The following is a 144,179-nucleotide window of genomic DNA, read 5'->3' as shown; positions in this document are numbered from 1 at the left end:
CGCGTAGTTCTCGAAACTTGGCTTTCAGCTCCATCAGCTCCTTTAAGCCCTTCTCTCCATTGGTTATTCTAGTTATCCATTCTTCTAATATTTTTTCAAAGTTTTTAACTTCTTTGCTATTGTTTTGAATTTCCTCTCGTAGCTCAGAGTAGTTTGATCGTCTGAAGCCTTCTTCTCTCAACTCATCAAAGTCATCCTCCATCCAGCTTTGTTCCGTTGCTGGTGAGGAACTGCGTTCCTTTGGAGGAGGAGAGGTGCTCTGTTTTTTAGAGTTTCCAGTTTTTTTGTTCTGTTTTTTCCCCATCTTTGTGGTTTTATCTACTTTTGGTCTTTGATGATGGAGATGTACAGATGGGTTTTTGGTGTGGATGTCCTTTCTGTTTGTTAGTTTTCCTTCTACCAGACAGGACCCTCAGCTGCAGGTCTGTTGGAGTTTACTAGAGGTCCACTCCAGACCCTGTTTGGCTGGGTGTCAGCAGCGGTGGCTGCAGAACAGCGGATTTTCGTGAGACCACAAATTCAGCTGTCTGATAGTTCGTCTGAAAGTTTTGTCTCAGAGGAGTACCCGGTTGAATGAGGTGTCAGTCTGTCCCTACTGGGGGGGTGCCTCCCAGTTAGGCTGCTCAGGGGTGAGGGACCCACTTTAGGAGGCAATCTGTCCGTTCTCAGATCTCCAGCTGCGTGCTGGGAGAACCACTACTCTCTTCAAAGCTGTCAGTCAGACAGGGACCTTTAAGTCTGTGGAGGTTCTTGCTGAGTTTTTGTTTGTCTGTGCCCTGCCCCCAGAGGTGGAGCCTATAGAGGCAGGCAGGCCTCCTTGAGCTGTGGTGGGCTCCACCCAGTTCGAGCTTCCTGGCTGCTTTGTTTACCTAAGCAAGCCTGGGCAATGGTGGGCGCCCCTCCCCCAGCCTCGCTGCCGCCTTGCAGCTTGATCTCAGACTGCTGTGCTAGCAATCAGCGAGACTCCGTGGGCACAGGACCCTCCGAGCCAGGTGCGGGACACAATCTCCTAGTGTGCCGTTTTCCAGGCCCGTTGGAAAAGCGCAGTATTGGGGTGGGACTGACCCGATATTCCAGGTGCCGTCTGTTTCCCCTTTCTTTGACTAGGAAAGGGAACTCCCTGACCCCTTGCGCTTCCCGAGTGAGGTAATGCCTCGCCCTGCTTCAGCTCGCGCACAGTGCGCTTCACCGACTGTCCTGCACCCACTGTTAGGCACTCCCTAGTGAGATGAAACCGGTACCTCAAGCAGAAATGCAGAAATCATCCGTCTTCTGTGTCGCTGGGGCTGGGAGCTGGAGACCGGAGCTGTTCCTATTCGGCCATCTTGGCTCCACCCCCCGCCAATATTTGTCTCTTAAGCCAATATTTTGTCTCAAGAGAAACAAAGTCTATAAGATCCCTCTACTTGGTATATTTTGAATAGAAATAAGGACCTGGGTCTATAATTAATGAGGACTTGCTGTACTTTACATCCTTTAACTTTTTAGTCTCTTTTCCAAACTTTTTTCTCTTTCTACCCTATTTTTCTCAAGTGCTTTGACAGATAATAGATGTAATATAACCTAACAACTATCTGACTAATGCAAGGATTTTGTATATTATCTTCTTTCAATACAGTCTAAATTCTGACATTTTCCCCCCACAAATTACCTGGCTATAGGCTCAGTCTCAGTCTGGGTTGTTGAGCCACAGATAATAACCATGGGTAACCAGCATGTAAAACATTCTGACTTAGCAACTATAAGACCAAGAATTTGCTTTGCTAGATATCTTGGTTCCTCAACATGGGAGTAACAACTCTTCCAGAGTGTATGAAATGTCTTTTGCAAACTAAGAGTTAAAATCCTCTCTAGATCTCCTATCACCTTACACTAGTGATTTCAGCGCAAAGGACTTCCAGATCTCCCATCTCCTCTCATTCCCTCTTCCCTGTTCCGCTCCTCCACGTGCTGAACATGGTTCTCATGGCTGATTTATCAACTTTAGACCACGTGTATCTATTGCCTTTCTGCCACAATGGGCAAGGATTCAGCACACACTATTATCCACCTTTCCTTCCTCTTGCCTCCTCATTTTTGATATTTAGGTAACTATTTTAATTCATCTATTGCTTATCTTTATTGTTTTAATCATTAAACTATTTGAATGTATTCAACTCAATCTCGACTCCAGTTTGTAAAATAAGAATATTGACACTCTTACTTGCCCTCCATCTCACCTTCCCCTTCTACCTCCCGTCCATTGACAGCTGCCTCTTTGCTTTTCCCTTTTCAAAGTTGATACTATTTATAGTCTGTTCTATATTCATAACTGTGTGTTCCATAATTTTTAAATGTCGTCTTCTCAACTCAAGTGATTTCCAAAGAAAGATATTATGACATGGTTAATTTGCAAGTATTGTTTTGGCTTACAGGGAGATTTTAATGTAGTCATTTTGATGCAGCTTCATCAAAATTTAAAAATTCTCTATTGTTTAAAACAAGAAATAGAAATGTATGCGGTAGACTCCCCTAAGCCTCACCCCATCTCTGAACATAGGAGAGGATAGGAATGGGGTGAGGCTATTTATGATGCACATTGCTTGATCTTAAGAAAACAAATGCTTAATATGATTTGCACAGTAGGCCACCTCAAAAATGTCATGTACCTTCTGTCTTCCCCTGTATTGTGAAGGCATATAATCAGAGGGAAATATTGGAAAACTCAATTATTTCCTAAATTTGGGGCAGACTAGACAGCCAATCTAAATGAGAATAATAGCAAAACCTTACAACAGAATATGTCTAACTATGCAAATACCCCTATGGGGAGATGTAGCAAAATTACAAAGAACAATGCTTTATAAAAATAAAACCTTGTCTGAAATGCCAATGCTAAATCTCTTCAATAAAATATAAGCTTAAGATAAATACTAGAATTTCTCATTCATCTCTAGTCTTCTGAGAAGGCTGTAAAAGAAGCATTGTTCTCTTTATACACATACCAGCCCACCCACAATTTCAGTGACTCCCCTGAAGCCATAATAAGGGTGCCAGTATGTTGCCACTAGAACCCAGTCTCATAAAGCTTGAAAATTGCTATAAGACAAAAATCAGTCTTGGATCCTGTACCACAAATTTTAATTCTCAAAAATGTCAGAATACATATTCCTGTAGCAAAACTCCCAGTCTGCATTATAGTGAGGCTTCAGAGTGTTTGACAGTTCATTCAACTGTCCTCCCACAGTGTTCAGCATTCTGTTAGATAAGTTAGATTTAGTTCCCTTCATGAATGAAAGGAAGTGGACGCTTCCTTGTGCAGACATCCGTCTGCCTATGTCTTGCCAGAGTATTTTTGAAAGAGAGAAGAAGAAAAAAAAAGATGTTTAAAAAGGAGTGCAATAGTTGTAAAAAATATTGATTCAATTGAGGTTGACTTTCAGATTAACATTTCAGGCTGTAAATTTGCTTAAGACCTCTCAAACAGAGCTGACTGCTGCTTCTGCTTAATTTTAAAAACAAGAATTCCTGCCCAAATCTCAGGTGAATTAAGAGAAATCATGGCCAGTCAAGTCAGCATGGAAGCAAAAAAATCAGTTGAGTTTTAGATATCATGTCAAGCAAGAATTGCTTAGCAGATAACCTCCATGACTGTCTGGATCTCACATTTAATACAGAACTCAAATGGGAAACCGAAGGGAGGGGTGGCATGGAAAGCTCCAGGAACTTCTACTCTGTTCAAGTGACCAGAAATTCACACACAAGAAATGGTGAATTTCCCAATCAGAAAGGCAGAAATGGAAATAAAGAGGAAATTGTTTTGGGGAAAGAAACATTCTAGAGTGAGTTGCACTGACACTGAGCTGTCACCAGGACACTGAGGTAAAAGAAGAAACATTCCAAACATGAGGAAGTCATTCATTTTTGCTGGGCTATGTAGGGGAAGTTGACCAATTCCAGTGAGCTCTTAGACAGTAGACTGAGAGGGTGAAGGAGAATCCTCTGTGGGTGGTCAGGAACCTTCAAAAGTACAGCTCTCTCTGCATCAGCTAAGACAGCTCAAAGAGTTAAGATCAATTGATGTGGGAATTAAAAGTAATCCTGTAATGGATCTCATTAAGCTGTGACATACTAAAGTGAAGGAAAAGGGTACACAGCAGGCTCTGGTGTATGCACACCTAACACACATAAACCCTTCCCATATGAATGTGGACAAACCCAGGGGGTGCCCAAGGGACCCAGAAATTTCTCATGCTATCCTGATGCCACAGCTCAGGATTTCCTCCCCCTCTCAAAGGCTGCTATGGGAATCTACCTTTCTTCCACTCTGAGTTAGATGAAATACTTAGGGTTCATTAAATAGACTTATTCTCTGATATGTAAAAGTCTTGTTTCTATCCACCGTGTTCATAGAGTAATGAGAAGCTCTTATGCGCAAATTAACCTGATATGATCTGAGGGAAAATGGAAGGTTAGGATGGGAGGAAAACATAGAGGGATGCCTTCTATTTCATCATCTATAAACCAGGAAAGATACTCATCTCTACAGCTTCTTGCCACCTACAAATGGGGGGGGGGCGCCCATTCTGATCCCTCATCCTCTAGAAGTAATGTGCAAAAATATTTTAGGAAATATTCCCTTTGTAAAATATCCACTATATAGGCTTATTCTTTGCAAATTTCAGAAATGCCATGTGCAGCTGTGGACTAAATGGGCTCCAAAAGAGTTGTGCAACATGGTGGCCCTGAATACCTTGTATCCCAAGATTCATTCTTTTACTCATATGGAAAATATCTTCATTGCACATCTACTATGTGTCAGGCTTTTTTCTAGAGGCTGAGAATATAGCAACACAAATGTCAGGGTCCCTGTATTCATGGATTTTTACATTCAACAAACAAGTAAATGATAAATATATAACCTCAAGCAGCAATAAGTACTGTGAAGAAAAATAAAGGTTAAGGAAATTGGCAGGGAGGAGAGCAGGTCAGCTGCTTTAGAGAAGATAATTAGGTAAGACCTGTCCAAGTGGTAATAGGTGAGCAAAACCTGAGTGATGTCAAAGAACAAGCCAAAAGAAAAGTGTAAGTTTTATTAGGGGTGTGATGGAAAGCCATTGTAGGGCTTGGAGAAGGGGAGTGAAATGACTGATGGTGTTTTATAGAGACCAGTCTAGCCGCTGTAAGAAAAACAGACTTTAGAGAATCAAGAGAGGGTATAGGGAGACCAGTTAGCAGGGAATACCAGTGAGAGATGACGATGGCTCAGGAAAATACAACCAAATGAAGGTGATACATGATTAGAGTCAGCGTATACTTTGAAAATCAAGTGTATGGCTGATGGATTGAATGGAGGGAAAAGATGAATCAAGGATATCTTTTAAGTATTTGGCCTAAGCAATTAGATGAAAGGATGTATCACGCACTGTAGTGAGAAAAGACTCGGGAGGAGCAAGTTTAGGGGAATGGGGAGCCAGGAGCTTTGTTTAGGATATTTGAAGTTTGAGATACCCATTAGACATTCAAATAGGGATGTCATAGGCAGTTGTGATGCAAGCAAACCTAAAATTAGGGCTCAGCTAGGATGGTTCTTGGCTTTGCACCAGAAAGAATTTAAGAGCGAACTGATAAAGTGAAAGCAAAGCAAGTTCATTCGAGCAACAGGGTACAGGAAAATGGCCGCTCCATAGACAGAGCAGAGCTGGCCCATAGGCAGAGTAGCACAAGTGGACTGCTGGCTAGCTATATTTATAGCCACTCCTTAATTATATGCTAAATAAGGGGCAGGCTATTCATGAATTTTCTAGAAAAGGGATGGGGAGTTCCTTGACCAGAGGGTTCCTCTCCCTTTTAAACTATATGAGGTAACTTCTGGGCATTGCCATGGTATTTGTAAATTATCATGGTGCTGGTGAGAGTATCTTTTAGTATGCTAATGCTTTATAGTTAGTGTAAAATGAGTAATAAGGGCAACTAGCGATTGTTTTTGTTGTCATCTTGGTTTTAGCTGGTTTCAGCCAGTTTCTTGAACTCCTTACCTAGTGATCTACCAGCCTCAGCCTCCCAAAGTGCTGGGATTACAGGCGTGAGCCACTGCAGCCAGCCTCAGTTGTTTTACTGCATCCTGTTTTAATCAGCAGCCTTATGAATAGGGTCATGACCAGTACCTGGAAAACAAGTCCTGCTGATCTCCCGTCTCAGTTGGATATGCAAATCCAGAGCTTAAAGTAGAAGTCAGAACTGACTGGAGATATTAATTTGGAGGTAATCAACCATGTGTAACATACCACATATTAGAATAAAGTTTTCTTCCCTTCTACTTGACCAATAAAGCTTTGCATTCGATTTACTTTCCTGTTGAGAAAAGGTGCTCAATGGAAGTTTAAAGACTTTTCACAAAGAGTGGAGTTCACTAATGATGAAAGATCCTCCAAAACTTTCTTATGAGCACCATCCAGAGCTTGTTCCAACTGAGCTTGTTTAGTTGGAAGTTATTCAAGCTCCTGATGTATATGTAATTTTAGAAATGCATTTGGCGCAAAGTATACATATATCAAAACATCTTGGTGCACACCATAAATATATACTATTTTTACTTGTCAATTAAAAAGATTTTAAAGAAATGCATTTGGGAAAATCACCCTCTACTTACCTGCTTACAGTTACCATGTCTCCCACCTGGCCACACACACAGCTATGGCTAATCTGAGCACTTGTTGGTACTGTGATTCCTCATGAGAAAAATCAGCTAATTCTATTTGCCCTCCTTTCCATTTTCCTTTTAGTATTCACACAGAGTGGATTTATTAAAACGACTCAGAGATCTTGCACAGAAACCAAGAATGGAGATGTAGCCAAGACTCAGGAAAGACCTAGAACCAGAAATAGGAAAGTCACCAGGACTCTCTATCCTTCCTTTCTGTTTTTGAGTATCTATGTCAGTCTTTTTCAAGATAGATGCACTCTCTCTATTTTGTGGTCTACATGGAGGAATATGGCCACCCACAGGTAAACCCAAGTTCACATGCATAATAGACTATATCACTGGCTTTGATTCTTCTTACCACCCACCACTCATCCCTTCAGTCCATATCCACACTGTGTGCCATATAACTGCAGCTCTATCAAGGGGCAGAGTGCATTGGGGTCAGTCATTGACTTATTTGGCCAAGAGAATGGGGCAGAAGTGAAAACACCACTTCCAAGCCTAGCTTCTATGAGATCCGTTACATCTCCACTGGTATCCTTGTACTTTGGGCATTGCCATAGGAACTTTGCAGCCTAGGCCACTAGTGCCAGGATGAGGATAAAAGGCACATGTAATAGATCTGCTCAGCTGGGCCCAGACTAGAACAGCCAAATCCCTGGCAAGCACACATACATGAGTGTAAATAAATGATGATGGTCATGTGACCCTGAGATTTGTGGGTGTTTTGCAGCATTACTGCTCCCAGAGCTAAAGGACAAGCTAAATGACACATGTTACAGTGATAGTCACCCCCAGAGACTCACTTATCTCTGTCTGAATCCCAACTTCACTTTCTGAGGAAAGAGATATAGTGGATTCAGCTTGAATCAAGTGTGAACACCCATGGCTGGGGAAGGTATTCAAGGCTGTACATATAAACATGGCTATCAGTAGCCCATCCCTGTGGATCAAGACAGAGTTCTCAAATGAAGGCAGAGATGTGGTGGTTATGGCGAGCTGCGCAGGCACCCAAAAGGAGTCAACTTCTGCTTTATGTACAAAATGCTTCCTAGAGCAAGAACTGCCTTTAGGTAAAAATTGTTTACCGTGACAAAAACTGTCTCCTGAGAGAAAATTCTGATCCCAAAGGCAACTGAACTTTGAAGAAGAAAAAAAAAGAATGAAAAACAGCCATATTCTTTAAAAAGGGAAGATAGAGGGCAAGGAGAAATGTTTAACTGCAATAAATCACAAGCTTTGGGTAGAATTTGATCAATGGTTTGCAAGGAAATCAAGGGTGAGGTTAAGTAATTTCTATTCCTCGGCACTCACTCTTTTGCGAATCCATAAGCCTTGGCTGCTACCAGCCATTCCATGCAACCTGCCATCAGGCATAGATCTGAGCCTGGCAAAGGATAGAGACTAGTCTCTTAGTGAATAAAAAAGATCAGGGTGGAAAGGTGAAGTTGAGACATAATCACAACCATTTCAAATTTAATGAGTACAACATAGGTAATATTAGACCTTTACTTGAATGGTGAATGTAAAATCAGAGAGTTATTACACTGTAAAAAATTGATTTATTCAAGTTAGGTAATTCTGTCTCCTCTAATCACCCTTTGGGAAGATATAATGAGAACTTGTAGGTTTTGAACATTCAAATCGTAAAAATGTTTATAATAATGTACACAGTTTCATTTGCATCTACTATTTAAATTTCTCTGATTACCAACCCGTTTCTTAGAATGCTAATATGAGGATGGAGATTATACTTTTACTTTACATGTCACTTCAAGAGAGGAAATAGTTGATTGTGTTTTCGCCCACTTACAAATAGAAGCATCCATATATACATATATTTGAAATACCATTATTATTACACAGACCACATGTGAAATTTAAATGGAATAGTACACCATATTGTAAATTATAGCCAAGTGAACTATGAATACTTCTTTGGTTGGGTGGTTGGTTGGTTGGTTAGTTGGTGTTGTTTTGTTTTGTTTTTGAGATGGAGTCTTGCTCTGTCACCCAGGCTGGAGTGCAGTGGCACAATCTCAGCTCACTGCAACCTCCACCTCTGGGGTTCAAGTGATTCTCCTGCCACAGCCTCCTGAGTAGCCTGGATTACAGGCACGCACTACCACACCCAGCTACTTTTTGTATTTTTAGTAGAGACAGGGTTTCACCATGTTGGCCAGTCTGGTCTCAAACTCCTGTCCTCAAGTTATCTGCCTGTCTCAGCCTCCCAAATTGCTGGGATTACAGGTATGAGCCACCGCACCTGGCCCTATGAATACTTCTTTGAACAACTGAAATAATTCTGAAAGTAGTACATGATACTTGCCAAAAATAATGCTTACTGAAGGATTCTATTTGGAAGCAATTAATAATTAATAATAGTATCATAATGAGTGCATTTTGGGGGGTACAGGGTGTCCTACCAAATACTTGCCAGGCAAGCAATAAAATTTTGAACAAATAATCTAATTTAAAGAGAAAGGTAAAAGAAAATTGAGATGAAATGAAAAGCTGCTCCAAATACTTTATAAGAAATCGTACTGGGACCAGAGTCATCTAGCAGCAGCTGCCACTCTGAATTTCAGTTTTCGTGAAAAAACTAGAAGGGCTAGTCTTCAGCTTATGTTTTTTCCTAGGCAAAAATCCCTGAGGCAAGTAAATGCAAAGCACTGTGAACAACTCTAAGGGTGAGTTGGTCTTACCCTCTACCCTAGACCTACTAAATCTGATTACCCAAATGGATTAAGATTCTGTGTTTTTAACAGGCATCCCAGGTGATTCTGTTGTACAGCTAAATTTGGAAACCATTGCTCTGGAGAGAAAAATAGAAAGCTAATGCTGACACAATTGGTGCATCTGTGATGGCACTGAAGCAGGCATTCAGAATTCTCAGGAAATGCCAAGTCAGGAATGGCCTTTTTGGCTCAATACCCCACCCTTTTGCCCCTCCCTCCCAGGAGCTAAGAATTTTCCTTTCTTTAAACATCTCACTTAGGCAATGTGGTGCAGTTGGGGTGCGTGACTCCCGACAGTCTCTGCAGCCCCTGTGTGCCCTGAGAGCCAAGGGAAGGTTGGCACTGATGGAAACAGCATGACTGAGAGGTGGACAGGTGGAAAGTGCTGCCCTTCAATGACACAGTCCTCTGAAGCTCAGGCTGCAGTTTAGGTCTTTCCTTAATGTGAATAAGGTCAATTAAGTTTCTTTTCTTTAAACTACCTTTCTAGCATAGGATTTTAAAACTTTTTTAACACCTCAAGTGAAAACTAGATCCATCCAATGATATGAATGATTTGGAATTAAACTGGCTTAGGGTCCGAAATGAATCTCTAAATTATTTAATCTCTAAATTGTGTATATATTGGGGACTGGACTACAAAGAGGAGCAACTGACCACAGGCATGATTTACTTTTAAATGTGTGTTTTAAATCTGTGTTTCTGCTGTTTTACATTTGAAAAATTAAATGCCACATTTAATTCACAAACCCTTCCTTGTGTATTGATTTTTAAGTTATATCACCATAACTGCACCACATTGCCTAAGTGACATTATGCTACATGATAAACTGCTAATAATGAAGACCTAAAAAGAGCCTCCATCTGCCCATCAGCTTTCTGAAGAGCAATCAAGGCAGCACTTGTGCTAAACTGTGCTTAAGGTACCATGACTCCCGATAGTGTCTGCAGCCCCTGCGGGCTCTGAGAACCGAGGGAAGGTCGGCACTGATAGAAATAGCATAATTGAGGGGTGGACAGGTAGAAAGTCCTGCCCTTCGATGACACGCTCCTCTGAAGCTCAGGTTGCAATTTCAATCTTTTCTTTAATGTGAATAAGGTCGATTGATTTTAAGGAACCTATATTCAGGGATCTAATCATCTTTAGATTTCCAACACAGTTGGAAGGACAAAATCTACCTCTCTGACCCTTGTACACTGCTTTTGATGGTCACCAAGAACAACTCAGGCCACTACAGAAAGAAGGCAAAAAAAAAAAGAGCCTACAGAGTAGTGGAAAATAAGTAGGCATATAACTTATATATAAACACACACACACACGTACATACACAAACATAAAAGTGTATGCCAATGTGGGAGGCAGGATGCATAAGAAGCAAGAGGTTGGGTACACAACAGGAAGAAAACAGGAAAGGCCACTGGGGCAGAACTTACCCAGTTCTCTTTGCATGAGGAATAAGAAGCCACTTCTTAAAAGTCTTCCTAAAAGAAAGGAGAATAAAGTTATACAAACTTGGTCCAAGAGCACTAGGTCAGTACAGGAAGGAAAAGGAAATTTGGGGACAGTTGTTTGCCTGAGTCACAGCAAAAGAGCCTGGAATACACGAAATGAAAAATAAAAGATTTCTTTCACTAAATTTTCAGTCAGGTACAGAGCATGAAAAACAATACTCCTCTGGCCTGTGTAACAGAATATGAAGGAGTTAGTCATCGCTTCTCACTTCCAGGGAATGTGGAGCTCATCAGAGCAGAGGGATACAGCAGCCTGGGCATGAAGTTGGACCTGCCTCCTTCTGGAATCAGGGAGATGTAGGAGAGAATGACAGAGGGAGGAAGAGAGGGCAGTCTGGCAGAGTGATAGCTCCTAAGCTCATGTGAGGCATCTCAGGGGCTTTCTGAACCAGCTGGAGAGATCTGAGAGCCATCTCCGTTTCCACAATTACAGACAGGAATAGAGGTAGAGAAATACCTTTTTTCTTTCTTACATTATGACCTCTTAGTAACCTCCATAAAGGCATGACCTGAGGAAATAGGAGTCATCCATTTTTTAAAGAATGTGATGATATATCAAAGATGACTCATGTCTTGATCTAGCATGTGGCGTTATAGATGGATAAAAGAAGACATATTTATGTATACATACACACATGCACACACATGCATACATGTATTATGGTTGCAATCATGTTTAAGTATAGACACACTCTTTTCTTACTTTATTAAAATACTGAGTTTATTTCACATATATATTTTGTCTCCCCATCATTTCCATGTCTGACCACTGCTACCGTTATATCGTATCACAACATTACATACATACTTAAAACCAAAGGGTGGAGTTCCATCTTTAAAAACCAAATAGGCATTTTGGACAACAAATTCTTGGTGATGGAACCTGGAAAACATTTATTAAACACAGTAGGGAAAGTTCTCACTCTGCATTACAGAGAGGACACCAGATATCAACTGTCACAGAAATGAAATGAGATGAAATTTTTTTAACAAATTGTTTAAACTCTTTTCTTAAAGTGACTTCCTCCACTGCCAGAGATCTTGAACAGCCTCTTGGTCAGTTATCTGGAAGCAGCTCTTCACATAACTGATGAGCTTAGCTTCCACTTCAGGAAGAGAACCGCCTTGTTCTATACTTGCTTGCATTTTTGCTTTAATGTCTTTTACAGGACTAGATCCTTTTGGTGTTTCAGGAGATTTTTTCCTGTTTGTTTTGTTTTGTTTTGTTTTGTTTTGGAGATGGAGTCTGGCTCTGTCGCCCAGACTGGAGTGCAGTGGCGCTATCTCAGCTCATTGCAAGCTCCATCTCCCGGGTTCATGCCATTCTCCTGCCTCAGCCTCCCAAGTAGCTGAGACTACATGCGACCACCACCACACCTGGCTACTTTTTTGTATTTTTTAATACAGACAGGGTTTTACCGTGTTAGCCAGGATGGTCTCGATCTCCTGACCTCGTGATCTGCCCACCTCGACCTCCCAAAGTGCTGGTATTACAGGCGTGATCCACTGCGCCTGGACTTTTTTCCTGTTTTTTGAAGGATTCTTGACCTTTTGATCTGGGTGTTAGTGGTTTTAAGTCTTTTCCATTCTGGTTTCATTTTTGTGCATTTTTGGCTGGTATATCTTATATAGATTTTTTCACTGGAGCTTTTTCTTCAAGTTTCCTCATCATCTTCATCATCATCATCATCATCATCATCACCACCATCGTCTTCACAGCAGGTTTTACTTTTTTCCATGGAACCCTGCTACCACCTATAGGAGCAGATCACTTTCCAGATATACCTAAGAGTTTCACGTCCTCCACCTCATCTTCTGACTCTGCATCTTCCTCCACAGCTACTAAGTACCGTCCACTAATATGCACTGGCCCTAAACCACACTTCAATTGTAAGACCACAGGTAGTGGTATTTCAAAGCCCCCAAGGGAAACTGTTGCCTGCACAGACATTTTCAAAGTTGCCAGTGTTACTTTAATTGGACTACCTTTGTAATTCATTGCTTCTGCTTCAACAATGTGCAATTCATATTTTGCACCAGCCCCTATACTAACCGTTCTTAAAGATAACTGGTGCTTATTTTCATCATCATTCACCTTAAAGTGATCATCTTTGTCGGCCTTTGGTTCACAATTGAAAAGACAGCTCTGGGGCCTCAAAGGGCTCATCTCCATGTTCATCGAATCCTCCATGGAGGGGCGGCATGCAGTTATGTGGGAGAGAAGGCAAACAGAGATAAACGACTACTGCTCCAGGGAACGGCCCCACAGAACAGAATTACACCCAACACATACATTCTTATACGCATTTTGGTTTTTTTGGCTGAAATAACAACTATTGCTGATGGGTTTAATGACAATCCAGATGGTGGGTGGTGATGCCATTTCCCGAGTAGGGAAAACCGGGAGAGGAATCAGAGTGGGTCGGGGGAATTATCAACAAGGGTTCAGTTCAGGACACATTCAGTTTGAGATGAAAATGTTAAGTACGCAGTGGATGCACTATGTGGGGTTCAGAGGAGAGATTGCAGGAGATGTCAAATGGGGCATCATCAGCATTTAAAGTCATGGCCCCAGATGAGCTCTCCTATGAGGAGAGGGTAGATGGAAAACAGAAAGCAGCCTAGAACTGAGCCCGTGGAACCCTAGTTTTGTGGCTGGATCGAGGAAGTGGAAGAATCAGGAAACTAAGCTTTATGTTGAATTCAGTTGAATTTCATAGAATTGTGTCTCTCCAATTATAATCCTTGGTTTACCCTAAGGGAAAGGGTTCTATGACCAAATTATATGGGATATCTCTCATATGCCACTCCCTCTGGGAGTTTCAGAGAACCAGAGCAATACTTACAGATGAAAGATTCTGAGATGTCCTTAAAAGAAAAAGTTAAATTTTAAAACAGCATTTCTTTAAGTCAAGGGTTCTTGGAATGTGATCCCCAAACCGGCAGTATGAGCATCACCTGAGAACTTGTGAGGACTGTTCATCTTCAGCTCCCTGCAGACTTACAGAATCAGAAGCTCTAAAAGTGAGACCCTGCAATCTGTATTATAAGAAGCCTGCCACAGTGACTCCGATGTGTGATTCAAAGACCGCGGTCCAAAACATTTGGCCATTTTTCTTTTGTTGACAAATAAGTGGTTTCCAAAATGTCCTAGTTGGAAAATATTGTTACTGCAAACTCCAGTTTTAAGATCTTTAGTTTAACAAACCTTAAAGTGCAGAATCACTATTAAGAATTAAATTCACAGCTGGGCACAGTGGCTCACACCTATAATCCTAGCACTTTGGGAGGCCAAGTTGGGCAGATCACCTGAGGTCAGGAGGAGTTTGGAACCAGCCTGGCCAACATGGTGAAACCCCCATCTCTACTAAAGACACAAAAATCAGCTGGGTGTGGTGGCCCACACCTGTAGTCCCAGCTACTTGGGAGGTTAAGGTGGGAAGATCGCTTGAACCCAGGAGGCAGAGGTTGCAGTGAGCCAAGATTGCACCACTGCACTCAAGCCTGGGCAAAAAAGCAAGACTGAATCCAAAAAAAAAAATTAATTTACTATCTCACTTTTTATACATTTGTGGCTAAATCATCATGCCCCAAAATATTTCTATCAATTAAAAAGTGGCTTTTTGCCAACAAACACACTTGGTTATATGCCAGTCTATGATATATTTTTAAATATGCTTTGTTTTGTTGTTGTTTTTTTGAGATGGAGCTTTGCTCTGTCGCCCAGGCTGGAGTGCAGTGGTGTAATCTCGGCTCACTGCAACCTCTGCCTCCTGGGTTCAAGTGATTCTCGTGCCTCAGCCTCTACAGTAGTTGGAATTACAGGCACAAGTCACCATACCCAGTTAATTTTTGTATTTTTTAGTACAAACGGGATTTCACCATGTTGCTCAGGCTGGTCTCGAACCCTTGACCTCTAGTGATTCGCTGGTATCAGCCTCCAAAAGTGCTGGGATTACAGATGTGAGCCACCATGACCAGCCTCAAATATGTTTTTAAATTTTACAAATGTAGTGATCACTTTGCCTTCCTAAACAGATCAAATTATCTACACCTGCACTATCTAATAAGTTAGCCCCCAACTATATGTGGCTATTTACATTTAAATTGCCTAAAAAAATGTTAACAGTTTCTCAGTGACACTATCCACATTTCAAGTGCTTGACAGCCATGCGTAGCTCACAGTTACATCAGACGGTACATATCTACAACATTTGGTGAACAGCACTGATTTAGATTATGAAGAGTTCCTCGCTTTTGTTACAAATGAATCCCTCATAGCCAGAATTTTTTAGAAGAAAGCAATTGTGATATGTGAGTGTGATCCTCATTTTTCCAGAGGATATCAGTCTTGATGGAAAAGATTAACGAGGGGCAATGAAAAACTCAGCTAAGAAAATCAATGGTCGGCCGGGTGCGGTGACTCACGGCTGTAATCCCAGCACTTTAGGAGGCTGAGTTGGGCAGATACCTGAGGTCAGGAGTTTGCAACCAGCCTGCTCAACACAGTAAAACCCCATCTCTACTAAAAATGCAAAAATTAGCTGGACATGGTGGTGGGTGCCTGTAATCCCAGCTACTTAGGAGGCTGAGGCAGGAGAATCACTTGAATCTGGGAGACAGAGGATGCAGTGAACCAAGATTGTGCCATTGCACTGCAGCCTGGGCAACAGAGCGAGACTCCATCTCAAAAAGAAAAAGAGAGAAAGAAGGAAAAAAGAAAAAGAAAAGAAAAGAAGGAAAATCAGTAGTCTAGAACTTTAAGCTCAAATGTCTCCCTCATTTTTCTACACAGAGTCTTAGGCATCCCATGCTCCAACTCCGTTGAAGTTCCCCTCCTGTAGCCCTTGAAATCCTCTCCTCTCACCACGTAACAGCTTTGTCCAGCCATCACCCCTTTACCACTACTGCTGCTACTGGTGTCAATTCTCACTGCCATTGTCATTCTCACCACATATTCTGGCCACTCAGCATCTTTGAAACCCCCTTTTCTTCACTTGGGCACTCCCACTTTATGAATCCATGCTTTCTTAAACTAGATACCTTCCCCTTGCTAGTCTCCCTTGCAGTCTGTGTAGAAGCCTTTGACCTAGGCTCCACCAGTCAGGTGCATCCATGGGAGATTTCAATTTGGGAAAAAGCAATACAATTAAAAGGCACCACCCATGCTATCACTATGTGATAGCATGCCGGTGAGGATGGCAGAGGGTGGCCACAGAGATGTTCTGCTTTCAGCAGCAGCAGGGGCAACAGTCTTCAGGTAGTACCCCATGCTCAAGGTCAGCAAGGCAAATCCCTGTCCTGGCTCAGCATGGCAGGAGGACCGCCACCGGAACAACCCACTGATGTGACTTGCATCTTATTCCTGGCTATAAAACATCCGAAGCCCCATTCTGTGGCTTCTTGGAAATTCTGTGAGCTATCTTTTAATATGTTCCTTTTCAGCTCAAATTAGCAAGAGTGGGTTCTGTTGCTTATAAATAGCACCCATAGCAGAAATTCCTACCCAAGTTGGAACGAGTTCTCTTTATAGCATTTACCCACACACATTGATTATGTGGCTTCTGTCAGACTCTCTGCCAGGGACTGGAGATACAAACATATAGGGGATTTGTCCCAAGGGGCTTAACATTCAGGCAAAGAAACAGATCAGGACACCAATAAGGACTTTAAAATACTGTCGGTGGTCATGACAGAAATACAAATGTGGCATCGTGGAGACCCAAAGGACAGGAAGGAGGAAAGCAAACTGGGGAAGTCTTTAAGGAGAAGATGGCTCTTGAACTGAGTGGTCAAAGATAAACAGGTGTTTGACAGGCAGACAATAGGACAAAGGAAAGGAAAAAGCATGCAGCAGGGGGAGCAGGCTGCTTCAGTCTTCCTTGTTCTGGAAGCAATGGTCAAAGCGTGTGGTCAGATGGGGACAGGAAGGAGTCTGGGTAGCAAACAACAAGGCCAGAGAAACCATGAAAACAATAGTGTCATTTGAGTGCCTACTGTGTACGTGTTCTAACCATTTTACATTGTATTAACTCATCCATGCCTCATTACAACACTAGGAAGTAGATGACTCTATCAGCCTTATACTATAAAACACTAAGGCAGGCTGGGTGCAGTGGCTCACACCTGTAATCCCAGCACTTTGGGAGGCTGAGGCAGGTGGATCACCTGAGGTCAGGAGTTTGAGACCAGCCTGGCCAACATGGTGAAAACCCATCTCTACTAAAAATACAAAAATCTGCCGGGTGTGGTGGCAGGCGCCTATAGTCCCAGCTACTCTGGAGGCTGAGGCAGGAGAATCGCTTGAACCTGGGAGGCAGAGGTTGCAATGAGCCGAGATTGTGCCACTGCACTCCAGCCTGGGCAACAGAGCAAGACTCCACCTCAAAAAACATAAAATAAAAAATAAAACACTAAGGCAGAGAGAAGACTTGCCCGGGTTATACAAACCTAGGGGACAGCCGAAGAAAGGTTTTACCCCGTGATACAGCTCTAGAGTCCATACTTTTAACCACCCACGCTACTACAGCCAGTTGGGAGCCAGAGCAGGGCATCTTTATATTCCATTCTAAGGAGCCTGGACTTGACCTTGTAGCAGTGCTAAAAGGATTTTTTTTTTAACTTTTAAGTTCAGGAGTACATGTGCAAGTTTGTTATATGAATTGTGTGTCATGGGGTTTTGGTGTGCAGATTATTTCGTCACCCAGGTAATAAGAATAGTACCCAACAGGTAGTTTTTTGATCCTCACCCTCTTCCCATCCTCCACCCTCAAAGAGGCCCTGGTATCTGTTGTTCCCTTGTTTATGTCCATGTGTACTCAATGTTTAGTTCCCACTTATAAGTAAGAATGTGTGGTATTTGGTTTTCTGTTCCTGTGTTAGTTTGCTAAGGATAATGGTCTCCAGCTCTATCCATGTTGCTGCGAAGGACATGATCTCGTTCTTTTTTATAGTTTCATAGTATTCCTTGGTGTATATGTACAACCTTTTCTTTGTCCATTCTACCATTGATGGGCATTTAGGTTAATTCCTTGTCTTTGCTATTATGAACAGTACACTAAAAGCTTTTAAGCAGGTGAATGGAATGATCAGACTTGTGTTTTAGGAAAAACATAAGGTATTCACAGAACAAGGCAGCATGAGTATGGGTAGCTAAGCAGGAAGACCTGACTCCTCTTCCCACAATGCACATACACACATACCTCCTCCTGGAGCCTGCCACACAAACCAGGACAACAAAAAGGAAACCTTTTGGGAAACGGATTCAAAACCAAGGAAGAAACAGCAACTCTTAGCAGAATATCTCACAACAGAGTTGGGGCACAACCATGGTTCCCAACTTAGCAGCTTTGTGACCCTAGGCAAATTATTAGGTTGATGCAAAAGTAATTGCGATTTTTGCCATTGAAAGCAATGGCAAATAATAATGGGAGATTTTAACACCCCACTGTCAGCATTAGACAGATCAACGAGACAGAAAGTTAACAAGGATATCCAGGAATTGAACTCAGCTCTACATAAAGTGGACCTAATAGACATCTACAGAACTCTCCACCCCAAGTCAACAGAATATACATTTTTTTCAGCACCACACCACACCTATTCCAAAATTGACCACATAGTTGGAAGTAAAGCTCTCCTCAGCAAATGTAAAAGAACAGAAATTATAACAAACTGTCTCTCAGACCACAGTGCAATCAAACTAGAACTCAGGATTAAGAAACTCACTCAAAACCGCTCAACTACATGGAAACTGAACAACCTGCTCCTGAATGACTATTGGGTACATAATGAAATGAAGGCAGAAATAAAGATGTTCTTTGAAACCAACGAGAACAAAGATACAACATACCAGAATCTCTGGGACACATTCAAAGCAGTGTGTAGAGGGAAATTTATAGCACTAAATGCCCACAAGAGAAAGCAGGAAAGATCCAAAATTGACACCCTAACATCACAATTAAAAGAACTAGAAAAGCAAGAGCAAACACATTCAAAAGCTAGCAGAAGGCTAGAAATAACTAAAATCAGAGCAGAACTGAAGGAAATAGAGACACAAAAAACCCTTCAAAAAATTAATGAATCCAGGAGCTGGTTTTTTGAAAAGATCAACAAAATTGATGGACTGCTAGCAAGACTAATAAAGAAGAAAAGAGAGAAGAATCAAATAGATGCAATAAAAAACGAAAAAGGGGATATCACCACCGATCCCACAGAAATACAATCTACCATCAGAGAATACTACAAACACCTCTATGCAAATAAACTAGAAAATCTAGAAGAAATGGATAAATTCCTTGACAAATACACCCTCCCAAGACTAAACCAGGAAGAAGTTGAATCTCTGAATAGACCAATAACAGGTTCTGAAATTGTGGCAATAATCAATAGCTTACCAACCAAAAAGAGTCCAGGACCTGACGGATTCACAGCTGAATTCTACCAGAGGTACAAGGAGGAACTGGTACCATTCCTTCTGAAACTATTCCAATCGATAGAAAAAGAGGGAATCCTCCCTAACACATTTTATGAAGCCAGCATCGTCCTGATACCAAAACCTGGCAGAGACATAACCAAAAAAGAGAATTTCAGACCAATATCCTTGATGAACATTGATGCAAAAATCCTCAATAAAATACTGGCAAACTGAATCCAGCAGCACATCAAAAAGCTTATCCACCATGATCAAGTGGGCTTCATCCCTGGGATGCAAGGCTGGTTCAACATACGCAAATCCATAAATGTAATCCAGCATATAAACAGAACCAAAGACAAAAACCACATGATTATCTCAATAGATGCAGAAAAGGCCTTTGACAAAATTCAACAACCCTTCATGCTAAAAACTCTCAATAAATTAGGTATTGATGGGACGTATCTCAAGATAATAAGAGCTATCTATGACAAACCCACAGCCAATATCATACTGAATGGGCAAAAACTGGAAGCATTCCCTCTGAAAACTGGCACAAGACAGGGATGCCCTCTCTCACCGCTCCTATTCAACATAGTGCTGGAAGTTCTGGCCAGAGCAATCAGGCAGGAGAAGGAAATAAAGGGTATTCAACTAGGAAAAGAGGAAGTCAAATTGTCCCTGTTTGCAGATGACATGATTGTATATCTAGAAAACCCCATTGTCTCAGCCCCAAATCTCCTTAAGCTGATTAGCAACTTCAGCAAAGTCTCAGGATACAAAATTAATGTACAAAAATCACAAGCATTCTTGTACACCAATAACAGACAAACAGAGAGCCAAATCATGAGTGAACTCCCATTCACAATTGCTTCAAAGAGAATAAAATACCTAGGAATCCAACTTACAAGGGATGTGAAGGACCTCTTCAAGGAGAACTACAAACCACTGCTCAATGAAATCAAAGAGGATACAAACAAATGGAAGAACATTCCATGCTCATGGGTTGGAAGAATCAATATCGTGAAAATGGCCATACTGCCCAAGGTCATTTATAGATTCAATGCCATCCCCATCAAGCTACCAATGACTTTCTTCACAGAATTGGAAAAAACTACTTTAAAGTTCATATGGAACCAAAAAAGAGCCTGCATCGCCAAGTCAATCCTAAGCCAAAAGAACAAAGCTGGAGGCATCACGCTACCTGACTTTAAACTATACTACAAGGCTACAGTAACCAAAACAGCGTGGTACTGGTACCACAACAGAGACATAGATCAATGGAACAGAACAGAGCCCTCAGAAATGATGCCGCATAGCTACAACTATCTGATCTTTGACAAACCTGACAAAAACAAGAAATGGGGAAAGGATTCCCTATTTAATAAATGGTGCTGGGAAAACTGGCTAGCCATATGTAGAAAGCTGCAACTGGATCCCTTCCTTACATCTTATACAAAAATTAATTCAAGATGGATTAAAGACTTATATGTTAGACCTAAAACCATTAAAATCCTACAAGAAAACCTAGGCAATACCATTCAGGACATAGGCGTGGGCAAGGACTTCATGTCTAAAACACCAAAAGCAATGGCAACAAAAGCCAAAATCGACAAATGGGATCTCATTAAACTAAAGAGCTTCTGCACAGCAAAAGAAACTATCATCAGAGTGAACAGGCAACCTACAGAATGGGAGAAAATTTTTGCAACCTACTCATCTGACAAAGGGCTAATATCCAGAATCTACAATGAACTCAAACAAATTTACAAGAAAAAAACAAACAACCCCATCAAAAAGTGGGCAGAGGACATGAACAGACACTTCTCAAAAGAAGACATTTATGCAGCCAAAAAACACATGAAGAAATGCTCATCATCACTGGCCATCAGAGAAATGCAAATCAAAACCACACCAGTTAGAATGGCCATCATTAAAAAATCAGGAAACAACAGGTGCTGGAGAGGATGTGGAGAAATAGGAACACTTTTACACTGTTGGTGGGACTGTAAACTAGTTCAACCATTGTGGAAGTCAGTGTGGCGATTCCTCAGGGATCTCGAACTAGAAATACCATTTGACCCAGCCATCCCATTACTGGGTATATACCCAAAGGACTATAAATCATGCTGCTATAAAGACACATGCACACGTATGTTTATTGCGGCACTATTCACAATAGCAAAGAGTTGGAACCAACCCAAATGTCCAACAACGATAGACTGGATTAAGAAAATGTGGCACATATACACCATGGAATACTATGCAGCCATAAAAAATGATGAGTTCGTGTCCTTTGTAGGGACATGGATGAAACTGGAAAACATCATTCTCAGTAAACTATCGCAAGGACAAAAAACCAAACACCGCATGTTCTCACTCATAGGTGGGAATTGAACAATGAGAACTCATGGACACAGGAAGGGGAACATCACACTCCGGGGACTGTTGTGGGGTTGGGGGAGGGGGGAGGGACAGCATTAGGAGATACACCTAATGCTAAATGATGAGTTAATGGGTGCAGGAAATCAACATGGCACATGGATACATATGTAACAAACCTGCACATTGTGCACATGTACCCTAAAACCCTAAAGTATAATAAAAAAAAAAAAATTATGGAAAAAAAAAAAAGAAAGCAATGGCAAAAACTGCAATTTTGCACCAACCTAATACTTCACTGATTTAAGCTTCATTTTTTTTTCTGCGAAAGTGGAGAAACAGAATGAAAATCCCTATTCCAAAACTCTGGCAGGAGGTCAGACGTGTTTTCAGAATTCAGATTTCTGGATGATAGAACAGTAGCATGTTGTATATATCATGTATTATGTAACGCACCCACTGAGCTCCAATGCACTCCTCTATAATCAAATTCATTAATATTTCTGCAGCAAAACATGAATATTCACAACAGTTGGGATAAATCAAAACTAGAAAAAGTCTCACATAAGTTCTAGTTAGGTTTTGCTGTCAAAAGATTTCAGGTCAGGTTCATTTCACATTCAAATGAATTACGAAAAGCTTGAGGCTTTCAAAGATTTTTGGGTTTCCAAATTGTAAATAAGGGATTGTGCCCCTCTTATTGTACTATTGCTTTAGAGCTGTTGTAAGAATTAAGTGAGATAATGCATATAAAGAACTTAGGTTCTGCTATCCCTCCCAACTGTCAACGAATGTGACCCAGGATCCCAGCTATAGAGCCCATGTGCCTCAACTCTGCCATTTCAAAAAGAGTTCAAACTGGAGCCATTTTCATCCCCTCTTTTGATCGTAGGTTCTAATCTTTACGTCTGTGAGCCCTACCACCGATCATAATGCTTCCTCCATCATTTCTCTTGGGAATTCTAGCAAGTTGTCATGCAGTCGGGCCCCTCATGAAGTCCCCAAGTTCCTAAGGTGGGTGCTATAGACCAGCCCAGTCCATGCGCCTCGATACACAGGCCTGTCTGCAGGACCATTCCTGAGAGGTGTGGAGCTGTGGCTAATCACTGCGAGGGAACTTTCTTGCATCCATGATATTTTTGAAAGCAAAATGTTGTTAAAACCAGGAAAAGTGATCATTACATTTTACTAAATATGGGAAAGAAATACCAGGGGAATCACACAGAACTTCAGCCAGACAATGGTCAGCAAGGAAACATTTATTGACTGTGTTTCAGGCATGACGCTGCTAGACCACCTGCCCCACCCTTAAGGACAGCACAATTCCTATCCCTTCTTCTCCAACCCTCCATTATACTCCTTTATCTCTATCAGAGTTTTGCTGAAATCAGTGTCACTATCATCATCATCATCCTTCCATGAATACAATGCTTTAAAACTTACTTAGGACTCACACACACATCACCTTGTTCCTGCCTCACAGCTGCATGGGTTATGATTAAACCTGTTTCACAGGTGAAAAAACTGGAGCTCTTGGAAGTCTGAAAGTTGCTACCTATGTCTTTATCTTTCTCTTCTACGGGACACTGCGCCTCCTCAGCCAGACTTCCCACAGAAGGCAATTTTCATAAAATGCTGGTTGCTCCAGCAGAGGCCTTGGAGACAAAAACATCAAGCAATCCTGAGTAATGCATATCACACCCACAGACCAAGCCATCAATGCCATTTCGTGTGTTTGACTGGACCAACTCAGGAGGCTTCCCTGGACTGGCCATTAGGCCCAGGGTGTAGAATGATCACAGTTCACCTGTCTGCAAAGAGAAGGAGAGCTCCTGGGTATTGACATTTCCATCTTCATTACCAAGAACAGTACTTCCCACACTCTGACTGAGCATCAGATTTACCCTGAGAGATGTTTTAAACTCCTATTTCCAGGCCAATCCCCAGAGATGCTGAGATCATCAATCTGAGGTAAAGGCTGGGAAGGTGTTCTTTCTTATGTGCCCCCAGATGATTCTGGTACAAAGGCAGTCTGGGGAACCACTGACCTAGAAAAATCAAGAGACACATATTACAGACAAACCACTTTAAACATACCAAATCCTACTTTCTGGCCACTTAAAATGCTGTGGCCACACCAGGGACAGAAAGGAAATGGCCTGGGAATATTCATGCAAACAGCTGTAATAAATATTCACTTTGGATAACTTTTGTACAAATGACATAGAGATGTTGTGAAGGAAGTATTTAAAAAATTAGGTGGAATGACAAATGAATATTGGGTATCTAGAAGATGCTCTCAGGCAGATTTGTATGAGGGCTTGTTACTCATTCTTCACCTCATTCTCTCTTTTTCCCCATTGCCCTCCCCTACCGTCCCCAAGTAGGAGCTTATTTCAGTTGCAGGATAACACTTCAGAAATCAAATGGAAACTGAAAAATTACTTCTCTGTTTAGCATCTGTTTGGCAATATGTTTACTGCCTCTATTCAGCCCTGAGCAACTGCCAGGAAAGCCAAAAAGAGGGCAAGAGCTCTATTCATCTAATTACTTCAGCAGAAGAAAAATGTGTTAATTAACTGATCTTAATAATTCATATATATCTGAACTGAGAGATCATTAGACTTGCATGCAGGGCCTGGCATCTGAGTAAAGGATCACTGGAACGATCTCACAGGCAGCCTGATTTTGGAGAGGTGATCTATTTTTGTTTTCTTAAGAACAAATCTACCACCTCCAAAAATGATTGAAGAACTTTTCTGCAAATTACAGGTTTGTGGTAATACCTTGATTCCTCCAATTTCCTTAGCCCCTCAGGGGGATGTGAAATATTTTTAGAATCACAACAGCCTAACATATTAACTGGATTTCATTATGCTGGCTGCTGATTGGAACATTATACAGTAAAGGGGAATGCGACTGTGTGGGTCCTCTATAGACTTCCAAATAAGAATGAGGAGTGACAAGAATGAGACTTGCTTTGCTGGGGAACTGACAGAATCATTCAAATCACAGTTCCCTATCAAATATGCTACTGAACAGAAACCAGCCCAGGAAGTAGTACAACAGGCCTCAGCTTTTGAAGATAGTCTAAGGAAGAGAAAGGATGCTGATAATTTTATTCTCAAAGATAGTGGGACCCCTAAGCAGGTACACTGTTTACATTTGCCTTCCTGGGGTTTTGGCAGGAGGAGTGCAGATCCATTTTAAATCCACAGATAGAAAGGCAAAAGTGAATCATGGTGCATTTGCAATGGAAACAAATCATTTTCCAAAAGCATTTATGAAACAATTACACAGGCATCGTAGATGGAGAAGCACATAGACGGAGGCTGTGAGTCTATTTCACAGAGGACAAACAAAAAATGACAAAGAGTGGTAGGAGGTTCTCCAGAGGGTCAGCAAGACATGGCAGTGATGACAAAGACACAGCTGCCACGGCGGCCAGACCAGAGCACCTGCCCCCTGGCAATGACTCCAGCCCATCAGGCCAAGGCTGTCACTGTAGTGTGTGCACCACAGCTGAGCCCCAGAGCCAGCCGCAGAGCAGGGGGATGCCTGTCCTTGCCAGAGGCCTCAGAGGAGGTGGAAACAGGCCAGGAGCACTGCCAACATAGGACCCCAGGTGTCCATGGGTTCCTGGGTGTTACAGGTTGAATTATGTCCCTCCTCCCAAATTCATGTGTTGAAGTCCTAATCCTCAGTGCCACAGAATGTGAATTTATTTGGAAATAGGGTCATTGCAGTTAAAATTAGTTAATGAAGTCATCCTGGGGTTGGATATGCCCCTCATCCAAAATTTATCCATTTGTAGAAAGAATGCCATGTGAAGAGGCAGACATACACTGGGATAATGCCATGTGGAAGCTGCAGTTACTGCTACAAGCCAAGAAACTACCAAAAGCTAGGAGAGAGCCCTGGAATAGATCCTTCTCTAGCAACTTCAGAGGGAGCATGGCTCTGTTGACACCTTGATTTCAGACTTCCAGCCTCCACAACTGAGAAACAATAAGTTTCTGTTGTTCCAAGCCATCCAGTTTATGGTACTTTGTTATAGCAGCCCCATGAAACTAAAACACCGGGCCATCAAGCCTATTTCTCCATCTATAAAATAGGGTTGCTTAAATAGCACCTGTTCATAGGATTGTTATGAGCATGAAATGAGACAACACTGGTAATGTGGTTAGCTCTGTCCTTGGCATATAAAGGGCATTCAATAAAAGCGAGTTAGCTACTGTTTAAGGGGCTACAGAATCAAATTAGCAAAATAGTGGTGACAGTGGACATCCATCTGTAATCTTTACCCTCCTAGGTTTTGCTTGTATATCCCATGAATTGTGATACATATTTTCGATCACGATGGCTAAAATATTTATCTGCATGGCTGATTCACAAACACCGCAACTCTCAAATCCTTCTTTCCATATCACTGCTTCACTAAATCACTCCTGGCTTTCAAATTCTCCACCAGCCCCTCTCTCTGCACCTTCCTCACTCCCTGCATCTCCATCCGTCTCCACCCACATCCTTTTCCTCTTTTCCCTTTCTGTTTGCTGTGCCCACCTCCAGCTATAAATCTTCTTTGCTCTCCAGCTGCTCTGCCTGGAGCAATCTCCCATAACAGTGGGCCCTCTCCTCCTTTCTTTAAGCCCTCTCTCTCATCCTACTGTCTGCCCAAAAAACCCATCCACATCCAATTATAGTGAAAGAAAATGGGAGGCAGGTTCCCACTCATACCTAAACATCAACTACCTTCTAACCCTAACCCACGCACAGCTGATAAAAATAAACCTTTAAAAAACAGAATGAGTCATATTAATGCAACCTCTCCTCATTGCACCACAAGGAGCTGTGTCTCCACACCTTGCACAGAAACACTGCATGTGCATGACAGGGAGGTGTGCATGGATGCCAGTTCAGGAGAGAGAGCTGCTGGGGAGGTGGCCTGAGCCCCCTCACCTTCCCTGCCCTGCACTGGTGTCTACTAGACACCCCCAGGGAAAGGCAGAAGTACAGCACCCAATAATTCATCTGTAAACCCACAGAAAGAAAACCACCCCACACAGGCAGTCCCTTCCTCCCTCACTACTCTCATCACCATGAGTCAACCTTTTGGGATTTTCCTCCCACCAATTTTAGAAGCAGCATCCAAAATATGAGTTGAATCAAGTAGAGCAGTGCACAAGTTTGTGGTGAGAGGAGCTCTTCTACTCTTTACCAACATCTTATCAACAAGTAGATAGTAGATGGTTCTCATGTTTGCCTGCCAGCACCTCCCAGTTTCTTTTGAGGAACTGTTTCTTCCCTGTTCCATATGAGTCTCATGATGCAATTAAGCACGAACATACACATGGTAACAAAATGGACCCAGATTGGGTCAATCATCATACCTCATTGCCCTGACCACAGTGACTGCCCTAGGACTAGGCATGAGCTATGACGACCCAATGGAGCCCTTCTCTATGTAGGCAGAGAGTGAGAGAAGTGCCTTTTCCCACTGGGGCTGGTTGCTAAACTGGAAGGATGTTTCCATGGGATTTTCATTAACTATCTTCCTCATTGCATTAGGAGAGCTTGCCTCCAGGAAGAGGACAACCCAAAGAGGGAAGGCAGAGGTAAGAGACTGACAGAGGCCCACACAAGGCTATAGCAGCAGCATTCGAGCCCCAGGATCCAACCAAGCTTAAACCATAGCCACTCCCAACGCACCCTCAGTTCCCCAGTTGCAGGAGTCTTATTTAGCCCAGTTGGAGTCGGAGTCCTGGTACTTACAACCAGAACTGATATTTAGCTCATTTACATCTATATAGTGGTAATGATACAGAAGGGCTGGGCTCTCGGTTAAAGCCCACCCTTAAACCTTGAACCAAGCCCTAAGTGAAAACAGCTGACCCTGTTTTTTCATCCACATGTTGCCTTTTTAGCCTGCCCCACCCCTATCCTTTGTCCATAAAAGACTTCAGCTGGCAGAGCAATACAAGCAGCTGAGTGTCAAGGATACAAGTGTCTAAGCAGTGAGCAGAAAAGTAACTGAGTGTCGGAGACTGCAGATTGACGCAGCTAACCTCAGACAGCATGGTTTTGGAGAGGGGCCCCAGCCGAATTCGGCCAGGTTTCAGAGAACAATCACCTTTCCATCCCCTTTCCAGCCTCCCTTTCTGCTAACAGCCACCCACCACTCAATAAAGGCTTCTGCATTCATCACCTTTTAAACAGTTTGTGTGACCTGTTTCTTCCTGGACACCAGACGAGAACCCGGGTGATGAGAAGGCAGGGACTACCACTCTGATCCTCCACTGCGTTGGTTGGCACTTGGCCATCCCTGGACGGCAGAGCTGAAAGAGCACTGGTTGTAACACACTTGGATGTTGCCGCAGGACCCGCACAGAGCCTGATCGCGCCAGACAGGAGCGACCAGCCAGTTTCGGTGTTCATTCGCTCCAGTTCTCACGATCACTCTTTCACACGCTCCTACGTGGAGTGGCCCGCAGCAGGCTGTGTGAAACAAGCCACTCCAGCTCCCACCTGCAAACGGAGTCACGGGATCTTTCCCATCTCGGCATCTATGGTTTATGGTCAGCAGCCATTTTGACTGTGTTATTGGTTGTTTACTATTTTGATAATCACCACAGCTTTCAGCAAAAAAGTCCTGACCCATAGGAGTAGGTGGTTAGCAGTGCCACCCGGGCTGTGAGTGGGCAGCCTCCATTCCCTGCAGCCTATGGCTGCCTCTTTAGAATTTCTTCCTCCTCAAATCCCACCACAACAGGGGACGAGACCTGAAAACTCTCTTCCTATCCCTGAGATGTGAGGAGGAGAGCTGCAGGGGCAAAACTAAGCTCTTATTCCTTATCTTGACATAGTCCCTGGCTAGAGACATCCCAAAAGACAGAACACAAGACTCCACAGGTACGTTCCATAAGGAAGAGATCAGAACAAAGTCAAGGAAGATGAAAAATGACTGTTCAGAGAGCAAAAGTTCAGGGAAAGAGTGGGTACTCCTCCTCCTGGGAAGATGGCACTGCCCATAAGAATAAGTAGTTTTCCCTTTATAGGAAGACTGAGCTATGAGTGGGAGGCTCACGAGCATTTCACGCGCTATGCACTGAATTACGTCCCCGCAAAATTCACACATTGAAGCCCAAACCCCCAATATGATGGTATTTAAAGATGGGGCCTTTGGGAAGTAATTAGGTTTAGATGAAATCTTGACTGTGAGGCCCTTATGATGGGATTAGTGCCCTAATAAGAGGAGATACCAGAACGTTCCCTCCCCCTGTCTCCCCTGCCCCTCCTCCCCTCTCTTTTTGTCTCCCCACCATGTGAGGACACAGTGAGAGGGTAGCCATCTACAAACCAGGAAAGGGGCCCCCACCAGAAACCTATCACACTGGCTTCTTGATCTTGGACTTCTGGCCTCCATAACTGTCAGAAAATAAGTTTCTGTTTAAGCCACTCAGTCGATGGTATTTTGTCATGTTAACCCAAGCTGACTATAGCATCATGAAACCAAGAACCTGGCTGAGTATATGGGATTCTGAAAGCAATGGAGCAACCCAAAATGTTGAGAAAACAAGCTGAGAGGATGGTTCAGCCCCTCAGCCATACAGGTGAGAGCAGGGGTACCTTCAGAATTTTGCTGAATGACCCCAGGCTGCCCTGGCTTTTGTCTACAATGATATCCTGTTAATATTTAAGCTCAATGCTTGCTGACTCCACAGCATCCTCCCAACCAGGCAGGAATTTCAGCCCCACAAAGATGCTCTACGAACCCTCAAGAGGAGTCCTCAAAAGCTATCCCACAGGTTCTCATGGATTGGTAGGAGCAGAGCAGCCATCCCTACACACCAGCCTCCACAGCTCCGCCTTCCCCATGGCTCCTGCATGGCCTCTCCACCGTCCTGCTTACTTCACTCCCCAACGGGCCTCAGCAGTTCGGAGGCTGTTTATGTAAAGGACACAGGACAGGAGTGGCGTCTCTCTGTGTTATGCTCAGTTGTTGAGCCTCACCAGCCCCAAAGTGTGACAGGCCTTGGGCCTTGATTAGGGCCACTTAGGCAGACTCAAAACCAACACAAAACTCTAAATCTTAGTAAAAAGAGATGGGAGTCCCATTCCATGGCTTCTTATGCAAACTGATCCATCTTCTCCCCAGATTTTAAACACTGATGCCACCATTCACCATAGCAAAAATATGGAATTAACCTAAATGTCCATCAGTGGATGACTGGATAAAGAAAATGTGGTACACATACACAATGGAAAACTATTCAGCCATTTTTTAAAAAAGAATGAAATCATGTCTTTTGCAGCAACATGGATGGAACCAGAGGCCACTGTCTTAAGAGAAAAAAGTCAGATGCAGAAAGATATTACATGTTCTCACTCATAAGTGGGAGCTAAATAATGTGTACACATGGACGTAGAGTGTGGAATGGTAAACACTGGAGACCTGCAAGGGTAGGGGGCCAGGCAGGGGTAGATGGTGAGAAATTAGTGAGTACATTAAGTAACATACATATGTATGTTATTTGGGTGATGGATACCTAAAAGCCCTGAATTTACCATTATACAATCTATGCATGTAATAAAATTGCACTTTGGCTCTTCCAAGTCAGACATAAAGTCCCCTTACCCCTTTGTCCAGAGCAGGCACTCTGATGCCTTACAGTAACACATTAAAAGGAACAACTCAACTCCTCCAACTCTTCAATTAAAGATCTAGTCCCATGTGACTCTACTTACTAAGCATAGAGCTGTCAGTTTCTCTCAAAAGCAAGCAAAAGGCTCAGGGAAAGTACCCTATCAGGGCACCTTGTTATACAAGTAAAAGCAAATAAATGCAGCAAGGGGAGTTGTCACTGACCCCCATGGGCCAAATATAGCCACATCTCTGTTCTAGTCCAGGCCTTGTGACACAGACACACCATTACCAATTCAGTTACCATTCAGGTACTTCTCAGAGAAGAGTTGAGGAAAGCCGGTGGCACTTGGTAGAGCACAAAGCATGGATGTTAACAGTGGCCAATTGCCTAAAGACAGCATGCAAGAGAGAGACTGACTAGTGAAACATGGGAAAAAAAACAGCCAATCCTGGGGAGAGAATTGGACCAAGCTGCCAGCCAAGATTAACAGCAGAGTTAATCCTCACCCATCAGAGGGCTATGCTTTATTTTCCAATACCCCTTCTCAATAGGTTTCTCCCTCCATATAAGACTCTTACAAGGATATAGGAAGTTTCAAGAAACAGGACATTTAGGGGGCTCATCTCCTTTCCCCACTCCAGGAGACACTCGGCCAGCCCATGCCTGCGAGGAAGGTAGACATTCAACAATGGGAGTAATTTGCCATCTTTCAGGAGAATGAAATACTGGGTGCGTTGTTTCCTCCAGGCTCCAGCAAGAAGAGGGGGAACAGAGGCCCCTTATCTCATGCCTCAGCCCATCATGCTATCTCCCTGAGAGCTCATGCGTGTTTGTTTTTCTGGCTTCTGGAACCTCTGCTTGGAGCTTTGCAGAGTTCCATTTGTATCCCTGGCTTTGGCTCTTAATTTACAGTTTTGCTGCCATCATCAGGAAGCCTATGGGCAAAAGCAATGGCAATTCACTGACTAGATAGAAAAGAGGGCTCAGGGTCTTGGGAAATTTTGCTTGGTAGAGAGAAACACAGAATACAAAAGCATACCCTGGAGAGGCATCTTAGCTCTGTTAATACCCAAAGCATCTTTACAAAAATAAATTAAAGGTAAATTTAGACTAGAGTTAAGTACGGGCTATTACAAACAGAAAATTTTATGGGTCTGCTAGGAAAATGAACATTTGGAAGTTACTGAGTGAAGCCAGTCTGAAATATGTATTCTGTGGATACAGATAAAGACTGAATTGTCTGGCAGATACCACTGAGATAGAAAAGATTATAAATTGAAATAGGGATAAAAATACCCTGAGTGAAATAAACCTCAATGATGATATTGATTTTATTGCTTAGAAAATTATTAACATCGGCATGGTAAATAAGACTTTCTTATAGCATGAAGAAATGACCCCAACAGGGTGACAGCCTTGTCACCTATGAAAAGTAGGTTTCTCAAAAGTGCCTGGCAATGGGAGGTGGGCTGTTCAGAGATTGTTTTCCTAATCCAAGACTTGCCAGGCAGGGTAAGTGGTGGCTCCTGGTGCCCTGGAAACTCCATCCACTCTCTCTTTTCAGGACCCTGTTTAACCCTGGCTGCCCCTCCCGCCTCTGCCACTGGCCTCACCACCTCCCATGCCACCTGTACAGGTTTGCCTCCTCCACTACCACTGCCATTCTGAAATTAGCAAACATTCGGGATAGTAGATCATCATCTCAAACTCAAAAACTAGATCTATGATCATCCTCCCATCTTCTTGTCCTCCTATCTTCCAACTCAGATCTACTTCCTGGCTTCATTTCTGACAACAGCACCTCTGTTCTCTCAATCACCCAGACTTTAAGCCACCAAGTTGCTTTTGACTTTTTCTTCATTAACCCTGCCCCTAAACCCACTGTGTAGGGGAGAATTAACCTTACCCAAGGGCTTTTAAAATGGCTAATGAAAAGCATCCAGCACTCGCTTCCTCCACAAAGAACAACCAAAATAGCAAGCAGATAATCACACTGCAAATAGAACATCTAAAAGAACACTGAAATTAAACAGGGAAGTGACAGGAAATACGAGGCATAAAAGGAGAGGGAAGTGAGGTGGCCAGCTGGGAGCCCAGAAACACTCCCCAGTGCAGGGAAAGGGTAAGTGAGACACCCCCAGCAGTCTACATTCCCACCACGAACTCCAGCAATCTTAACTACAGGAGAGCCCCTCAATTCTTGGGTCCCTGAGACTAGCATAGGAAGCTCTCTAGAGGCCACATGGTAGCAGTGCTCCAGAAAGGGAGCTCACACTGAATCCCACATACCTGAGCGCTAAACAGCTGCAGCATGGCACCATTTTGAGAGCCCAGGCCCCATCAGACTGAATACTGCCTAAGAGTCCCTGCATCTCCACATCCCTGCAGCCCCACTGACATCCCCTCATGTTGCCCAGGTTGCTCTCAAACTCCTGGCCTAAAGCAATCCTCCTGCCTCGGCCTCCCAAGTGCTGGGATTGCAAGTATGAGCCATGATGCCTGGCTAATTTCTTTTAAGTTAATCAATTAGCTATGTGTCCAGCCAAGACCACGTGGCAAGTGAAATATGCAATTCAACTTTGCTATTTGATCCTAAAACTTAGTAGAAGTATTCATTATTTCTGTGATATTAGAAAATCAGGAAAAGAAAATTTGCCGCAGTGAAATTTAACCAAGACAGAACTTGGCTGGGTCCGTGCTGGCTGGTCGAGTTTATACTTCCTCATAATACCAGTTTTATATATGAGTTATCACGTCAAGCATGGATTCAAAACACAGATTGGAAACTTTAGACCCATATATTCAACTGCCCACTGGACATTTGCTGTTTGTCTCAGAATTTGCTCAACCTCAAATTGAAATTTATCAACGTCCTCACCCACAAAGCCTGCTTCTTTTCAGTATTCCCCCATCTCAGCGAATAGCACTTTTATCTACCCAGCGGCCCAAGCCAGAAAACTGAGAACCATGTGTGACTCCTCCTTCTCCCTCACCCACATATCTAATTATCACCAAGCCCAGTTGAGCCTCTAAATATCTTCTCTGTTCCAAGTCCTCCTGCTCCAGAAGGTCATCACCATCTGACAACTGGCTTATAACTTTCTGCTAGCTGATCATCTGGCTTTCAACTTCCTGCCTGCTGGTATTACTGCCTCGCCTCTTAGCCCTTCTAATTCTCCACAGTGTAACCAGAGTAATTTTTTTAAGGCAGAAATATTACTTTGTTATTCTCCCTTAAAGACTTTTAATAATTTCCCACTGTCCTGTGGGACCGGCCTCCCACACACCATCAACACCTGCCTGTCCAGCCTGATCAGGCACCACTTCCTCCTCCTACTTGATGCCCCAGTTATTCCGAACTTCATCCAGTTCCTCAAATTCACTACACTTTATTTCTTAAGTCCAGGTTCTTATTCATTCTATTCTTTCTACCTGAAAAACTATTCCCTCCTCTTCGCCCAGCTAATTTCTACACATTCATTAGGTCTGCTGAACGTTCAATTCTTCTGGGAAATATTCTGTACATATTGGGCTTTCAAAAGATGGCCATAACAGTATCTCTCATTCCACATGCTCTTTGGAGCTCTGAGCCTCCCATGTAAGGAATCCAACCATTCCAAGCCTGTCATGTTGTGAGAAAATCCAGGTCTCATGTGCGGGTCCTGCCCAGGGGCCAGGTATGCAAAGGAAGACACCTCCCGTGATGCCAGCCCCCGGCCACTCAAGTCTTCCTAGATGAGGTCCCAGGTGGCATAGAACAGAAGAACTGCCCCACTATCCCCATCCCAAATTCCTGACCCACAAATACTGTAAGTGTAATAAATTGGTGGTATTATGCCACTAAGCTCTGGGGAAATTTGTTGCCTAGCACTAGTAACTGATATGCTTTCTCTTACCACACAGGCCTGGATTACACTCCCTTTCTCTGGATTCCCAGAGCATCCTGTACTTTTCCCATCCTAAATTTCCACACTGAATTATCATTGCTGCCTTGCTCATCTCTACCCCACACTAGATATGAAGCCTGTAAAGGCAGAGACCACATTTACCTTATGTACCTATATATCCCCAGCACTCTGCACAGGGCCTGGCACAAAATAGGCGATAAATAATAGTTACTTAGCAAATTATCAATAAGGGAGTGCCACAGGAGCATTAGAAGGATTGCCAAAAGCATTGCCACAACAGGAGAAAGCAGCCAGAACATGCACCCTGTAGAACGGGTGTGTCATCTTCATGTAGGAAAGCACCCCAGGTCAGTGTGAGGGTTAACCAGAGCCTAAGCCCAGTTCCACTACAAAATCAGGTTTCAATTTGTGAAATCTTCATGAAAAGAAGACAAGCTGTGCACTCGAAGAAAGACCCAGATAGCAGAAAGGTTACAAGGTCAGGGCCATGGCTCTACATGGCAAATTACACTATGAGTTTAGACACAGAGGGACTCAGAGAAACAACGTCTGGCCGACCTTTATCTAAGGGCTGAAATTAAATATTAATCATAGAGTCTGACCCAAATCTATTGAGGCTACAGCTAAATCTTCTTTTCAACAGAGGCCTTTGTGGAGCTCAAAAGATGTAGGGAAAAGGGCCAGGGTGTCACACAGGGGAATAATAAAAGGATCAGGAAGATTCATTTACCGGATAAGGAAAAATTATAGGAGTTTAGCATAGGAGTCAAGATTTTATTCAGAGAAACTAGATGGAAATGTAAACACTTTAATTCCATAGTCAAAGTAAAAACCTGAAGAACAAAGAATATTTTCTAATCTTATTTCCTGGTTAGAACTAGGGCAAATGAATTGAAGCATGTTGTATGATATGTAAAATAAGTATTACTAGCAACACAATCACATTTAAATCAACAAGGAAGGCTGAGCATTGGAATAAAAATGTCCTTAGAAACAACTAGAAATTCAGTAAATTGTTTTGACAATAAAGAATACCTTTTGAGATTCTCCTCTCTTCAGTTCCAAGATTTTTTTTCCCACAAAGGCTCTAACATAAAAAGGAAGTTGTTAATTTAAAAAAAAAATAGCCAGGTGCAGTGGCTCACACCTGTAATCCCAGCACTTTGGGAGGCCGAGGTAGGTGGATCATGAGGTCAAGAGATTGAGACCATCCTGGCCAACATGGGGAAACCCCGTCTCTACTAAAAATACAAAAATTAGCTGGGTGTGGTGGCGCACGCCTGTAGTCCCAGCTACTCGGGAGGCCGAGGCAGGAGAATCGCTTGAACCCAGGAGGCAGAGGTTGCAGTGAGCCGAGATTGCGCTACTGCACTCCAGCCTGGCAACAGAGTGAGACTCCGTCTCAAAAAAAAAAAAAAAAAAAAAAAACCCTGACAAATGCAGACATGATGTACTTGCTAGAAGACATTCTATAAGCAGAGAGAACTGGGGTCTCACAGAGGTTTCAGACTGAGTTTTTGAATCGGCAAAGCTTGTACATTATAAAAAAAAATCCAACAAGTATAAAAGGATATAAAATACAAACTAAGTCTCTAGAAGTGTTCTTTTAATGCCCAGTTTTTTTTCCAAAAATTAAAAATCCTTGAACTTATTTTAGGCCTACTTCAAGAATACATTAGGAGTAAATTTCTGTGTTTGTGCCAAGAAAAAAAAATCTATTTGATCAATATGTGGTGTTATTACAGTCACTATCTTAATTTTACTCCTTAAGTTACTTTTCCTCCTCTCAACATTTTGAGACATGACCATGGCAAAATCCTACCACCTAGTGGAAAAACTCTCTGCTCTTTATTCTAAATCCACTTTAGAATTTGGAATACATTAGCTGTTAGCCACTAACTACGTATGCAGATCACTTTTAAAACTTACTTTCAAGAGAATGAGCTGTTCAAACATCTTTAATCAATGAAAAAAATGTAAATTTCAGTACCAAAAACTTCAGCAATGTTACCATTTCCAGAAAAACAGTATATTTGAACTGCAGATCATTGTTAGGACTTTTTCCATTTTTATGTTCATTTAGCGTTGAGAACATTAAGATCTAGATACAAGTGGGTGACATCAGGCACAGTTTTAATTGTCCTGTTCATATTAGCATGATAAATTCATATCCACACCTGTCTATGGCAGTCATTCAAACTCAGAAATGACGTCTTTTCTCTTCCAACAGGTCTGTGAAGCAACCCCCATTCTTTTAGTAGATTTTGAGATTGCAATTTTTTTACAAGGAATAAACAACAATTCTGTTTCTTCATAGATATAGATTTTCCAATGCTTTGTTTAGTTTGATTACCCCATCCCAGGCAATAGTCTTGAAGGCACAAAACCTGCTTTAGAAATTATAGACTGAAGCAATAGAGAAGAGAAGGGAAAGAGAGGGAAGTCAGAAAGTCAAAATTATAATAATATACAGAAATAAACAGCTATGAGGAAGAATTTAATATCATATGCTATAGATCCATGATGTGTTTTTAATTTATAATCACCATGATGTGTTTTTAATTTCTAATCACTCAGATGAACTATGGAAAACCACCATATTCATCCATAAAATATCCTTGACTGCCAAAAGCAGAATCCTGGGCTAAATATCTGACCCCATATGGGTGGACTTTCTTTTCTTAGGTCAAAAATTAAGACCAAAGAATAAGTTGATATGAAGCCAAAGAAAATAAAGAAATAGTCAAAAATCAATCAAGATTCAAGTAAAGGTGAGTGCTAAAATAATTGGAAGTAAAACTACACCTAGGAAACTGAAACAGAATGGATGTAGGAAAAGCTTGAAAAAGGAAATGCCAAGTATACTGGGTCAGAAGCCAACCACGAGAAAAGAGTGGGTCTAATTTAGAGCATAACAGTTGCTGGGGGGTTAGCGAACCATCCAGTTATAAGCTGGGTCTCCTAAAATCAAGGCAGCCTAAGCTCTGCCTTCACATCCATGGCTCCTAGATCACCACACTCCATTTTAAACACTTTATTGGCTGAGGAAAAAATGAAAATTGGAAGGCATCCAAAGAAAACTAAAATGACCATGGAAGGACAGTTTAAAAAAAAAATCTAAATGAGTTAAAGATGGAAAATCTGTTTAAAGGACAACAAATGCAAAGAAGAAAGACTGTAGGAATGAAAGAATGTAGTGCACGTTCAAATTTCTAACAAAAAGGATGAGAGCAAGCAGACAAAAGAACTAAACCTGGAGTGGTGGCACAGCCCAGTGGTGCAATGGCTCACACCTGTAATCCCAGCACTTTAGAATGCTGAGGCAGGAGGATCACTTGAGCCCAGGAGTTTGAGACCAGTCTGGGCAACAAAGCAAGACCCCATTCCTACAAAAAATTTTTTTAAAAATTATCCAGGCATGGTGTCACACACCTGTAGTCTCAGCTACTTGGGAGGTTGAGGCAGAAGGATTATTTGAGCCCAGGAGGTCAAGGTTGCAGTGAGCTATGATAGCACCATTTCACTCCAGCCTGTGTGACAGGTTGAGACCCTGTCTCAGAAAAAACAAACAACAAAAAAAGAATTAAACCTGGAGAAATCATAATGCAAAGATGTTCAGGGTCTTGGGCAAAACAAACCAAAAAGACCAAGACAGTGTAAATCACAGGGAACATAGCAGAGCTTTATGAAGAAGAGAGGACTTACTGGCTGGGTATTTCTTTTTCTAAACTTAAGTCAGGAATTGAGCTGAACACTGCAGAAAATGTCAGGAACACACAGACTTTCTTGTCTGCCAATATGATTATAATCTCTAAACTAGAGCAGTTTCTTGGGTTGTCAACCTGTGCAGTTGCAGAGAACACTGTGCTTGGTTTAATACTCTGCTATTGCCATCTTGAAATTATTAAGAATTTATGAACACGGGGCCTGCACTGCATTTTCATTTTGCACTGGGCTCCACAAATCACATAGCTGATCCTGCACTAAATTCAGACTGTAAAGAATTCCAACACAGGCCGGGCACGGTGGCTCACGCCTGTAATCCCAGCACTTTGGGAGGCCGAGACGGGCAGATCACTTGACATTAGGAGTTCAAGACCAGCCTGGCCAACATGGTGAAACCCTGTCTCTACTAAAAATACAAAAAATTAGCCATGCATGGTAGCAGGCGCCTATAATCCCAGCTACTGGGGAGGCTGAGGCAGGAGAATAGCTTGAACCCAGTAGACAGAGATTCCAGAGAACCGAGATCGCACCACTGCACTCCAGCCTAGGCAAAAGAGCGAGACTCCATCTCAAAAAAAAAAAAAAGAAAAAGAATTGCACCACTACCAGCAAAATGTCTCTTTTCTCCTACATCTGAAAACAAAACAAAACAAACAAAAACCAGACAAATTTGAGAGGAAAGCAAGAACAAGGACAATATATTCACCTCCTTTTCTGCAAGACTCCCTTTCTGTCTCACCTGCTGACTGAGCTCCCCCTCATCATCCTTCCCCAGGACAGCAGCTGCAAAGTTAAGGAGCATGGACCTTGACTGCATGAGCTGCATCATCAGAGTCCACTAAGCAATGGATTTCTCCACAAAGGTTACTATAAGTTAAGAAAAGCTTTCCCTAGTCAACTGACATCTCTAATCTTTCCAGGTTAAATCACTCTTCTTCAGGAGAATCCACAATCCACCTTTGAGGAGTAAAGAGATGCATTTGCAAATAAGAGAAAGCCTACAAAAATTAAACGTTTCTTATCCCCAAGCAATTTTAATAAAGAGGAAACTGTAGGAAATACATATGTATATAAATACATTCCTAAAAGCTACTGTTTCTTTATTCATTTATTCAAAAAGCCTTCTGTCTGCCAGACACTGCTAGGCACTAAGGTTTCAAGGATGAAAAAGAGGGACATGGTCTCTACCCTCGTGGTGGTTACAGCCCAGTGGAAGGCTGACTATGAACCAGGAGTTATGCTAAGTGTTTCACAAACAGCGATCTCCTTTCAAACACTATAGGGTCAATGTTATTACCCTCATTTTCAGAGAGGAAGGAACTGAGAGGTTAAGGTTCCTTCCCCGGCCAGGCGCGGTGGCTCAAGCCTGTAATCCCAGCACTTTGGGAGGCCGAGGCGGGCGGATCACGAGGTCAGGAGATCGAGACCATCCTGGCTAACACGGTGAAACCCCATCTCTACTAAAAATACAAAAAATTAGCCAGGCGTGGTGGCGGGCGCCTGTAATCCCAGCTACTCGGGAGGCTGAGACAGGAGAATTGCGTGAACCCAGGAGGCAGAGCTTGCAGTGAGCCGAGATCGCGCCACTGCACTCCAGCCTGAGGGACAGAGAAAGACTCCATCTCAAAAAAAAAAAAAAAAAAAAAAGGTTCCTTCCCAGGCCACACAGCTTTTAAGAATCAGAACTAAGATTCTAATCCAGTTCACCTGACTCCAAAGTCCATCTGGTGCCTGAAAATATTAGGGTAGGACTCCTTAAGGAAGCAAAAACAAAAACTAAATTTTAGAGGGTCTGTTTGAGAAGACTGGATACATACAGGAGGGATGTTGAAATGAAGGGATTAGAAAGAATATCCCAAACAGAAGGAACGCTATGAACAAAGATATCGTGGAAATAGCACGCTATAAAGAACCTACAAAGCAGGATTTGGGAACTATTAAAGATTTTTGACTAGGGAGGGTATAGATTTACATTTTTAAGAAGATTATTCTAATGGCCTTGTGGAATGAGGACTTGAAAGAGACAAACCCAGAGTCTGCGAGACCAGTGGGAATGCTGTTGTGATCATTTGGACAAAACACAATTATGGGCTTAAGTAGAGCACAGACAGTAGGGATAGGGAGGAAGGGATGGATTTGAGCAATGTTTTAGAAGTTGGAAAGGGACAAATTGACTAGATAGAACATGGTCCCGGGTTCGGAATAGGAGACTGAATTAAGGACAGAGGTTAATTCTTAAAACAAGCAGTTTACCTCGATCTGAGTCTTGAGGAAAAGCTAAAAGTTAGGGTGAGGTTGTAGGCAGTTCTGTAGAGACATCCAGAGAAACTCTCCAGATGGTTCTGTTATTCTCTCTAAAGGTAGGGTGATCAACTGTCCCAGTTTGCATGGGGCTGAAGGCTTTCCTGGGATAGCAGTTAGCTTATTGTCTGCTCAAGGAGATGTCCGTCCTCCCCTGAACCATTCCAGCTCTTATTTTCTGGGCCATAAATTTGGGCACTTAAGCACGTTTTCTTTCTGATTTTGCCATTGTGTGGTAACCTTGCTTCCCCACTTAGAGATAAGGTCTAACCTTGCTTCCCCACTTAGAGATAAGATGAGGGATGCACGTCTACATGATAAAAGCGTCTGGAGCTTAATAAATTCCTAGTGCTTCACGAGAAGATTCTTCCCAGAAGAGGCCTGAAGATAAGGTTACCTTGTACAGACCTTCCTAAAAGTGGGATTGGAGAGCTCCCTTCTGAGGAAAATTCCTCAAATCCAAAAGAACCAGCAGCCCCTCTCTAGAGCCAGCAGAAGGTCTCGTCTGGACCTCAGACTCTGCTTTTCCCCTTCTGTCTACAAAGATTAGCCACGCTCATAAATCCGGTGCTTACCAAGTGCTAGGCATCATTTTGTTCGATCATCACAGCAACTCTGTGAGATAAGTGTTATTCCCATTTTATCGAGGAGCTGACCAAGGCCCAGGAAAGGTAAATAACTTAGCCAAGGTCACACAACTTGTGAGCAGCAGAGCCAGATTCAAAGGCAGGTCCTTCAATTCCGAAGTCCGCAGTTTTCACCATGGTGTACACGGCCCTCTTAGCCTGCTCATGGCCATTTCCTCCAGTTGCAGCTCCCAGTTGTTCCAGGTCTGCTGCCACCATTTGCTCTCCCTCCAATATCCCACACATTCTCCATCCTCTCACTTGCCTTCTTTCTCTCAAATGGACCTCCTTCGCTTGAAGTACCCAACTGCCACCAGGTGTCCCTCCTCTCCTATTAGTGAGCACCACTTTGCTCTAATTGCAAATCAGAGGCAATGCAGGCAGCCTGGAAACTCTTCCTAGCTTAATTCAATTAAACAAATTCACGTTATTGAGCAATGTACTAACATGCCGGGGATGCCCAGACCAGAATCAAACAAAGGGTACAACACAAATACACGATTACAAGGCAAAATCTAAGAGGTTCAAATGAAGTTCTAGGCTCAAAAGAAGAGTGAATTGCATCAAGTTGGTGGGAAAACATTTATAAAATATTCCTTTGTGACTTCTACCAAGTAATATGGAAAGAACCTGGGTTTTCTAGCATCTCTACTGAAGGTTTTCTTTAAAATGTCCCAGACTGAATGTCAAAGACTGCCTCATGTCTTTCATCAGTGTTTTTCTGAGTCTATAAAAAAACTGTTTTTGAGCCTCTACATAAGTTTACAGTAATTCAGAAGTTGATCCTGACTTATGAATATTAAAGAAGTTTGGGAAGGGGACACAGAGTAGAGTTCTAATTTAGTCTAATTCTGGCAATATTGAAAATCACTTTAGGGAATGACAGATTAGACATTTTTAGCATTGGAGAAGCCATAATTGAATTATTAACTGGTTTTCAATTGTTTGGTCTACTCCGTTTGTTCATTAAACAATAAATGCTCTGTGGCAGCAGCACTCCACATTCAGAAGGAATGTTCCTAATGAAATAAGCCTGTTACAGCTCATTTCTTTGGGGATTCATGCATGAAAAATGAATCAAGTTTCAAAATTTAAAAGGGAACAGATGAAGCCAAGAAAGAAGAAGAATTAGGATCATGACTCTCTAAATTCAGGACTTCATTTCTCACAGATAGTTCGTTCTTTATCCACTTGGGAAGACGAAATATTTCATGCCTGCCTCCATCTGAGAAGACGTCAAACACTGCCGCCTTGCAGGTGGGCTCTATATTTCATGCCATGGCTGCTTTCTCTGTTCTTATCCACCTTCACATCCTACTCCCCACATTGCTGGCCAAAAAGCAAATGTCTACAGAAGAATTCCCAGCTATGTTAATGTTAATACTAATCTTGAAGGGGAAAAAAAAAACAACAGAAAACGGGCTGGGCGCGGTGGCTCACGCTTGTAATCCCAGCACTTTGGGAGGCCGAGGCGGGCGGATCACGAGGTCAGGAGATCGAGACCATGGTGAAACCCCGTCTCTACTAAAAATACAAAAAATTAGCCAGGCGTGGTGGCGGGCGCCTGTAGTCCCAGCTACTCGGAGAGGCTGAGGCAGGAGAATGGCGTGAACCCGGGAGGCGGAGCTCGCAGTGAGCCGAGATTGCGCCACTGCACTCCAGCCTGGGCGACAGAGCGAGACTCCGTCTCAAAAAAAAAAAAAAAAAAAAAAAACAGAAAACGAAGAAATGAAACAGAAGTAAATGCTTCCTTGAATTTCTTTCTGACCGATTATGTGACTTCTTTTGATTTCCCTTAAGTGGTGAGGGAAATTCAAGGGTAACACAAGTTTTGTCCAAATTGACTGATTTGCAAAGACAGAAAACTCAGCTAAATTTAAGACAAGTTTTATTCTTTGCCATTTTAGGAGTTGCACTATACTACATAACAGCTTATCTCTGCTCACTTTAACTTTTTGCTCCTCAGCTCCTGAGGAATAAATCAATCACTTGTCTCAGTTCATGGTGCATGACTGTCATTGGTTCCAGTTGACTATTGAATATTTTAATATTGGTTGATTACATTTTTAATCCCACTAAATCTGAAGAGTAGAGTTGTTTCTAAGTCACTTATACAGCTGGATCAAATAAGGGACATCTGTCCATCCCCAGAAGGGAATATCAATCTTCTCCTACCATACGGTCTAGAAAAGGTCTTCAGAAGAAGACTCAAGACAGGAAGTTCCCATTCAAAATGATGGGACTTGGTGGATCCTGATGTAATTGATGTGGATGGGATCAGGCAGGGGTAAGTCTAATGTGTAGCCACTCCCTTAGGCAGAGACCCGAGCAGCACTACTTTTCTCAACCAGATCTTCTCAGGCTCTCTTGGGGCAGTATGTAGAACAAGCCCCTTGCCTGGGCTCTCCTCGGGTCCCTTACCCTTCAGAGTTCCCAGGTGCTTGCTCACACCTGCTATCAAAACAGTCCTCAACAGCCCCAGTGAAGCCTAAGCTCCATGCAGTTGAGGAGGTCAAGACAAGTGGGACCGGAGGTACAGGAATGGGATGGAAATAAAGAGAAAATAAAAATGAGTGAAGGAGGAAGTGACACGGGCATGTTCTTCTGAACATATTTGGGGGTTCTTTGACAAGAGATTACTAGTGTTGCCTAAACATTCAAAATAATATCTACAGAATGGCCACCCTCTTTAATATACAACTTAAGTTCATTTAATTTTTTAGTGACCTATAAACAACACAGAGACTGAAGGGCTTTGTGTCAATTCCCTTATTCTCACCAGCAGCAACACCCTCCCATGATGCAGAAGAAAATGCTGAAAGTCGGGGGAATTAAGGAACATGATCAAGGCCACACTGTTACTCGTGCATAGAACCAGAATCAGAACCCAAGTTTATTCTGAATCCGTTATCTGTCCAGCCACATAAACTGAGCACCAGAATCATCACAGCAGCATTTCATAACAGGAATTCCTAGTCCCACCCCATGCCTGCTAAGTCAGAATAGCCGAGGCGACAGTCCAAGAATCAGGGTCTTTCCAGCCTCTCAAGTGATACTCAGATGGGCACACTGAGGAACTGCTATTTCTGATTCATGATTACAGATCATTACTGATTGCCTGCACATGGCTTATTTGCATGACCAGATCAGAAGCCTCTTTGAAGGGACCATGATTTTGCTGCCTCTGACACCCTTTGTAGTGTCCAGCACAGCATGGCACCAATGCTGGGCACAGTGTATATGCTTAGTACCCATTTATTAAATGGAATTTTGTTCTGTGTTGTTTTTTCATTGCTTTTTAAAAAACCATTTTCATCCTCATAAAAAGTAGAATTACATTTCAGTAATGTTTTCCCTATGTGAAAAAAAATTACTGAGAAGTTATCTTCACCAAATAAGTGGCTGCACAGATTCCAATAAGAACATTTTTATTTTTCCTTAAAAGAAAATACACTGCCTGACCACAGTTCTAAGGCTCTCTCTTCTTTTCACAGCTTCTTGGGGGCAAACTCATTCACAGAGGGGCTAGACTACCAGTCTTTTCTGATGATCGATCTCTTTTGCTTATCCTTCTCTCCTGAACATAAATAGGGTCATTATGTTAAGCTGGAATAAAATTATTTTTATGCCCTGACTCAAGGAGAACTTGTTTCCATTAATTTTTTTTCTAAGCAATAAAAATTTGTTATAACATGATGGTTTGCACAATATATTCCAAGATACCTCAGTTAGTCCAAATGACATGTGCACCAAGATCCTCCCCTTTTCCCTAGGCTATTGTTACCCAGAACAAAACAGTTGTTTTGTGTCATTTTCATATCTCCTTGTTGCTTTGTTCTTGCTTTGGGGATTGGTGCTCATTGACAGAGTCCTGGCCAGTTGACCCTGGTCTATTCCTGAGTGATAAGTACCCTGTACCCCTTAGGTTGCAGCTCAGTGGCATTACTAGAAGCCAGGGCCTCCTAATTCCAGGTAGCTCCAAGACCCAACAGCCTCCAGGTGTCACAGCAGTGCATGGTATGCAGAGCTGGGCCAGGCCCACCTATAGGTGGTTACCAAGACAGAACAATTTGTGGGACTATAAGAAAATTCTTCCAGGGTCCTCATGGCAGAATACAAAGTACATGACATTGGACCTGGAGTCAGAAGATATGTGTGACCCTCCCATAAGGGCTGGCAACATCAGGAAGGGTGTGCAGATAAAGTCTGTTACTAGAACAATCATCCCTCTCTCAGCCTCTTGTGAACACAGCCAAAGTCCAAAGAATGGTACAATACTCTCTTTTCTTTTCCTATCAGGACATGTCTTGGTTCAGCTGTTCCTTCTATTACTTTTGCTTCTCCTGGGCCTTACCTTTAGTGTCCCACTCCCTCCTCCCAGTGCACCCTGTGGGTCAAGCCTTTAGCCCCGTGCAGACAGACAGGTTCCTGGTTCCATTGCAGGTAGGTGAATGTGGATCCTTATGTTATTCAGACTAGATCATTTGGAAAACAACAAACCTTCCTGCTTATACTGATCGCCTGTTATACCGTAACTTAACGAGTTATTTTGCTAAAAGCCTCTCACCCCATCATCCTTGCTCAGAAGAGATCAGGGTGGCTATCATCTTAAACCATGCCACAAAAAAAATGTTTGGTCCTTAGTCTCACCAATAGAGGTTTAAATGTAGCCGGTTATTTCCACTATGCCACGCCTACTACTTTTAACAATAATATTATTATAATAACAACTAACATTTATTGAGTTAGTCCTTTATATTTTTAAGTCCTTTATATTTATAACCTTTTTTAAGCCTCATAATAATACTATGAAATCGATTTTCTAATTATTCGATTTTACTGAAAACAAAAAATTAAGTTAATTTCCCTAAAGTCACAATAAGTGGTGGCACCAGGATTCAAACCAGGATGTTGGATCCCAAAACCCATGTTCTTAACCGCTGTATTTGACTACCATAAGATTATCTGTAGCCAGCCAATACTTTTTAAACACGTCCAGTGGAAGTTGTTAATTTGTGAATCGAATACCCAATACCAGGAGTTGTGGTGACTGAAGTCTTCCAGGCTGTGAGGGTTACAGGCATCACCACACCTCTGTCTGTGCAATACAGGCAGGACAGTACAGATAAAAAACATCCGCTCCAAAAAGATGAATAAAATGATTTATCAGACACTATTTTATGTTGTAAAAACCATAAATTTCTTGGAATAAAGGTTATCACTGGGGATGAAATATATCCACTGTTTAGATATTAAAGGGAGAAAAGTATAATAAGGGCATACAGAAAGGAAAGAAATAAGTGGTTTTTTTTTCAAAGAGTTGTTGCATCAGATCATCAGTTTCTGAAACAACTTTACAACAAATCGTGATAACAAATGATTTTTGCCATACCCTATCAATAGGTCAAAAAAGATTTTCCAATAATTGCAAATTTCACATTTTAACAATGTTCTGCATGATATCTATCAATTTGAAGAAAAAGAGTATCAATACAAATGGTTTTTGAGTGCAAAACTGGATAAGCAAAATGTGTTTATTTCATTAACTATTTAGTATTGTAAAGTGAATGCTTAATATCCTGGTAAACCCAAATGTTTTTGATCAATCCAAAATGATAGAATCATAATACTTCTTCAATTGACTGGTAGAATATTTTTATATTAATAAAAGATTTTCTAAGACTCATGCTTTTTAAACTCATTTATTTCACACTGTACCTTATGTCATATGCTGTGTGTCTTACTTTCATTGCTGGAACTAATGCAGGTTCCAAATATTCTAACTACATAATTTCCTAGTGTAATTTAGCAAAGGCCACAAATCTATCAGATTTCTTCCAAATCAATCAGCACGGTACCAAAGTGGTTTTTTCATGAGAAACAAAACACACAAAGCTTATATAATTACATATAACTGTCCATCTCCTTTCTTTATCCTGCACTCTTATGTAAGCTCCTCTTGAGTAGAGTGATTTGTACAGAGTAGGAGCTTAATAAACATTAGTTGAATTAATTAGGCTTTCTCTTTTGACCCCCAACCCCACATAACTACTGATCATGTTTTCACCAGCGAACACCAGACAGCAACTAGCTCTGGGGCCCACCCATCGCTGTCCCTGGGGAAATAGAGTCAAAGTCTAATCACCTGAGCAGAATCCCTCTTATTGAAAAGAGTAATCACCTGGTTCCCTTCAACACATAAAACTCAATGAATTTCTCAGGCTTTCCCAGACATCTGTAAAGGTGCATGAGGTGTCATGAACTTCACTGACACAGTGAACTTGTTCTGGTAGCAAAGCTCCTTCTGTAAGAAGTTGGACGTACATAGTCAAGTTATCTTGCTTTGTTGATTCTCCTCCCTGCTAGCTGCCTACCCCATTAAAGTTGAAGCTCCCTACCATAAAAGGGGGCTGAGACAAGTTCACCCCTTTTTAGTTGCTATTCCCATACCCACTTGCCTTGGAATTGCTCCCATTTTGCGCAGAAAGTGGGCCCCAGGGGTGGGTTCCCTGACCAGATCATCTGTTGCCTGAAGAAGTGCACTTTCTCAGTTCCTAACCCTGTACACTCCCAGGAAAGTAAGAAGCTCAAGGTGTTAGCAGGTGCTTTCAGAAAATCATTTCTTTAGTTTTGTTCAGAGTCCAGTTGGTTGAGTTGGTTGAGTCGCTTTACGATCATGTTATTGATTCTCTTAAGATCATCTATGTCTTTTCCTTCAGCTGTTAGTCTTCTTGACACATCATCCATCTTGTTTCCAGTTTGAACTTCAAAACAGAAAACAGACTGTGTTACATTTGTTTCCACTGTGTTCCACTGAAATTCATCAGATCCCCATGTTGGTGCTCAGCTGATGCTGAAAGACACTCTTGGTAAATCCCCTGTTCCCATATCCACGCATGCCAGAAGCCCAGGAGAGAAACTGGTGAAGGCTGAAGTTGCCTATCCAGTAAATTGTTTTTACAATCTCTTGGTGCCAACCTAGACTACCTTTGGCAACTTCACACCAATTATAGCTAAAAAAGACCTTGCTGTGAGCAACCAAAGGAAACTGTCAGCATGTTTGATTATCCTCCCAGAAGTGATTGCTATGTTGATTTATTTTGAGACCCATTCTCAGAAAAAGGTTTTTGCTCTTCATTTGAGAAATTACATTCTTTGGGTTCCAGCCTATTTTGACATAAGTCTGCTTGTTCTGAATTACCAGCCCAAAATGAATGTGTAATAATTCTCCCTCAGACCACCCATTAGAATGGAACAATATTTTCCAAATACACAGGACCTTTGGCAATAAGATACAGAATGGAACACTTTGAGGTTTGCTTATCAGAGTTAAATTTTCTAAGATGGCTAGAGGAAGGATTTAAGATAATAAACTTAATGTATCTAACACAGAGCAATTATCCAATAAAAAGACACACTTCTTTATTCACCTGATCTTTCTGTTTCTCATTTAATATGACTTTGTTGTCAATAAAAAACACTCAAGGCAAATATAAAATAAATCCTATTCATAAAAGTGGAACATAGTGATGTTGATAAAGTACATAGTCTTTGATGTCAAGTGGAGCGTCCTTGAGCCCCAGTTTGGCACTTATTAGCAACATGACCTTGGGCACATTAATAGATCTCTCTAAATCTCAGTTTCAGCATTGGTAAAACCAAAATAATAATGGATTTGGCTGGGCACGGTGGCTCACACCTATAATCCCAGCACTTTGGAAGGCCGAGGCAAGAGGATCACCTGAGGTCAGGATTTCAAGACCAGCCTGGCCAACATGGTGAAACCCCATCTCTACTAAAAATACAAAAATTCGCTGGGCATGGTGGCTCACACCTGTAGTCCCAGCTACTTGGGAGGCTGAGGCAGGAGAATCGCTTGAATCTGGGAGGTGGCGTTGCAGTGAGCTGAGATCATGCCACTGCACTCTAGCCTGGGCAACAGTGAGATTTCATCTTAAAAATAATAATAATAATAATAATAACAATGGATTCTACAATACAGAGTTGTTATGAGGTTGTGAGCAAAGAGGTATCAAGGGCTTAGCACAGTGTCCAGGACAGAGTAATGACTCAATATATAGCATTCAGTATTATTTCCCTCAATCTTGCTACTTACCTCACAGAAAAAAGAATTTGGCGGAGGGTTGTTTACGTGTCTGTAGACATACCTAAAATTTCCTAATAGTTTAACTCGGTCATTACCCCCAGGCAGGTGTGGCAGGATGACATGCCCAGTATTAATTTATGTTGGAGTAATGGTTCAGAATACTAGCCCATGTGCTCTTTCTGGCATTGCTGGTTCAGTAGCCAAGCCTCCCCTAATTGATCATCAGATGCAAGTTTGCAACTATTGTAAAAATAGTGCACATGTTAGCTTCTAAATGCAAAAGGTCATCAGCCCGGTGCAAGAGAAGCAATTAAACACGACCCCTCCCTCCCAGTCCCAACCCTTTTCTCCAGAGGCTAGATAAAGACCTTCAAGCTGCAAGGAGGGAGGAGGCTTTGGGGGAGGAAATAGGATTGGAAGCGGTGAAAGGGTCATCATGAACTCTGCCCACCTGTCTCCTCTCATCGTCATCATCACCTCTGCCTCCTCTAATCCTGAATGAAATTAAATTAGAGCCCTTCCAAAGGCTACAAAGCACTCAAGGGTGAAAGAAATGACAGTGCAGTGCACCCAGGCAAAAAGGTACCAAAGATGACACCTTCCCTTAGGCTCTGTCTGCTCTTAAGTCATCTGGAAGAGAATCAAAATAATTCCAGAATAGAGAGGAAACTGGTGGGCCCTGTGGGAAGAGGCAACGCTCAGAACGGGAGGACAGCACCACAGGTGGACAGCACCCCTCCCACATCCAAGGCAGAGAGGAGGGTGGTGCTGAAGGCTTGAAGGATCTCTTGACTGAGAAGCTGAGGTGGGGGAGCCTGAGTCACCACTCAAGGTCACAACATGCATGGCCCAGACCAGGAGCAGACAAAGCAGGTTATATTAGGAGCAGGTTGCCTGGACAGGATCAAATTGGAAAGAAGCCACCTTTATACATCTCCAACACTGTCTCTGGGGCCTTGCACAAGCCCTCAAGTGCTTCTCATTGATGTCTAGGATGATATGCAAGTGAGAAAACCTGGGAGCGAGTTCAGTTCGAAACCTCAATGTTTCGATGTTATAGATCTGAATTTAGTGGAGAAATCTAGGCATTGGATAAAGTAAAGCTAGAATCAACCAGAATAAGTTGCCTTCCTTTGGGCAGCTAGAGGCTCCAAGTGAGAAATTAAAGTGCTATAGAATTATTTAACATACATATTCATGGACTTCTGGCACTATGGGCTTCTGCAGTGGGTTTGTGCCCAAGGGACCCTGTCCTCAGCCAGTGGGGTTCACTCAAGGCATTCCTTCTTCTTTCAGCGTTAAGCATTGATGACCAGGAAGCATTGACTGGAGGGTGCAAACTTTGCGGGAGCAACGTTAACCAGCTATGAATAAATGCATACAAGTAATAAAAAATAAACCTGTGGTGGTACTTACCTATTAGAAATATAACGAAAAAAACCAGTGCCAGGCTGACAATCAGCACAATTAGCAGCCCCACAAAAAACAGACTCCGGCTTCCATTTCCTGAGTTTGTGCCAAGGACTGGGATTTTGTCCTCTAGAGCTAATATGACACAAACAAAAAACAAGGACAAAAACTGCTCAGCATACAACTTGTCAGCAGAACTGAACAGTACCCCAGTGTTAGACCATGAGTAATGGATACACCCACTTTCTCTCTGACAAGCCTAGAAAGTGACTTCTTTTTTTCTGAGACAGAGTCTCACTCTGTCAACCAGGCTGGAGTGCAGTGGCTCGATCTCGGCTCACTGCAACCTCTGCCTCCCGGGTTCACGCCGTTCTCCTGCCTCAGCCTCCCGAGTAGGTGGGACTACAGGCGCCCGCCACCACGTCCGGCTAATTTTTTGTATTTTTAGTAGAGACAGGGTTTCACCATGTTAGCCAGGATGGTCTCAAACTCCTGACCTCATGATCTGCCCCCCTCGGCCACCCAAAGTGCTGGGATTACAGGCGTGAGCCGCCGCGCCTGGCCGTGACTTGTTTCAGGAATATCTTTGGGCACAGAGAAATTTGTGAATTATTTACCTTCTTCTCTATTGGTATTCAAGGAATAAGCAGGGTTAAGCTATCTCCTTAGACCTGTTTGGAAAGTTCTTTGAAGACTGTCTTAACACTGAAATAGCAGAACATGAATTTTTGTGTGTGGGGAGAGGGAATATAGAAGTTAAAGGCTAAGAGTGATAGAAGTTCTATTACCCTTTCCCAAAGTAACCCAGGAGTAAAACAGAGCTGGTTGTGGGACACCTATGCTGGGTGGAAGACTCAATTGAATGCTCTGGGATATCTCCCTGGAAACTTCTTTTATTATAGGAATAATCAGTTAAGCCTACATCCATTTAAACAAAAACGGCCCTGACCTATTTTGGTTTTTTAAAGCTGTCTTCTGGATAGATATGCTCTGGAAGCAAGGTTCTTTTAAATGCTTTTCAGTTGAATTGAGAATGCAGCTACATTTTATCAATAGCTTGGTTCACTCAAACCAAGAATTGTCTGCATTTAATCACCGTTTTTCAAGGTCTGGTTGCCTAATAACACCCAGATTATTAGTTGCAGTGAATAAGCAACACCAAAACCTGGGGTAGTGGAGATCATTGGATTACTTTTTGCATACTCTCCTACGTTGAATTGGTCCCACTCACTGTGCCATTTGATTATGGACAGATGGGTGGCTTATGTCCCATGCCTTATAAGTACATCCTATGCCATACCCTTCAGCCACTTTTGCTTCCTAATCAAAGCAACAGCATAGGGCTGACACCTGAACTTCTATTGAGACTGACTGCAATAAAAACAGATGAAAATTTGAACTTATTAAAATGAAGAAAAAAGGAGGAACTCAGAAAGGATTTAGACAGGAAATAATAGATATAAAATTGGGACAATAAGTTTAGAGTGCATATGAAACAAATGGCAAGTGAGCAATTAACACTGGTGTTTGAATGTCAGCATTTAAGCTAGAAAAGATGGCACTCAGAGTGATCTGATAAAGTTCATTTATAATATTTAGGAGGCAAGATACACATTTAGTATTTAGCAGATTTTATTTTGCTTCCCCCACCCCCTTTCTCCAACCCTTAATTGTGCAATTTGTAACTTGTAAGTAGAAAATGCTCTGGATTGAGCATTCTCTCAGCAATCTGCTATAAAACAACACTCCTGTGGGAAGTGGTCCCCATCGGTGACCTAGCCATGGTCACTAGGAGAGGGATGAGCCAGCCTCCAGGAGTCCAGCTCTGCAGGCTCCACCCCTTTCCAGGGACAGAAATGCCACAGGACCTCAGAATATTTGAAGTCAAGAGTTCAAATCTTGTGTAGGAGCCAAGAAAGCCCATAATCCTGTCAAGTATTCAGAAAACAAAAGCAAAATTGCCCAACAACAAATAACATTTCCAGTGCCAACCTCTTCCTAATGCCCACTCTGCCCCCACCACACCCACACATCCAGTCAGCAGTGGCTATTTTTAGGTAGCCTAGAAGCTAGGAAGGGCCACTCTGCCTTCCCCAGCACACATACGGAACAGATGCTGCGATCCAGCTGGACAGAGGTTTAGTTTGTTTAAGTCATTTATGGAATCCACCACATAAAGCTTTCCATCTTCCTGAATGCCACAAGAACCAGTGTCCTGGGAAGAATGAGTCATTGTCCCTGGAAGAAAACACTGATGTTAAAAACAAGAGGTTGGGCTTGTGAACTCAACTTCACAAGAACCACAGCCATCAGGAAGCCAGACAGGCCTATGAAGAACCACCCACAAATAGTATTTTCAACTAAGGCTCTAGAGAACTTGGCTTATCCAGAAAAAAAATATTTCCTTCTGTGGACCACTTTGTAATTGTTCTTTTTGCTTCGCTTGCCAGGAAGCTCACAGTCAAATGTGTGGCCCAATTTTAAGAATTGTACATCCATGTATACCCTGCTTATCTGCAAACGCTCTTTTCTCCTCCTCAGGTGTCTCAGTTCTGCCTATATTTTCCCTGGATCTGTTTTTATTTTGTAACTAATTTTAAAATTTTTCTCTTTTATTACATTGTTCACATTCTGGTGAGATGCCTCAAATCCTTCGTGCAAGAAGACTAGGTAGACAAAATTAAGCTAGTCAGCAGTGGCCACAAAACATTCTGAAAGAAGAGAATATTACCATGAACCATTCTAATTGCAGGAAGCTTTAATAGAAAATTGCAATTTTTATAGCCTCCCTCCATATGGCATATAAGTCCTTCTCTTCACACAATTCCTTTAGCCATAAGATGCTGACGGTGAGTCCCCAAGACAACAATCTTAGCAAACTTAGCTGCTATAGAGAGGAATCCTGCTAGACTTCAGGACCTCTGAGATCTCTTCCACCTGGGTTTCCCTTAGACTGAGGTCACTTATGTAATAGCTTGAGGTTTGTTAAATATTAAAAATAATATTCTCTAATGACAGCACAACTGCAAGCAACACTGAAAATCCTGAAGAGTTTAAAAGGTTTTCATGGAAATGTACCTCTAGCACAACAGAGAACTTGTGGCCATTTAATTATGTGAGAAGAAGGCTCTAGAAAGACAAATTTCAATTACTATAAAAGCTTTTCCTTTCATGGTTATCGAGTCTAATCGTGATAGAGGACGTTTGGATCTAGAAAGGGTGTTAGATGTGCTTTAGCTCCCATCCTTTCCGCAAATGAGGAAATGGAAGCTCGGCGAGGTAAATGCCCAGGATCACACATTTGCCTGGTAGCAGAGCTGGAATCGGGCCTTTTGTTCAGCGTTCAATGAGTCTTGCTTTGTGCTACTTTTCTTTTCTACATTCCTTCCTAATCCTGCCTCAAGACTCAGCTCAAACATCACTTCCCCTAAGAAGAGAGAACCAACCTGTCTTTCCTTTTGCCTTTGCTGGATTCTTCACATTCTCCTATCAGAACATCTATAGTATTTTATTGCATTTATTTGCTTATATCTTTGATTTCTCCAGATAGACTGAAAACTCCTTAGAGTAGGAACCAATCCTATCCTTCAAATGCCCAGTGCCAGGTTTAGAAGTTGGTGACTTATGTTAAGATGGAACGCCTGAAATGTTTAGTTAGAATTTAAATCTCACCATTTTCAAAAGAATTGGAGGCAGTTAATAATAAGTACATGAACAGAAATAAGATTGAGGATAAAAATCTTCACATGATGTCTATCTGGACTCTAGCAAAGTCAATGCGATAAATATGGTGCCTGTGTGTATTTGACAACACACTGTTTACTTCCTGTTACTGCAAAAATTTCCTTTAAAACTCAACTACAGAATGAAGAGCAATATAGAGTTGGGAGAAACCAAATTCAGAGAAAAAAAAAAAGTATACACCTAAAGAAGATATGGGGGAAAAAAGTATCAGACATTTACTGAGCAATTTAAACTTAGTCTAAAATATTAAAAAAAAAAAAAATTTCCCAGTAATACCTAAAACTACTGGTACTTGTGAAAAATGTGCTACCAGAACCCTAGCTAAGAAAGTGAGCTCAAAAAGTCATGGACTAAAAATTTTTTTTAGAGTTAAAACTAAAAAAGTGTGTTTCACTTATCTTGAAATTTTAATTAACAAGAACAAACAATTCCCTGAGTTTTCAGATAAGATACTACCATAGCACTTTATTGACATTACTGAATTCCAAATATACTTCATAGAGCATTCCTAAGGAAATGACTAGATATGACAATTAAAAAAAATTTAAAAGCAGCAGCAAATAGAGTAAAAGGGCCTTAGAGTTCAGTCAAATCTTATCCTTTTGCAGTTAAAACCAAGGCCCCCAAATATTCACTCATACATAGTCACAGATTTTAAAACAATCCTTTTAGATGTGTTTTATATTTTATCATCCATTTATACTAATATTTGACCAAACAGTAATATACGACCAGGAAAAAAAGTTTTATGTGTCACATCACAGGACCACTGTTCCGCACACAGCTTCTATTTTAGGTGTGGTAACTGAAGCATGGTTCATTTTTGGATCTCTGACTTAATAGCCTTGAGCCTTAGCTTCCCCTTCAGGAATGTATCTGCTGTTGCTTAAATTTCATACTGAGGCTTAATCAATGTTTACTAAATAGAGACCTAGCTAGAAAATCGTGGCCACAAAAACTGACTTTAAGAGTACAGCTAATAAAATCTCCAAATTACTGGCCTTGCTATCTACTGAAAAGGTGACTCCAAAAAAAACTAAGACAACAGCCTAGTGAGCCATGATGTGCTCTGAAAGAAAATGTTTTCTTTAGAGTGAAGTCACAATGTAAATATATGCTATTCCAATATTTTTTTAATGAACTGCAACATGCAAATGGAAAAATAAAGAACTAGCAGAGAAAACCGAGTTGGGTGCTGTTCCAGGGCTCCAAGAGCCTGCAAATGACTTGCAAATGACTCATGAGTCTGCTAGTAAATGGATACAAGATCACATGGCCCTAAAACCAGGCCCCACAGCTGTTTGACACCCAGTAGTTGCTATCTTTGGCATCTCCAAATGAGGGCATCTAGGAACAACCAGCAAGGCTGGAGAAGCCAGTGATACTAGCAATTCTTCATCACAATAACTTGACCCTCCTTTCAACTCCAGTGTGCAAATTTGCTTATTCACCAAGATTGGCTAAAGCACATCCCTTTAACAGAACCCTTTCTTATACCTTGACTGGAAACATGTAAGTAATTTCATTTTCCTCCGGTTTAGATGACTGCTAACAGTTGATTTTTTGTCATTTAAGAATTCTTTGACTATTTACAAATAAATATTCCGACAAATAAATATTCTGACAAATAAAGATAATCGTCTATGAAAAATTGCCTGGTGCTTTATTTTTTAACCACAGGAGCTTGGTATCAAACCATAGCAATAACTCACACCAGTATTGCTTGCCACAAAATCGGAATTATTATAATAGGGCATAATTCAAAACTAATAAGCAGTGTTATTGAATGAGTCATGGTAATTTGTTCTTTAATTTCATTTCCGAGTCAATGCCTCTTAACACTCAGGAAGTAATTTTTAAAATCAAGTCTAAATCATTTCTATCAAAAATGAAAAACACAGAGCACATGCAACAAAAACTTCCCAGACTCAAGAATCATAATTCAGTCTCAGTAGAGTAATAGCATGCAAATTACTTACAAAAATGTGAGCTTTGACTGCTAGGTTACCAGAAAAACAAAACAAAACAAACAAACCAAAACTAATTGTTCAGAAGCGACTACAACAAAACTTTTCTACAAATTCTGTAGTTCTCTCTTTGCCTTTCTTCAGCATACGGGTGCTCCTATGAGGCCCATAAGCCCCAGCATGAAACTGTTGGTCTATATTGTGTTAATTTAGCCAAGCAGTGTAAGATTCCAAATCCTGACCTTTTTCATAATGTCTAAGGTTTTTAGTAAATATATGACTAAAACTATGCTTTAAAAGGAAAACAACAAAAAAACACCATGCCCTGATTTAGTTGGTAATTGATGAGGTTTTTATTGGAATGAAGTTACCGTCCTTATCTGGCTGAAGCAACTGTTAGCTGACACCACCTTTCCAGCACTCCTGCCATGGTATGCTTCCATATATAAATATCCTGTAGGAGGCGGAAGCTGCCACTATGATGACTGACTTGCAAACACTCCAGACAAACCAGAGAACTGCAATAAACATGGACAGAGTATGATTATGACATCATAACAAGGATGACGGCAGGTCAGATGCCTAATGCTTCCAGTAGCTACAAAAAGCAATTGTGAGTGGGCGATTTCATGGCTACAGACCCACCACAGGTGAAGGAAGCACTCCATCTCATCAGCCGCCTTTCCTTTACAAAGGCTTTGTTCTGTGAGTGTCTGCACATCCTCCTTTCTCAAGAATAACAGCCTTCTATTTATGTGGTTCCCTCACATACATGCCAAGGAGCTTCTGCCCTCTGCTGTACATAAAAGATGCTACAGTGATGAGACCAACTATCCCAGCAGGATACTAACAGTGAGGTTGTAAACAGCTGTGCAATCCTTTATCATCCTTACTTCCATTGCCATGGCTTGATGGACATTATTCATCTTTGAAACATTTTTCATGTCAGTGAGAAAATATGTGTTCCACAAAATTTTCTTTGAGACAGAATCTTACTCTGTCGCCCAGGCTGGAGCGCGGTGGCATGATCCCACCCAGCCTACCGAGACCTTCCTGCTTCCAGATTCTCCTGCCTCAGCCTCCCGAGTAGCTGGGATTACAGGCATGTGCCACCATGCCTGGCTAATTTTTTTATTTTTAGTAGAGATGGGGTTTCACCATGTTGGTCAGGCTAGTCTTGAACTCCTGACCTCAAGTGATCCAACCACCTCGGCCTCCCAAAATGCTGGGATTACAAACATGAGCCACCATGCCCAGCCCAAAATTTTCTTTACACCTATATCCCATACGGACCTCACTCTGCTTTGGGGGAAGAGGAATGTCATTTTTTTTTTCCCTTCACACTACCTAGCCTAAGAGGGAATGTCATTTTTTCAAGCCTCATCTGTACCAAAGACTAATTCTTGGAGGAAGACAATATAACTAGTAACTTTTCTCAGAAATATACGTTAAAAAGCTATGTCAAATTTCTCTGAATAATGAAAATGTTCATGTTAGCTATTATGCTGTTTTTAAGAAATCTCCCAACTACTTGATCTGCCTTAAGCCATGTAACCTTTGAAGATATAATAGAAGTAACTGCCTCATTTGGGGGCATTTACTGCTTTTCCTCTCTCCTGTAATCTTCTAACTTTGTGGAATATTAAACTCCCCTGAAGGAGGAAGGAAATGGAAACTAAGGAATTTAATTGTTGAGGGATATACTGATTATAAGTGGCAGAGATGAGATGTAAACCCATACCTCGCATTCAAGTCTGAATTCAACTATACACCAGTGAGGGGGATAAGACTGCCTTTAGACCGGTTAGACTTCTGGAGAGCCACTTAAGAACAAAGCAAGACAACCTACTTCATTTTAACTATAACGTACCTGGAAGACCACCTTTAAGAAGAGTTTTGGGGCCGAGCGCGGTGGCTCATGCCTGTAATCCCAGGACTTTGGGAGGCCAAGACAGGCAGATTACCTGAGGTCGGGAGTTCAAGACCAGCCGGACCAACAAGGAGAAACCCCGTCTCTATTAAAAATACAAAATTAGCCGGGTATGGTGGCACATGCCTGTAATCCCAGCAACTCAGGAGGCTGAGGCAGATTATACCATTGGACTCCAGCCTGGGCAACAAGAACAAAACTTCATCTCAAAAAAACTAAAAAAGAGTTTTGGGTCACAAAAAGAGATATTCTCACATGAAGTGTCTAATCTAGGGACACTCTCAAGTATTTGCTTTTTCTTTCATATATTACATCTCAGGGTATCTAAATTCACTCCCAGGAAATTTAGTACCCATCAAAGAGGAGTCACAGACAATGAACACTTCAAAATGCTTGAGCCTCAAAATAATGAAAGCGGGCAAAATTAATCAAGAATCAAGCAATGAACAACTAGTCTATCACACAGCATTTTTCTACTTTCAAGAAAACACAAGCATTCTTACACATTGAACACCCAGCCACCCTTGTCTAGCAGTTACCATAAGTTTCATGAATAAAGTCACCTGCATATAAATTCAACATGCAGATTAACACTCTATACCTTCTTCATCCCAAAAGCCCAGTAAAAAAGCAGGAGTACAAATTACAAAACCAGAAAAATTAAAATAGGAAGAAACAATACTGAAGAGCTCAATAAATGTATTGAACATGGTAAGAAGAGTGTTATCTGCCTTAGCAGGGCTATCACGGATGAGTGACAGTAGGACTGACCCTGCAGAATTCAGGCAGGGCTAGGATTTAGAGGCAAGAGGGTGGCGTGGAGCTACACAGAGGCAAGTAACTTAATGCTAGTCAAAAATAAAATGCAATACAAATTGCAAAATTGTCTTAGAGAAATACCCCAGACAGAAAAAAAAAATAAGACCCAAGATTCAATTTGGGAGCTCCACTATGTCATGGAGTTCCAGAACAAAGAAAATGAGGAGGAAGAGGAGAGATCAAGAACTTCATATTTTCCAGGTTGCCAATCCCACCAAAGCACAGTATCATGCAATTTTAGAACACTAGAAACAAGATGCTGAGAAAACGAAGAAACAAAAACTGCATCAGGTATCTCAAGATTTTGCAAATTAGAATAGAGCAACACCTTCAAATTTCTGAATTTGAATACACTTGTCAAAATTTTCAAAAATTCCAAATTTGATTTTCCACCTAGAATTTCTTATACCATGCAAACTATCTTTCAGAAATATGAAGTCACTAAATAACTGACTGATCTCTCACGCACTCATTCCCAAGAAACTACTGAAAGAAGTGCTCCATGTTAACAAAGAAGTAAATTAAGACATGGGATCCAGAAAATGAGGGATCCAAGAGAAAGAAAAACAAATCCTCACGATAGTGCTGTCTCAGGAAAACTGCTGTACAATTGGATTAGAGAAACTAGTCTAGATTGTCAAGTACAGACAAACAAGTACAGAATCAAGAAAAGTTGTAACAAATTTATTTGGGACGGTTTGGGAAGAATCAATGATGTGCATAAAAAGCCAAAAAATAAGAGAATTAACTCCAAGACAAAATGTTGTATGAGAATGAAAATGTAAGCACATTAAACTAATTCACGAGTGAGCATACAAGTATGATCACAGTTATGCAAACAAGTACGTGATCTAACCAAAATAACATTAGAAGGATGTGAAACGATAAAAGAAATTTTCACCTGTCTTAATAGTAAGTTGACAAATGCCGAAAAAATAAATGGCTGTATAATCTATTGTTTAGAAACCTAAAACCAAAAACTGAAGGCTGAAAGAACCAAGCTAGAAAAAATTGAAGGCTGAATGTCTCTTGGGATGGGACTGAGGAATGGGAAAGGATGGAGCAAGGGGCTTTCCTTATTAGCCTTGAAGTACCATTAAACTATGTTCAGGCTGGGCATGGTGGCTCATGCCTGTAATCCCAACACTTTGGGAGACCAAGGCGGGCAGATCACTTGAGGTCAGGAGTTCAAGACCAGCCTGGCCAAAATGGTGAAACCCCATCATGACTAAAAATATAAATCAGCCAGGTGTGGTGGAACACACCTGTAATCCCAGCAACTCAGGAGGCTGAGGCAGAAGAATCGTTTGGACCCTGAAGGCAGAGGTTACAGTGAGCCAAGATTGCGCTACTGCACCCCAGCCTGCACAACAGAGGGAGACTGTCTCAAAAACAAAAACCAATGTTCATGTAACACTTCGATAAAAATTCATTTTTATTTATAATTACATATACATACATATATGCAATTGAATATCTAGAACAAACTACCATTTGCAGTCTCTTTTCCATGGTTCTAACCTACTTGGAACATAACCGAGTGACAACATACAAACACGTTCTAGACTCTAAACCTGTTTTCCACTGCACTGTAACTGGGGGATGGGACTCAGCAACAGTGACTCCGTAAGCCAGCAAATGATTTTCACCTAGAGGGAGCACCAGACTTCCAAGTGTTGTTGGGATGTGGGAGGGGAACACTAGTTTGGAAAGAAGACCTTAAATGATTTTGATACTTCTCCCTACAGTGTATATGCTTCCCTACCCCTCACTGCGACCTACAGCAAGAGTATCAAAGAAACACGTCTACGGATTTGAAATGGCATGTTGCTTGCACCATATATTTTAATCTAAAGTTTATTAAATGTTAACGTGTCAAAATGCTTTTCATAAAATGAAAGAAATATACCTCATGGGCAAACAAGCAGCAATATTCTTTTCTGTTTTGCTTTTGAGACAAGGTCTCACTCGTCACCCAGGCTGGAGTGGCACAATCGCGGCTCACTGCAGCTTTGACCTTCTGGGCTCAAGTTACCCTCTTGCCTCAGCACCCAAGTAGATAAAGAGTACAAGCACACACCACCACACTCATTTTTTAAATTTCTGGTAGAGACAGGGTCTCGCTATGTTGCCCAGGCTGGTCTCAAACTAGGCTCATGCCATCCTCCCGCCTCAGCCTCCCAGAGTACTGATTATAGGCATGAGCCACACTGCACGTTGCCAAGCAGAAATATTCTTGAAAGTCAGAAACCTTAATCCCAATTATGTATTGTTACATTCTTTTCATCTACTTTAATGTTTGCAAATATACACATAAAGCTTTGTCTCCCTGCCCACCTGGCCTAGTCATTTTGGACTCTGTACCTCAAAGCCATAAATAATGTTTCTTCTATTAGAAGAGAAGCACTTTCAGTGTGGAAAAAAATCTTTATTTCAAAGTAAAATGCACAAAGTCTCATACAGCAGATAAAATCAGTGTTACTGCTCTCAGAGGTTAAGGTTAGCAACCTTTCTGGCATATGCTAATTCATCATGAACTCCCAATAGCTGAACTGAATGGCTTTTAAGTACAGCTATAAGGTCTCAATGGTATAATTCCTTTTGTTGATGCCAGTGACAGGATTTTAAAAGCTACATTCCATTAAAAATTAAAAACACAGCAGCTTTTCCAGGGGAACTAGATCCCAAAATTGTATCCAGAACTCTTGTCTAAGATATTAAGTTAAATATCTTGTATGTATATATCATTATAGTAAATCAGTATTCTTGACAACCACAGTGTAAGAAATTAAACTTTGGCTAATTGTTTTCCCCATCATGAAATCAAAGTCTTTTGCTGTCTTCATAAATAAATTATGACCAAACATTACAAATACTTTATACATGTTTACAGAGAATATTTAATAATCAGAACTCATCAGTTTCAATACTGTACATTAAATTATAAGCAATACAACCACTACTACAAAAGTTATCTAAGTTAATCCAAGATAAAAACTGTCTCTAGAGTTTAAATACATTGAAATAGAAAAAAAAATAGAAATTAGGAAATAGTCTTCAAGTTCTGAAAATCTAGAAGAATTCTCCAACATCTGCTCTCTTATCTCGACATTTGCTTCTAGCTTTGGTTCGAGCTTTGAAGGCTGCAGAGTTATATAAATGCTGAAATGAAGAACAGGAAAAACGTGCATCAGTAAGACTTAAGATATTCTTATAAAACAGAAAAAGGGTAAAAGTCACAAAGAAAAGAAATGAACTAATTTGACCCTATAAACATTTAAATGTTTATAAAACACACACAAAGAATAAAGGAGAAAAACAAAGAGTTAATGCGTGCCAGGCAAGGTGGCTCACACCTGTAATCCCAGCACTCTGGGAGACCGAGGTGGGCGAATCACGAGGTCAGGAGATTGAGACCATCCTGGCTAACACGGTGAAACCCCGTCTCTACTAAAAATACAAAAAATTAGCCAGGCATGGTGGCACATGCCTGTAGTCCCGGCTACTCGGGAGGCTGAGGCAGGAGAATCATTTGAACCCAGGAGGCAGAGGTTGCAGTGAGCCGAGATCACGCCACTGCACTGCAGCCTGGGCAACAGAACGAGACTCCGTCTCAAAAAAAAAAGAGTTAATGGCTATTCCATAGTAAGAAAAGTAAGAAAAGTACTAACCAAATTGTAAAACGCCAAGAAAATAAGACAATTTCAAAAAACAACAGTGAAAAAAAGGACATCAACATTTAGCTTCATCCGAGAAAAGACAAATCATGACTAATGTGGAAAATAGTCCTACTTGGCTGTCAATTAAAACACGGAAAAAAGTGATGAAGTGCCATTTTAATACCAATTAAATAAACAAATTTTTTTAAATTAGAAAACTCAATGGTGTCAAATCTTTGTGTAACAGCTACATGCCTTCATTCATTGCTGGAGACAATTTAAATATTGTCTCCAATATTAGAGTAACTTTGGAAGGTAATTTGGTAATACATTATGCAGGGGATTTCTTCAAAAAAATTATTCAAAAGAGAAAAGTATGTAAAAATATTGATGTTTCTTAAAAAACTTAAAATGCTGTACAAGAAACAATTATGTGGATATAAAACTGATAAAATATCCAGGTTCTATAAAATGTAATTAAACACTTCACACCCACCAGAATGGCTATAATTAAAATAATTATTAGTGAGGATGTGGAGAAACTGGAACCTTTCTACACTGCTGATGGGAATGTAAACTGGTGCAGCAGCTATGGAAAAGAGTTTGGTGGTTTCTGAGAAAGTTAAATGTAAAACTATCATCTGACCCAGCACAATTCCACTCCTAGGTGATACCTCCCAAAATTGCAAAGAGCCTTTCAAAAAAAATTTTGTATGTGAATGCTCAGAGCAACACTATTCACAATGGCCAAAAGATGGCAACAGCCCAAATGTCCATCAACTGTTAAAATGGATAAACAAAATGTGATATATATCCATACAATGGAATATTATTCTGCCACAAAAAAGAATAAAGCTCTCTGATTCATGCTACAACATGAATGAACTTCCACAGCATTATGCTAAATGAATAAAGCCAGACACAAAAGGTTGCATGCTATGTAACTCCATTTATACGAAATCTCCAGAAAAAGTAAATCCAGAGACAGAGAGCAGATTAGTGGTTGCCAGTGGCGGGGGGTAGCACAAGGGAAGTGACTACTAATGAAGAGAAGGTTTTCTTTTGAGGTGATAATGTTTTGGAACTAGAGGTGCACAACATCATGAATGTAGTAAGTGCCACTGAACTGTATACTTTAAAATAGTCTGTTATATGAATTTCATCTCAGCACAAAAAAAAATACGTAAATTAAGGATTTTTGAAATGTAGGCTGGTCGTGGTGGCTCATGCCTGTAATCCCATCACTTTGGGAGGCCAAAGTGGGTGGATCACCTGAGGTCAGGAGTTCAAGACTAGCCTGGCCAACATGGCAAAACCCTGTCTCTACTAAAAATACAAAAATTAGCCAGGTGTGGTAGTGCACACCTGTAATCCCAGCTATTCAGGAGGCTGAGGCAGGAGAATCACTTGAACCTGGGAGGCAGAGGTTGCAGTGAGCCGAGATTGCACCACTGCACTCTAGCCTGAGCGACAGAGCAAGATTCCATCTCAAAAAAAAAAAAAAAAAGAAGACGAAAGAAATGTTAAGTAAAAATGGTATTAATTACTAGTTTCCTCATTTGTAAAATGAGTCTGGTACTTCACTTAGCAGGCTATTATCTGATACAAGAGGACTATGTAAATACTTAAACATAAAAACTCCATAGAATAAAAAGAAACAAATAATGAACATCATTCCTATATTAAGATAGAATTATACGTAAAATGTATACGTACATATTACATTTTAACGTGTTGTCAAAATATGTTTCATAAAATGAAAGAAATATACCTAATGGGCAAACAAGCAGCAATATTCTTTTCTCTGTTTTGCTTTTGAGACAAGGTCTCACTCTTGTCACCCAGGCTGACGTATATATATACACATATATATGTGTGTATATATATACACATATATATGTGTATATACATATGTGTATATATATACATATATATGTGTATATACATATGTGTATATATGTATATATATACATATGTGCATACACACACACACACACACACACACACACACATGCGCCCCCCCACACTCTAAATGCTTTCTATATCTTTAGTACAGCTATTCTACGTGAAGCATCATGAAAAACTAAAACTCCACATATAGGTAGACACAGCTAAGTTGCTGACATCAGACAGAATCAAAGCTTTGGTGCTCAAAACTTAGTTTTATTAAAAATAAAAACAAAACCTACCCTTTCAAAACGAGAAATCTTCATCGTTTTAAGCATTGCAGCATCAAGCATCACTGGGGGTCCAAGTTCAAATACATTTCGAAGGAATTCATTTGACTTATATGAAAGAAAAAGGTGGTACGGCTCAGTATTAAACATTATAGCTCTTTTTCACTAGACAGAGTGACTCTGATTAACAGAAGTTATGTGGAACCTACAGATATAAACTTAGATCACTTATTTTCTGTTTCTCAATAGGAGAGCAAATTGTTTTCAATGCCTTGAATCCAAGAAAGCTATGTCAAGCTATTTGCTTCCATACGGACATCAGTAACCGTCCACCCAACTTCAATAATACAAAGAAAAAAAAGGAAGAGCTTCAGATTTATTCAAGTCTACTTTCAAAAATAAGTTTACTGTTCTCTAACATGTGGAAGCACTCTGGATACCTAATTAATTTCAAAAGCCAATTTAGTGAGCCATATTCAAGACTGCTCCCTACTTTAAAAGCATTTATGTAGAAAGGATGACACTTACCTGCAAGTGGTACTGCATCCCTGATCCAAGAACCTCCTTAAAGGTGTCATAGGTGTGTTTTTTTACCCAGCAATCAATATACATGCGTTCAGGACCAAATTTAATGGTTTCTGTTGGAAAATCCCGTTCCTAACCAATGGAAGAACCAAAATTACCACAGGCACTAAAATGGCCCACAGGGATCTTATGTAAACACAGTTTCTAAATGGTCATATACATGCTGAGATAAATGAACAATATGGCTTAAACTGATACTGCCATACCTGAGATGTGGACAAACTATTGCTATCCTGTATGTAAGGGTGTAGAATTGGTCTAGTTTTGATAAACTTGAAGGCACAACTGAGTTTCAGTAACTATTAAGGCAAAAACCACATTGTTGAGAATACCTTTAAATTTCAACAGCTCTCAACAAACTTAAAAAAAGTCAGGTGTTTTTAATGGCCTACGATGGGAGAGGGAAGAAAGCTGCAGAACAGTCAGGAAAACAAAATGGTACCACAAGCAGGGGTGAAATGATGGGCAGTAGGGATCGAGGGAAGGAAGTGAGGGTAAATAGGGTTAACTGACCAAGCAAAAAGGAAAGGTCCAGCAACCAGAGGGCTCCAAGAGGTCTCAGGCTAGGTTTCTAAGAAAATAAGAGGTAACACTAGAATCTAAGATTTTAGTGATGAAACAATTCTGTCAGAAGACCATTTCGAAGGTGTAACCATAGGAGTGCAGCCCAAATGACATGGAAATAAAAGTCAGATGGATAAAAAAAAGTCAGCTGGAATAGTGGCAGAACTTGTTAAGAAGAAAACTGGCTACTTAATTCTTTGGTAAATCACGAGTATGTCAGAGTAACCAGGAAGGGAGGAGCTGACTGCCACAGGAGGAGGAGAAAGGAGATGGAATGTGAAGGACAAAACCACTCCACCTGCCTTCCAGACATCTACCTCAGCCCCTTCTCACTCAGCAGACAAAGTATATAATGTAATACAAAAGACCGTCAACCCTTAACACGGACATGCAACTTGCAGGCTTGTGATTTCATCAAGTAACTTAACCTTGTTGAGTCTGTTCCCTTGCCCGTAAAACGGGGCCATCTTTACCTATACTGCATGAGGGTTATTAGAGGTGTAAAAGAGGACATGCATGTGAGGCAATCACAGTGACTGTCTGGCACATAACAGCAGCTCAAAAATAAATAAATAAATAAATAACAGTAGAGTTATCTTATTTCAACCTTCTTTATTTCAGAAAACATTAAGGCACCAGGAAAGAACTATTTCCCACCAACCCTCTATAAAGTCATCAGCATCCTTACCTATTATCCTCTTTCCTTTTGGTAACAGACAAACCTCTGTCCCTCCACAATTCAAGGCTAATCCCAATCTTTTACATATATAGTCAATCCTCCATATCTGGTTGGTTCTACATCATGGATTCAACCAACCATGGACTGAAAATATTCAGAAAAACATTGCAACTATACTGAACATGTATAGACTATTCTTTCTTTCCACTATTCCCTAAACAATAAAGTATAACAACTATTTACATAGCACTTACATTGTATTAGGTATTATAAGTAATCTACAGATGATTTAAAGTATACGTGCACAGGTTATATGCAAATACTATGCCATTTTATATCAGGGACTTGAATACTCAAATTCTGGTATCTGAGGGGGATCCTGGAACCAATGCCTCACGGATATTAAGGAACAGACTACATTTTCAGATGCTCCTTTCTCCACCGGTTCCTTCTCCATAAATTGTCTCTAGTATCTAGAACAAAACAAAACAACAAACCTTCCCGCAATCTGGCACTACATTCCAACTATCAACTCTCTTCCCCTTCCCATTACAGCCAAGGTTTTTAAAATAGTCAAGGCATACCATCTTCACTTAATCACTTCTCACTTTTCAATCCACTTCAATCTGGCTTTTCCCTCATCACTCCACTGAAGCTGCTCTTATAAAGGTCACCAAGGACCTAATCGACAGACCTAAGTGAAACGTTACTCTCTCACTTGACCTATCTGTATATCGGATTTATCCATGCTCAAAGAGCACAGAACAGTGGGTTCAAATTTCAGCTCTGCTACTTAACTATTGGTCCTTTGGTCCCCATTTCTCCTTTAAAAGGAGACTATTCTATTGCTTAAGAGGTATAATAAAATGAAAACTGTATGGCAAAACACCTAAAATATTAAGTGCTTGCTGATTTGAGGAATCCATGAGCCTCAAGAAAGGTTTTAAATGAAAAGAATGGTGTGGCAGCCACTATCACACCTAAGATGTTTACATCTCCTTTGTGGCAGTTGGGCAACCTTCTAAAAGACCCATCCTTCAGAAGCTGGATGCTCCAGAAAAACCTAGGTTCCAGTGAAAAAAAAAAAGAGAAACAACTCTTAGCAAAGCCCTGAGGACAGGCCTTTCTCAGGCAGGTGCATTGAAGCAGAGGCTGGAGGGACAAGGGAGATCCTGAGATGAAGAAAAGAAGGTGGGTGGGTAGATCACTATGGGATAGGAATGGCTTCCATTTAACAGTTGCCTGAGGAATACGCAACAAGGGGCTGTTAATTCTGGTGTAGGCTGAAATGTCGCTTGTGTCTTCCTCTGAATAATCAGTACTGAGTGCTATGGCTGGCCTGGTTTGACGGCCAGTAGAGACCCTTACAATGTACTACTCAAAAGGGATGCATCAAGGCAGAAAACTTGAAATCAGGTCCATCCAGAAAATCTAGGACATGTCATCATATCTTTGGAGATTACAGTATCTCAAAAAAAAATCTAAATATAAGAACAGTTTATAGTTACTTAAAGAAAATAGCTTAGAGATACTGCCACACTAATTATAAGACTGATTTTAATTCTTAATATTGATATTTGCTTTAGTTAGGAGGTTTTTTGTTTTTTAGACTATAAAATCCAGAGTAAATATAAAATACTACTATAATGTCATAAGAGTCAGCATTAACCAAAAGTATTTAGATCCCAAAGGATCTAATTTGTATCCTAGATTTCACTTTTCTAAAAATAGATTAGAATTAAGAAAGTAGGGTACATGTAAGAATTCACTGGAACATATTAAAACTGGATCTGGGGTGGGGTCTCGCCATCTCCAGTTTAAATTCTCATTTTAAATTTTCATACACACATCAAGTTGAATGACATTTTGATGATATTCTTAAAATAACTGCTATATCAGATAGCAATAATCTAAGAAACACACCCTTTAAATCCAAGAAATATTTACCTGGCCTACCAAAAACAACTATAAAGTTTTCAGTTTTCTCCAGTGAGATATCTTTTGTCCTATAGTTCATTTTAGCCATGCATTCTAAACCAATTTATTTGCCATATAGATTGAAACAGGTTTGAGGATTATAGAAGAAATTCAAGCATCAGATAATGATTTTAAGCAGCCTTGTTAAAATGCTGGGTTTTGTTATTTCGGTTTTTAGCCTCCAGCTTTCCTAGAAAGATCATGAAGATCTCTGGCACAGTGGCTCACGCCTGTAATCCCAGCACTTTGGAAGGCCGATGCGGGTGGTCAGGAGTTCAAGAGCAGCCTGGCCAAGATGGTGAAACCCCGTCTCTACTAAAAATACAAAAAAATTAGCCAGGCGTGGTGATGGGCACCTTTAATCCCAGCTATTTAGCAGGCTGAGGCAAAGAATTACTTGAACCCAGGAGGCGGAGGTTGCAGTGAGCCAAGATCGTGCCACTGCACTCCAGCCTGGGCAACAGAGTGAGACTCCATCTCAAATAAATAAATAAATGACAATGAAGCTGGGTTGGAGTCTAAGGGGTAGGCAATAACTTACTAAATTCACAAAAAACACTGTATACTAAGAATGTATACGCTAAGCACCATGGTTTAAATGATGACAAATATACCAAGGTCAAATACATTTCTATCACTATGGGTCCTTTTATTTAAAAGAGAAAAAACTAAAATAAAGTATCTTTATACACCAGCATTAATTTTTCTTTGTTTGAAAAAAAAAAAAAAAGTCTTCACTTATATTGTTAAAAACATGCTAGGTCATAAAATGAGAAATTATTTTCAAACGTGAAATTCAATCAACAAAATGGTCCAATCGTCAAGTTTAGCCTGAAACAATCCAATTTCAAAATGAGAAGCTATTACAGCATTTAAGAAGCCTACCTCCACTGCCCTCAGGACATCTCTGAAAACTGACCGCTGTTTTCTCTTGTCCACTTTGGCCCGGTGTTTATTTCCATCTGTTGCCAAGGCCCTAAGCATCTGTGTCAAGGACTCCATGTCTTCATAAAAAAAGTCCTGGTCAAGAAAAGCAATTTTGTTTCCTTTATTATTGTTTTTCTTTCCTGACCTCATATAGAGTTAACAAAGAACAGTCTACCTTTGGAAAATATCCAGTTGCATAGGGCAATGTAAATCTTCATGGGCAATGTAAATCTTCATGGTGTTTAGGGACTAGGCATACATAAACACATATTTTCATGCAAAAATTGAACCCAGAAATGCTGACTACAAGATGATGTACTACAGCAAAACAAGTAACATTTCCCTTCCAAGTAAATGCATCCAACAAATATTTCTTGTGTTCCCACCATATATAAGACATTACTGGGATTTCAAAGTTCAGTGAGAGACAGATATACCAATATAGCTTCTACCCTTGGCTCCCCAGTCCCCAAACCAAACATTCACAGGCTTCCAATCATTCTTATCCCAAAAGGCATAAAGCTACTAGTAGTGCTTTTAAAGCACCTACTTTCTAATTTACTGCCATATTTCAAATAAGTAATAAAGCACATAATTCAGGTGATTAAATTATTTAAGGCAAGAACAAGTTTTAATTCCTTTTGGGGGACAGCTGCAAAATGTATTGAAATTTGCTGTGACCTTAAGCAGATTATGGGCTTCCTTGTCACAGTTAACATGGCTATGCATTTAAGAAGTCTCTTTATTAGTGGTGTTTTTATTTTCTAACTCCATTTCACAACCACATTAAAAACTAAAAAATGAGTCAAACTTATTTAGCAGATCAAAACTAGAACAGACACTTACTAAGAAGCCAGGAGATGGGCAATCTCCAGTTCTAGTTAATTGATACATGTTTAACATTTATTGCATTAGAGGTTAAGAATCATTTAACTTATTCTATTAAAATAACAGCTCTTCTGGGCCTTCTTGGTTTCTTTTAATGTCTAAAATGAAAAGGATTATTACACTGGTGGAAAATAAGCTTGAAATTAATGTGACAGATATTCTAGCTTTTAAGTACATAAATATCTTGTCATATTTCCAATTATATATTCTTAACTATTCCAACAAATGTTTTCTTCAAATGTTCCAATTCAACCTCCTATATCTAAGTTAGAGACAACACCCATTAATAAGACGCAAAGTGGGTATTAAAATAGACCAAACTGTGTTTAAATTCCAGTGAATCAGATTGCATCATAACAAGATGGGAATAATTTTATTTTAAAAAAAAAAACACATTTCAGGGACTAGCAGTCTCCTACTCATTTTACTGGCTACTTGTTCTTTTACAGTATTTTAAATATATATATATGTGTATATATGTATATGTAAAGGGTTTTTAAATTTGTATAGAAGAATAAATCAAAATTTAAGAAAATTCTATACATTATTTTAATTTGTTCTAAGAAGAATCACTACCAGTGATTATCAACTGGGGATGATCTTACCTCCCATTGGACACCTGACTATGTCTGAGACATTTTTGGTTGTCACAACTAGGAGAAGGGGGTGCTATCGGCACCTAGTGGGGAGAAGCCAAGAATGCTGCAAAATATCTTTCAATGCACAAGACAGCCCCCACCCCTACAACACCAAAATATAATCCAGCCCAAAATATCAACAGTGTGTGCTGAGATTGAAAAACTCCACTGTAATATAATCTTAGCAATGGATAAAACCCAATCAAGTTTAGTCTGTGAATCACCAAGTTCAATATCCTATTAAAACTTGAAAAATTAAATGCTAAGTATTTTAGAAAAAAGACTCTATAGTGTACTTAGGCATTAAAAACACAAAAAAAGGAAGGAAGAAAATAAAATGTAACGTGTAACAAAAAACAGTCCATAAACAGCTTCCAAAAGCCTATTAATAGGAGTTTAGGATAATTACATAATAGAGCTGTACCACTCTGGCACAAATAAAAAATGAGCTCTCAGAGAAATAAATAAGTATCTTCATATACTCTTACCAATAATAACAAAAAACAGCAGTCATTACTACACAACAAGGTCAAAAGTCCTAGATCAGAATCTCAAATCTACTACTCTCTACATCAAGTTTTATAAATTATAAATCTAACTTACCATCTGAAAAAAAAGATAATACCCACCCTTTCAAACAATGGTTGTAAGCATTAAAAAGACATAAAAATAAATTCCCCAATAAATTCTGAAGCATTAACTATTTTATCAATATTCTAGACTTGGAGGTATATAGAACTCACATTTTTTGAAAAAATCTGTGTAGCAATCACAACTATATGAGGCAGTTTAATATCATATTTAAGACATAGGATTTGCAGTCAGAACATCTAGGTTTGAATCACAAGCATCCACCATGTAGCTCTATACAACCTCAGACAGAACTACATTAGCAATCTCTCTCAGGCTCCTCTTATATAACAGTTATTACCACCCACATCTCATGGGTTTTTTATAAGGAACTAACTATTAGAAATATATAAAACACAGGACATAAACATCCATTAAGTTACAGATCTTACTGTTATGAACAGCCTGTTTGAATCTAACACAATACAAATACAACAGAATCTAACACAGTATAAATACAACAAACTCGTCAGCTGAAGATAATTATTTCACAGCAAAATAACAGTTACCAATTAAATGGTTTCAAAAGTTGAATGGAATTAGGATGAAATGAAACCAAAGAAAATTTCCAGTAAAGTTTAGGCAGACACGGTGAGATGCTTAAGGTCACAAAAACTAACCATTCCCCAAACTATTATTTCTATACAAAAGTCACTGGAACACTCATTATAAACAAAATAAGCTGGGTTTGGATAGCTAAGTATTAAGAAATAAAAATCATACAAAAGCCTAATATTAAAATAAAACTTGAGGCCAGACGCTGTGGCTCTGTATCTATAATCCCAACACTTTGGAAGGAGGAGGGAGGATTGTTTGAGGCCAGAAGTCTGAGGCTGCAGTGTGGTAAGATCTTGCCACTGCACTCCAGCCTGGGCAACAGTGAGACCCTGTCTTTAAAAAGACTTATTTATTTCAATTCCTGCTAATCAAGGCAGAATATCTGCTAATCAAGGCAGAATATCTTTGTCAAGGTATGGAGATATTTTTACACAGGGTCAGTTATTATACAAACAAGGGCAAAAAACAAGAAGAATGCTAAGTTGCTGCTTCTGAAGTATAAAATCTAGGTGATTTCAGATTTGGCTCCAAGGAGTATATTTGGTCTTTGATTATCTTTTTTCTCTCTATGCTGTAGCACTTCCCCTGTCCGCTCAGCTGGAGAATGTAATGGGTGAGCCCTGGAAAAGGTCTAACTATATTTTGTTAAATTTTCCCAAGTTGGGATTGTACCAGCAATGGCTCCCAAGATCTTAATTCTGCCCACCAAATAATGTCTCTCTTATATTAAGTTACTCTAGAGTTCCTAAAAGGCCACTAGTAGACTACTGCCAAACACAATACTCAATTCAGCCAATATTCCAAGTAACAGTTAACACTTATACTGTACCTATCATGTGTTCTCAAAAACTCTATGAGGTTGTGACTAATAATTTCTCCATTTTAATGATAAGGACACTGAGGCATAGAGAAGTTGCCCAATATTATCCAACCAGTAAGAGAGAAAGAGATCTGAAGGTAGGCAGAACAGCTCCAGAGTCTACTATTACCTAATTGGTTATACGGCAAACATCCATTAACCTAGAACTCTCATAAAGGAGTAATAATTACTAATTTCAACTTTGAACACAGTTTTATTATTATTATTTAACCAACTCATTCATTAAAATCTGACCTAAAAGTTAGCTCTTCAAAAGTTTTTTTCTAAGTCTCTCAGGCAGAATTCATCACATCACTAGATTTCAAAGTTAATAACATCAGAAAGTAAGTTAGCAAAAAGCCTTGAATAATTCAAAACTCATTTGCTGTATGAACCCTATTTTAAATCTGTCTATGTATTTCACTAACGCCCTGGAATTAATTTTTGAACACCCTGTAACTATCCCCCAACCAGCACCCACATATAAAAAGCTTATTTTAAAAAAAAAAAAAAGGCAAATAAAAACACTAGGTTCTGTTTTGTAACCCAGTTCATTTTTGTCCTTGGATAAAAATTCAAGTCAAATGAAATATGTCTGGATGAGTTGTCTTGGCTATCCTGTGTTATTTATTAAGTTGGAGAAAAGATATGTGGGTGTGTATGTGTGTATATACATATATATGTATGTATGTATGTGTCTATATATATATTTATACAAACTTAAACAAATTCAACATGTATAATTTAAACTGCATTATGACTTCATTTTAAAAATGCATTTCCAAGGAAAAAAAGAAAAGAAACTGCCATTTCTGGCCAGTAGCGGAATGTAAGATTAAAAATTGGGACATCTGGTTTCCGTGCCTTGAGGTTAAGAAGCTATTAACTAGCTCAATAAAATTAAATTGATTGCTAAATTTGAGTCCAACTTCTCACATAAGGAGAATTATTAGGTACTGACAACATTAACTTACTTTCCATTCCTACCTACTATCCCTCAAACAAAAGGAGTGTAGGGGAGTTGGAGAGAGCCACTTCACCCATAAAAATTTTAAGACTGTAAACTTTCTTCAATACAGGCCTAGAATGGAATATGAATGACTATACATGGCAGAACTGTATTAAGCCTGTTTGGAACTGTTCACTGTTAAATAACTTCTTTAAATGCAAAAAACGTTTCATTCTGAAAATATATTCTTTCTCCTTAAATTAAAAAGCATCTAGTAAGTAATTCAAGGTTGGCAATAATATCTACTATTTAGTTACCCATTTCCCATATATTTGAGTTTTCTTATTGGATCCTTCACAGATTCAGTGTGAAGGCAGTCAAACCTGCTCCTCATTTCTAAATATCAGCACAGTATCTGAATCACATATCTTAAGAATACATTCTCCCTTCCAATGGTAAGATTTGAGGCATTCCTTCCTCTTAGCAATCCTTAAAATAGAGATGACAAACTAGGGTTACCAAATGACCCAGTTTGCCCAAGATAAAGGATTTCCTGGAACATAAGAAGGTAAAGTGCTAAACCAAGAACAGGTACAAAGCAAATTGGGTTGACGGATCAAACTATCACAAACTCAAATCCCTTCGAGAGCCAAGCCATGGTAACTAACATCTGTGAGTGGACAAGTGAATGGGTAACTGCAAAGCACATGTCCCAGTCTAATGAGCAGTGTTTATTTCCATCTTTGGCTTAGAGAAGTTACTGAACCCATCTCATCCCAAACCTATGCTGACTTAGTATTTTATTCATTTGTTTGATATTATGAAGCATCACGTGCCTTCATTAGCTTGATATATTGGGTATCTGAGAAATCCAAGCAGTTTCATAAAGATTATGCTAGACAAAACTCTCTCCATGAGGATCCCTAAACTTCAGTTCTATAGATAGCAAAAATTAAGTATAATGAACCACAGTCAAACATTGCTCTACCAACCCTTACTGGTTTCCACTCTCTAAAGTATTATACCACCACTGCCAAGAAGTAGGGAAATAAATCACTGGGTTCTCAAGCTGGCCATGTTCCAAAGTTATTGTCCAATTCTCAATTGCAAGGTAATGATGGAACAATGGGCCTTGTGACACAAGCTTTTTCCTCTGCCAGTTAGATACTTACACTCTCTATTCCTCTGGCCAATTCAAACAGAAGTGCCAAAGATTCACCAGCAGCTATTCTCATGTTTACATCATCACAAGAGAGGAGGCTTGGAAGCTTATGGAAATGCCTAAAAAATAGTTAGTAATTACTATGCGAATACAACCAATTATGTCCACTAAATGTTGCTTTTATAAAATATGAAACTAAAAATACATACATCTCAAGCTTTTTCTTCACTTCGTTGATTGGGCATATGGTCAGCAGTAGTGTCCATGCAAGAAGCGAGCTGATATGAAGCACTGTATTAGGGGTGCTGCAAATAACAGTAGTGTCTTTCTCTTTGAGATAGGACTTAGTGAAGATATTTTCCAAACATTCCAGAGTTGAGTATAGTTCCTAATGCATAAGAATATGAAGTAAGATAACCATCTTAAATTAGAAATAACTGCAGATAACTAGAATCAAAGGCTTTTTACTTACAGTAATGTCATCTGTGGCAATAAAACAGCAAACACCAAAGCAAGTTGCACACTAAAAAAAAATATATATATATATAGACATTAATGATTTCATTTCTTATTAATTCTACATCTTCCTGCTTTTATAATTCAACGTGAAAATGTTCTCAGCAGCATAATATATTAGGTCCCAAGCATTATATATAAAAGAGGTGAGGAGAGAAAGAATATTGAACTAAGATCAAAGGAAGTACGTTTCAGCTCAAGCTCTGCTACCAAATTCACAGCATGACTTTAACTAAGTGATTCTGTTCCTCTTTGGTCTTCTTTTATTGATCCATAAAATCAAAAGCATGCAAAAGAATTACATAATTTCTGAAACAATTGCAGCTCCATAATCTATTATTTAAATTATTGAATTATTTTTATAAGTCTATGTCAGTAAAGCATTCCGAAAGGATGAACTATCCCCTTGTTTCCTTTCTGTATGCTTTACAGGTGCTTACTAGATCATTAAACTTCAACCGTAATTCAAAGATAGAAAGTTTAGACATATGAGATAAAGAAGCCTACCCTCTATTAAAAAGCCTTTAAAACACATTACAATTCCATTGGTTTTTAAGCTGTGAAAACTATATTCTTTTGTTCTTATGAAGACTCTACTATGAAAACTTCTAAAAGAAATCAGCTTTCAGGAAATAAGCACACAGGAGCAGAAACTTCCTAAAATGTAAATAATTGTCTTCAAACTTCCCACCTAATTAATTAATCCCATTAATCCAGATTTCACTTATTCTGGATTATGCTGAAAAGAGGCTGGGAATCGTATAATTGCCTTTTGTTTGGGGAGGGGAAGGGCTAAACAAAAGTGAGTACACTATATGATTACACAGGTAAAGCTTATCGAATAAAACATACTCAGAATACAACACTTACACAAGCCATCTACTTGCAACATAAACAGAAGCCTTCAATTCTCAGAACATTTGTTTTAACAAATTAATCCATATAAAAATAGAATTTGTAATCTGAGATTTTATTATTCTCCATTTCCCCTTTCTCCACATTTTGTCACTAAAATTCCCTCATGTTGTTCTAAGTATTATTAAAGCTTTAAGTCTTTAAAGGCACCATTGGTATCAGGCCCAGGTTTTAGCCAGTTCTGTTCCAGTACTATGAGGATATCTGTGATATTAATCTGCTTGGTATCACTATTTTATTTTCATTATATCATCCTAGTAAAAATTGGACACTGTTAAAATCTAGAAGTAGCCTAAGCATTAAAGGAAATTTTCAATCCATAATCCCTTCTGCTAAGTAAGCAGCAGAAGCAAGGCTACATCGTTCCTTTTAATGACTAAGAAAAACAGCCAATTAAAAGACTAGGACTGGCTGGGTGCGGTGGCTCACACCCATAATCTCAACACTTTTGGGAGACCAAGGCAGGAGCTCAAGGCCAGCCTGGGCAATACAGCAAGACCCATCTCTACAAAATATTAAAAGCGAGCCAGACATGGTGGCACATGCCTATAGTTCCAGCTACTCAGGAGGCTGAGGCAGGAGGTTAACCTGAGCCCAGGAGGTGGAGGCTGCAGTGAGCCATGATTGTGCTACTGTACTCCAGCCTGGGTAACAGAGTGAGACCCTGTCAAAAAAAAATACCCTAGGACTGCCTCAACTTAATATGGATTCCATCTGCTAAACGGGGAGGCTAAGGTTTTTTTAAAAATTCACAGCAACTCAGAAGTATGGAAAAAAAAATGCCTTTAAATGACCAAAAAACTCACATACAATCAAAATTAAGTGACTGCTCCAAAAATCTACCCAGCAGAGTGTTTTCTGTCATTCTAGTATGAAATTATACCCATAGTTCCACATGATTTAACAGCTGCACATATTCACCCAAAAAGAACAAAAGAAAAAGTTAAGTAGCAAAAGCTAATTAAATATTTCAGAATTACTAACTACTGGAGGGCAAGGAGATTACTATGAAGTTGCCAAACTCCAATTTCTTTGCCTCCAGGGCAAACAGCTGGACTATTCCCAGCCTCCATGTGGCTGGTAAGCCAAGGAACTAGATGAAAAAGTGCTCTGGCTGAGTCTGTCACCTAGCTACCCTGGCTGCCCTATGGAAAGAACCTAGAGGTGGGCGGAGCTGCAATGGAGGCCTGGGGTTCCAGCCAATTTGCATTGGGTGGTGATGATAAGAAGAATAAATAAATTTTTACCAAGCTACTTAGACAAAGATTAATGTTACTTACCTTAAGTAATACTAACAAGGAAGCTGATTTGGATAATCAATATTAAAAGTATTAAAATGTTTCAAGCTTAAACTGATTCACTTGTTTAAAAAAACAGCTTAGGATCATGTTATTTTTCCAAATCCACTAAGACCACCTCAGTGTCTTGTTTTCTGTGACACAGTAAAACATCTCCATATGATCATTTATATCACTTATTACCGCACCAAAAAACAAAAAATAAAAGCCCCAAAACTCAAAATCTAAAGTCAAGTGTTACAAGAGGTAAACATCCAACACTTAGAGAATGAAAGCTTTCTCAAACCCCAAAATTAGAAGACTTTCACAAGTCAGAATTTCAGAGTTTCCTATGTCTACCCAAATCCATAAATATAGAATTATCTTTTTTTTTTTTTAAGATACAGTGTCTGGCTTTGTCTCCCAGGCTACATTTCAGTGGCATGATTATGGCTTGCCGCTGCCTCGAACTCCTTGACTTACAAGATCCTCTCTCTTGCCTCAGCCTTCTGAGTAGCTGGTACGGTACTACAGGCGCACCATGTCTGGGTGTCATGAATAGACAGATCTATAAATGTAAATATCTTATACTTACAGTTTGCCTAGCCTGGATACTAGCTGACCCATCACAAATGATTTTCTTTAGGAATGGTCCAAGAGTTTTCAAAATCTCTTCACTTTCAATTCCAGGGCCCAGCTGAATACAAAGAACAGATGCTAATGCTGCAGCTGCACGTTGCTCATCACTCTTACCTATAAAAGCAGCCAAGATGCAATCAACGATAGTCTTTTCAGTAGACTAACTTACTAAGACAGTTATTTCCCAAATTTGATCAATGACAAAATAGCATTTACCATTTTTGAAACCCCATGCTCCAGGCTTTGATGTAAGTTACAAATTTAGGCTAAAGAGCTCAAACTATAGAAACAGACCTCACTCAAATCCTAGATCCCACTTATTAGCCAAATGATCATCAATTAATTACTCTTATTCTCTAAATAGAATTCCTCATCTGTAAAATGGAGATTAGTATCTATCTTAAGGGAGTATTTTAACAGTTCAACTAAATGTGTTTCAAGCCAATTTCTGTCTTCAAAGTCCTTAATGTACTCATATAAACAGTGCTCAAATTGCCCTTGAATTAATCTCCTAAACATTTCAGATGTACACAGTCCATCAGGTAAATCTTCAGAGTTTCCCCACCAACATTTTTTTAAATAAATAGGGGATTAAAAATAAACAACTCTTTAAAACCATAAAAAAAATATTTATTAACTTTTTTTTTTTTTTGAGACAGGGTCTCACTCTGTCGCCCAAGCTGGAATGCAGTGGTGCAAAATATACATTTATATAAAGGTACATATAAATTAACTCTTGAGAACTGTATACACCACAAGCGTGGGGCAAATACTAAGCTTAAATTATTACCTGATAAAAATGTAAAAAATATGCAAACTAAAATGGAATTTTTAAAGGTCATCTAGTCCAACAACCATTATAGCATATAGTTTGAATGTAAAACACCTTTAATAGAGCCATTGTGTTATCTTTAAAAAGTCGGGTCTGCCGTCAACTATACCAATAACAAGATATATAAGCTTAGACCCACCTCAGTTTTCCTAGGCCTTTCTTTATTCTATTCAATGGAAGAGGTGAATTTGATCAAACGTTTCACTTACAACAAAATTTTTACTCTCAGGTAAAATGAGAAAAATAAGGATAGAAAGCTTAATTCATTCAATTTTTTTGAAAGTGCATTTCTACATTTTTGGTGCTAGAATATTTTGCTAATAAAACAATGATAGTGGAGGATAATTATTTTCATAATGTTCTTACTTGGCTGAGTAAGTTGGCAGACACCAAATCTTGTTTTGTTTTGTTTGTTGTAATAGAAACCAAGTATTGCTTTGTTGCCCAGGTGGTCTCCAACTCCTGGCTTCCAGCAATCCTCCCACCTGGGTCTCCCAAAGTGCTAGAATTACAGATGTGAACCACCATGCCTGGTCACAAGTCTTTTTAAATTTGGTGGTTCCTAAATCTAGTAAGTCTGGTAACACTCGACTTTAAGGTCTGATAAAATTATCTTTCAGATCTCTCTTTGGTCTTAAAAGTTCTATCACTGTAACAATTTGAATTCCAGAATTTCTATTACAAAGTTCTAGAATTCGAATATTCCAAGGGATATCCTGAAAATGATGTAATTTACAGGTACAATCAATGTTTTATATAAGTGCAAGGGAAAATGAGCTAGATGTCTGACACACACTTTCAAGCTTTTCTGGTATAACAAGAGAATGACCATCACCCCTTCTGATACAAAAAAGGATGATGACAATCTACTCTACTCCTTCTTAGTTTCAAGCTATTTTTTTTTTTGTTTACGTAAAACAAAAACAAAGTTTTAATAAGTCTCATTTTGAGCTATAACAAGATGGTGCACTCCTTGACTATTAGAAAATTTTAAGAGTGGGCCAGTGTTCCAGTGCTATTACTGAATGGTACTGAAAAGATAACACAGTCCTTACTAGTTCTATGTCTGTGACTCAAAAATAAGGGCATTACCTTTTTTCAGGCAGCGTTCAATGCTATCAGTTAAAGTCATTCTTCTTTCCAGAATAAATTCATACAGCATTTTTGAAGCCAGTGCATTTTTAATACCTTCAAGAGCTGCTTGCCTTGTCTTCGCACTATTTAACACCCAACATAAGAGAAAGAAGATCAAGTTGGAGTATACAATAAATAACTTTTTAAAATCTTATTTCCTTCTAAACTTTATCTATGTATAGATTTTTTAAATCTAATTCTCATCAAGCTCTAACCATTTGTCAATAATATAATTTAATTTCCATCTCTGACTCACCTTATTACACAAAACACTTCAGGCTCTTTTATATCATGGCATTTTTCTTAGTTTGATAGCCACAACTTTAAATGCCTACATAATATTTTATTGTTTCAATGTACAAGTATAGTTTCAATGTATTGTTTTCCTATATTACATATTTAAGTAAATTTACACTATTTTAAAAACTATAAAAGTCTAGAATTGCATCTTCAGGGCTTTTTAATTCTATTAAGGTCAGTTCTGAAGCTATAGTGAAGAAAAACAAGCTAGCTTTGACATTTTTTCACATTGTAACAACATTAGTGCACAAGCAGCTTAAAGCAAGGTTTCATTATCATTTCTAGTTGAAGATTAACTTTTAATTCAACAAATTCATTTCTATTATAATCAAATACAGCTATGTACATGCTATTATGCTAGAACAATGACTAATCTGACTGAATCTAAATTCTAATGGCATGTTACTACCCACATTAAAGTCCAACGGAATAAGAAACATCCAAAGTAAACAAATTAACCTTTAGGAAAAATATATTGCTATTATCCGAGAGCTGCACAAATTATATACATGTAAGGTAGCTGATTAGAATCACACAGAATAATAACTTCTCTTAGCTTTTGACTAAGATCAAGCGTAGAATCACACAGAATGGAGTTTCTAGCATTGCCTACCTCTTATCCAGGGTTAGGTCAATTAATCCCTTCAACTTGTACTCTAGGTCTTCTTGAGTTCCTTCCTCATCAAGGACTTCTGGTCCTAAGAAATAATATAAACCAGCCATCGTAATTTAAAAGAAAAAAAAAACAGGCAATGATAGTATACTTTAGCTACAAGAATTCCTCCACCTGAAACATTTTATCTAAAGTTGCAAATTTAAATTTAAAACTCATACCATCTTCAGCAAAACTGGAAGGATCGCTATAACCACTGCAATGGCTCATTGTTTCAATTGATGCATCTTCATCACTAAAAGGCTGAACATTTCGATGCTGGCCACCTATTAGGTAAAAGAGGAAAGAGGTAAATTATTTTATTGCCATTTACCTAAATATTTAACTTCGGAATTTTTAAGTTTACTTAAGAGAAATCCAGTAATAAAACCACAGACTCATTTTATAAAAAGAGATTTTATCACAAGTGAACATAAACATTCTTAAACTAAGTTCACCTAATAGGTATTTCAAAGCACCAGTGATACATCAACTATACACATCAGTCCTCTAACAAGAGGCATTCTTTTTTTTTTTTCTTTTTTGAGACAGAGCCTCCCTGTCGCCCTGGCTGCAGTGCAGTGGCACAATCTTGGCTCACTGCAACCTCCACCTCCTGGGTTCAAGCGATTCTCCTGCCTCAGCCTCCTGAGTAGCTGGGATTACAGGCACGCACCACCACGCCTGACAAATTTTTTGTGTGTTTTTAGTAGAGACAGGGTTTCACCATGTTGGTCAGGCTGGTGTCGAACTCCTGACCTCGTGATCCACCCACCTCGGCCTCCCAAAGCGCTGAGATTACAGGTGTGAGCCACTGCACCCGGCCGAGGCACTCACTTTTTATAACACAAAAACTGATACAAAGGTGGGCGAGGTGGCTCCTGCCTGTAATCCTAGCACTTTGGGAGGCTGAGGCGGGCAGATCACCTGAGGTCAGGAATTTGAGACCTGCCTGGCCAGCATGGTGAAACCCCGTCTCTACTAAGAATACAAAAATTAGCCCGGCGTAGGGGTATGCGCCTGTAGTCCCAGCTACTCGGGAGGCTGAGGCAGAAGAATCACTTGAGCCTGGGAGGCAGACGTTGCAGTGAGCCAAGATGGTGCCACTGCACTCCAGCCTGGGCGACAGACCAAGACCTTATCTCAAAAAAAAAAAAAAAAAAACTGATATGAAGATGAAATAATTATTTCTAGACCATGACTTCAAATCATGAAGACAATGTAAACAGATCCAGAAACAGAGCGTTGTATCATAGATAATCATAAGAATAAGACAAATATATTTTCCAATGAGAATGGCTGGACTTAGCAAACATGAACTGGTGAATGGGTTTTTAGGTTACACATGTCTTATGTTAAGGGGAATTAAGGAGTTAAGGCAGGGTAGTTTTAAAGACAACTTGAAGTGAGAGAAGACAAAAAAGGCTTAAAATAGAAGTTTTGGTATTTGATACAGTATAAAAGCCTATCAGATAAACTACCTTTAAGGGAAAGTTTCTACAATGTGCAAGAGTTTAAAAGTACCAACGCTGGCGGGGCACAGTGGCTCACACATATAATCCCAGCACTTTGGGAAGCTGAGGCTGGCAGATCACCTGAGGTCAGGAGTTGGAGACCAGCCTGGCCAACCTGGCGAAACCCAGTCTCTACTAAAAATACAAAACTTAGCTGAGCTTGGTGGCAGGCGCCTGTAATCCCAGCTAACTGGGAGGCTGAGGCAGAGAATCGCTTGAACCCGGGTGGCACAGACTGCAGTGAGCCGAGATAGCACCACTGCACTCCCTGCCTGCGGGACAAGAGTAAAACTCTGTCTCAAAAAAAAAAAAAAAAAAAGTACCAATGCTGTTACTAAAAATATAAAATCTTCTTTTTAAAAACTAGAATCTTTCTTTAAACTTCATTAACTTCAGGAATAAATACACAGTCACTTAGGGATTTTGTATTAATAAAAGAATTGCCAAGTCATGAACTACATACAATTTAACTAAGTTAAATTAAGTCCCAAATTCTGCCCCAAAAGTGACCGTGAGTCACCTGATTAACCTCTGAACCTAATTCCCTTTCAGTAAAATCAAAGTTCGTATGTTCAAACGTCACCACCTTAAGGGTTTTTTTTTTAATGCTCCAAATTTAAGCCTGTTACTGTTGGGCTGGATTTTTTTTTTTAACAGAGTTGTCTTTTTTTAAAATCAAAACAGAGAATTTAGCAGATTTTTAAATTAACACAGCAAGCAAGTGGCCTTCAGATTTGCTTGCGTGGTGCCAAAGTAGTAAAGCATAAAGATTAAGTAATGAAGCCAAAATCTCAAAATTTCTTGGAGTGCTTAGGACAGGAATAAACAAAGACCTATGACATCACACTCTATTTCTGGATCTATCTTCCTCGTTTTTATGACTGAAGTCATGGCAATAGATGAGTGTCATCTGATTAATTTTATTAACATTTATTCACAAGTCAATTCAGTTTTTCTTTTTCATAGCCTGTTTCTAAGAGTATTCCTCCTGTGCAGCTCTTACTCTGCTCCCTTAACTCATCAGTATTAATGATTTCTAAGATTCGAGGGAAAGAAAAAATATATACATATATATATATATATATATGAAGAAAAAGAACCCTGTATGAATGCCTGATATTTAGGTCAAACTCACCCACACTGTGATCCTAAGTACCATGAAAGAGATGGCACTCTAGGCACATAAAGTACTTATTTCTAGAGGGCTTACTAACAAGGTTTTGTTCTTTCTTGAAAATATTCTCTTTAAATTAAGTGCTATGACATACCTGTATAAAAGAAGTCAATTTTATTAGCTTCCTAAAACTCTCCACTAACATAAAAAAATAAAGAATTTAAATGGAAAACTCATTAAAGTAATAATGACAATGTGGTTACATAGTGGAGACCTCATTTGAATCCCATTTCTTCTAGATGTCATTTAAAAATACCAATTAGGTAAGGGGCTTGTAAGTAAGCAAAAGTTTGTATAATTTTCCATCTCTTCTACTCAACTATTATTTATTCATTGTTTATTAAACAAGTAAAACATTCACATGGGACCAAGTTAAAGTTTTAAAAAGTAAATCTTACCCCCATACCTTTCCCCAGTTCCACTTCTGAGAGGTAACCACAGTTAACAAATTCTAGCACACACTTCCAAAGATATTCAAAGCATGTACTGTGTTATAAATTAATCAAAGAATTATTTTCCACTTGTTTACATATGCTAAAATTCAGTGGTGAAATGGATCTTTTTTACTAAAATAAGTGAAAAGGTAGCAGCAATAAAGCTGATGAGAGGTCACAAATGAGCCCTGAGGCAAAATTTAAAAGGCAATCCCCGTACAGCCACCAGAGGCCTGTATAGGTACTGTAAGCACAAAGAGGGAAGGAGGCTTGCCCAGAAACTTTAGACGGGAATAAAGGTTTGTGCGTGATCTAGGCCATTACTAACATCATTATAACTTTCAAACTTTAGCTTTCAAACTTTTCCATTTCATCAACAAAAGGGTAAAAGAATAAAATAAGTATCTTCTAGAAAGAATTCAAATGTATGATTCAGATGAGGAAAAGCTGAAACACAGTGGTAAGAAATATCCTTAGACCAGGCACCGTCCCAGCATTGTGGGAGGCTGAGGCAGGAAGATCCCTGGGGACGAGGGGCTCGTGACCAGCCTGGCCAACATAGACCTTGTCTCTACAAAAAATGTAAAAAATAGCCAGGAATGGTGTCACATGCCTGTAGTCCTAGCTACAGGAGGCTGAGGCGGGAGAACTGCTTGAGCCCAGGAGTTAAGAGGTTGCAGTGAGCTATGATCACACCACACTGCACTCCAGCCTGGGCAACAGAGCCAGACTCCCTCTTTCCCTTAAAAAAAAAAAAAGTATCCTCAATTCACATAGAACAACCAGAGGCCACAATAAACTAATTACATATTTTACATCTTGATAAAGAATGAATTTCATCAACATGGACAGCATTCAAAATAAAGAGGCACCTAAAAAAATATAAAAAATTGCTGTTTTAAGAATCCCTCCCTATGGTCAATTATTAAATGTTTAATACATGATCACGAGTTTTTGAGCTTTTTAAATGCCAGTTTCCAATAACCTTTAACAACATAACCCCATATTTACTTTTCTTGTGAACAAAGGCATATCATTCTGAGTGGCAGCCGTGGCAGAGGGACAACTGTGTCCAAAAATACCTAATGGCTAATAGTTCCAGTGTGATAACGTCGGAGAATACTCCAATATTTAACTCCTGTTTAAATTTCTAAATAAAATGTTACCCAGGTAATTTAATACTCGATTTGAGTTTATTGGGGTCTCTCCTAGAAGGGCCTTCCAATTCCAATCGGAATCCTTTTTCTTAACCATATAATAAGTAGAAAACCATAACTTCAGTTAAGCACCTACCCATCCCACCCAGGAAAAGTTTCAAGTTCGTAGCGAGAGCACTACAACCTCAACTTTTAGCCAACTGCAACCTAAGCTCCTCACCACCCTGCCTCTCTGGGGCTCACTGCAGAGAACATATAGAATGCAGCACAAAGGAGAACGCGTTTCTTTCCCCTGTGAGCAGGAGGTAGCCTCGGGAGGTCGCAGAGGTGCTAGAGGTTCGGGGCTTCTGCAGATGCCAGTTAGGGGAAGGAGCACAGCCTAGGGGGAAGAAAGTGGTCCCGACGCCTCCAACGCCTCCGCCTGGCCAGGTGGACACGCGAGACGGAAAGCTTCCCCGGCGCCTCTGCGTCACCCCGGGCCCACCGCGCAAGGCCCAGGCCGCGTGACGCAAGAGCCCGTCCAAACCCGCCGGACGTTTGGCATCCTAGGAGCTCCATGTTGGAGCCGGGGTGTCAAAGGCGGCCAGTGACGGCACGGACTCAACTCCCCGTTCTTCCCCACCCGCGGTCGGGGAGAGATCGGGCGAGATCGCCGCAGAGAAAGGAACTCTGACAATGGTTCCTTTCCCGCCCAGCTCCCGGTCAGCCCCTGTCCCGACACACTCTCAGGCCCAAGGACCCATTCCTCCCCGCCCCGACGGCCGGTGCCCAAGAGTCCGGTTCGCACGCCAGATCTAAATCGCGCGAGGAGCAGCGCCCAGGGCACGCTGGGAATTGTAGTTCAGTAGCCAAACCACGCACCCTGGAAACGCAAACGTGTACAGCAGAGAAAGAACTACAACTCCCACCATGCCCAAGCATGGGAGACTCGCCAGCCTGGCCGGCAACCGGGATGCCGGCGGCGGGGATACCCCATACCTGCTGTCGCCGCCGTCGCTGCGGCTGCTCCTGACCCGCCGCCGCCAGCACTGCCACCGCGGTGGGGAGTGTTCCGCTTCTTGTTCTTCGGCATCGTGGGACGCCCGGTGCCGCCCAGAGTCGGAGCTTAGCGAGGATCAGCCGATGGAGCTGCACTTTTTACTCGTGCGTCTGTGCGGCGGGCGGCTGAGAGGCGAGTCTTCGGCTAACAACAGAGGCGAGAAGCGGCGGGGGTAAGAGTGGGCGGTGGCGGCAGCAGAAATCCCCGTGAAGAGCTGTGATCGAAAACGATACATGTTTCTCTCTAGCGCGGGAGCTAAGGCGGGGCAGGGGAGGCCACGACGCCTTAAGTAGCAAGACCGCCAGCTGACGTCACCCTGTGGGCGGGGCTTGAGCGCTCCCCAGCCAATCCCTGCACCCCTCCCCATTGGAATCCTCCGTCGGGCGGGGCGCGGATCCTGCCTACAAATCCCATGCGACGAGTCTTCCGTCCGCGCCCAGGGAGCCTGTCTTCGTGGCCTCACTGAATTCTGGGAAACGTAGTAAGGCTGAGGCCGGGGCCTCCTCCCAGCCCTCTCTTCCCAACGGGCTTTTCTGCCCACTTGCTTTTCTCCTGGTGACCCACCCCTGCCTCGGCGCGGCCCCCGCCTTGGAACTGGGTGAGGTCGGCACCGGCGATGCGCAGTGGAGCGAGTATGCCCTATGAAGAGAGTCGGCTTCCAGCTGGCAGCTATACAATCACCTTTGCTTCTCTTTCTCCGGAGGCTGGTGTTCTCCTTAACCTTTCCCCTACTTCCCTGCGGCACCTGCCAGGCACACAGTCTCCTGGGTAGCATTTCCATGGTTTTAGTTTTAACTAGTTCCATGAACTACTTAAGCCATCATCAGTACTGTACCTGTAATTGGACCGTGGTTCAGGGTTATGTGCTCCCCCGACCCCCTCAAAAAAGGGATGCTTTCGTCTACTTAGTTGTGGAGTTCGTGTATATCCCAGATTCTAGACTAGGAATATATGGCGATTCAGCGTTGTGGGTTTCTATACAAGAATGTGTCCCTTGACAATACTACCTGCCAGTTCTGAGAACTTCACAGCTGGTAAAACAAACACAAGTTATACAGATCAATAATCGCAGTGCTACCTTTTTTCTCAAGGCACTCCTAGATCTCTGTCTTCCTCGTTAGGACATTTGTCAAGTATTTCGAGCCTGTTATCAGGTTCATATACTATGCTTATGACAGATCAAAGTCCCTGACTCACCTCAATGTAGGTGAGTCATCCGCCACCCCACCTCTCAGCTGAGCTCTATTCTTCTATTTGCAATTGCCTGTAGCACATTTCCACTAGAATGTTCCACTTGTGCCTCAACCCAACATCTCTGAAACAAATACTATGTTTCCTTCTTCCTGTCTTCCCTTTGTTCACTGTACTATTTATTATCCTCCCATATGTTAAATTCCACAACTCAAATTCATACAGTCTTTTTTCTCTTTGATGCACCACCGCCCCCCCCACCAGCAAAGCAATTAGTTTTAAAATAACACCCTTAAATTCCTGTCCTATTCTGTGATCACATGTGACCTCAGTTCATGCCTGGGCATTTTAAGCAATCTCCCAGTCTTTTCATCCATGTTTCATGCACAGTAATGCTGACAGATTTATTTGTGTGTTCCCTATTTTACTAATCCACCTGCTTTAATAGTTGCTCAAAAACATTCCATGGCTCCCATGACTAACTTTGAATGCCAACCCTTTTAGCCTGGCCCTGACTCCCTTTCCAGCCTCATCTTTCACTGCTTCCTCATACAGTTCTTGTTCTTCAGCCAAACAGGACTGCTTTTCATTTCCAATACACAACTCTGTTCTCCTACCTCCATTTCCTCATTCATATTCTTTCCTGTTCTTGTAATGCTTTTCCTCCCATCTTCACCTTAAGAAATTTTATCTACCTTTCAAGATGTAGCTCATGCTGCCACCTTTCTGAAGCCTCCAGCCAGAATTGTTTCTTCCTCCTCACAACTCTGACACTCATCCTAATAATGCCCTAATGGCACTTACTACCTCCCCACACGGCCTACTCAAAGGTGCTATTTAATGGGCAACATTTCAGGGTTGCTTTTACTTTGTTTAATCCTGAAGCAGCCAGTAAACTGCACAGAGCACAGAAACCAAATACGGAGGCAGGTTGTGGGGGAGGAAGCGGCTCGCATTGACTCCTTGTATCTAGAGGCACACTGCAACTCAGTGACAGGACCTACACAGAATGAGATGTCTCACAGAATTGTAGACTCAATAACTTTTATAACCCTAGGCTCTTCACCATCCAGAAACAACCTATACTATACATAAGGCAACAGTTTTGCCACTCTGGAGTCACATCACCTAGGCCTAACATCCAGGTTCCAGCCCTGGAAATGTGTGCTTTGCATTTGGGGCAGGGGCTTTTTTTCCAAATCCCTTCACATCCACTTAGTCGTTCTTGGGCAGGCCTGGCCGTGGCCCACCACATCATATACATACTTGTTTTACGTTTATTTGTGAGCACATCTGTCATCTCATGAAATTATCAGCTTCCCAAGAATAAAAATCTGTTTTTCTTTTTAATTTTTTTTTTCTTACTTTTCTTTCTTTCTTGTTTTTTTTTTTTAAATCCACAGACCCAGGAACTTGAAAAATCTTGCTTTCATCATTTCTGTATCCTTCATGGCACAAAAAGAAGTGTTACATTTGAAATTTAAATTATAGTCAGTATATATATAGTTAAATGAACATTTAAGAAATAATTGTTGACTAGATTTTTCTGGATCAAGGAAAGGGAGAAACTTATGTATCACTACATACATACATTCTGGATCAAGGAAAGGGAGAAACTACTTATCACTACAAACATGAAGTATAGCCTTCAGTATAATGAATTCTGAGAGATACTATACTTTTGATAAAATTACCTTACTATAGTTTTATGCCTACAGTTTAGCTCCAGGCCAGTGCAAATATCACAAAGATTTAGCCCACCTCCTCATGGGACAGTGGTCTTCAGCTCCACATATTATTTTGCAATATGTTTAAAGAAATTAGAAGACTCCAAACATCAAGTCACTATATGATTACAAATACCAGAAAGGAAGGGGAAGCACGAAAGGGAACAGGAAAAGGGGCTTTCTCCAGACTTTGCCTTTTTCTTCAGGAAAGACCACTCTCCCTAGAAACTTCCATCTACATGTTGACCAGAACTGTGTCACAGGATGACCCCTAGCTGCAAGGAAGTTTAGAACACAAGTATTTTTGGTTGGGCTCATTCGCAAACAAAATTGAGGTTCTGTTGTTAAGAATGAAGGGGAAACCATGGATATAAGGTAGACAAATAGCAATGTCTGCCTCATATACCAGGAGGCAAAATACTCTCATGCTCTAATAAATAAATATCACATATTTGTTACCAACATGACATCATGTGCTGCCTCAACATTTAAGTCATTGTAAAATATATTCTCTTCTTATAAAACAACTTAGTTTAACATTCCATCGAACAGAAATCACCATCAGGGTAAGTATACTCAAATGTTGCAAAAATAAATTTTACATTAATCAGAATTTAGGGGCACACCCGAGAAGAGTTCTAAGTTCTCATTGATGACTTTGATTCAAGAACAAGTAATAGAGATAAGATTCAGTATTCATACCTTCCTTGAAGGCATAAACATGAAAGGTTTTCTTTGAATGACTTTAGTCATCGCCTCCTTGGGATTCTCTGCATAGCACTGAGCAGAAATAATACCTCCCAGATCCTCCATGTAGGGCTTGTCAGAATCTGTTTCTTGCTTTTATCTCCCAAATCACTTCTCTCATCACCTAACACAGTCCCTTTCCTAATGCCATATCAAACTCTTAGCAGGTCTCTGAGCTCGCCACTCTCAAGCTTCCAGGCCTCACCTAGGTTTGGCACCTGCCTCTCTCTCCGTATGGCATCTCCTGCCCCTCTGTTCATGCACTGCACTTCAGCCACACTAGTCTTTGCCAACTTAAAAACACAAAGTTCATTCCCCACTTAAGACTTGCAACAGCTTCTCCCTCTGCCTGATATGATCAACCTGAGCTTCCCACACTTGCCATTCAGATCTGAGCTTAAATGACACCTACCTGAAGATGCCTTCCTACTCCCACTCTTCCACTCTCCATTCTAAGGTCACATCGTCACCCACCTACCACCAGCACCTCCACCCTGCTTATATTCTCCCAAAGTACATCTCGCTACTTAATTTTTTTTTGGCCCAATTAGTTTTTGTCTCTTCTACTAGAATGTTAGAATTACAAGAAAGAGATCCTGTCTGTTTTATTCACTGTTGTATCTTCAGTACTGGAACAGTACATGGCACTTAGATATTCAATTATTATTTACTGAATGTTTACACCACTCCTGAGAAGAATAAGCGTTAAGCGAAAGAAGGTGAAGCTGGCTGTCCTGAAATACTGTAAGGTGGATGAGAATGGCAAAATAAGTCGCCTTCATCTAGAGTGCTCTTCAGATGAATGTGGTGCTGGAGCATTTATGGCCAGCCACTTTGACAGACATTATTGTGACAAATGTCTCATTGCTTCAGCAAACCAGAAGACAATTAATTGTGTATGAGTTAATAAAAGACATGAACTAACAAAACACATTTACTGAATGGATAAATGTATTAATAATTAAAGGTCACTCCTCTGCCTAGAACATCCTTCCCCACAATCTCCCCATCATCCTTTAAGTTACTGATCCTGGGTCACTAATCCTGGGCCCCCCCAACTTGTCTGATTTAAATGTCTTTCTTTTTTGTTCTTGTAGTGCCTTCTTTAGACTAGCATTAATTTTATGTATTGTAGTTTTTTTTTACTTCTTTTTTTTAATGTGTATTGTAGTTCTTGATTACTTGTCTGTTTTCCCCTCAGATATGAGATACAAGCTACATGCTACATGTGGGCAAAGCCCAGTTTTGTCACTTCTGAAACACACATGTAGCACATTTGTGCAAATTAGAAACAGAACACCAAGTCTGATGAGTGTTTATGGGCTGGAATCCAGTCACCAATCTCCCTTCAGCAGGGAACAACCTATACATCTGTACATAGTGGCCCAGTAGACAATAACTGTATATGTTTAATTGAATGAGGGAGTCAATTTCCTCTGCATTTTAGTAGTTTTCTTAAAAGCAAAGGAACTAATGTAGGTTAAAGGATGAGGCTAACATTTATTGGAAGTCCACACTGCCACTGTTCTAGACTGTTTTCACACCTCTCATGTAATTCTTACAGCAACCCTACGCAGAAAAGATTAGTTTTACCATTTTGTGGATGAAGAAATGAGCTTAGAGAGGTTTTGCAACTTCCCCAAGGTCGTACTATTGGTAAACAATGAGTCTGTGATGAAAGCCTAGGCTGGCCAGGTGCGGTGGCTCACGCCTGTAATCCCAGCACTCTGGGAGGCCAAGGCGGGCAGATCACAAGGTCAGGAGATCAAGACCATCCTAGCTAACATGGTGAAACCTCGTCTCTACTAAAAATATAAAAAATTAGCTGGGCGTGGTGGCGGGCGCCTGTAGTCCCAGCTACTTGGGAGGCTGAGGCAGGAGAATGGCGTAAACTAAGGAGGCAAAGCTTGCAGTGAGCCGAGATGGTGCCACTGCACTCCAGCCTGGGCGACAGAGCGAGACCCTGTCTCAAAAAAAAAAAAAAAAAAGGAAAAAGAAAGCCTAGGCCTATCTGATTCCAAGTTTGCCCCTGGCTGGCTTTGGCCATATGGGAACCTGACTGCTTGTTCCTAGGAGTCATGGGTTTTCTTGCTTGCTTTTTTATAATTTCAACTTTTATTTTAGATTCAGGGTATATATGTACAGGTTTGTTACATGGTTATATTGCATGATGCTGAGGTTTGGGATATGAATGATCCCGTCACCTAGGTAGCGAGCATAGTACCCAGTAGTTTTTCAACTCTTTCCCCCTGCATCCCTCCTGCCTCTAGTAGTCCCCAGTGTCACTGTTGCTTTTTTATGTCCAGAGTCATGGGTTTTATTTGCAATCCTGCAAGAAAAGGCCCCTTGAAGTTAAATTTTGCCTTGTTCCCCTTTTTTTTTTTTAGAGTCTCTTCACCCGTAGTATCAGTATACAGGGGACATTCAGTTGTTGACTGCCTGATGAATGTTTGCCAGTATAGTTTTTTCTGATATTTCTAAAGCTTTAGCAGAACTTTATTATTAAATAGTAATGTTATTCCATCAAATAATTTTTTACATGGATTATCACTTGTTATGTTTTAGATTGCATTGTTTTCTTAATATGTTTGCAATTTTTGTTTTATTGCCAAGAATGGTGATAATACAGCATGCTAAATTTGAGATCCATGTTTGTTAAGAAATGATACATGGGCAAATTTAGTTAGAACTCTTTATGCCTTAAGATATATTTTGTTTGCTTTTTTCTTTTTGTTGTGCAGAAGATACTTCTTTGTGGTTTTCAGTTTTGAAATTACATACACTTTCTGTAATGAAATTTCTGACAAAAGACAGTAAGTGTTTAATTGTCTTCTAAAATGGGAATGTTGCTTATCTCACAAAGCTGCAGTATTATCAATAATAAAATATGAGACTGTGTTAACAGGGTACTGTGAGCCATAAGTACCATAATACACACAGCCAAACTAGGATAGTTATGACACATTGTGTTGGAAGAACTTTTTATGGCAACAGCGCAAGTAGGAATTATCTTTTTGTTGAACGTAAAGAATATCATTGGACTTTTCTATTTGGAAATCCTGACTCTTCATACTAAACATAACCAAAATCAACTTGTTCTTTACCAATCTCTCTACATTCTACAATGTTTTGTTTTTTTGTTTTTGTTTTTGTTTTTGTTTTTTTGGTGGGGGATGGTGTTTGTTTTTTGGGTTTTTTGTTTGTTTGTTTGTTTCTGAGACAGAGTTTCGCTGTTGTCACCCAGGCTAGAATGCCATGGTGCGATCTCGGTTCACTGCAACCTCCACCTCCCAGGTTCAAGCAATTCTCCTGCCAAAGCCTCCCGAGGGATTACAGGCATTCACCACCATGCTCGGCTAATTTATGTATTTTTAGTAAAGACGGGGTTCATCATGTTGCCCAGGCTGGTCTCGAACTCCTGACAAGTGGTCCACACACCTCGACCTCCCAAAGTGCTGGGATTACAGGCATGAGCCACCACACTTGGCCGTTTTGGGGGGGCTTTTTTTGATATGAGTCTCCCTCTGTCATCCATGCTGGAGTACAGTGGTGCCATCACAGCTCACTGCAGCCTTGACCTCCTGGGCTCAAGCAATCCTCCTGTCTCAGCCTCCTAAGTAGCTGGGATACAGACGCATGTATCCCAGCTAATTTACTTATTTATTTTTGTAGAAATGGGGTCTTGCTGTGTTGCCTAGGCTGGTCTCGAACTCCTGGGCTCAAGCAGTCCTCCCAGCTCAGCCTTCCAAAGTGCTGGGATTACAGGCATGAACCACCACACCCGGTCTACAACCAGTTCTTGTTCCCAGCTTTCTCCGTGTGGTAGTACTAATTTTACGGCCAACAACCAGAGAATCTTAAATAGTTGAAAATTTCTTAAGGGGTAACCTACTTCAGACTCCTGCCTCCCTAGGAAACCATTGACAACATGATTAAGATCCAAGGCTCTAACTCAGTATTCCTGAGTTCAAATCCTGGCCATACTATTTGCAATGGATTCTTGAGCAAGTAACTTCACTGTTCCATGCCTTGGTTTCAATGTGATTAATGATAGAACCTATTTCATGTGGCTGGAACGAGGAATACATGAAACAATACAAGTAAAGTACTTAGCTCAGTACTCAGCACATAGTAAACAATTAATGTTAGCCATTATTATTAGTAAACAGATATTTATCATTTTTTCTTAAACTCTGACAGTGCTAGAACTCACACAACTCTTCAGGGCAGCTCGTTCCAACAGTGGATATTTGTCATTTTTTGAAAAGTCTCAATTCCTTCAACAAATATTCCTCAGGTGTCCACTGTATACCAAGCATGTTCTAGAGCATGAGAACAAAGAGATGACTGAAAACAGTGTTTGTCCTCATAAAGTCCCTAGTCCAGCAACAGAACTCAGTACCAGGTGGCCTGTGGCTGTCGGTCCCTCTCAGCCTATTTGGAGTTGACTCTTGCTTCTTTCATGATGGATCAGCTTTCACTGCCACCCCCAGGGACATGACCAAGGAGGTTCCTCCTCTTTACCCCTAAGCAGTGAGTCCACAGGCTCCCTGGAGAGTTCAGTCATCTCTTCTGGAGCAAGTCACCTAGCCGCAGTGAACCTCCATTTCCTTATCTCAAAAATGGGAGTCAATAATCCCTGCCCTATTGATGTCACTGGATTGTCATAAAAATGACATCATTATGTAAAGGTCTTTGTAACCTGCCAAGTACTCTGTAATGATGAGATACTCCTTATATTAAACCAAAGAAAGAAATGACTCTGCTAAAGATGGAATTTTAGACATCAGTAAGCAAGGGAAGATCTTTTGGCTGGGAGCTGATAAAGTGGTTAAGAGGAGGAATTTACTAAGACCCAGATCAGACTTATAAGGACAAGACTAGACTGAGTCAACCAGGCCTCCAGCATTGCTCCTAAAAATCTTATTGGAGGCCATATACTGTGCTGGAGGGTCACCGAGTTTTAGATCCAGACAGACAGAACTAGAGTCAAAATGCCTTATCAACCACTTACTAGTTTGGTGACTGTGTGCAAGTTCCTTAATCTAAGCTATATGAATGAGGAATATATGAAACAGTACGTATTAGCTATTAATATTAGTAAGCAGATATTTATCCATTTTTTTCTTAAATTCTGCGAGTGCTAGGAATCACACAACTCCTCAGGGCCGCTAGTTCCAACACTAGATAGTCATCATTTTTGGAAAAGTCTCAGTTCCTTCAACAAACATTCCTCAGGTGTCCACTATATACTAAGCATGTTCTAGAGCATGAGACAAAGGGATGCCTGAAAATAGAGTATTTGGCCTCATAAAGTTCCTAGTCTAGCAGGAGAGCTCAGCATTATTTGTAAATCAGATTCTCTCTCCTTGGAATTCAGAATTAGAACTGAGAGACACTCAAAGAGTCTGGACTGTCTTCTGAGCAGAGAATAAAAACTAGCTATCATCTGCCCACCACAGACATGGAAAAACAAGAAAGACAGTTTGCAGAGAGGAGAGAATGAAACAGGACTGTAGAGAGAAGCAGAGACAAGAAATGGATCTTCCCATCTCGTCATGAGCTTCCACTTCCAGGTAGGCAGAACAACCAGAGACTCAATTGAATTCCTGCCTTAGGCTCCCAGGGAACATCCTGAACTTTTTTTTTTTTTTTTTTTTTTTTTTTTTGAGATGGTGTCTTGCCTCTCACCCAGACTGGAGTGTAGTGGTGCGATCACAGCTCACTGAGGTCAGGTAACCCTCCCACCACAGCCTCCAAAGCCGCTGGGACTACAGGTGTGCACCACCATGCCCGGCTAATTTTTTTGGTTTTTTTTTGAGACAGGATCTCACTCTATCGCCCAGGCTGGAGTGCAGTGGCATAGTCTTGGCTCACTGCAACCTCCGTCTCCCAGGTTCAAGCAGTTCTCCTGCCTCAGCCTCCCAAGTAGCTGAGATTACAGGTGCGCACCTCGAACACCCAGCTAATTTTTGTGTTTTTCGTAAAGACAGGGTTTCACCATGTTGGCCAGGATGGTCTCAAATCTCTTGACCTCGTGATCCGCCAGCCTCAGCCTCCCAAAGTGTTGGGATTACAGGCGTGAGCCACCCTGCCTGGCCTAATTTTTGTATTTTTTGTAGAGACGGGGTTTTGCCATGTTTCCAAGGCTGGTCTGGAATTCCTGGACTCACACAGTCTGCCCACCTTGGCCTCCCAAAGTACTAGGATTACAGGGGTGAGCCATTGCGCCCAGCCTGAACTTTTAAAATAAACTCTTTCTTATGCTTAAGTTAGGTCCAGTCAGTTTTTATTTCTTGCAAGCTAGAATAGTTTACAGTTTCTCCTTAGCACTCCTCTGTTTTTTTTTATTAGTGTCTCTTGGAGTTCCAGAAAACTGTCCAGGCATTTGCAAGTGGGACTTTAAAAGCCTATCTTTTACACTCAGATGAAAGGCAGTAGGAAGTAGGAACAGATTCTCCAACACTTTGGAGGCATGTTAGCACCTTTCTAAATTATGGAGAATGAGTGAACTGCCAAATTTCATTCATCATTACTGATATTTATTGTGAACCAATCCAGCCAAAAGAATTCTGAACAGACACTTTAAAAACCTATGCCAAACTGAATTGACCATACCAGGCTTATCACATTGAAATATTTATTTAAAATAGTCTTAAAATTATAATTATGTTGTTTTATTAAAATCAAGAGAAAACTAACCATTTATCAAACTGCTGAGACTGCTAAAAGAGTTATCAGCCTTATATAAATAAGACACACCTAGTAAATATTTTCATTCCATTCAAGAAAGGCTTTTGTGACCGAGTGCCATGGCTCACACCTGTAATCTCAGCATTTTGGGAGGCCAAGGCAGACAGATCACTTGAGGTCAGGAGTTCGAGACTAGCCTAGCCAACATTGGGAAACCCCATCTCTACTAAAAATACAAAATTAGCTTGGCATGGTGGCGAATGCCTGTAGTCCCAGCTACTCTGGAGGCTGAGGCAGGAGAATTTCTTGAACCCAGGAGGCAGAGGTTGCAGTGAGCCGAGATTGCACCACTGCACTCCAGCCTAGGTGACAGAGCAAGACTCCAGCTCAAAAAAAAAAAAAAAAGGCTTTAGAAATTAATTTGTTGCAGACATCATTGATTTCCTGCCGCAGATCCATCTTACTTTCTTGCTTATTCTCAGAACTCCAATTTTGTTCAGATATCCAACCTCCTTCGAGGGGCCATGTGCTTCAGGGGAACGCTGGACCCCAGCTCCAGGGGTTGGGTCATAATTGATTCCTCTTATAATTGATTCCTCTTATAATTGATTTCTCTTATAAATGGTTTATTCTTGGGCACAGAACACAGCTCTAGCCAGTGAGGTGCAAGAGTTGAGGGCTTGAGGGAAAGATTTCTCCTTCCCAAGAGAACTACAAATGAACAGATGGTCTTGTCTTTTTCTGGATGTTGTCATTTGTGAGCATAAAGGCAAACAAAGCTAACACCAAGAATAGCAAAAGAGAAGGGTTAAAGAACATTGATGAGGTTTTTGAGTCACTGAATTAACCAACAGGCACCACCTACCATCCCCTACCCCTGGACCCCTTATGTGATTATAATAAATGCTTTTAATATTTAAAAAAATTTAAACTTGAGATTTCTGTGGCTTGGGGCTGAAAGCATCTCAACTGATACTGTTACATCTAACAATCTCTTTAAAATGATGATACCATTTGGCAATTTCTAACAGTCTTATATGCATTCAGAAATAAGTAAAAATAATCCCCCAACTATCTCCCTACTTCCCTTAAAAGTCCCATATGTTCCAAGAAAGAAAATGTCTTTGAAATCCTCACTCTTGTCACCTGCTGTTTTGTACATACAATGTATGAACATAGGGCCCTGCCCACTTCATTCCGCCTCCACAGAATTCTGTCCAAGGACACCCTGTTAAAACTGTATTTGGAGAATTTCCTTCCTTCTGTGCCCACTATTATTGTGTATGACTGCTTTTTGGGCTTTTTCACTCTCTTGTTCTTTACCCATCTTTGGCTTCTGAATTAAGAGTTTTCATTTCCCTTAATGGTCCTTAATAGGGTTGTTTGTTACTGTTCTTGTTGTTGTTGTTATTAATTGGCATCAGAACTTTTTTTTAACCGAAACATCTTTCAACAGGAGGAATCCATTTTTCTGTCAACAGTATCCCAGGTGGCTAACTTTCATTATGCTCAGGTCAATGATTCATGAATGGTAGTTTTCCTTCTAAACAAGTGTTGCCATGATGGGTGAGTGATGGTACCTTTGCTGTATTCCAAAGACTGAGGGAATAAAACAGACTCCACCCACATGATAATAGGGTTAATTTGACTCTACATATATAGATTGAAGGTTGTTTATTTGTTGGCTTGATTTCCATAGCCTCATCTTTTTTGGCGAAGGAGGTATCTTGTAGTCTCAAGTTATTTCTACTCATGCATCCATTCAAACAAATTTGCCTTTGTCCCCAGGTTGTGTTTCTTATGATAAATTTTTGGAAACCCTAGGCTGATCAAGGAACTCTCAAAATAGGAAGTGAAACAACAACATTTATACTCATAGCTCTTTATGTGCTTAAGGCAACATTCAGGAATATTCTTTCCCTACCCTTGTTCTCTCAAACTCTGCCTCTTTACCTTGATCTACCTCTCTCCTCACCCCCTGTATTTTTCTCCTCAAAGGTATGCACAGTGCTTCAGTGCCATTTTCATAGCCCTATAAGCTAGAAAACCTGCCTACACGTTTGCTTTTAAATGAGGTAGTACACTTTGCGAGCTTCACTATTTTCTTTCTTGTATTATTATTCCTTTTTTACCCCAAAATTTGGCACCATTTTTTTATGAACTCAGTAGTTATGATTTGACAGAGAGATACAAGCAATTAAGTAATGTATTCTTTTGAAGCTCTTCAAAGATGACATTCAATAAAATCCCTAGCTTTGATATTTATCCCAAACTCCAGAACCCCATATCTAATCACTGTCTTCTTCATTTACTATTCCCCAGACTGGTCATATTTAGCAAATGAAAAATGTATCCACTCTACCCCTACCCCACTCTTACCTGTTTCTTCTTTGGCTTTATGCATCATGGTTAATGGCTCTACTATCCATCTCAATATGCAAACCAGAAACCTAACCTCATTCAGCATGCTAAACCATTTCACATCTAAAATATGTCTAGACCCTGTCCTTTCCTCTCCTTCCCACTGAAACTACCAAGTATTACTTAGCCTCTTAGTTCACAGTCCCACCTCTAGTTTTGCCCAGCTCTAAGCTATCAGAATGATCTTCCTTATCCCATCCCTAATCCCATTACCATCTCCATGAAGACTTTCCAGCCCCCACTTTCATCCCCGCAGAATGGATTGCCTTATCTAGTATGGCCCCTAGTGCTCTGGAGGGATTTCCATTATGGGGAAGTAGCATAGCCCTTAGTGATTAAAAGGTACATTTTCTGAAGTCAGACCATTAGGATTTGAACCATGGCTGTACCACTTACCAGCTGCAAGTTACCAAATCTCTGTTTTTCAGTTTCCTCTTCTATAAAATAGCACTAATCAGTAGTACTTCTTGGGGGTCGATGAGATAATTAAGTAAGATAATACATGCTGGCACTTAGCGCATGCCTGGCACATGGTATTGATATACACCCAATAAGCTATCATCATCATCATCATTATTATAGAAAATCTATGACTTTCACTGCACTAACTTGTTTATATTTTTCTTTACTAGGCTTTGAGTTCCTTGTATCTAATTCATCTTTGTAACCCAGCACCTAGCACTGGCCTGAAAAGTAGGAGACACTCCATACATATTTTTTGATTGAATCATCAGGTTACTGCTTGGCTTATAACTCCTCACTGGCTCCTGATTGCCTGCAGAATAAGATTCACACTTTTTCAGCCTGGGCAACATAGTGAGACTCCATTTCTAAAAAACATTAAAAAATTAGCTGGGCATTAGCTGGGTCACACACCTGTTGTCCCAACTACTTAGGAGGCTGTGGTGAGAGGATTGTTTGGTGGGCTCTAGAGGTTGAGAGAGACACTGTCTCAAAAAAAAAAAAAAAAAAAAACAAAAAAACTGTTCTCTTTAGCCTGATTTATGCACCTATTCAGCTTAATCTCCTATACTCTAAGCAAGATTGCTTGCAGCTCCTTGGACATTTCCTTCAATCAGGAATGTCCTTCCAGGCCCTTTCCCCAAACTTGGTGAACACTTTTTGGTATATAAGACCTTAATCTAAGTATCTTTTCCTTTAAAATCTTTCCTGACCCTTTTATAGGTGGCCAGCAAGTCTAGAAACATAGGCACATACATAATAAATAGTTTGTTGGTTTTATACTATAATACACAATGAAATAATATATTTGCATTGCGTGATTTCATGGCCACCCTGTAGCTAGAACTGATCCCTCCTACTCCTTCATGCCATTAGCCCCTTTTATGAAGCACTGATTAGCTGGGACAGAACAGAGCACACAGAGGTACTGCTTTATTCATCTTTGTATCTCAACCACCTAGCCCCATGATTGGCACAGACAGGCACTCAACAAATATTTGTTGAATTAATAAAACATCAGTAAATATTTATGGATCATCATTGCATAGGCCAAGAAAAACTGCCACCCATTTAATCACTGATAGTGAATATCCCTAATCCCCCTACATTCATTTTCATCACTGCTGCTCTGGGTGTTCAGTGAAGCAAAATACTTAGCATGTGTCTTGGTGATCTCGTTTTGCATTTGTTGCATTCAGCTTTCATTCATAGTTAAAACGTGTTCCTTGAACAAATATTTTCATTTTTAAAAAAGGAAAATTTTAAGGAAAAGTATCTGCTTTAATCAGTCAACATTATTTGAAATTCTTTTTTTTTAAGAAGAAAAATATTCGGCCTGGCACAGTGGCTCACGCCTGTAATCCTAGCACTTTGGGAGGCCAAGGTGGGCAGATACTTGAGGTCAGGAGTTTGAGACCAGCCTGGCCAACATGGTGAAATCCTGTCCCTACTAAAAATACAAAAATTAGCCAGACATGGTGGCGCATGCCTGTAATCCCAGCTACTCTGGAGGCTGAGGCAAGAGAATCACTTGAACCCAGGAGGCAGAGGTTGCAGTGAGCTGAGATCATGCCATTGCACTCCAGCCTGGGCAACAGGGCAAGACTCTGTTCAAAAAACAAAAGAAAAATAAACAAAAAAGAAAGAAAAAAGAAAAATATTGATAAAGTAATAGGCATATAAAATATTTCAAAATTAACGATATATTGAAGTATGAATGAATGTTGAATGTTCATTTTAGTAAGAGCCAATTAAAACCTGACCAGATAAATATATTTCTGTTAAGGTCAACTTGAATTTATACTAGCTGATGGAGCTCATGTATGGGGTTGCAGTCAGAGCATGTGGCATTTTTTACAAGCACACACACACACACATACACACCCCTGTAGCAGATTCTTCTGGCTCAGTTCTGGACTGATAAAATCCAAGTCAGTCTCCTCTCAGCAAATTCTCCAGTGAAATAATATCCCTTAAAGATGACATTCAACTAGAAAAATAAATGTTTAACATGACAGTTGCATGACATAGTCTGTGAAATTGAAGACAGCCCCTGGCTAATGATGATACCCACATTGTCAGATCCATGTTTTGCAGTCAAACACTTAATGATCTAATAAGGGAACCATTTAGAGGTTCTCTCTGCTTTAATAATGACTCATTGTCCTGGGAATCTTCACTGTCTATGAGAATCAGCCCTGGAGTGGCTCACAATTTGATGGTCACTATGACAACTCTGAAGCTTTCAGAGATGCTCTGGTTCTGTCCGCGGGTGGTTATGTGTTGATCTGATTTTGAAGGAGTGTTGCAGTGGAGAGGTAATACCGCCATCACTTATTGAAATCTAAAGTAAACTTATTGCCATCCAATAAAATATTACTCTGTTCACCATTAATCCAACCTATAAAAGGCATCTTGCATCATGAGCCATAATATTTAGTCACAGCACAATAGCATCGAAGGCTAGGAGTGCCAAGTTGGCATTTGAAACCTCTCAGAAGAAGTTTTTAAATTATATAGGGTGATCAAAAAAATAATTGAACACTTCCAAAATGTATTTGTCAGTAACCAGGTAATTCAGAATCATGTATGAGCCAAACTGTGAGTGACCTTTTCAATGACTATGGAAAGTGTTAGGTTGTGATCATGTTTATATTAATATTTGTACGTGTTCAATTCTTTTTGAATCATTCTGTACAATAGTATGAGTGTGATATTAGTATAATCTGAGGTCCAAACATCCCACAAAATGGGATTTAGATGGTCTTTGAAACCCCTGAAGTTATATGCAAGAATATTGTATAGTTGAAAGTTAAAGTTATTTAATTTTATCCCATATTATAATTTGTCTTTATGTAATAACATGGAATTGATAAAAATTTTCATTAACAAATTTTACAATGATGTAATTACTTAATTGCTAAGTTAATCTTAAATTTAATTTAGAGTTTAATAAACTTCTACAGTTTTTGAAGTATATAGTAGACATATTAAAAATGTGTTATCATATTAAGTACAGTATATAACCCTGGCTGTTGTGGCACCATTGTCATCATTCCTGCTGTGGGATCCAGGGCCATTGCTAGCCCATAGAAAAATCTTTCCAATTCATACAGATTTTAAGAAGGCTCCTAAATGCCCTTCTTTTGGTGGGAATGAGTCAGTCCTGCAGTGAGAAGCATTGTTTAGTATATAGGCTTGATTTCAAACTCTTTTCATGCTCTCAGCTTGGTACCTATGTTCAGTGCACAAAATAAACAACTATACACAGCAGCCCCTTGGGGACCTCAATGAAAATGAGAATAGACTATGACTCTTCAATACTTTTACTAATTAAAATACCTCGAACAGAGAGCAAGACATGCTCATCAATTAAAAAATAAGACAGGCACAGTAGCTCACACCTGTAATCCAAAGCAAGCTAATAACTTTGAGCTCAGGAGTTCGAAACCAGCCTGGGCAACATGGCAAAACTCTGTCTCTAAAAAAATATACAAAAATTAGCTGGGCGTGGTGGCTCATGCCTGTGGTCCCAGCTACTCGGGAGGCTGAAGTGGGAGGATAGCTTGAGCTGGGAAGTGGATGTTGCAGTGAGCCAAGATCACGCGACTGCACTCCAGCCTGGGAGGCCGAGCGAGACTCTGTCTCAAAAAAAAGAAACTATATTTAGTTGTGAAACTGCCTTTACAAAAATTATAACTGAGAAAATTATGACCGTGAAAGATCTGACCTAACTGACTCCATCTTGCTTCTAACCTCCAAGCTGTCCTTGTTAATTCCTGGGTGTAGGCAGAACTAACTTTGGGAGGAACTTAGTTTATAGTTTAACTTTGAAACAAAGGATGATAACAGCCCTTTCCTGAAACAAACCCCCTTTCTGCCTGGGGACTAGATTGCCCTTGCAGGATTAACAAATTAGCCACAAGATTAGAAACTGTGGTTTAGGAGTATGCAGCTGCAGGCTACAAGATTCTGAACCTCCCCAAATTTCTCCTGGAGGTAACAACACTGTTGTAAAACCTAAAAGCAGTGCTTGAGGTATTTTGCAGACCCTGTACTCAGTGGATCAGCTGGCACCACCCAGATGGATAAACTGCCTCATCTGGTCTTCTGGCCCCACCCAGGAACTGATTCAGCACAAGAGGACAGCTTCAACTTCCTGTGATTTCATCTGTGACCCCACCAATCAGCACACCCCACTTTCCAACCCACTACTCAACAAATTGTCCTTAAAAACCCTGATCCCTGAGTTTTTGGGGAGACTGATTTGAGTAATAATAAAACTCCAGTCTCCTGTACAGCTGGCTCTGCATGAATTCAACTCTTTCTCTATTCCAATTCCCCTGTCTTGATAAATTGGCTCTGTCTGGGCGGCAGGCAAGGAGAACCCATTGGGAAGTTACAGTTGATTCTATGATCCACATGTTTTAACAGTTTAATATCTCTGAAATGGAAATGTCTTACAGTGCCATATCCATTCTGACTCTCAATAAATTGTATATAATGAATATTTTCACTGGGAAAAAAAGATTAGGAAGTGAAGTAATCCTAACTTCTATTTATATTGTGTTTTCACTGTTTTCAAAGACTCCTTAGACTAAAAGAATCCCTCTTCAACCCCAAAGCAGTTTGCTTACACTCTTGTAAGCACTGTAAGAGTGTTTTACTTTTCTCACCTGCTGAACCATAAACCCCTACAGTGCTTGGCCTTTGGACTTTTCTCTTCATCATGCCATTGGCCAGCAGTGTGACCACACGGAAGCGGCATGGGCTCTGAAGCCAGGCTGATGTGCGTCCAGATCTAAGCCCTGCCGTCTACTAGCTTGGTGATCTTGGGCAAGTTATTTAATCTCTGAGAGTCCCATTTCCTCATTTGTAAAATAGGGATAGTCATACTTAATACATGGAATTGGTTCAAAGGTTTAAAAATGAGCCAAGTTATAAAGGATTGGCACTTAGCAGGTTCTTTGTAACTGATTATCAGTATTTTTCAGAGACAGCACAAATTTTGGAATCAGTTTCAAATCCTGGCTTAGTCACTTGATATGTCTCTAACTACAAGTTACTTCTTTAAGTCTCAGCTCTAAGTGCCATGAAGGTCAAGATCTTGTCTGTGGTGTTCACTGTTGTCTCCTTATCATCTAACACAGATCCTGACACATGGTTGTTGAATGAACCAATAAATGAATGAAAAATTAAGATAATTTCTTACCACACTATTGTAAGGATTCTAAAAACTGTACACTCTGTACCACTTACAGTTACAATGCCTAGTACACAGTAGGCCACAATAACTGATTTTTGATGCTCCAGACAAATGAATATAAGAAAATAGGATATATAAAGTCCTTGGGCATTCATGCTCCCATATTTATCATGTAATTATAGGAGTAGGCAATAAGAGGATGTGGCTAAATGGCTGGCCTGATGACTAATATCTTCTAGTATTAAATTGTGTTCATACTGCCAACACAACACTATTAAAGGCAGCAAGAATCACTTGTTTGTTTAGTAAATATGTACTGAGCACACAGGATGTAGATGATGCCAAAATGGACAAAATATTTATGAACAAGTACATCTATGTTAAGGACAGAATGTGGAGATGCTTGCTTTCTAAGAATTGAGGCCTCAGATGACTGGAGTTCCCATATAAAGGAGATTCCAAAAAGATTGTAATGAATAGACAGAATACTTGGTAGCCCCTTTCTTTAACTCAAATACTACTTTCATAACTGTGACATTTCTGCTTCCACTCATTTAGGCAGAGAGAGTAACCCCTATGATCTTTGGTCATCAATGCAGATAGTAGAGAAACAGAGTATGGAGGTTAGGACAAGGGAGTTTCCTACTGCCCTGGATATTTCCCTCCCAGTATTGCAATACGATGGGAAGGAGGACTGCATAGATATGAGGAATAGGTGGTGGGAGGGTAAACTGCAGCCTATGAGTCTAAAGATAAATGATCACACCACACCTCATCCGGAACCTGGCTTCTAGGTGATTTCACCTAAAAGATTCCAAACTGATGCATGTCATTCGTGTTCTCCAACAGAGATAAGAGAGTAGACTCCATAGGTAGTAGTAGAGTCCTGTTTCTCAAGAGGAGAAAAAAGTCCTGAACTGTTATGCTGAATTATCAAATTTGAATTTTGTTACCACATATTTATATATTGAGACCAATCAATCTTAATTCAATTTATATAATATGACATATAGTTAAAACAATAGTATATGTCTTCGTATAATAATTTCTAGCCAAAAGAGCAAGACAGAAACCTCCTAGTCTAGCCTTAAGCTTCCTTAGCTCCCTTTGTGCCCTGTAAAGCACTAATGGTATAAGTAGCTTTCTGGCCACAACAAGATACACAGGATACTGGTAGTAACAGCAATATAGCTTGAAAAATAATAAGCAGAAAATGTTCTAGGATCCAGGACACATGAAGAGAGAAGGTGGGAGGGAGGGGAGGAGAAGGATGAGGCAAGAAAGAAGAAGAAAGGAAATAAATAAATTATTAAGTTCCATTCATCTCAAGGAGTAATTATGTAAAACCTTGAGCCAGAGGGGCTCAGAGGAATGGTCCTTCCACTCTCACTGGCCCTTGGGGAGCCTCTGTATCAATCAGCTGGGGAACACGGTGTTGACCTATATGAAACACGATGCTGGGAGAATCTTCTACATCAGGCCCCAGGCTGTATGAGTACCCCAGGCTACTTCTGGCAGAGTAGCAAACTGCAATAGGTGATCCTTCTGGCTCCCTTTAGTCTAGTCCACCCACTTGGTCAACCTCAAAACGAACAGAGATAGAAAGGGGATGAAAAGTAGTTAGGAGTGAACATGTGTGTGGAAGGGAAGCAGACAATTAGCCCCATTCCCGGACATGGGCTCATGAAGGTTTATTTTGGGTAGGCCAGATGTGAAAGACTTCTCTATTTTCTAGTGTTCCCAGGGCAACAAAAATCAGGGCTCATGTAATTTGTGATGAAAAGGAAGTTTAGACTTTTACCAGGTTCTCCTTCCTAAGTGCTTCTGAAAATCCCCAAGGAATGCTCACCTGTTCCACACATCTTCCCTGGCTACTGCTTGTCCCCTCAGCTAGGACTTAGACTGCTGCTCCAGTCTTCAGCAGGCCACCCCTGGCCATCTCAGAACTACCTTCCAGGTTGTTGCCAGGCTTCCCTATCTGCTGTATTCCCGGCACCGACACATGCCCATCCCTGAATCCCCAAAGTACCACAACAATCAGGAGGCTTGGGATAACAGGAGGGGATTATGATATAGAAAACAGCATTTTCCTAAAAAAGAATTGGGCTGCCAAATCCTTCACCTGCCTCAGGTTGCATCTTTTCTATGTTGCTGATTAGAATTTTTTGCTTTCCTTGGCTCCTAACTCCCTCTGTGGAATGATAGTGGGCAGCTCCAAGTCCTTTTATCCAAGAGAAGCAAGCCCTTAGGGCTCTGCAGGTGCTGTCAACCCCACCATACCTCTGATTTGTATCTGCCAACATGGAACAGACATGGAGAGGATAAAGAAGTAGGAAGAAGCTGAGAAGAAGGGAGATGAGAAAGATCTGACTGAAACATCAGCACTATGCTCTATGGCTCAGAAGTGTCTTCAAATAGTAACATTCTATATTTTATTTATATAACAACTTTTCTCATGAGTTATCCTCTTATAAGAAAAACTGAAGGACTATCAATAGAAAACTTAACCAAGCTGCAATTTTTGTAACATGAGGTTGTAGTGTGTGTTCTTTTTTAGGAAGATGCTAGGCCCACCTTATCCCAAAAGAAAAAAGAATATGCCTTGTTTATTGAGATTGCTAAAATATTAAATTGATATCATGAGTCCCATTTTAGTGTGCCTGAGTGAGAATCTGTTGAAGCAGACGGGACATTATGGGAAGAAATATTACAAAGTAAAATTAGATTTTTCATACACAGAGTAGCAGCTGTTCAGATAGCAGGAAAATCCTTAGAAGCCATTTATCAGGTGGCAATGCGGTGAACAACAAAGACAACTCTTCTTTCAGATGTGAGAATGGTCCAGCACACCTCTGTGACTGCAGATGACAGCATGCTGTGTTCCAGATATTGGAACTATCGAATAACTGATGTTCAAAGGTTTATACTTCTGAATGAACATTCTAGAGTGCAAATTGCCTTTGACTTAACGTGACCAAAAACAGAATTCTAAAGTGTAATCACATGCTGGATGTGCCCGACGGCTATGATACAGAGTGATGTGTGCATATGCCAGTGGTTTCTGTAGGTACAAGACATGCCAAACACAACTGAATAGCCAGGTCTGAGATTAGGCAAGTGTTTTAAAGTAGAAAAAGCCACAATTGGGATAAAAACAAAGCAAGAATATGGGTGACAAACAAGAAAGTACAACAGAGTAATTGCAACTAAGGCAACTCAATTGGTAGATAGGTCTAAGAACCAAAGAGTTCAAACATTTGTAAATTATTTCCCTGCTTTTGGACAGACAGGTCAGAGTTACTTTTCTGAACTAGAAAGATTTGTAGGGAGATGAATTTTAGAGGCAGTAAAGGGCCACCTCAAAGTAAAACTGTCAAGTTAATAAAGTCTGTTGTCATGATGACAATAGCTTTTGAGAAGAGGATTGACATGATGTCAACGTTTTGTTTTTAGGAAGATTAATCTACTGGTAATACGAAAGATGACTCGAAAGGGGACGGGCAGGGTGGATTCAGGTTTTGTGTGTCTGAAGCTAATACCAGCTTTAAAAGGGTGAGGGCTCTGTTTAAGAAAAAGAATACAGATTCAAGTATACAAAATTTGCTAGGGCCCTTCCCAGAGCCTTTGAATGGCTTCATGCAAGGAAGGGAGTCTGAAGGTTAAGCTTCCTTACCTTCAATAAGCCACCTCATAAGCAGATGATAGCTAAGCCACTAACACTGTCACCCTCATCTTGCCAGCCACCCAAGTGAGAACCCCAGGAGTCATCTTTTATCCTTCATCTTATTTCCTCTTCAGTCACCCAGCCATGCCCATTTAATTTCCTAAGTATTTCTCAAGTTCATTTATTTCTTCATTCTTCATTCCAGTACCTTAGATCTACCTGTCACTGCCTCTTAACTACTCCATTGCAAATAGCTTTTCCAAACTGGTTCCCTGTTTCCACCTGTTTACCTCCTAGAAACCTATCCTTCACCCAGCCACCCAGAATACTCTATCTATGGGTAGATCTGATAATCTCACACTTCTGGTTAATACTCTTCATTAAAGCTTCATCAGGAGAAGGCCCAAGCCTCCATAGCATTATAAGCAAAGCCTGTGTGATCTCACCCCTTTGTCACCCTTGCTTTGCACTTCTCACATGTCAGCACAATACTGCATTTCCAGTAAATGCCTTGACAGTTTTTACATCTGGGTTTTTGGTTCCTGACTGACCTCTTGGCTGAGAATTATCTCCCTTTACCCTCATCCCCCCTCCTTCCAAACTCTCTTTACCAGGCTCACCTTTTCCTGGGGGTCTTCATAGAGACCCACCCCTCTGCCCCAATCAAGCTGGTGAGGTGCCCTCCTCTGTAATGCCACATACAGTGCTCCATCAAGGCACTCAGCACCCTGTGTTAAAAGGACCTGTTTATAGCTGCCTTTCCCTCCCCTCTCCAGACTGTGATCTCCTTGGGAATAGGAGCCACATCTGATGCATTTTTTTATCCGCAGCACTTCACAGAATGTAGGTCTCACTAGATATTTTTGAATGAGTGAACAAATTAATGATGAAATCAAGCACTACATGCGTTATTCTCTGTGATACAGTATAGAAAGATAAGAGATAATTCTGGGGTATGTCTAAGCTTGTGAGCAGGAGAAAGAAAAGAAAGCAATTAAACACAGAAGACAGAATAATCAGTAAAAGGGATCAATAGCTATTGTTTATGTTGTTTTTCTACTTATCAAGTTAAGTTTCTAAAATGAATGCGTATTACTTTTTAAAAATGAAAGAAAGGAGTTTATTAGGGTAATTGCTAAGCTACTGAGACAAAAGGACTACAAAATAGAATGATGAAAATGTAGTGTAAATGTAATTCTCTCACATGTAAAAATTTAGTGGTGATCAGTTTAGGGCTGGCAGAGGAGCACTGCTGTCCTCAACATGCTAGCCCTTCCACCTTAACAGCAATTGCTTCTACTATGGTTTGAATGAGTCCCCCAAAGTTCATGTGTTGGAAACTTAATCCCCAATGCAACAGGATTGTGGGGTGAGGCCTAATTGGAGGTGTTTAGGTCATGAGGGCTCTGCCCTAATAAATTGATTAATGTCATTATCTTGAGAGTCAGTTTGTTATGAAAGTGAATTCAACCCCCTCTTGCCCACTCTTGTACATTCTCTTGCCTTGTGATGCCTTCTGTTATGTTTTGATTGTAAACCAAAAGTATCTGAGACAGGTCTCGGTCAATTTAGAAAGCTTATTTTGCCAAGGTTAAGGACACACCTGTGTCACAGCCTCAGGAGGTTCTGACAACATGTGCCCAAAGTGATTGGGGTACAGCTTGGTTTTATACATTTTAGGGAGACATGAGACATAAATCAATGCATGTAAGATATACCTTGGTTAGGTTCAGAAAGGCCTGACATCTCAGAGTGGGGGGCCTCCAGGTAATTGGTAAATTTAAAGGTTTTAAGATTGGCATTTGGTTGGAAGAGTTATTATCAATAGAAAGAAATGACTGGGTTACAATAAGAGGTTGTGGAGACTAAGGTTTTATCATGCAGATGATACCTCTAGGTAGCAGGCTTCAGGGAGAATAGATTGTAAATAGATTGTAAATTCTTATCAGACTCTAAGACTTTGTTCTATCAGTAATTACAAAAAGGATGAGGGCATAATGAGACATGTGTGGATCCCACTTCCCATCATGGCCTAAACTAATTTTTTGGGTTAACTTTGGAATCCCCTTGGCCAAGAGGAGGGGCCCATTCAGATGGTTGTCAGGACTTATAATTGTATTTTTGGTTTATGTGATGCGGCAAGAAGGCCCTCACCAGATGCGGCCCCTCAATCTTGGATATACCAGTCTCTGGAATTATAAGCCAGATAAACTTCTAATGTTTATAAGTTACTACCCATTCTGTGCTATTCTGTTACAGCAGCACAAAACAGACTGAAAGCTTCCAACCAGTGGTGAGAACAAAAGACAAATGACAGGACAAGTAGTCAGCTTAAGGGAAGGCATAATTTACCCCCACTCTTAGCCAAATGTCCATACTCAACTGCAAGGGAAACTGGGGAATGTAGTTTCTGGCTGAGCCTCCACAGCTAACATATGACAGGTTCATTTTTATTTTTATTTTTTTAAAGACAGGTTTCACCCTGTCACCCATGCTGGAGGGCAGTGGTGCAATCATAACTCACTGTAGCCTTGAACTCCAGGCTCAAGTGTCCTCCCACCTCAGTCTCCCAAGTAGCTAGGATTACAGGAGTGAACCACCACAGCTGGCTGAAAGTTTTATTCATGAAAGGAAGGAGAGAGGAATACCAGAGACAAGTGGCCTGATGTAAAGTCTTTTCTTTCTACAAAATGAGAAAGAAAGAGAATGTTTTAGCAAAAGCCAGATTTCATGAGATTAAGAGTTTTTGGTCAGCAAACAAGTGAAGATGAAAAAGTGCAGATATTTATTCAGATTTAACAGTAAACAGAAAAAATAAGATGATGACAAGAAAGAACTAAAGAGTAATAGGTGGTGGTGTTTTTGTTTGTTTTGTTTTTCTTGAAGGAGTAGTGCCCGAGTGTATTAGTCAGGGTTCTCCAGAGAGACAGAACCAATAGGATATATGAAAGGGGATATATTAGGGAGATTTGACTCATATGATCACAGAGGTAGAGGAGTCCCACAATAGGCCACCTGTCAGCTGGAGAACCAGAGCACTGGTAGTGTGGCTCAGTCCAAATCCAGAACCCTCAAAACCAGGGAAGCCAACATTGCAACCCTTAGTCCGAGGTCAAAGGTCCAACAGCCCCTGAGAAGCCTCTGGTACAAGTTCTGGAGTCCAAAAGCCAAAGAACCTAGAATTGGATGTCCAAGGGCAGGAGGAGAAAAGGTGTCCTGCTCCAGAAGGGAGAGAGAGAGAATCTCCCCTTCTTCTACCTGTTTGTCCCAGCTAGGACCCCAGCCCACGTTGGATGGTGCCCACCCACATTGAGGGCAGATCTTCCTCATTCAGTCCACTGACTCCCAAATCAATAATCTCTGGAAAACCTCACAAATAAACCCAGAAATGATGCCTTACCAGCCATCTACACCTCCCTCAATTCAGTCAAGTTGGCACCTAAAATTCACCATCACACTGAGTATGTTTGAAGACATCAGTGGAGAGAAAGATAAAAAACTGACATTTGGCTAGGCATGGTGTCACACCTATAATCCCAGCTACTTGGGAGGCTGAGGCAGGAAGATTGCTTGAGCCCAGGAGTTTGAGGCTACAGTGAGCTACAATCATGCCAACACTGCACTCCAGCCTGGGCAACAGAGTGAGATGCTATCTCAAAAAAACAAAACAAAACAAAACCTGACAATAACCCAGGTGCTGTAGAATGCATATTCTTTTCATCAGTACATGGAGCATTCTCCAGAATTGACCACATCTTAGACCACAGGACAAATACCAATAAATTCAAAAAGGTAGAAGTCATATCTCATATATTTTCTGACCACAATGGAATAAAACTAGAAATCAATAAAACAAGAGGAACCTCAGAAAATACAGGACATGAATATTAAACAACATGCTCCTGAACTAACAGTGGGTCAATGAAGAAATTAAGAAGGAAATTTAAAAAATTTTTTAAACAGGCCTGGCACGGTGGCTCAGGCCTGCAATCCCAGCACTTTGGGAGGCTGAGGCGGGTGGATCACCTGAGGTCAGGAGTTCGAAACCAGCCTGGCCAACATGGTGAAACCCCGTCTCTACTAAAAATACAAAAATTAGCTGGTGTGGTGGCAGGCGCCTGTAGTCCCAGCTACTCGGGAGGCTGAGGCAGGAGAATCGCTTGAACCTGGGAGGCAGAGGTTGCAGTGAGTCAAGATCGCACCATTACACAACAAAAGTGAAACTCTGTCTCAAAAAAAAAAAAAAGAAAGAAACACTATCATAATCATCATAATCTTTACCTTCCCTTCACCAGACACTCCCTACACAGCAAGCTGACCCTGTGCTGACTTAGAAACTCCAGAGCACCAGATTACCTCAAGACAGCACAGTCAATTTACAACCAAAAGTATGCCTGCAACAGAACTCTCTGCCACCTGGAGAGTATCTCCAGACGATGGCCACTTTACAACCTAGCTCTGCCTGCAATGGTGCCAGCTCGACCATGGGGTAGATAAGACACCGTAAGTGAGTCAAGTAAACCCCCACCTGCTGGCTCCCTCCCCTGCATGCTGTTCATGCCAAGTCCCCCTTTAAAAGCCCCTGCTTTCTGCCCCCAAAGCAAAACAGTATCCTTAAAGGGAAGAACCTGTATTTCTTCTCATAAGCTAAGCTTTGGAATAAATCACTTTCTTTATAACAGATCCTGTTCCTGTTAATTGTACTCTGCAAGCAGTGAGCAACTGAACCTGTGCTTCAGTTACAGTATGGCAGATGCCTCTTCAGTCACACTGAATTCACATTTGTCCCCTGGTGGCTGGAAGAATCCAGATGTACATGATAAATCCATGGAACACACATAAGAAAAATGGAGATAACAAAGCATGTCGATCTTGAAAAGATGTTAGGTGAGCAATCCTGTAGGTGGGACCCTACATGGCCACAAAGGGCCAGAGGTTTTAGCGACTTTGATTTTCTACCAAGAGCTCATGCTTCCCTCCCTCTATCCTTCCCTCCTCATCACCTTCCTGACCCACTATTTGCTTTTAATTTTCTCCATGTTCTTCTGCATATGATCACCTTCTGGTTTTTTTTCAATCTCAAAGAAACATTTCTAATCTCTGCCAAGGTACCCACCATTTACCGGGTTAAGAGCATGGACTCTTAACTCAAAAGGCTTGAGTAGCATCTTAGTCTTTGAGCAATTTAACGTCTTTAAGCCTCAGTTTTCTCATATGCAAATGGAGATAATACCTACCTTGTGATCAGCTTCTGAGAATTAAATGGGATGTCCACGTAAAGTTCTTCGCATAATGTTGGCACCTAGTGATCACCAATAAATGTTAATTTTATGTAACAGTGCTACCAGATAAAGCAGCTGGCATCAGCCCAAAGCCTGACCAGTTCAGGCTGTCGGCTCAAGTGAAAATAAGTAATAAAGGAACATCAAATACTGGGATGAATTACACACATCCCTCTGGAACAACCTTTAACTATGTAGACCTTGAATGAACCAGGATCCAGAAGGAGTGCAGTCTGGTTTTAACAGCAGTCAGCCTTGGTAGGGCCTCCTGGGGTTGGCCTTCACAACAATAGGAAGTGCTGAGTCATCCTGCCCCCGGGGTAGGGTGGGGAAGCCGACAGAAATCCTTCATGGCAGGCCTCCGAGCAAGCATTCCAGGGCCTACTCTGTCCACTCTGGTCTCCTGACCCATTTGCAGCTGACCTTCTCTTTGTCACAACCCTATTTATTCTCCCATCTCTCGCCCACTGATCCAACTGGTTATTTTCCTTCTCTGGACTCAGACCTCCTGATCCCAGTTCTTGAGGTGCAGCCAAATGATCAGGTGTTCTTATAAACACCTGAAAATTTTCTCCTTTGAATCAGGGGATGCCCTGAGCAGGAAAAGTACTAACTTTCTTGCGGGAACATTGCTCCCGTTCTTCTTTTAAGAGTTAAATGAGAGGGAGGAAAAAGCAAGTAAAAGGTCTGCACAAAGTGAAAACATAAAAATGAAGCTAAGGGAAAAATTAGATGTGTTTTCTAGAAGATAGATGGAGCGCAACTATGTTATTAATTTCCTAATCTTGTCTGTGCAATCCAAGGGCATAGCCAGAATTGTAAAGATGGCTTGCCATCTATTCTGTTATAAATTCTACCCATAATAAGTATCAATTTTGGTAACTAATTGACCCTAGCTTTCTACTGTAGGACTGTGAGATGAATGGTTTGTTCTGATTGTCAGGATGCAGAGCTCTGCAGCAGACTGCAGGTGTCATGAGTTACAGAGCTGGTCAACACAGAAAAGGAGCAACACAGGAAATGCATTTCAACATCTTCAGTCACTGGGGAACCTGAATTGGCAAAAATACTTGCCCTTTGAAGTCTTGAATATACCATCCCCCACTCCATGTTTCCATCTAAGCCCCCTACTTCCTGTTTCCTCCCTTGTCAAATGTGAAGTTGTTAGAAGTCTCATGCAGGAGGACTGAGTGGTCACAGTCAGTCCCCACTGATCCTCTTGCAACCTTGACCACAGCCCCTGCAAGCAATAGGAGGTGGGAGGTGCTGGGCAGCTCACAGAGCAGAAACTACCATCTGTGCATTTCCTTCCCCCTTAGGTACCAATCTCTGAGATTGCATTCTCCCAGCCAGTGGTCACTTTCTACCCCTCAGGTGATGCAAACAATAGTCATCCCATTGCGGAGGCACCCACAACCTGACTATGAATCTTTCTCCATACTGATCCCTGAAAGTGGCTGTGGCATGGCTGAGGTCCCTCCAGAAGTGCCTTTGAAGAGGATGCTTTCCCAGCAGACAATGAGGGCTGCTCTCTGGTTCACAGAGGGCACACTATTGGCCCATTTCCTGATCTCGAGATTGTTCTTCTTGGCCAACATTATTCAAAGCTTGCCTTCTGTTCACCAGGTCCTGAAGTTCCTACTTCAACATTTGTGCTGAAGATCAGGCCCCTCGTTTAAATTCTTACTCATATTTGTTTGCAGACTGATTTTTTGTTTTAGACCCTGGGTCTGTGTACTCACATTAATTCTCCTGGTTGCCAATGAAATGAACTGACACAACTTATTTTATTTAGTTAGATTTGTGTTATTATTGAGGAACAGGACAGAATTGTGGGAGGATAATTGAGAATTTTTAAACTACTAAGCGTTATTTAAGCTATTATTTTATTAATATTTCTGATTATGAACCTACTGCAAAGTCATTTTACAAGATATAAAAAGCTGGGGAAAATTTAAATCACCAAGATAAAAGCACAATAATCTCACCACCCAACAGCAATGATTATTCATTTTGATGTATTTCCTTCCAATCTTTTTACCCTACAATTTTTAGTAGGAATAGTAGGTCTATTTTTATTCATAGCTCATTCTTCATCGAAGAATGGACACTGTGCAAGGGGTGTAGCATACGTATTTGCTAGTATTTCCAACAACTCAGAAAAATAGGTGTTGCTAAAATTGTGGAAACTGAGTCTCAGGATGGTGAATTAGTAAATTGTTCAAGCTAGGATTTAATCCACATTTGTTTTACTCCTAGGGCTAAATGCTTTAAGAAGTGAACTCTAAACCAAAGCCTTTCGGTGGATATTCTGGAAACAATGAAATGCTAAGAGACGGCTGTGGAGAGGTTGATGCTATCCCTAGTGATAGTCAGATCTCTCCAGTTTATTGTTAAACCAGATCTACTAAACGAAATTTCTTCATCTGTATGTAGCCATTTTTAAAAAGAGATTTATTTCTCCATGAATCCAAACTATCAAGGCCCATCATTGTAAGCCGACTAGAAAGGAATGGAGAAACTCCTCTGAAACATCCACAAAGCAGCCCAGTGGGAAGTACACTAAAAGGGAGAGGAGAGTAAATCTTTGGCAGTTTGGGCCACTTTCAACACAGCACGAGCCTGGGCAATATCGTGGCTGCCGGGAGACTGCCAGCTACAGATGAAGTCAGGACAGCAGGGTCCAGGGCTATTGCCCAGACATGAATAGAAGTCAGTGAAGACAGGCATGTAGATGCAGTTCTGCTAAAAACATCTGGGCTCAGATAAAAACATGTATCAGGCAATTCCTTTGCTAGTCCTGTGCTAGCTTTGGGGCATTAAAATAAGTACACACAAAGAATGGCTTCTCTTCCTTGCCCACAAGGAATTTCATTCATTTGACAAATATTTATTGGACACCTATGGTGTGCCAGACATGTTCAGGCTATATGTATAAATCTGTGAACAAAGCAGACAGAGATCCCTGCTGCATGTAGCTGACTATTCAGTGGGAAAAGACAGACAATAGACAGTAAACACAATTGAAGCAAGTTGTGCAAATTCCACAGCCTGCCGTGGTTGCGGTATGAAGAGCAAGCTTTACTGGGGAAGCTCACAAGTCCAGGTTCAACAAGAAGAGGCACGTGGTCCCTCCATCCGATATTCAGTTTAAACTCATTTGTTTCCAATGTCTGTGTGTGCTCTCATTTTCCTTTTTAATTTTATTATTCTTAAATTTGTAAAACCTTTGCATTGCTCAATATATTTAGAGCAATATCACTGCCTCTACACAAAATATAGAATTTTATATATATATATATATATATATATATATAATCTATCTATTCATCCAATCTTTTGTTCCTAATCTTGTTTTTTTTGTTTGTTTGTTTGTTTTTTTGAGACAGGGTCTCACTCTGTCGCCTACACTGGAGTGCAGTGGCACAATCAGGGCTTATTGCAACCTTGACTCAAACGATCCTCCCACCTCAGCCCACTTAAATAGCTGGGACTACAGGCATGCACCACCAGCTGGGCTAATAGACGAGGCTTCACCATGTTGCCCAGGCTGGTCTCAAACTCCTGGACTCAAATAATCCACCCACCTCAGCCTCCGAAAGTGTCAGAATTACAGGCATGAGCCACTGCACCCAGCTGATAACTTTTCTTTTTCATAGCTGTTTCATTCTCAATTTTGTGGATGCACCATAATTGATTTAACAAGTCCCCTGTTGGTGGATATTTGTTATTGTTTTTCTCTCTTTTTTTTCTTTTCAATTTGTATGGGTTCATAGTAGGTTAATATATTTATGGGTTATGTGAGATATTTTGATATAGGCATACAAAGCCAAATAATCACTTTAGGATAAATGGAGTGTTCATCACCTCAAGCATTTCTTTGTGTTCGGAATATTCCAATTATACTCTTTTAGTTATCTTTAAATGTACAATAAATTTTTGTTGACTGTAGTCACCGTGTTGTGCTATCAAATACTAGATCTTATTCATTCTAACTATATTTTTGTAACCATTAACCAAACTCATTTTCCTCCCCACCCCCACTACCCTTCCTAGCCACCAATAACCATTATTCTATTTTTTATCTTCATCAGTTCAATTGTTTTAATTTTTAGCTCCCGCAAATGAGTGAGAACATGTGAAATTTATCTTTCTATGCCTGGCTTATTCCATTTAACATAATATCCTCCAGTTCCATCCATGTTGTTGCAAATGACAAGATCTCATTTTTTATGGCTGAATAGTACTTCATTGTGTATGTACCACATTTTTTTTTTAATTTTACTTTAAGTTTCTGAATACATGTGCAGAACATGCAGATTTGTTACATAGGTATACATGTGCCATGGTGGTTTGCTGTACCTATCAACCCATCATCTAGGTTTTAAGCCCCACATGCAATAGGTATTTGTCCTAATACTCTCCTTCCCCTTGCCCTCCACCCCGCAACAGGGGCTGGTATGTGTTGTTTCCCTCCCTGTGTCCATGTGTTCTCATTGTTCAATTTCCACTTACAAATGAGAACATGCGGTGTTTGGTTTTCTGTTCCTGTGTTAGTTCGCTGAGGATAATGGCTTCCAACTTCATCCCTGTCCCTGCAAAGGACATGATCTCATTGGTTTTTTTGTTTGTTTGTTTGTTTGTTTGTTTTGAGACAGAGTCTCGCTCTGTCGCCCAGGCTGGAGTGCAGTGGTGCAATCTCGGCTCACTGCAAGCTCCGCCTCCCGGGTTCACGCCATTCTCCTGTCTCAGCCTCCGGAGTAGCTGGGACTACAGGCGCCCGCCACTATGCCTGGCTAATTTTTTGTATTTTTAGTAGAGCCGGGGTTTCACCATGGTCTCGATCTCCTGACCTCGTGATCCACCCACCTCGGCCTCCCAAAGTGCTAGGATTACAGGCGTGAGCCACTGCGCCCGGCCTGATCTCATTGTTTTTTATGGCTGCATAGTATTCCATGGTATGTAAGTACCACATTTTCTCTACCCAGTCTATCATTGATGGACATTTGGGTTGGTTCCATGTCTTTGCTATTGTAAATAGTGTTGCAATAAACATACATGTGCATGTGTCTTTATAGTAGAATGATTTATATTCTTTTGGGTATATACCCCAGTAATGGGATTGCTGGGTCAAATGGTATTTCTGGTTCTAGATCCCTGAGGAATCGCCACACTGTCCTCCACAATGGTTATATCAATCTACATTCCCACCAATAGTATAAAAGCATTCCTATTTCTCCACAGCATCACCAGCATCTATTGTTTATTGACTTTTTAATAATTGCCATTCTGACTAGCATGAGATGGTATCTCATTGTGGTTTTGATTTGTATTTCTCTAATGATCAGTGATGATGAGCTTTTTTCCATATGTTTGTTGGCTGCATAAATGTCTTTTGAGAAGTGTCTATTCGTACCCTTTCCCCACTTTTTGATGTGGCTGGTTTTTTCTTGTAAATTTCTTTAAGTTTCTTGTAGATTCTGGATATTAGACCTCTGTCAAGTGGGTAGATTGCAAAAATTTTCTCCCATTCTGTAGGTTATCTGTTCACTCTGATGATAGTTTTTTTTTGCTTGCAGAAGCTCTTTAGCTTAATTAGATCCCATTTGTCAATTTTGGCTTTTGTTGCACTTGCGTTTGGTATTTTCATCACGAAGTCTTTGCCCATGCTTATGTCCTGAATGGTATTGTCTAGGTTTTCTTCTAGAGTTTTTATGGTTTTGGGTTTTACATTTAAGTCCTTAATCCATCTTGAGTTAATTTTTGTATAAGGTGTAAGGAAGGGGTCCAGTTTCAGTTTTCTGCATATGGCTAGCCAGTTTTCCCAGCACCATTTATCAAATAGGGAATCCTTTCCCCATTCTTGTTTTTGGCAGGTTTGTCGCAGATCTGATGGTTGTAGATCTGTGGCGTTATTTCTGAGGTCTCTGTTCTGTTCCGTTTGTCTATATGTCTCTTTTGGTACCAGTACCATGCTGTTTTGGTTACTGTAGCCTTGTAGTATAGTTTGAAGTCAGGTAGCATGATGCCTCCGGCTTTGTTCTTTTTGCTTAGGATTGTCTTGGCTATACAGGCTCTTTTTTGGTTCCATATGAAATTTAAAGTAGTTTTTTTCTAGTTCTGTGAAGAAAGTCAAGGGTAGCTTGATGGGGATAGTATTGAATCCCAGTGTTTTCTTTAGTAGTTTCATAGTTTGAGGTCTTAGATTTAGTCTTTAATCTATTTTTATTTTATTTTTGTATATACCCAGAGATAGGAGTCCAGTTTCATCCTTCTGCATGGACATCCAGTTTTCCCAGCACCATTTATTAAAGAGACTATCCTTTCCCCAGTGTATACTCTTGGCACCTTTGTCGAAAATGAGTTCACTGTTGAGTATGTATTTATTTCTTGGTTCTGTATTCTGCTCCATTGGTCTATGTGTCTGTTTTTATGCTAGTACCATGCTGTTTTGGTTACTATAGTTCTGCAGTGTAATTTCAAGTCATGTAATGTGATGCCTCCAGTTTTGTTCTTATTGTTCAGGGTAGCTTGGTCTATTCTGTGTCTTTTGTGGTTCTGTATACATTTTAGTTTTTTTATTTTTATTTCTGTGAATAATGTCAGCGTTATCTTGAGAGGGATTGCATTGAATCTGTAGATCGCTTTGGGTAGTATGGACATTTTAATAATATTGATTCTTCCAATCTATTAACATGGAGATAGATATTTGGATTGTTTATAATCACTTGCTACTATACATAATTCTCTCAATAAATAACTTTCTTCACATATTTTGAATTTGTAGAGATTCTTAAAAGTAGAATTGCTCAATCAACAGGTAAATGCAAGTATAGTTTTATTAGTTAATTCCAAATTATTCCCCATAGGGCCTAAACCATAATGATGACAGTACCTACTTTTCCACAGCCCCACCAACAAAGTATATTAGCAACCTTTTTGAACTTGCCAATCAAATAAATGAGCAGTAAGATTTTTAAATGCTTTTAATTCACTTTTTTCTTAATAAAAGCTAGATTGAGTAGCTTTTCACATATTTTAGGGTCATTTTCGTTTTTAAAATTTTTTTTCTGTTTTAAATACCCAGTTCATTCCTTTTGTTTATAGTGCCTCTTTTTAGGAGTTTTCCTGAATATTCGGCTTGTTAATTTTTCTTATGTAGTTTAGAATCAACTTCTCTGACTCCAGAAAAAAAAAAGGTTACTTTTAATGTAATGACAATAAGTGTGTATATTAACCTCGGAGAACTGGCATCCTCATGATGCTTCATTGTCTAATCCAAGAATACGACACATCTTTCTACTTTTGTGTTTCACAGGAGTGCTTTAAGGTTTTTCTCATATCTGCTTAGCACATTTCTTTGTACTCATTTGGCAAAACCACAACAGGATGCAGCTGAACGTTGCTGGAGAAAATCCCACGATCATGCTGACTGGTCTTACTTTAAATTTACTACTGCTAACTGCAAGCGGTGCCTTCATGCTGCTAGGGTGTCACACTGCCTTGTACTTCCATCTCCAGCTCTTTCACATAATCATTCGCACCTTCTCCCCTCACCCTTCTCCCATCCTCATTCAGCTGATTGTCTTGTTTTCTACCTCACTGACAAAACAAAACAATGCAAAACATCAGAAGAGAACTTCTGCCATTTCCCATAAGGTAATACCGCCAGCCACCCAAATTCAAATCTCTCCATATACCCTCTCTCTGCACAAAAAAAGCACAGCTCAACAAAGACAGCCAAAAAATAAATAAATAAATAATTAAATAACACGTACCTTCAGAATAACTGGGAGACAAAATAACTGAAAAAGATTTCAATTTAGATGTAAATGGAGGAGGAGACATTCAAGAGCAGGAGTTGCTCCACAGCCTACCCCAGAACAACACCAGTCTTGTGAGTATTACATGGGGGAGAGGAGAGAGCACTGGGAGAACCTCAAGAATGTCAGCTGGGGTTCACCCCCCGCAGGAGAGGGGAGAACACAGGTCTCAGATCGTGTGTTGCTTCACCCTTTTCTGCATGGCCCACTGGGAAAGGGCTGAACTTCCCCAAGCCTGTGTGCTCTACTCTGTCCCATGTCCCTCTACTGCAGAGGGACTAGGGGATGCCTGTGAATGCCACGGTTACAGCAGGCACCAGGGGCCCTTCAGCAGCCCATGAAGGTCTGGGAGAGGCGTAGGGGCCTAGTTTCCATGGCCGAGAGCTCTTTGGGATCCAGTTGATGGGGTTGAATGAAAGCCTAGGGAGATGACAGTCACACTTGGGAAACAAGACAAACAACAAGCAATTAATAAGCAAGACAGATTGTTACATCTTATGTTTACTCACTGGCGTGATAATTTACTTAATTATGTAGTAGAGACAATCCAGGAATGCTATAAGATATAATAAGTTGCTAATCATAGGATGCAGGGGGTAAATACAAAAGATGCTTGAGAACAGACAGATGTTATAAACTAGAGTCACCAGGTCATGGATATCTTGATGAGAAGCAGGGGATCTAAAGCTAGATTTTTATCTCTGGCATAAAAGTTGTTGAGGAGGCGTTTACCAAATGGACCCAAAAACGAGCGGGATGGAGGATGTATATCTGTAACCCACAGGGTGTGTCTGATTGGCGTGTTCTGAGAAAGGTCTCAATTTAGCCAGCAGAGGGCAAGAGAATACAGAAACCATTCCAAGATTTATGACCTGAAGATTGTTTGGAATAGAAGGATTGTGTAGGTGTCTAAGCAAAAACAAATCACAAAAACAGTTACAAATCTGGCTCTTTTGAAACAATATATTTTAAAACTACTTATCTAAAGAAGAGATTGACTACTGTTGGCATTGCAATAAATTCATGCCTTTTTTTTTTTTTTTTTTGGCGGAGTCTCGCTCTGTCGCCCAGGCTAGAGTGCAGTGGCGCAATCTCGGCTCACTGCAAGCTCCGCCTCCCGGGTTCACGCCATTCTCCTGCCTCAGCCTCTCCGAGTAGCTGGGACTACAGGCGCCCGCCACCACGCCCGGCTAATTTTTTGTATTTTTTTAGTAGAGACGGGGTTTCACCATGGTCTCGATCTCCTGACCTCGTGATCCACCCGCCTCGGCCTCCCAAAGTGCTGGGATTACAAGCGTGAGCCACCGCGCCCAGCCAATTCATGCCTTTTTATAAAAAGTCAGAATTTCTTTAAACAGTGCATGCCTTTATTTATAGATCCATAAGTGCTTGACAAAATATGGGAACCTCTCTGGAATATTTAACCTAATATTTTAAGAAACATTTTTATTTGAAGATCCCAGATAAATGAAACATTTATAAACATACATAGCAGTGATTTATTTTCTAAACCTCAGAAATAGGCTTTTTTAAAGAATGAGAGTCTATCATAAAGGTAGCATGTTATGACATTTGTTAAATAGACGAATTATTCAAAACAAACATATATGTAGTCTACCAAGTAAGAAAGAGTAAAAGAAGCACCTGCCCTTTCCCATAGATACAGGGCAAATGCAGGGTTAGACATCAGCAAAACCCAGAGGACAGTGGCCATGTGTCTGCTCCCTCCGATGTCCATCAGCTCCTCCTTTTATGCCATGCCCCACACCCCTACCTCCGTTGCTAAAAGTATCCCAATTATTCAAATAAAGTTTCAAGCCCACAGACTCCAGACCCAGGTAGAGAAACAGCAGCAGGCTTCCATCGGGCATTCTAAATGTGCTGTTCATACACTTAATCTGGGGTGACAACAAGATAAAAAAATCTCCTAGACTGGAAGCCTGGAAACCTGGATTATGGACATTATCTGGTAAACTATTGAAACTTTCTGGTCCACAGTTTTTGGCTTTTCTTTTAAATCTACAAAATAAAGGTGTGAGGTTGGATGATCTCAAAGATTTCTACAAACTCATAGGTCCTAAAATTCTATTTATTTTATCCCCAGTTTGCAGTTAGTTCTCCATCTCAGCTAACATGGGAGCTGATAAGAGTGTAGGATGCTGGTCTCCATTCAAGAAAACACATAATTTAAAAAAGAAATCTTGAACACTCTAGGAATAAGCTTCACAAATAGAATTCCAGACTGAAAGCAGATAATAAATTTATTTTATTTATTTTATACCCTAGATGAGAATGGAGATATCCTTCAAACCACACATTTAAAGGCCAACTTCAGTTGTGAATACAGGCTGCTTTTACACACCCCCAGGCTTTACTGAACTATACTCCTTAGAGCTCTTAGGGCACTGTGCAATTGAAGTGGCAATCAAGAAGGCAGCAATTAATAAAAGGTAGGATGGCCAAATTCTAATACTCCTCCAGGCGGCAGCGTGGAGATGCATTACCTCCTACTCAGACTTTCGACCATCTGTAGCAGCTGAAACGCATTCAGCTCCAACTAACAGAACATTCAAGTGCAGAGGCTTAAACCTTAAGAAACAAGAAGTTCAGAGCTAGGCTTTTCCAGGTGTGGTCAGCTCTCAGGGGTCTCATCCACAGAATTAACACCTCATGGTTACAAGATGCCTGCAGCCTCACATAACAGCTCCATAAAGCAGGAAGGGATGAGAGTGGGCAAATGTAACTTTCTTCTCATGCAGCTCTTGCTTTATCAGGAGGAAAAGTCTTTCCTCCGGCACACTTGCTCTTATATTTCATCAGCCAGAACTAGGTCACAGGCCTTCTCCACGGCAAGGGAACAAGACTTCTTTTCCTGGCTTAAATCAGTCCTGGGTTCATACCCTAAGGCTGCAAAAGTATATAAATTATTGCTACGATTGGGCCCATTGCTGCAGAACAAAGAATCCTGCTTCCAAAAGTGAAATGGGGGAAGAATGCTTATTCAGTGGCCAATTAATCTTTTCTTTCAAATGATTTCACAAACAGCCTAAGGACAGTGTTTCTCTGCTAGATTACAATAATGGCCAGATTTAAGCCCAACTGTGGCACTGAGAGATTGAAAATAAAAAATAGCTGTTGGTGGAGTAGATGATCAATGCTATTTTTGTCTCACTGAATTGAAGTCAACTAACCTGAGGTAGCTGGCATTCTTTGCACACCAGGTTTCATAGATTTCTTCAGTGCTTTTTCTGATGTTTTATGAGATAGGAATCCATAGGCTGCTAATTGATTCATTACCAACTCACTGCTATGATTACAGGAGAGAAAAGCCTAATAATTTTCAGTGAACAAGATCCAGAGAATAAGACTCAATGTGAAATAGTTGAGTTGTGGGAAGCCATAGATTATAATCCAGGACACATGATTTTCAATACTAAAATTAGGAAATCAAGCAAGCACATTTCTAAGACCCTTTCTTCAGTACTTTTCTATAGTCTAGGAATATTTGGAACTGAGAGAAAATTAGCATTTAAGAGCAATTTATAATGACTTTAGTAGAGAATGGAGGTAATAAGGCCAAGGTCAAGGACACGAGTCTAGTTTAGACCAAATTTTGTTAAAATCAGACATCCATCACAGTCCCATCTAACCATCAGTGTCATACCCTTGATCACGTGAAATCTGAGGAAAAAAAGTAAAACTATATCAGCAAAACTGCTCCCAAATGGAGGGGAAAAAGCCAATTCAAATGTATATACCAATGATAATATCTAAAGACCATATTGTCAGTATATATCTAAATAAATTAAATGAATTGATACCTTTTTAACGTTTAAGTATTTTCTCTCCTATTTTGCACATTTCCCTGATTTGATGAAGTCCTAGAAAATTAAAGTGCACGTTAATGCCACATCCCAAAAGAACCTCTGGCATTCAAGCTTTCAAATGCAGCCAATCTAGTCACACAGAACCATTGTTTGTCTCATTCTGTGTTCTAAAGAAGAGCAAACACTGGCTTGTAAAACTCTTTTTCATTATGGGAAACCAGATAAGCCAATGGGGGAAACACACCATTGTGCTTTCCTTTTTATATCCATGCCATTGCAATATACACCCAAACTCCAAGTTAGGGCATTTGTCTATAATTGCCTGGATTTTTCTACTTGAACAAATCCAAGTTGGTTTTTGAATGTGTGAGCAACAGCAACTTGCTTTTCCTGTTGTTTTCCTTTTTCTCACTTCACTTCCTCTTCACTTAAACACCTTTGTCTTAGTCAATTGGGGCTACTATAACAATATACCATAGCCTGGGTGACTTAAACAACAAACATTTATTTCTCACAGTTCTGGAAGCTGGAAAGTCCAAGATCAAGATGCCAGATGCTTGGGTTCTGGTGAGGGCCCTCTTCTGGGCTTACAGATGGCTGCCTTCTTGCGGCATCCTCATAGTGAAGAGAGAGAGAAGGCCCTGGTCTCTTCTTCCTCTTATAAGGGCACTAATCCCATTCACGAGGCTTCACCCTCATTACTTCCCAAGGGCCCCACCCACTAATACCATCACATTGGGGATTAGGACTTCAAGATATGAATTTTGCAGGAGACATAAACTTTCAGTCTACAGCACCCACCAGAGGAGTTTTAACATATTTAATTTCTACTTTTCCCCTCCATTGTTTAATTTATTGTATTTCTCTTTCCTTTCTGTTGAAAGAAGAATCTGTGTTGAGCAGGCTGCCAGATTATTCCAGAGAATTGATTGAAGATGTTTCCTCGGGAAGACTTTCTTGGCAGACAGACAAAATGCATCCTGCATGTTTCTGCAGCAGCCCATAGAGTGCAGCACCGCACTACTCCCTCCCTCCCAGGACGAAACTCTATGAGTTGTCAAATTAATTTCTTCTTTCTAAAATGCATAACACAGTCCATTCTGGGCTTCTATCTGTTCAAGAATTTAGAATCAGAACTTTAGACAAAGGGATTTTAATTGCATGCTGATAAAATGTCAAAACTATTGTGCATAAAGTAACTGTGCTTTTTTTTGTGTACAATGCCTCAAGGATTATGAGAGAGATTTGCCCCTGTAAGTGAAATCCATTTTGTAACTCATCAGAAAATCTTTAACCTATGAGCTAATTCTTATAATCTCCTCTATAAGCCATTACACTGTGTCTTTCCACCTTCTGGATCGCACAGTTAGACAATAAGCTAAAATGAGTGGTCGGCAAATTTGGTTAACCCATTGCTAACTTTAAGTAGTGATTTTTACTTCCCTGTGAAAATCTGAATGATGAATAAGGACTGTTGCTTGTTTGGAGAAGTTGCTTATTTCACAGGACACAGCTGTTATGCCTCATGTTAAACTGTGAAGAGCTGCATCAGAAGGTCACCTTCCGGAACTGTCCTTCCTACTTTAAAAAGAAAATACCCAGAGAAGACAACAAGGATGTGCCTTGACTTTCAAGGCCATCCAGTGAGATAAAAGAGTTTCTCCAGGTGATGGTGGGAGTTTTCAACCAAGGCATAGGTATTACCATTGGTACCCAGAATAGTTGGGGGGTTGGGAGCAATGCTACTGGGTTTACAGAACAATTGCTAAGGCACCAGCAGGATACCTAGAAATACACAATCGTCTTCCCAAAGACAAGTTTTTATTTCTGTCACAGACACAACCTCTGAGGCAGCGATTAGTGAGAAGTAAAATTCAAAAAAACTAGGGCATTTTTCATTGTCTTTAGTATTTAAGAAAAAGGGTCCCCAAATATTTCCATTTGAGATGATAAAGTGCTCTTCAGTCATTTAGCTTACTCTTCAGTTCAGATGACTCATCATCTTGATTTCAAATAGAGAGTTCATATATGTCTGTTTTTAAAAACTGGTTCAAAAAGTCTGAAGTTACAAAACTAAACCAAATACTCATTACTCTCACGTCAAATTACAAGCTTTTAGCTGCTGGGTATTTTTTACATGCAGCCTGGAGCCCTTGAAAACCTCTAACTCCCCTGTTAGACTCTCCAGGATACACAGAAGTTGCCTCATTATTTTAGTTAATGGTGATTGCAAATAAGCCCCCCAAGTTATTTAACTATGTGCTTACCACTGCTTTAAAAGAACCTCAAGTTAGGTCCTCATGTAGGTAAAGGAGCTTCCTTCACATATGTGTGTTCCTAAACTTGTCAAAGATTGTAGCAAAGCAATTTAAAGCTAAGATAAGGATAACTCTCAATACAAGATTAATTTGAAAATGCTTAAACAAGCATTTTTATTGAAGTCTAGCATACATACAGAAAAGTATAAAAATATTAAGAGTATAGTTCAGTGAAGAAATACTATGAAGGAAATGGATCAAAGAAGACTTTACTGAAGGAGGTGTCAGCCTACAATGAAATGTTTTAGGGGGAAAAGGAGGCTGGTGAAGGGACTGCCATGAGACCAAAGTAAGAAACTTGACACATGTCCCCCAGAGTTTGAAGAACACAGAGATTGTTATCTGATTCTCACCCAAAAGGGTGTGAACCGAGGGACTGTATGGAGCTGCCAGAGCAAGAACAGAGAACTGTGGCTGAGCCAGCAGTGTTCCTCCCAATGGTGGACAAGGGTGTTTGCTTTCCATAGACCAAATTGACATCACAGAGGGCCATGACACCAGAACCATCTTCAGAGGACCCTGCTCAAGAGGTTGCCGGCAGGGACGAGGAGACCCCAGGTGAGGACTTTGGAATAGGACCGGAGAGGAAGTCATAAGAAATCAGACACAAGGACAGTACCTGGGTCAGAAAATAGTGTAATGAGAAGATCCTTGGTGGGTGGTGGCAGGGGGAGGGCTGTCCTCAGAAGTGCCCCAGGAGAGAAAAGAAAGCCTGGCATTTGGACGTTCCCTATAACAAGTGCATTTCTTTTTTGTTTGTATTTATTTATTTATTTATTTATTTTTGAGACGGAGTCTCGCTCTGTCGCCCAGGCTGGAGTGCAGTGGGGCGATCTCAGCTCACTGCAACCTCCACCTCCCAGGTTCAAGAGATTCTCCTGCCTCAACCTCCTGAGTAGCTGGGATTACAGGCACGCGCTACCATGCCTGACTAATTTTTGTATTAGTAGAGACAAGGTTTCTCCATGTTGCTCAGGCTGGTCTCGAACACCTGACCTTGTGATCCACCTGCCTTAGCCTCCCAAAGTGCTGGGATTACAGGCATGAGCCACCATGCCCGGCTGTTTGTTTGTTTTAGAGACAGGATCTTGCTCAGTCACCCAGACTGGAGTGCAGTGGCACAATCATGGCTCACTGTAACCTCAAACTCCTGGGCTCAAGTGATCTCCCACCTCAGCCTCCAGAGTAGCTAGGACTACAGGCATACACTACCATGCTTGGCTAATTTTTTTCTTTTTTTGTAGCGATGAGGTCTTTCTGTGTTGTCCAGGCTGGTCTCAAATTCCTGGCCCCCAGTGATCCTCCCACTGTGGCCTCCCAAAGTGCTGAGATTTCAGGTGTGAGCCAGCATGCCCAGCCCACAAAGGGCATTTGATCTCTGAGAGACAACTATAAACAGCAAGAGCTAAATTAAAAGGCAGGAGCTTCTTGTCCTGCCATCCTCTTCCACATTCAAATCCTAGAGGAGACAGAGGCAGGGAATGAGGAAGGGAAAAGATAGACCCCTATGTCCCTCCCCACTGCTGCTCTGGGCAACTGCAGGTCAGACCCGCAAAGGGTAGGGGTGGGGATATGAGGTGAAGTTTTCATCTGAACTAGACTTTTTAATACCTGAAAACAAGACTGTTCTAATAACTGAAAGAGACCAGCAACAGAGGGCATGTGCCCAAGATGTCCACAGGGCAAGAAAAGAAAATCCAGCACAGTCTGTTTGAGGGCAGCTCATTCCATAATGTTAGTTTGAACATCCACAGGCAGTATTGAAAAAAGCCTATTGGCCATCACAAAGTTGATCTGCTACCTGGGAATGTTTGGATTCTTAGGCAGGATTTGGGTGAGATGGAGAAGCTTTTAATTAAAGTCAAAAGATAAGAGCAGTGTGACATCAAGTTCTTCCTGCAGCTTCAAAGCAGGAAAGGTTAAAATGACAGCTTGGACATCTTAACCATCCTAAGAGTAGCCAAAAGTATTTATTAAGTATAGTCTAGGTTCTCTCTAGGAGCTTAAGTAGCAATCATCTGCTTCACAGGTTATCCCTTACCTACCTGGCCCTGTCTCACCACACCGTATTTCACTCCAGGGGCCTCACTTTCAGAGGCATGTAGCCTAAAAGTAATATAAAAATTGTAAACAGAAGGAGATTCAAAGCCCTGAGAAATGAGCCAGTGGAAGGAACCTGGGATGTTGAGGTCCATTTTGTGAGCTGTGCGCCTGTCTCAAGAAAGCAGTCATTGTGTGACTTCAGGTGGCACGCCCAGGTACAGTGCGAATTTTGGCAAGTAGGTGTGTGTTTTGTCTTTGGAGCGTTTGTACGGAAATGACTCCTAGCTATCTTTTAGGAGACATTACCCTAAGGCTTAACAGGCTGTCATTCCAGCCTGGGAGCTCCCTCTCCTTTGAAATGTCCAGGTCAACAAGTGCATGATTCCTCAGACATTAAATTAGAACTCAAAGGTGAGATAAGAAGCAGGCAGGAAATAGAATTGCATGTCCTGGGGCCTTGTTCTCCTAGGTCTGCCTTTCAAGGAAGAAAAATGTTCAGAATTGGCAAATGGGAGTGAATGGGAGGGATTGTGGCTTCCAATGCATAGTAAGGTTTGTCAGAGCCAGAGGAGTGAATCTTGGTAAATCTAAACAGATCAAATAGAGTTCAACTTAATCATTTTGAGATTTTTTTTTAAAGGTCCTGAATTCCCATATTTCGGTTGACATCACCAACTCGGAATTCTACAAAAATATGGCGGTTTCTGGTCCCAGGGCTTCTTGGCCTTTGCAGGGAGAATGGTCAACAGTACTAAAGCAAGGCCAGTGGAGTCCCAGACAGAACCATTAGCTTTTTCTCATTAGCCATTCAGCCATCTTCAGGATGTCACAATTGAGACCTGCGGGGCACAATTATGAAATGTAGGAAAACAAGACCAAAAACTCTTAGGCAATGTTTTTGTGAAGTAATATCTTAAATCTCACATTCATCTAAGAACTTTGCCTCCCACTTCTTGTTCTTATTTTTCATAGCATCTGTAGCATTTCAAGAATAGGCATGAAAAATAAACTCCTTTTATGCCCTTTAGAAGAATCATTTCAAAGCCTGCTTGGTAGATATACAGCAGTGATTTAAAATGGAATATCCACCCTAACTAGTATTCTGTCTTTTGGTGCAGGGGTGATCCACCACCATTATTAGAGGATTTTTGACCTGATTTATTTTTCACCAGTAGTGGTGATACGTTTAGACTCATCCACTCAAGACTCCCATAATGAGTACATTTTGCAAGGCAGCCAGCTAAGCTTAGAAGTATAATCAAGCCCCCCACCAAAAGAAGTATAAGCAAGCCCTGAAGATGACAAAATCCGCATAAAGAAACAATAATTATTAATAATATTTATTGAATTATTGGTATGTGCCAGGACCTGTTCTAGTGTTTTATTTACATGCATAATTGCATTGAATCATCACAGTAGTTTAACGAGGTAGGAACTACATATCCCTCCTTGCTATGGATGAGGAACCAAAGGCACAGAGAGGTTACATGACTATTCCAAAGCCAAACAGCTTGTAAGTTTTGCCATCTGCAGGCTACCCAGCAGGGACTGTTATTTTATATTCATTAGCACTGTAGTCCCAGTAAGAGTACTTTCTGGACACAATCAATTTGCTCAGATATGTGCAATTCTAAAATTTCCCCAGATGCCTACCCCTGCTGCCAAGCATTTAACCTTCTGAAAACAGTGTCACAGAGCCAGGTGGGTCTAAGTTAATGAAAATCTTGAGAGTGAGTTCAAGTTTTGCAGTTAATATTTCTGAATGTGCACTATCCTGTTGGACATCTTCTTCAAGTAATAGCTAAAACTTGTCTTAAGAGCGGGTCAGTTGTGTGATTTTCCTCTTTTTGACCATTGAAAAATTTAAATGTGTCAGTTATGGGCTGATTACAGTTCACTGTTCAGTTTCCTCTAAGTGCAATGTACTTTCCTACCTTATTACACCCACTCTTCCTTCATTGCTGGCTTCATTACTGGCAACACTCACACCGCACTATCCCATTCTCCTCCCCCTGCCCACTTGAGACTTCATTTGTTCCCCTGACACCTTCCTCTGCTCATTTCACCCAGCATGGGCCAGGGGCCAGGGTCCTAACACTGTTTAAATCAATTTGGATACAAATTATAGGTTTGCCTTTTTCTTTTTGAGACAGGATCTTGCTCTGTCACCCAACCTGGAGTGCAGTGGCACAAACACGGCTCACTACAGCCTTGACCTCCTAGGCTCAAGCAATCCTCCCATCTCAGCCTCTGGAGTAGCTGGGACTATAAGTGTTCACCACCATGTCCAACTAATTTTTGTAATTTTCTGTGGAGACAGCTTCTCCCTATGTTTCCCAGGCTGGTCTTGAACTCCTTAGCTCAAGTGACCCACCTGCCTCAGCCTCCCAAAGTGCTGGGATTACAGGCATGAGCCACCATGCTTGACCTACAAGTTATAATTTCGAATCAAGCCTATTAAAATCCGATTTCTGAAACAAGATGGGCATAAAAAGTAGGCTGTTGGGGTCAGGTTGCTATACCTTGGGCAGGGTGGTCCGGGTCTGAAACAGAAGCTCCACCGGCCTTAATATTTGTGGGGCTTAGGGCCAGAGTAAAAATTATTCTTTATTCTTGTTTCAAAGTATTTTATTAAAATTCAAAGGAAAATACTAATTATAATGAATGATTATAAAAAATGTTTATTGTGGTAAAAACATACTGTGAAATTTACCATCTTAACCATTTTGAAGTGTACTATACAGTAGTGTTAACTGTATGCATCCTGTTGTCCAACAGCTCCCTGGAACTTCTTCATCTTGCAAAGCCAAAACTCTATATCCATTGAACAACAGCTACCCTTTTCCACCTCCTTCCAGCCCCTGGCAACCACCATTCTACTTCCTATTTCTAACAGTCTGCCTACTTTAGATGCCTCATATCAGTGGAATCACGCAGTATTTGTCTTTTTGTGACTGGCTTATTTCATTTAGCATAATGTTCTCAAGGTTCATCTATGTTGTAGCATGATTACCCAAATTTTAAATCAAACTTATGTAAATCAACTTGATGTTTTAATTTAGTGTTTTGAAAATATTATGAAACCTCATTAAATATATTTATAAAAGTAAAATTACTCACAATTTTTACAAGCCATGAAAGTGGGCCCCTCAGAGCCCCTTTCAAAGAGAAAAATGGCCATGAAGTGTGCAGCTATCTACAGTCTTGAGCTACAGAGACTTTAGGATTTACCTGTGTGTTCAAGCTGAGGCTACACCCTTTCCGGGGAGCTACTGGAGGCTGCAAGGCAGGAGTAAGAGAACTGAGCCATTTCTGCTCAATACAGGACTCTTCTACTAGCAGTCTTTGCGCCTGAGCTCCCTGCTGGGCTGGCCAACACTTCTTCAGAGATGTGTTGCAGTCTGAGGGTCCTCCTACCCCAATTCCCCTCCTTCCCTCTCTCCAATCACAAGTGTCAGACACTTGTGGTCTGAAGGCTTCTCATGCCCACTCCTCTTCCCTCATCCCTTTATCTTTCATGAGCATTTCCCAAAGAAATCTCTTGCAGTTCTGATTCTGTCTTGCCATGTGCATTCTGGAAAACCCAAACTGGTACAATGTTCTAGCATTCTGTTTCCATTTAGTTGACAATGTGAAGAATTCATATTGCACTTTGCTCATGTTACAACAGGCCTACATATATACAAGTTTTTTTAAGTAATATGAATTAATCTTAGAAAATATTCCTTGGCCACCATATACAATTTTTGTGAATACTGTGCTCTGGAACCACAGATTGGAACATGAGGAGAAGCAAGAACATGGACACTTGGCACTACTGAAAAGTATTTTATTGTACAATAATTTATTGCATTCAGGTTATCTGAGAGGAAGCATTCAACATATTAATTGATTTTATCATCTCTTTTCTAAGCATTTCTGCTACTCAAATTCTCACATCAAAGATTCTTAAAAGTACAATTCTATATTTATTTTGGTTTCATCATAAAAAGTCCACTACCAGCCAAGATGGAGTAACAGAAACCATATTTATCCTCTCACCTTAAACAACTAGGAAAAAAATGGACAAAATAAATGAAACAATTTTACATACTGGAGAACAGGCAGCAGGGCCTTGCTCTCTGAGAGAAAAAAAACAAAACTAAAAAGGGAGCCCTACGGTTGCACCAGTTTACTCACTGGAGGCAGTTTCTAGGCTGCAGTACAAAAAGGGGAAACCCAAACAGACCCCAGAAGTCTTGCTGTGTTGCAAAGCAGGTATTGTCCAAGGCAAGTAGAATTTTTAAGACAAATTACCAAAAAAGAGGGAGCTTCTGAAAGAGAACAAGCAAGCTCCAGAGATCTACAGAGGAGTATGCTCAAGTATTTGGCTGAGTACTACTCTATGTGTGTGAAAGGAAACTACCCAAGGCCAGCAAAGGAACCACTGGAAATGAGAAGGCCTAACAATTCCAAGAGCTCACACAGGGCTGAGAATGGTTTGTGTTGCACAAGCCTGAGTGGAAAGGTTCTGCACGACATGGGCATTGGATAGAGTCCTCAAAAGTATTCCACCTTAGTTGGAGGGCTAAATTATCCTAGACTGAATACAGCTCTGGACCTGCCCTAACAAAGATTATAAGAAAGATTTGAAAGAATCCAATTGATTCCAAGTAACTGTGTGCCAGAAGAAAATGTAATACTATTTAAAGGAATACAGCAAAATCAGATCTTCAAAAATGTTCAATATCCAATCATAAATTATTAGCATTCAAAGAAGCAAGGAAAATAATGATCTATAACCGGAAGAAAAACTATGCATGAAGCACAGAGGGAAAAAAGACTAAGAAATACACACAGCATCAGTGACTGTGAGCAATATTAGGGATTCTAACGTGTGTAACTGGGGTTTACATTACACGTGTTAGAAAAAATACCAGGATATTTGATGATACGATGATCAAATTTTTTCCGAATTTGATGAAAACTGTAAACTCACAGAATCTCCACAAACCCCAGGCAAAACATGCATTCAGAAAACAATGTCAAGACAAATTATGGAACATTATGTACAAAGAACAAAGATAAGAATGACAGCAAACTTCTAACCAGAAATCATGTAAGCTGGAAGAGGCTGGAACAGTATCTTTAGAGTACTGACAGAATAAACTTTCAAGCTAGAATCATTTACCCAAAGAGAATATCAGATAATGAAAAGCTGAGAGAATTCATTGCCAGTGAATTTATAAAAGAAATATTAAGTGAAGCTTTACAGGCATAAAGAAAATAATATTCATTGGTTTTAGCAAAGCATATCTTCTATGAATTGATATAAACTCCTAGAGATTAAAGTCATACACACATCTCTTACATTTTAGAAAGTATGTATAACACTTAGCCCAATTTTGACAAATAAACAGTAAACTCAATTCTCACCTGTAAAATTTACTTTCTGTTCATTAGTTTAAAGAATTGGGAGAAGCAGAAATTAGTTTACTATTTAATTCACTGCAAGAGAGTTTACTAGATGAAATGCACTGAACCTATGAAAACAGTATGTAGATTTTATAGGCTCAGTACCTGCAAGTAGGTCGTAAAGCCTGACCTGATATTAAGCATTTTCTAGGATATTATCACAAAATTTCTAAACTCACAGGGTCTCACTTTGTTAACAATCTGATATTAGCTGCTATTTAAAAACAAAATAATTTATTATAACCAAGACCATCTGCCAAATGATTATTTCCAAAATATAAAACTCCAATACCATTGTTGTAAGAAGTCTTTATAATAACCCCTGATGATCCTTGCTGCCTGATATTCATGCCCTTCTGTAATACCTCCTTTGAGTGTGGGCTGGACTTATTGGCTCACTTCTAATGAATAGAATATGGCAGAGGCCGGGTGCAGTGGCTCAAGCCTGTAATCCCAGCTCTTTGGGAGGCCGAAGCAGGTGGCATGGGGAAACCCCTTCTCTACTAAAAATACAAAAATTAGCCGGGCATGGTGGCATGTGCCTGTTATCATGGCTACTCAGAGGCTGAAGTAGGAGAATCGCCTGAAACCCGGAGGCAGAGGCTGTAGTGAGCCAAGATCATGCCACTGCACTCCAGCCTGGGTGACAGAGCGAGACTCTGTCTCAAAAAAAAAAAAAGAATATGGCAAAAATTATAACATGTCACTTTTGAGATTAAGTCATAAAAAAGACTGGTTTCTATTTGACTTCTCTCCCCTCCTCCTTCTCCTCTCTCTCTCTCTCTCTTTCTCTTTTTCTCTCTTATCACCGGGTGTATGGAAAGTCAGCTGCCATGTCATGGGGCAGCCCTATGGAAAAACCCAACTGGCAAGAAATTGAGGGCTGCAAACAACCACATGAGTGATCTTCGGAGCAGACCCCAATATCACTACCAGTTGAGCTGTTAGATAAGACTACAGCCCCAGTTGATAGCTTGATTGTAACCTTGAGAGATACTTTGAGCCAGAGGCATTCAACTGAGCTGTGCTTGGATTCCTGATTCATAGGAATTATTTTAAGCCTCTAAGGGTTAGGGTAATTTATTACACAGCAGTACGTAACTAATATAGCTATTATTCAGTAGTTTAAATACTTATTCATGAAAAAATATTGATGACCCTTTCCACATAATATAGGGGAAAATAATTCTACTTGCTACTTTGTGCACTATGTATTTTTATGGATCAGCCAACAGACCAACATGTGACAAGCTATTACATGGAGATTGAAAATCTGGCACCATGAATTATTCAACCATTGTCTCCAATGAACGGTCTGACACAGAGGTTAGATTTACCAGGAACCAAAGTAACACCTGCACTATCCAACTCTTGTTACCATTTTGTAATCTTGGAGAATTATTAGGTTCTTTGAAAAGTGTTCCAGAGTAGCATCTTTAATTGTGGATACCAGGTTCAAGTTAAACAACTTTCTGCCCACACAAATGGTAGAATTACATGATGACTTACTAATTCTCCCACTGAACAGAGCTGTACACAACCCTTTGACTATCTGGCTAAGATAGCTCTATGGGGACTAATAATCTAGGGCTCCCTGGGACCTAATAATTATATTAGACTAATATACATACATACACACACATATATATATATAAAAAACTCTAAATAACATCTATGCTGAAGCCATGAGACAAAGAAGATGATGATGAAAATAACATTGGTAGACAGTTTAAAGTTTATAATACTATACTACTTGTCATTCATAGTTTCATTTCTTTCCAAAAATCTTGTGTGCTAGATATGATTATTATTATAAGCCCCTTTCGCCAGGCTACACTCTGCCTTGCACATAAGACAGAGTTTGATAACTCTAGAACAATTTGCCTAAGAGTAGTTGTTAACCTCCTAAACTGTGAAATGCCTACATAAAAAGTAAATAGTTCCATCATAATGAGAAAAATCCTACTATCCTACTGCCTTCCCAACCTACTCTAGGCTGGAGTTTGAGATTGTTTCTATTCCACACTGCTTAAGAAAATTTTTTTTAGTTGCTTTACTCTGGCTTAATGAGCCACGTTCTCTGAGCTCTCCTACCAACACCATAAACAAAATTGATCATATTTGTTAAGGGAAAAGGCAGTCCAATGACATGGTAATGAGTGCCGACTGTGGAATGTTCATCTCTTGCAGAAATTTATGGCCCCATTCACCGCAGCATCATATGCCTCCTAGAAAAAGAAGCAGTAGGTAGTTTATTCCTGTCTGGAAATTGATGTGTAGCCAGGGGTAGCATGTGCACATTCACATCTGCCTAAAGCAGGATGTAAAATGTGCCTATGAATCAAACATACTCTAGTATTTTTAAATCACAGAGAGTCAGGACTAGCTGCAAGAGGCAAGCTTTTGTAGCTAGGCTGCACTTTGCTGAAATGCTAGCCTTGATCTGTTGCTGCTCCATTCCTTGGACTAGATGTTGTTTACGGGTCCTTTTGGCTCTAATGTTGTAAGATTTGTGGATTAGCTAAGTTGGCTTAAAGAATCCTCCTGAACTGTGTTAGCCATGTATTGGATCTTTGATATCATCTGATATTTTTCTTAGGTGCTTTGGGTTAGGAGAGATAGTGCACATGGAAGAACATTACAGATTGACTATGACCAGCAAGGAGTCATCAGAATTAGTTGGGAGAAAAAAAAGAAACTGTTTGTATGAGTAAGAAAACAGATTACAAAATAATGTGTTTAGGCAAAGACCACTAGTGGTGTCCCAACTTCCATTCTCTCCTATTTCCTTTATATTAGAACTCCTGATTTTAAGCTGGGCACACAGCCATCTGAAACAAAGCTATATCTCAGTAGCTCACCAGGAGATATGGTTATATGTCTAAGTTCTGGCCAATGGAATGTAAGCTAAAGTATTATGTGCAACGTCTTGGGAGTGTCCTGCTGGCCAGAATTCAGACAAGATGCCTGGAGCACAAGTAGCCATCCTGAACCATGAGGTAGAACTCATATGTTGAGGATGGCATATGATAGAGGAGCCTCAATCTCTGCCACCATGGAGTGTCATGGCAGCCAGAACTGCCTCCAAACTTCATTTACCTGACAGAAAAGTAAACTGCTCTCTTATTTAAATCACTGCTATTTTGGATTTTCTGTCACTCATAGAGGAATTAACCTTGCTAACAAACCAGAGATATGTGTATCCCATTTTAATAAAATTATGTAGGTGTGTATGCAACATGTGTGCACGTGTGAGTATGTGTGTGTGTGTTGACTCTAGCCACTCAGCATCCATTCTCCCCTTTTAATATCATCCTAATTTCTTTGTAGGGAATTGCCTCTCTCCCACTGTGTGATGTCATTGTGGGATGGTCAATACATATGCCTATCCTCTCTCTAGGTAATTCAAGGGGGTCTCTGGAGATCCCTTTCATCAGATCATTCTTCTCACTGCCCTGTTTCAGTGGGAGGTAAGTTAGAATTTCTTAGACCTTGGTCCTTAATCCTCTCCATTTCTCGGCTGTGCTCCCTCACAAAGGATTTATTATCCACACCAGCTTCTAGACATCTATAAACAGATGATTCTCAAAATGCCTTCCCAGCCAGCCTGAGCTTCTCCCCTGAATTCTGTACCCATGTATTTGTTAGTATCCTGGCAGAAATGGGTGATACATTCAGACTGAAACAACTAGAGTGACTGGACGGGAAACAGGGACATGATAAAAGGTCATGCAGTATTCTGGAACAAGCAAGAGCACATCCAGAACCTGGAAAGAAAGAGAGGTGGAGAAGTCACCTGACAAGGGCTATGGCCTGTGGTTCAGAGATACAGTCAGCCCACAGCAAACCTGCAGGGAGGAAGCCAGATAGATAAACATCTCCCGTATTCCCTTTCCTTCTCTAATCTGCTGGGGTTCCCCACTGAACCAACCCAGTATGAAGCCAGAGGCAAGGGGAGTTTGTTGATGCAGGTCAGCCTCCCAGGGCCCAGAGCAGGGTGGAGGAGGATGGAGAGTAGGTCCAGAGAGGCAAACGGAGAATGTGCCTCACAACCCACCTATCCACTTGCCTACTAAAGATCTTTTGATGTCTCAAGGCACCTCAAATTCATTGTGCCCCAAATCAAACCATTCATCTAACCCCTCCCTGGATTTAGCCAGCCTAGTCCTCTGTCATTGTTCCCAATCTTAGGAAATAGCACCATTACCAATTTAAGTAAGCCAGAGACCTGGAAATGATTCCTGACTCCTCTCTTTCTCTCTCCACCCACCGTCAGTCTATAGCCAAGTTCAGCTAATTTTATGTAACCTACCTCCAGCAAAACAAAACCGAACCCACTCTCACCTGGTACTTTCATCCTTAAGAAGAGCGGGGCGAACAAGGCAAAAAGCCAGGGCAGGCTCACTGTGTGGTCCATCCTATCTTCTGCAGCTGCCACATCCTTGTTTCTTATAAGCCCTATTCCTCAGCTTCTCTTCAATCCCAAGACCACACAACAGAGTCTTCCTGTAAAACCTCTTTTTGCTTAATATAGTGAGCATTAGTTTCTGCTGCTTGAACAAGAGCCTTAATGAGTAAAGTAAAAGATGTAATTAGGAACCTAACTGAAAAAGTATTTTGGTCCTTAAATGTGTCATCCTTCTTCAGAACCTACAGGACATCTGAAACCATTCTCTGTTTTTAAAATATCTTCTCCAAAAAGAAGTAATTAAAGATAATTCTGTTAATTAAAAATGGTAAAATACCGCTATGTATAATTCAATCATTGCATGTGCCCATATGTTAACAATGGGCATCACTCTGAGGGGGAATTAGAGGTGATTTGTACTTTCCTCTTTGGGTCTCTGATTGGGGATCAGAGAAAACATAGGTGTTTTCAACTGTGGGTAACTGGGTTTTACAAATTAAGTAAACATTATCTTAAAAGGTTAAGTGTAGTGTATCAATGCTGGAATAATAGTAAGGAAGCTTTGATACTGCATACTAAGGTACGTAGCAAGAAAGCAGCTATTGTGGAATTGCTTTTAAGAACAAAACAAAGATTTGGCTTTTGCATGGGTGTTCCCACTACACACACACACACACACACACACACACACAGTAGCTGAAGTCATCATTCAATAGACATTTATTCATGTATTGAATGTCTATTTATGTCTAGGCACCTTGCATGTCTTGGAGATACAAATGAGTGAAGCATGGCATTCATTCTTTTTTTTTTTTTGAGATGGAGTCTTGCTGTGTCACCAGGCTGGAGTGAAGTAGTGCAATCTCGGCTCACTGCAACCTCCAACTCCCTGGTTCAAGTGATTCTCTTGCCTCAGCCTCCCAAGTAGCTGGGATTACAGGCATGTGCCACCACGCCCAGCTAATTTTTGTATTTTTAGTAGAGATGGGGTTTCACTGTGTTAGCCAGGATGGTCTCAATCTCCTGACCTCGTAATCTGCCTACTTCAGCCTCCCAAAGTGCTGGGATTACAGGTGTGAGCCACCGTGCCCAGCCGGCATTCATTCTTGAAATGCTTAGAATCTTATGTAGAGTTTACCCAAAGCGTGGCCTGTGGACCACCTACATCAGAGTCACCTGTGATGACTGTTAAATGAAGATACTTAAGTTATTCCCCAGGGCTAGGAAAGAGAACACAATGGAGATGACAAACTTAATTTTTAATAATATAAGGAATTAAACTGGGTAAAAGGCAAGGAACTGGGATTCCAGGTCAGTATAAGACAAAAGCATTCAATAACATAATCCTAGAGCTTTCCAACTTACTAGTTTGTAAATGACGTGTCATAATGACAATATTTTAGGCTTATACCGTTATAAGAATATACATGCTAGAGGTAAAAGCTGAATGCTGGCAGTGTCCATAGCTTGAAGGAATAATTAACATATGTATTAATTACCCTCCTGTTAATCCTTCAAACAGGTTCATTATTTGACCAACAGATTGTACCTCCATTGTAAGTAATCTGTGGACAATAATAAGTGAAGCTGAATTTTTATGGTTATACCTGAATTAGGAATGACTTACATTTCATACCATGGAGCCACATTCAACTGACTCTATATTAATACTGTCTTTTGGTCATAAAACTCAAGAAAACTTACATTTAAGCTTTTTAAAAAAAGTTGCAATGGAAATGTTAACAAAATGATTATTTTAAAATTATAACTCCCTGTGCTGCTTTTACCCTGCTTCAATTGTACATAACTCATTCATCCATGCATATATTTATTTATTTATTCATTCAGTCAGTCATTCATTCAAGCATTCATATACAGAGCATGGCAGATAGGTATGAGAAACTGTGGAGGTTCAAAGGTAATTAAGCTCCTCTCACAAAAAAAGTTTACAGATAAGACATGTGAAAGAACAGATGTGAGAGATAGCATGTCATAAATACCACAAAATTAAAACATGCAAATTACTAAGGGAGCCTGGAGATGAGAGAAATGGCTGTCATTTGGGTTCACCAAGACTGACTTGCCACTGACAGCTCAGATAATGAGGGATGAGACAGACAGGCTCGGCAGCAACTTGGATATGGGAGTGAGAGAATCAGGGATGCTTGGAGTCTGGGTAGATAATAGGTATAATGGGAAGATGGAAGTCAAGAAGAGGAACAGATTTTGAGAGAGGAAAGATGAATTCCATAAGGACTATGTATTAGTCCATTTTCACACTGCTATAAAGAACTGCCCAAGACTGGGTAATTTATAAATAAAAGAGGTTTAATTGACTCACAGTTCTGCATGGCTGGTGAAGCCTCAGCAAACTTAGAATCATGGCAGAAGGGGAAGCAGGCACATCTTACATGACAGCAGGCAAGAGAAAAGTGAGCGTGTGAGAGCACAGGAAAAATTGCCATTTATAAAACCATCTGATCTCATGAAATTCACTCACTATTATGAGAATAGCATGGGGGAAACCACCCTCATAATCCAATCATTTCCCTCCCTCGACAGAGGGGATTACAGGTCCCTTCCTTGACACAAGGGGATTACAATTTGAAATGGGATTTGGGTAGGGGCACAGAGCCAAACCGTATCGGACTGAATCTGATATACTAGTACAGTATTTATGGAAAAGTGACAGAAAGCACAGAAATTAGGAAAACTAGTCCTGGGCTCTGGAGAGATCACAGGACTCAAGGTAAGGTGGCATACAAGTCATACTCAAAGCTCTACTGCTAACTGGAAATGTGGCTTCAGTTGCATCATTTAGCCTCTTTGGTTCTCAGTTTCCCCCTCTACAAGGTGAAGACACAGTGCTGAACCCAAGTCCCCCACAGTGTGGTCTACAATATGATTTTAGGTGGTCCACATGGAAATGTTAAAAAATTTTTTACCACTCATATTTATGTTGATGTGTTTTAGAAAAAAAGATTGCCCAGGCCTGTCATAGTGGCTCACATCTATAATCCCAGCACTTTGGGAGGCTGAGATGAGATGATCACTTGAGGCCAGGGGTTTGAGTTCAGCCTGGGCAACATAGCAAGACCCCATCTCTGCTAAAAATTTAAAAATTAGCTAGGTGTGGTGGCTCATGTCTGTAGTTCCAGCTACTTGGAAGGCTGAGGCAGGAAGATTGCTCGAGCCCAGGGAGTCAAGGCTGCAGTGAGCCATGATTGTGCCACTGCACTCCAGCCTGGGCAACAGAGCAAGACTCTCTCTCTAAAAAAAAATGATTGTCCAACAAACTCTTCATTTTGCTGACACTACTTCTTTGGCTAAGTAAAGTGGGAAAGCATACTGATTTTTTAAAATAGTAAATAAATAATACACGCAGTAAACTGATAGGGTGGAAATGATGAAGGTCATTTGCTAATGATAGGGTTGAGATAGGTTGACAACCTAAACTTTGGTTTAGGTTGAGTAAGAGGGTGCTTCATACTCAATAGTCCTAAGAGCCTAGGTTTTATGGCATTGTCTCAGGTAGAACAGGAATAGATAAGACCATCAAAGGGCCAGGCACGGTGGCTCACTCCTGTAATCCCAGCACTTTGGGAGGCCGAGGTGGGCAGATCACCTGAGGTCACGAGTTTGAAACCAGTTTAGCCAACATGGCGAAACCCCCTGTCTACTAAAAATACAAAAATCAGCTGGGCGTGCGGGTGCACACCTGTAATCCCAGCTACTCGGGAGGCTGAGGCAGGAGAATCACTTGAACCCAGGAGGCAGAGGTTGCAGTGAGCCGAGATCACGCCACTGCACTCCAGCCTAAGCAACAGGGTAAGACTCTGTCTCAAAAAAAAAAAAAAAAAAAAAAAAAGACGATCAAAGGAAGAGCATATGACAAAGGAAAGGGGCTTAGGGCAGAGCACTGAGGATTTTACATTAAGAAAGAAAGAAGGGAAGCAGGCAGCAGGCAGGGGACCAACCAGTCCTATCAGCAACCTTGGATGGAGCTGGGGGTAATGTGATCAGAGGAGGAGGAGGCAAATTGGAGGGTCAAGGAGCTGCCACCTTGGCTCTTTGCTCTCAGAGGTGGGATGCTAGAAGCTTGTTCCATGTAGAGGGAGCTGAAGGTGGGGGAGATGGACCAACAGTTTCTCATTCTTCCTGAGGG

General features: G+C 40.6%; 3 protein-coding genes, 1 long non-coding RNA gene and 1 pseudogene across 7 annotated transcripts; 1 reads left to right on the top strand and 4 right to left on the bottom strand.

Moving 5' to 3' along the window:
• Positions 1–11,946: 11,946 nt before the first annotated feature.
• LOC116809648 (nucleophosmin-like) lies at positions 11,947–13,126 on the bottom strand (annotated as a pseudogene).
• A 33,326-nt stretch (positions 13,127–46,452) lies between these two features.
• Positions 46,453–56,675, bottom strand: LSMEM1 (leucine rich single-pass membrane protein 1). 2 transcript variants are annotated; one of them, XM_032761487.2, is made up of 4 exons: positions 56,536–56,675; positions 52,560–52,691; positions 50,460–50,588; positions 46,453–47,700 (listed from the first exon to the last, which is right to left on the bottom strand). In XM_032761487.2, exons 2-4 carry the CDS (start codon positions 52,684–52,686, stop codon positions 47,561–47,563), a joined length of 396 nt encoding a protein of 131 aa, XP_032617378.1. In that variant the 5' UTR covers positions 52,687–52,691; positions 56,536–56,675; the 3' UTR covers positions 46,453–47,560. The 2 variants fall into 2 exon arrangements, with proteins under 2 accessions (XP_032617378.1, XP_032617377.1); XM_032761486.1 differs by lacking the exon at positions 56,536–56,675 and adding an exon at positions 56,177–56,525.
• Positions 56,676–60,315: 3,640 nt separating this feature from the next.
• IFRD1 (interferon related developmental regulator 1) lies at positions 60,316–114,784 on the bottom strand. 3 transcript variants are annotated; one of them, XM_032761485.2, is made up of 12 exons: positions 86,688–87,010; positions 81,613–81,717; positions 81,392–81,476; positions 80,437–80,561; positions 78,469–78,626; positions 75,638–75,688; positions 75,375–75,553; positions 75,176–75,284; positions 69,440–69,574; positions 65,278–65,406; positions 64,762–64,857; positions 60,316–62,075 (listed from the first exon to the last, which is right to left on the bottom strand). In XM_032761485.2, the coding sequence occupies exons 1-12, from the start codon at positions 86,779–86,781 to the stop codon at positions 61,986–61,988; spliced, it is 1,356 nt and encodes a 451-aa protein (XP_032617376.1). In that variant the 5' UTR covers positions 86,782–87,010; the 3' UTR covers positions 60,316–61,985. The 3 variants fall into 3 exon arrangements, with proteins under 3 accessions (XP_032617376.1, XP_058282049.1, XP_058282053.1); XM_058426066.1 differs by lacking the exon at positions 86,688–87,010 and adding an exon at positions 114,097–114,784 and having other exon boundaries at positions 60,364–62,075; XM_058426070.1 differs by lacking the exon at positions 86,688–87,010 and adding an exon at positions 85,930–85,950 and having other exon boundaries at positions 60,364–62,075.
• LOC131380900 (uncharacterized) lies at positions 86,825–87,287 on the bottom strand. The gene has a single exon (XM_058426076.1). The coding sequence runs from the start codon at positions 87,113–87,115 to the stop codon at positions 86,825–86,827; it is 291 nt and encodes a 96-aa protein (XP_058282059.1). The 5' UTR covers positions 87,116–87,287.
• On the top strand, positions 95,119–104,287 carry LOC131380902 (uncharacterized). Its single transcript, XR_009209194.1, has 3 exons — positions 95,119–95,202; positions 95,794–95,989; positions 104,039–104,287. It is a non-coding gene; the product is annotated as an uncharacterized LOC131380902 (long non-coding RNA).
• Positions 114,785–144,179: the final 29,395 nt, after the last annotated feature.

This window comes from Hylobates moloch, unplaced genomic scaffold (genome assembly GCF_009828535.3).
Source record: "Hylobates moloch isolate HMO894 unplaced genomic scaffold, HMol_V3 SCAFFOLD_1, whole genome shotgun sequence".
Lineage (NCBI taxonomy): Eukaryota > Metazoa > Chordata > Mammalia > Primates > Hylobatidae > Hylobates > Hylobates moloch.
Note: the sequence above shows the minus strand (reverse complement) of the source record. Positions and strands in the feature narration are given on the sequence as shown.

Bases quoted from the DNA above. Each gene is read 5' to 3' on its own strand.
- LSMEM1 (XM_032761487.2), bottom strand. From the start codon at position 52,686: ATGACTCATTCTTCCCAGGACACTGGTTCTTGTGGCATTCAGGAAGAT. The intron at 50,589-52,559 runs GTATGTGTGCTG...GTGTCATATTAG, and splicing joins TGGATCGCAGCATCTGTTCC to CTCTAGAGGACAAAATCCCA. The intron at 47,701-50,459 runs GTAAGTACCACC...TCTGTTTTGAAG, and splicing joins TTTCGTTATATTTCTAATAG to TTCAAACTGGAAACAAGATG.
- IFRD1 (XM_032761485.2), bottom strand. From the start codon at position 86,781: ATGCCGAAGAACAAGAAGCGGAACACTCCCCACCGCGGTGGCAGTGCT. The intron at 80,562-81,391 runs GTAGGCAATGCT...GGTGTTAAATAG, and splicing joins GACCTAACCCTGGATAAGAG to TGCGAAGACAAGGCAAGCAG. The intron at 75,554-75,637 runs GTAAGTAAAAAG...CTTATGCATTAG, and splicing joins TTGCCACAGATGACATTACT to GAACTATACTCAACTCTGGA.
- LOC131380900 (XM_058426076.1), bottom strand. From the start codon at position 87,115: ATGGGGAGGGGTGCAGGGATTGGCTGGGGAGCGCTCAAGCCCCGCCCA.